General features: G+C 45.1%; 1 protein-coding gene across 2 annotated transcripts; it reads right to left on the bottom strand.

The window, feature by feature from the left end:
- Positions 1-32294: 32294 nt before the first annotated feature.
- On the bottom strand, positions 32295-140803 carry CYRIA (CYFIP related Rac1 interactor A). 2 transcript variants are annotated; one of them, XM_059942177.1, is made up of 12 exons: positions 140721-140803; positions 91183-91331; positions 59788-59867; positions 47861-47982; positions 46660-46765; positions 44706-44842; positions 44133-44210; positions 43852-43968; positions 43682-43761; positions 41812-41938; positions 37671-37741; positions 32295-35609 (listed from the first exon to the last, which is right to left on the bottom strand). In XM_059942177.1, exons 3-12 carry the CDS (start codon positions 59855-59857, stop codon positions 35546-35548), a joined length of 972 nt encoding a protein of 323 aa, XP_059798160.1. In that variant the 5' UTR covers positions 59858-59867; positions 91183-91331; positions 140721-140803; the 3' UTR covers positions 32295-35545. The 2 variants fall into 2 exon arrangements, with proteins under 2 accessions (XP_059798160.1, XP_059798161.1); XM_059942178.1 differs by lacking the exons at positions 32295-35609; positions 37671-37741; positions 41812-41938 and adding an exon at positions 41955-42123.
- Positions 140804-144179: the final 3376 nt, after the last annotated feature.

Raw genomic sequence — 144179 nt, 5'->3', positions numbered from 1 at the left:
CTCAAGGGGTCTTTGGAAACCAACCATTAGCCTGAGTCCTCTGAATTACTGGAACAGAATTCCCTGCTCATCTGAAACTTCTCTGGACTATTTTTGTGAGTGAGAAATAAACTTCTTTTACGTTGAGCTACTGCGAGTGTGAGTATATTTGTTACTACCGCCTAGCTGACTCTAATGAAACTTCATACTATGATTATCATCGTCTCCATTTTACAGATGAGGAAACTGAAGCACAGGTCACCTGCCCAAGGTCACACAACAGGTCACACATCTAGACCGTGGTACAGGTGGAATTTAAACCCAGGCAGTCTGGCTCCAGAGTTCATGCTGTTTTTTTAAACTGTTTTTCAACATCTTTATTGGAGTATAATTGCTTTACAATGGTGTGTTAGTTTCTGCTGTATAACAAAGTGAATCAGCCATATTCATACATATATCCCCACATCTCCTCCCTCTTGCGTCTCCCTCACCCCTCCCTATCCCACCCCTCTAGGTGGTCACAAAGCACCGAGCTGATCTCCCTGTGCTATGCGCCTGCTTCCCACTAGTTATCCATTTCACATTTGGTAGCGTACATATGTCAATGCTACTCTCTCACTTCGTCCCAGAGTTCATGCTGTTGATCATCACACTATACATGGGGCTGGGGTGGAGGGGACACAGGCCACCAGGCGTTCCCAGGTCCTTTCTGTCCAGCTTGGATGGATGGGTAAACTGAACTGTTAGGAGAAGAGGCTTCCCCAAGGTCCCTCAACAAGATTAGGATTCATGTTTCCTGATTCCCATGTCTCTCGGCTGCACCATTTAGCCTGGCTGCTAAACACAGTATAACCATATGTAACCTACAGCACTACGAAGCTGCAGGTACTCCAGCAACATAGCTTTTGTAAAGCTCCTCTTTCACAGATGGGGGAATGGAGTCGTGGGAAATGACCTAGCCTGCTCAAGGTCACCGAGTTAGAAAGTAGAGTAGACCTGAGGTTCAAATCCAGCCTGACTCGGGGCTGTTTCATTAACCAGCCCCACTGTGCCCGAGATACGTGGTATGGAGCGAAGAGCTGAGATACCAACCCTATAAACGTAAAGGAAAATAATGTGTTGTGAAAGGGGCTTTCAAATCCAAGCTCAGGGGCCCTCCGTTAAGAGGTAATAACAATGTGCACAGCTGCCGGGCGGCTTCCGGGCGTTCCCACCCGCTGTATTCTCCCTACAGTCCCTCCTCTCACAACACCCTAGAGCCCTGGGCGCGCCTTCTGTCCCTGTTTGGCGCATCCGCGGGCCTCTCCTGGGGCAGGGCTGTCTCACTCACCAGGGAGGTCCCGGAACCCAGCGCTGCCTGTGGGCGTGGGCAGGAGAGCGGGTAAGGTTTGCTGACTGCAGAATCGAACAAGGGTGGTGGGGGTGGGGGAAAGACATCCGTGGCCCCATTTCGCAGATGGGGAGACTTAAGCTCATGGCGTTGAAGGGATGTGCCCAGGCCCTATGGCTGTCATGTCCTTTGCAGTCCAGAATCTGTGGCTCAATAATCAATGAACGGGTGGCAGCCAGAGGCATGAAGGGATGGCGAGTGGCACGAGGGGGGGCTTTCCAAAACGCAGCCGCCGCCAGGGCCTTGCATGAAGAAGAGGCTCATGTCACTGCTCTCCAAAGACCCCCTGGCCAGCTCAATTCACCTGCTTCCCTGCAGGGGTGGGTGACAGGCGGGCGGGGGCTGGTGGGGGGACTGGAGCAGCCCCGATTTCCCATCCCACCCCCCTCCCCAGCCCAGCCCGCTCCGTCTCGCCCGGTCCGGGCTCGAGTCGCGCCTCCCTCTCCGAGGAAGCCGGAGGTCCGCATTGCAGGGGTCCCTGCGGGCCCCGGGTCGCCGCGCCCCCGCCGGTTCTTCCTTTGTCCCGGCGCGTCTGCGGCAGCAGCTGAGCTTGGCTGCAGGCGGGGCGGCCGCGCGCTGCCCGGTGCACCAGCACCATCTAGGGGCGATCGGGGTGGCACAGGTGGCGCCCGGAAAGGGGGCAGAGCGCTCCGCCGGCAGCCGTGGATCACCGCGCGCCTCGGGCAAGTCGCTGCTCTAGCGAGGCCTCAGTTCCCCTAATTGGGGTAGAGGTGATAATCAGGCCCACCCCTTTGGGCGCGCCTAAAGGTGTGATGCCATTTCACTCCCCTGATCGCGTTTGATGGTCCCAACAGCCACTGTCAGGCAAGGAGGGCAGCTGAGGCTCTGAGAGGTTGAGTAACCCCAAAGGGCACAGCAGGTCGGAGCAGAACCAAGAATCAAAGCCAGGCGCTGTGTGAGCCCCAGATGTGTGCCCTGACCTCCTCTACTGCACTGCAGAGCGCGGGGGCGGTTTCCCCTGATGTCTACGGCTACGGGAAGGCTTCTCTTGCTCGTTCCTTGTCTTCCGCCAGCTACTTCCTGTGTGATCTGGGCCAAGCCACATGACCTCTCTGGTGTGGTAACCTTTCTCCCCAAAGCTTCCTGGAGCCCATCCTGTCTTCCTGAGGCCACAGCCCACTATGCCTGGCTCCTCTGACATCCCTGTATACCTTATTCTCAAAGGGGTCCTGACTATATAGCCTGTGGCTGACAAAAGCAGGTGCAGGACTTATGAAGGGGATTTTGACGCCTCTCCTGCGAGGGCAGGTTTGTTCTGATGTGCAGTGTGGCCCAGGCCTCCCTGGCAACTACCGGGCCCTGTCATTTGTACGGGCTTCCCAACTCCCGTCAGCTCTGAACAATCCCTGTCACTTCCGGTGACCAGAGAGTGTATCTCTTACAACTCAAGAGCCTGACATGCACCTCACAGTGATGTGTCCTTTCTCAGAGCTGTGGCCTGGGTGTGAGGCTTGTTCTCCAGGCACTGGGACCTCTGGAAGTCCTGGACTGTTCATTTTCTGCCCTGCCTTCCCCACTCCTACCCCAGCACAATGCTGACAATCAGAGAGGAGTTTTCTAGAAACACCATTGAAGTGATAGCACTTTACCCCTTCCTGCCACCTATAGTCACTCCAGGGGCTTCTTGCCGCAGATGTTGGCTGAGGATCTGCTATGTGCCAGGCACTCTGCCCGACCCAGATGACACACTGGCAAAGTCCCCCGACACATCTGTCCAGGCAGATTCATTAACCCCATTACACATGTGACTGGGAGGTACCATTTCATCAGTTTAGGAGTGGATACAGTCACATATTTCTCATTTTTCCAGTTAATCTCCCAAGTCCATTTGCCCAATTTAGTGGGAAGGTCTCTATTTCCCTCTCAAGGCCAATGCCTACCCCATCTCCAGTTGCCCACCAGCGTATCAAGGACCTTTAGGTCTTAGTCAGGCCAGGGGGATCATTCCTGCTTCCAAATGTTAGTACGAGAGAGTTGGAGTTAAGTCCGTACCATAGTGGGCCTCAGCAGAAAACTGGTCCTTGACAGACTGATGAGTCGCTGTCTACTGTTTCTACGGTGCCCTTCCCATCTGCATCCTGCCCCAGCCCCGTGCTCGCGAGGTTACAGCTTTTACAGTTTCTACTCACACTCTCAGGCATTGTGATGAAATGCCACTTTCTGATCCACCAAAGCCGGGTCTGTAGGGGCTACCATTCCATCCTCAGCCACATGCAGTGCCAGGTCCCGCCTTTTCCTCACAAGGTACCTAGCTTGAGTCTGGTCCATCCGGACCCCTCTACCCTCTTGACAGTGGATAGAGGTAGGTGTGACCTCATTCTTCCAGAGATGATCCAATAACAGAAAATCTCCAAAGAAGGGTTAAGAGCCCAGACTTTTTCTTTCTAGAAAGTTCCTTGGTCCTTGTGAAAATTGGCGCACTGCTTTCCCATTGATTCACTTTACTAACCAAAGTTTTTGAAACGCCGGCTTTGTTAGAGAAGGCCAGAAAAAGTCCCATAACTCCCTTCTCCTCCCAGAGCAGTGGATGACAACTTATTTTCTTACCTAACCAAAGGCAGCTGCTTCATGACTGAGCAGAGAAGATCTGCCGGACCATCTAAATGAGATGACCTGCCATTCCTCTCACCACCATAAACAACAAATATACAAATAATGAGCTCAGCTTCTCCAGACACCCCGCCGCGGCACACGGGGAAGCTGCAAGGCCGCCAGGCGGAATGTTTTGCACGAGGTCCCATAGCTAGTGGGAGAGCTGGCATTCAAATCCATGTCTGCCTGTCCCTAAAACCTGGTTTTTTTCCATTATTATTCTTTCTGGTGAGGGTATTTAGCCATCTCAAAGGTGACTCACACTTGCAGCCTATCGGACATCTGGTATTTTTATTGCTAATACTATTTAAAGGACAGATCCCTATCCTACCCTATTCCTCCCAAACTCTAGTAAAAGTACATTGGAACCAATGGGACTTCTTTTTTCTCTCTGATCCCCAAGCGAAGTCTGTGGTCTCCGGTTGGCATCACATCACACTGTCTGTTCAGATAGACCAAAATGGTGCCCTTAGTCAGACCTGCGCCAGCACAATAGGGTAGCCCAGTGAATCTGATGTGACCCTGGACCTTCCGCCTCTGTGCACTGACAGGTCCAATAGGGGAACTTGCCCAGTCTCTTCTTTGGAGGATGTCCATATCACTGTGGGGCGAATGGGCAAAATGAGCTGGGTCTTGCCAAGAAACCAAGACCCAGCAGAGACTAAGGGTCATAAACTATCAGAGCTAAATGAGTCCCAACCAGGCGCTTGGATCGCTCAATCCACTATACAGTTTAAAAGACTGGGGCCTGGGGAGGGGAGATGATTTCCTGTGGCCACACAGAGCTGTTGATGGAGCTGGGATTAGAACAAAGAGATGACATGTATCATAGAGCTTCTTTGATTCAGCGTCACTCTCTCCAGATACTGTCTTTTAAAGATATTATCACTGAAAAGTACATAGGGTACAAATTAATTTTACTAAGCTGTGAATAAAGTGCTGGGCCCCAGGTAGGTGAAATGTCTTGCTCAGGGTCACTTGGCTGGTAGTGGAGCCAGCAATGGGATTCAGATCTTGTAACAGGGAGGTGTTCATTCCTGTTGCTTCTCCTCGCCGGGAGCGAAGCACTAAGAAGGTTGTTAACCTTGCAGGTGAGGCTGCTTTACAACTCCTTCTTCGTGGAGGGAAAAGAGGGATATTTTGGTACCATTTCAAAGGAGACAAGACTTCTGGGAACTGGCTCAGCAAGAATCCAACTTTCCCCACTGCCCTTACCCACTTGCCTTTTTTTTTTTTTTTTTTAATACATTTATTTATTTATTTATTTATTTTTGGCTGTGTTGGGTCTTCGTTTCCGTGCGAGGACTTTCTCCAGTTGCGGCAAGCGGGGGCCACTCTTCATCGCGGTGTGCGGGCCTCTCACTATCGCGGCCTCTCTTGTTGCGGAGCACAGGCTCCAGACGCTCAGGCTCAGTAGTTGTGGCTCACGGGCCCAGTTGCCCCACGGCATGTGGGATCCTCCCAGACCAGGGCCCGAACCCGTGTCCCCTGCATTGGCAGGCAGACTCCCAACCACCGCGCCACCAGGGAAGCCCCACCACTTGCCTTTGACTCTAGATTGCGGCAAGGGGGAAAGGACTCAGGGCTGGTGTCATAAAGACTGAAATGAAAATCCCGACTCTATTTCTTACCACTCGAGTGATCTTAGCCACCATTCTTCGAACCAGAGTGTCATTTCCGGTTCCCAGACGCTAACAAATGTCTTTGTTTCTTGACCTTTGCTGCTTGATGCTAGTTGCACTGTTCATGTCTGTGCGCTGAAATTTCAGTGTCTGTATCTAGACCTGGGGTTTGTTCCGAACCCCCAAGGGGCCTTCCTCTGGAAGCTTTAGTGTAAAGCTTTGGACCCAGCAGGCACAGAACCCCAGTTGACATTGTTCCGTCTGAGTTTCACTGAACATAGGAGTCTCTTAGTCCTGGTTGCTGATGAGTGGACCAGGACTTTGTTAATTTCCAGATCAAAAGAGGCATATTAGTTGTTCCCTGTAAGACAACCCTTTTGGTCCAAACTTAAGATGGTTGCTCAGCAATAAAAGCTAGCACCTTTTCCATGGCTGCAGTTGCTGCCATTGACCTTTGGGGCCTTCTAGACTCTGACCTACCTGGAGACTATACCCAGGTGGGGTTGAGGGCAACCACAGGTTGCTCACTCAGTACTAGGTCACCCATCCCTCCAAACATCTTTTTTAAAATTTGTTTTGCAGACCTTCGTCAGTACAAGGGTTGGGCTTATGCATTAGCCAGACAATAAAGAGATTTAAGGCAAATTAGAAGGAAGAACTATACTTTAGCTTGCAGAAAGTAGAGTGAACCAAAGAAGTTAATGAGAACTAATGATTATTTGTAAATGGACTGTATTGTACACAATTTTTTTAACCTTGCACTTTAAAGTATCTTCAAACATGAGGCTTTCAAAATGTTATATGTAGCTAACTAAAAATATTCCACTTTCTTTTAAAGGAAAGACAAGTGTAAATTCTTTTTTTTTTTTTTTTAACATCTTTATTGGAGTATAACTGCTTTACAATGTTGTGTTAGTTGCTGCTGTATAACAAAGTGAATCAGCTATATGTATACATATATCCCCATATCTCCTCCCTCTTGCATCTCCCTCCCACCCTCCCTATCCCACCCCTCTAGGTGGTCACAAAGCACCGAGCTGATCTCCCTGTGCTATGTGGCTGCTTCCCACTAGCTATCTATATTACATTTGGTAGTGTATACATGTCCATGCCACTCTCTCACTTCGTCCCAGCTTACCCTTCCCCCTCCCCTTGTCCTCAAGTCCATTCTCTACGTCTGTCTGCGTCTTTATTGCTGTCCTGCCCCTAGGTTCTTCAGAACCTTTTTTTTTTTTTTAGATTCCATATATATGTGTTAACGTACGGTATTTGTTTTTCTCTTTCTGACTTACCTCTTGTTCTGATCTAAATCTCAAATTAAAGCACGAGCCTTGTAGTTTATAAGGCATATCAGGCAATTAAGGTTCGTGGTTGCTTCTTTATATTGAGCCTGCAAAGATAAGCACCTAAGTTAATTACAGAAATGTCACTAGTTTGTTTATTAAACATCTTCAAATATGATTTTTTAATGGGGATGAAAGGCAGATTCAACTGTATATGAAATACACTAAGCAGGGCCTGTCCCAGGCTGGGTATCAGGAATCAGAGAAGAATAATTGACAATTCATTTATTGAGCCTATATTCATGTTTCCTTGGGGAAGGGTCATCCTTCCTTAATTCAGGTAGAAAGTTTGATGTCTTGATCGTAGGTTGTCAGTATGAGAAAGTCTTGGCTGAGCCCTGGTCCCTCTTGGGCAAGGCAGGGTGTGTGAGCCGCAGATGGACACGTGCCCATCATCTTACTCCCTCTATTGATTGTCCAGAAGTGAGTCTAATGAAGACAGAATGTCTCCTGTAAACACATCATTATCCCTGATCAAGGAAGTGTAAACAGAACCTGGCCTGGGAAGCAGGCTCTTTGTCTCTCCCTACCACAGACATGAAAATGCCCGGGCTCCAGGGATTTGCCGGAGTCTGGAGTCAGTAAGGAAACTTCCTGGAGCACAGGGGGAGGACCCAGAAACCAGACATGCCAAGAGCTCCGACAGTGTCTTCAACATCAGATCTTATCCCAAAAGTTGGAAAGATGGAATTAAAGCATGAATAGGTGAGCCTTATCAAAAAGAATTCAAATAATCTTAAATGCTTAAAATGATGATATAGAAGGAATGGAAATATATCACAGAAGCATTTGCTATAAGAATACTTTGAATGATAGGAACTAGAGTGGGATTCCGTTTACCTGATCTTACTAAAATCAACATTTATTTCTCAGTGTCCTCAAAAAAATCATTAGGGCTTCTTTTTTTTTTTTAAAGTTTAATTTTTATTTATTTATTTATGGCTCTGTTGGGTCTTCATTTCTGTGTGAGAGCTTTCTCTAGTTGTGGCAAGTGGGGGCCACTCTTCACCGCGGTGCGCGGGCCTCTCATTATCGCGGCCTCTCTTGTTGCGGAGCACAGGCTCCAGACGCGCAGGCTCAGTAGTTGTGGCTCACGGGCCTAGTTGCTCCGCGGCATGTGGGATCTTCCCAGACCAGGGCTCGAACCCGTGTCCCCTGCATTGGCAGGCAGATTCTCAACCACTGCGCCACCTGGGAAGCCCCTCATTAGAGCTTCTTGATTCTTCATTTATAATATGTAATCCATCTACTTCGTATTTATAATATATACTCTAAACTTTGGTGAATTTGCTTTTTTTTTGATGAAGGTAAAGCTGCTTAGACAACTATAAAGTGCCAGGTAAATATAAGGGGTTATATTTATACAATGTCTAGCACATCAGCCCTTAATAGGTGGTTGCTCTTATACTTGTTATTATAATTATCATGATCTCCATCATTCGCACCATTTAATTACCTCTGTGTAAAGTGAAGGGTGTAAGTATGTTTTAATTAATAATGTAATAATGGATACCTCTTATTGATTGTAAACTATATGCCAAGTCCTACACTAGGTGCTTTGCATACAAATTAACATTTTAGTTATTACAGAGACCCGGAGACAACGACATTATGAGCATCATTTTACTGAGGCTTGGGGAAGTCAGGCATCTTGTAGACAGTCCACAGGGTCTATTTGGAGGAGCATTGGTTCAAAGCCAGATCTGTCTGACTCCACACACCTTGCTTGTCCTGCCATCTCGTGCTCCCTGTTTTGAAGAGATGGACAACGCATTTTAGAATTATTTCAGGTTGGTTTTTTTCCCCCTCTAAATATATGTCAACTGTAAAACCACTTGAAATATAGGCTGATCCTCCTTTCTGAAAGACAATGCAAGCCTAGAGAAGTCCCTTGGAAGGTGAAGATCACTCTCCCCATTTCATCAACCTCGTCCTGATTGTTGCTATTCTCACAGGCACGGACTCCAGCTTTGTTCCATTAGCGTCTCCTGCGCACCATCCCTGCTCCAGCTATTTGTGAGCATTTTACATTGTAAACCTGCCTTCCCACCCTAGATCAGCCCACTGATTGCTTGAAAGTGGTCCTGTGGCTCTAGTATCTCCCTGCGGTCATAATTAGCCAGGACCACAGGCGGGATAGAGCAGAGATGCTTTCTGTGTCCTGCACTTTCTCCCCAAACCCACGGAGTGGCTGCATATCAGTTATGCTCAGCAAAGTGCTCTTTAGATACACTTGATCACCTCCAGTAACAAGAAGCTCACTACCTTCCAAGGAAGCCCATTCAATTATTGAAAAGCTCCAGTGATTTGGAGATTGGATACAGGCATTTCTTCTTCTTTTTAAATTGATATATAATGGACATACAACATTGTGTCAATTTTAGATGTGCAACATAATGATTCGACACAGGACATAGGCATTTGTGTAAAAAAATAAAGGAACACAAATTGGTACACACTTTCTAGGTACAATTTATCAATAGGTATCAAGAGCTTTAAAATTGTTCTTTCTTTTCAATCTGCTGATTCTAATTCAATCAGCTAATTTTCTTCCTCGAAATTCACGTTACCAAAAGAAACCAAGATGGTGGAAGAACTGTTGTAGTTTTAGATGTCAGCATTATATTATTTATAATAGTTTAATGAATACATGCAATGATTAAGGATTTCAGTGATCTTAACTCTTACTCAGACAGCATGGCGTGTAGATCCTGAAAGATGACTTACAAGAGGAATGGTACTTCACCGTAATTCCTCACTAGAATGTCCCAGACCAATTAAATGAGAAACTTTAGGAATAAATCCAGACATTAGTCTTTTTTTCTTAAGGTACCCTAGTGATTCTCATTGTGTAGCCAAGGTCAAGAACCTTTCTTCTAGAAGTTATATAGTCATCAAAATGGCTTGTTAAAGTTGCTAAAGCTCCTAGTTTTGAGAAAGGGAAGCAGGTGAGAAAGCAGGCCACCCGCTTTCTACTGCTGTGGTAGGGAATCACTGTTTGGCCCTGGTACCCCAGGGGCTAAGGGGTTCAGCACTTGGACCTTCCCATTGCATCATACTCACATCCAACCATCCAAGGGCCCTCATGAGCCCCTCATCCAGATGAGTCTGCAGCCCTGCTGGGAGGTCCAGACAATTTTGAAGAGAGAAGGCTCTGATGTGACAGGCAGACTGGGTCTTTTTAACTTGGTTTACCATCATGATCATGTATATGTCACTTCGAAACTCTGGGTTTCCATTTCTTTTGTAAAATGAAGATAATGACTCCTGCCTTACAGAGAGCTGTGAGGTTGGAAGCAGAGAGTGGGGATGGAGCCATTCTATGCTCTGGACCAGATGAAGTACCCACACCGCCAGAAGTCAGCTGTGTGGAGGAGGAGAGAGAGCGCTTCACATGCACCTGAGTGTGGGAAGCGGACAGGACAGACTGAGCTCACCTGGGGGGCTTTACTGAGATCAGCCCCTCCCCGCCCCCCCCCCCTCGCCTGTGAGACCCCTGTGCCTGCCCCCATTTCCTCCAGGAACCTGACCAATGGTGGTTTCTGTGCTAGTCAGCCAGCCTTCCTGGTCCTTCACTGCCATCTGCATTCCTTAGAGGTACTGGCCTCTCTTTTAAATGCCATCCAGGGGGACCAACATTCCCACTTTTATCCCCTCTGGTGATTTCTTTTGCACAAATTGGCAAAAGCATCAAAAAAAAAAAAAAAAGAAAGAAAAGAAAAGAAAAAGAAATCCACCAATCAAACAGCTCTTTCTTTCTCTTCAGAAATAGCTCTTCTGGTCCCATACCACAGGTAGGGGTGTAATTCACAGCTTCTGTTCTTTTAGCGTCTATGTCCCTCAAAGTGGCAGGTTAAGGCCAGTGTGAGATATCTGGAAGGATTTCTCTGAGAACCAGTATTTAGATCCTCCAGATCTGGTTCATTTGTTTGTTGTTTGTTTACTCATTCATTCATGTATTGAGAATAAAAAATGTTACCATACCTTGCAGAGGGCAGCATTCTTGGACAGACACTTTCCTGAAGTCAGAGGCCAGGCACTTGGGAAGTAGACAGCAACATACATCCAGAATCCGACCATTCCTCAGCACTGCCACCACACTTCCCCTGGTCCCAGCCACCGCCACCTCTTCTCTGGTTGACCGTGGTAGGCTGCTAACTCCTCTCTCCATTCTCTCCTTTTCTCCTGCCCACCTCATGGGCCAGTCTCAAAAAAAGTCAGAGCGCCCTTTTTTTGTAACCATTTTTAAAAATTGAAGTATAGTTAACTTATAATGTTGTTAGTTTCAGGATGCTCTATTTAAAATGCAATTTAAAGTATGTCGCTTCTCTGCTCAGAATTCTACAGTGACTCACCATTTCGCTCAGAGTGGAAGCCCAAATCCTTACTATGACCTGGCAGGTCACTGGATCTTGCCCTGCCCCGGGACGGCTCTTAGCTCTCTGGCCACTGTCCTCAAGCCCACCCACTCCAGCCACGTGGCTCCTCGCTCACCCCCCATCACCTCGGGGGTAAGTCTGGGGCTGCTGTGCCCTGCCACCCCTTCACTCTTTTCTTGCAATCCCATTCAGTGCCCTTGATGTGCAGTCTATTTCAGAACGCTGAGATCCCTGCAGCCTCAGCACAGGAGACAGCAGGGCGGTCTGGAGTTTGGACATGTTCAGAAACACTAGTCTCTTCATTAAGGATTTCCTCGTCTGCTTCTACCTGAAGCCAAACATCTGGATGGAATATGCAAAAGCCAGACCAACATGTCTGGGGGTTCTTCACATGCTAACAGAACACAGACCATCTGGGGACTGTTGCTGTTTCACTCTTTATCCTTGTTAAGGTTCAGTTACTTTAAGTTCAACAAACGTTTGTTTACTCCAGCTTTTTGCTTTTTTTTTTTTTTTTTTTTAATCTTTTCAATAGAGAGATGAACAAGTCCCACCATGAAGGAACTGGCAGGCTAGAGGAATGGGTGACAGGTCACAGGTAACTCTACCCAATTCTACCCAGTGCCACGTGAAGGTCCCAGATCTGGATCCAGTGGCTGCTTCATGGAGGGACGCCCGAAAGACAAATCAGAGGCCATCAGTGAGCTGGAACCTCGGAAGTTGTAGTCTGTCAAGGCGATGAAACTGAGCCCAAAGCTCAGTTGTTGCCTCTGTAAAATGAGGGGAACACCTTTGGGTTGTCCAAGGCTGGAGTGGACAGTAAGGAAAAGAATTTGAGGTCATGGTATAGGGACACTGCTGTCCTTATCAGCAAACAGGGGAGATGCGCATGTAATTTAAAAATTCTCTGACTTTAAAAGTACAGTTTAACCCACGGGCTAATCAAACAGAGGGGTGTTACCACTTTTGAAAGTGGATCCTCCCTTGCTGTCTTTACCGGGTAAACATTTACTCATCACTGAAGAGGCAGCGCAATTGCCCTCACTCTCCTGGAGAAGTCTTCTCAACTGTGAGTACACTGGCCACCTTTGTCTGTCTGCGGCCACCTCTCACCAGGCTAAGCTCTGCCATGCTTTTGACCCCACCATGTTCTCACTGTTTATGTCTGGGACCTGACACAGACCAGATGGAAGGGAATGCACGTCCCCCTCCCTGGATACTTCAGGGCTGAGCATCGTTTGCACTCCAGTATGGCACCTTCTCCAGACACTCTCCAGGGAGCCAGTCCTGAAGGGATGATGGAGAAGGGACAGAAGGACCCTGCATGGCTGAGATGGGAGATATAGGAAGACAGGGACAGTGCCCGGGGGCACACATGGCCAAGCCCTCGGGCTTTCTCTCTGCACAGAGGATGTTTCTGGACATGCACCGCTCTGCCATGGGTAGATATGGGACATCTGGGGTGCTCCTTCCTTTGTTTTCCAAGCCTTCCATGACACATGCACTATTTTTTTAACTGTTTATTTTATATTGGAGGAGTATAGTTGATTAACAATGCACCATTTATGATGATAGTTTTAAAAGACACGAGACAAAATTATGATGCTCCCAGACACATAGATTATTGTTCTTTGGTCTTGCAGGAAACCATTCTCCCTAGTATCAGAGTCTCTATTCCTGAGAAGGCAGTCGAATAATCAATTTCCTATAAGGTTGCTTTGCACAGGAAAAAGAACTTGATTGAAAACCAAAGCAGAGGATTCTATCTCCCATCTGCTCTGAGCAGGCTTTTCTTCCTGGTCCTTTGGAGTCTTTGGCCAGGATGGCTTCTTGGTAGCCAGGGTCCATCTCTATGCTGGGAATGGCGAAAGGCAAGTTCCTATGCTGATGCCAGATCTTTTCCTACCCCAAATGCTGCCATGTAACATCTCAGAAAGTTTCTCCTCTTGTTCTGTCTGGATTTAGAGACTGGTTTCAGCTGCTGATGTGGTGCTTCTACTGTCTGCCCAATCTGGATGTGGAGTGTGGTCAAACCCAGCTGTGTTGATGGGTCAAGTCTGCTCAGTCACAGGGAAGGGGGTGGTTGGACCAATCTGTCACTTCGGTGCTTTTCCCTGAGGGCATTCTATGCACTGAGGCTTGTGCTAGGAGCCTGGGGGAAACAGAGAGGGACATGACTGAGTCCCTCCACGTGGGAGCTGGGGGTGACAGAAATAACATAACTCAGGCTGAACATGTTCAAAAGCAAGATGCATTTGTTTTGCCTACAAGCTCACTCCTATTTTGTAAATGATCCTGCCCCGTGACCCACTCACTCACTCATACCAGAGACCTGACGTTCATCCTGGATTTTTCCCTCTCTCTTCCCTCCACAAAATGATCCTAAATTCTCTAGATTCTTTTTCTGTTCCTCCTTTTCCATCTCATGAGCTCTGCCTCCATCCAGCCATTTCTTTGATCTCCCTGAATCTCTCATGCCATCCCTTCTAGATGACAGCTCATGACAATTTCCATTTAAAAACTTGCCAGTGACTTTCCATATCCTTCTGGGTCAAGCCTGTCCAGGCATTTGAAAGCCAGGTGACCTCCATGATGCAGCTCCATGGGACATTTCCCATCTCATTTCTCCCTCTTCTCTTTTGGGAGTCAAAGCAAGCTCTTTACACCCTCCAGGATTCAGTTCGCTTTCCCAATGCCTCCCCCTTTCTTTGGTGACTTTCATTCTGTCTAGAATGTATCTCTTTTTGTCCAAATACTACCTGTCACACCTAGCTCAAATGCCACTTCCTACAGGAAGCCTTCCCTGATCTTCCAATCCGAGGGCATCTTTCTCTCCTCCAAATCTCTTGAAGACTTTGAAACTGAGCAGGACCCTGTGAGGCCCTCCCGGGTACGAAAGCCTTTCCGTGTCCCCTGTTTCTTAATTACAGGATAAAGGCTTCAGCCTCCTAGACCTTCCCTGAGTTCCAAAGAGCAGATTCAAACAGTTGCTAATCAGGGAAAGGAGGGAACACAGAAACAAAGGAGGAATAATTAAGAAACTATAGTGCAGCGATTAAAGCAGGATCCTGGTTTCTTCTCAGGGAATATACAAAATACCTTTGAGTTCTTCTGCAGGAACTAAGGCCCCCCACCCAGGTGGAGGATGGCAACTTCAAGTTGAGCACAAGATCCCTGGAGCACCACCCTGTTACCTCACCACCAAGCAGTCAGAAGAAAGTCACACATCCTGCAGCCCTCACCCCAAATTTTGCCTACAAAAACTTCTCCCTGAAAACCATCGGGGAGTTGGGGGTTTTTTCAAGCATGAGCCACCCCTTCTCCTTGCTTGGTCCTGCAATAACCCTTTCTGTGCTCCAGACTCTGACATTTCAGTTTGTTGGCCTCACTGTGTGTCGGGTACACAAACTTATGTTTGGTGACAACTGTTTGCAGAAGCATTGTAACTAGAGCAGAAGCTTGAGATAAAACGAGCTTGGGCTGGAAATTTAATTAAGCCACCGAATAAGCAGGTGCTCTTAGGGAGTTAACCTCTCTAAGCCTCAGTTTTTTTATCCATGAAATGGAGAATCCTCATGCTTCCTACATTTGTTGTGAGGGTGAGAGATGATATAAGCAAAACACTTAGTGCAATGTCCATTAGTAGGTGTTTGCTAAAGGGTGAGTATTGTTATTATTATTCGAGGCCATAATTATGCACTCACTCTCTTTAAGTTATGTGGGTATTGGCCAAGTCTCCTGCCTGAGACTTGAGTGCTTCTCAAGGGATGAGGGGTGGCTGTTCCAGGGTCGGCCTGGTGGGTGATGAACCGCTGGGGACATGGCACGGGGGCTCTGCTCTGGGGCTGCTGAGGGCACAGAGCAGTCGCAGAGAACAGCAGGCTCAGGGCTCACACTATCAAAGGCCTGAGGCCCCAGAAGGACCAGCTTGTTTCATTAAAACAAAGAGAAGGGTTTCCTTGAAAATCCCACTTCTTCCCAGATTTCCCTCTCGGCTGCTTCTGTGGTCACACATGTTTCCGATGAATCCACATTCAAGTGAATTTCGGTCGACAAATAACTCGATACAGCTCTTTGGTGGGAGAGAATTCCTTCGGGATGAGGTCATGGTTTGGCTACAGTAAAATTAAAAATAACCCAGAACCCCCCGCCGCCCGGGCTGGCATCAACCCAGGACAGTGCATTTGGGAACCATTATCGGGTTTATCGGGGTAACGTATCGCAGAAAACCTGCTTCTGTTTATAGACCATTTTATTATTCCGTTTTGACATTTCCCTTTTTTCTTCAACCTTTTTCCCCCTTAAGCAAATATCTATTAGACTGAGTTGAAATGTGAGCCAACCAAATATACTCTTTTTCAACTTCAGGCTAAAGCAGGTCTGACTAGAAGCAGAAACGCTTAAATGAAAAGTTATGATTTACTTTCTTTCTAAAGGGAAACAGTGTCAGAAAGAGAATTTTATGTGACAAGGGAACATTCGGAGCACAGAATGACAGCTGGCAGCTGACACAGGCCTTGCCTGGGAAAGGACTGATACTTAGAAGGCTGGACATGATCGCACTCGGCACCTCCCACCCCCAGGCAGACCGGGAGCCATGCACAGGCAGAACCTCAGTTACTTCCAAAATGGCAAAGCTCCCAGATTGGATTGTAGGCATAACGATGGTCAGATCAGGAAGAGAACTTCGCAGTAACACACCAGTCTTTGTCCCCATTATCTTACTATTGGATAAACTGAGGCCCACAAGGCGGCAGTGACTTGCCCAAGGTAACTCCACTGAGGTATGGTATTAACGGGGTTGGGTCTTAGGCCAGAGCTCAGATGGCATGAGCTTGAGGACCAGCTCTGCCCCGTGATCTTAGGCAAGAGACTTGACTTTATTGTGCCTCCAGTCTATTGACTGACTGTAAAATGGGATAATAATTTCTGTCTTGTTTGTATCATACAGCTATGGAAGATCCAAAGAAGACCCAGCTAGTATAGCAAATATTTACCAAGTGCTTTCTATGTGCTCTGCAACTGTTCTAAGCCTTCACAAAACCCACTTACCACTCACAGCAATCGCACCAGTTAGATACCAGAGTGATGCCCATCCTGGGGATGAGGGAGCTGAGTGAGACTCAGAGAAGTTCAGTTACATGACCAAGGTTACGTCGTTGGAGGATGATAGAGGCTTGATTTGAACCTGGAGCGTCCCACACCAGAGCCTGTGCTCTTGACTCCAACCAATTGGTCTCTGGGACCTATTAACTCAGAGCCCAAATGCAAAGGTGAAAGACCAGGATTCCTGCCTCCTGCTGCATGTCCTTTACCAGGACCCTGAACTGCCCCAACTTCTGGAGGGGGAGATGGTCAGGCTACTTTCCTACCCTTTCTCTCAGGCCTGGAGCAACAGATTAAATGATGACATGGAAAGATGGTTTGAATTCTCTTTGCATGCATCTGAGTACAGACCTGAAAGGAATGTGTGCTGGTGAGGGTTGGGAGTTCGAGAGGCGGGCCTTTCCTGAAGGAGGGCCCCCCTCCACCCCCCCAACCGTGGCTGCTGAATCGGGCTCTGCCCTTGCGTTTGCTCCCCTCCCCTCTTCCTCTTTCATTTCGATTTATTGCTCCCAGGCCTGACTACCTCCTGGCTTGCCTCTTCACAAGCCCCTGGATTCTTGGATGATCTGATGACCTGGCCCCCAACTTCCTCTTTAATCTCCACCTTCCTCTCCCTTTCGCCCTCTGGGGGGGTGTGTGTGTGTGTGTGTGTGACCAGTTCTTGAATGCATCAAGTTCTCCCCCCACCTAGGGGCTGTTACCTCTGCCCAGAATGTCCCACACCCAACACTTCACCCTTCTGACCCTGGTCCAAATAGCTTTCCTCAGACACAACTTCCTTGACCCTCAGTCTTAATTAATCTCCCCCAACATCTCCGTACTTCTCTCATAGAACCATTTCTTTTCCTTTGTGCCCTTCTTACCCTTTGCACTCATACGTGTATTTTTTAAATCTATCTCTTTATTTAGACCAGGGATCTACAAACTCTCTATTACTGTCATAAACTTTTAATTACAACCCACATGGCCTACGAGTTAAAAAAAAAGATTTGTACATTATAAATGGCTATGTAAGCACCTACATAGTATCTTTGATTTTGCTTCTTCACCTTGCAAAACCTGAAATATTTTTATTTATATTTATCTTTTAAGATGAAGTTTGCTAACCTGTTCTAGACTGTGAGCCCATTACAGCAGAGACTGGATGTCTATTCTGCATATCCAGTAGCTGACCCAGTGCCTGGCATGTAGTGGATGTTCAATAAATATTGGTGTCCTGAAATTACCAATGGATTCTTCCTTCCTTCCAGCTCCCCCCAGGGGGAGGCAAGAAGTTCAGTAGGAAGAATTCATGCTGCATCCAAAATCTCATTTGAACTCCAAATTTGAACTCTGCTGTTTACTAGCTGTGGGACTCTGGATAAGTCAATGTCTTTGAACCTCAAACCTATTATCCTTTAAGTGAAGTTAGTAATTGGAAGGATGCTATAAGGTGATAAATGTAAAGATCACTTAACAAAATGTAAAGACCATATAAAATATTAATTACTGTCATAATAATTTATGTTATTGTGCCAAATGTCAATTTATCACCTCTCAGCTCCCGAGCACTTTTCATTGCTTGCTCTGTGATAATGGAGAAGGACCCTGTAAATATTTTCTCTTTGCCAGTTCACACAGCGCTTAGTTCTCTCAGTACAGGGTGCTCAAGAGACACGTCAGAAGGAAGGGGCTCCTCCTCTTGCTTCTGATGTGCTGCTTCTTGCTCCTGTCATTCTGCTGCCAGCATCACATTTGGGGACATTCACCAGTGCTTACCCCCAGCAACTTTTGGTTGTACCTCTACGGACAATTTCCCTTTGATTTTCAGTGGTAGCTCTGTGGGCAGATCCCCACTGAGTCCCCCCCTTTCCCTTTGACGTCCAGTGGCCAGCTTCCCAGCCTGGTCCACACACAGTAGGTTTCCAGCTTTCCAGTCATGGCTGTGGGTCCCCACCCATCTGTTTCAACCTACCTGTTCCTAGACGGGGTATTTCCTCTTGGCCACTTTCAGCTGAAGTTCCCTACTCACCAGCCTCAGCCTAGTGTCTGTGGACCAGCGTTGACTTGGGGTAAAACAGTGAACTTCCCTGACATCCAGCAGAGTATAAACGGCACCTTCCCCAGTGAGGTGAACCCCATCCCTGGAGAGGGCCTCTGCCTTCCAAGTTTATTTCTTCCTTAGGTGCTCTCCATCAACCTTAGGGAATTCTTTAGAGTACTCTTTACTCCTTTATAGATTAATTATAACTGTTATAGTTAATAATTCCTTATATTTTTTCTGTTCAAATAACTTTATGCCATCTATCTCCTGATTCAACCTTGACTGAGACAGAATTGTTATCGGGAATGATCTCAGGAGATAGGCACACAAAGTTGGGGTTCAGGGATTGGCTTGGTTGTGTCTTTGAACTTGAGTGTAGTGCTATTTTTTTTTGCCAGTAGGAAATGAGGTGCTAGCAATCCATGACATGCGGTGGCATCACCATTAGTCCAGCTGTCGCCTGTGGTTGAATGTGATAAGGTGCCAACTGAAGACATGCCTTGGAAGCCCATGGCCTTTGCGGCAGTAATGATGACAATTGGGACTGTGGTGTGGGAGGATTCTTCAGAGTGCACTTGAGCAATTATAGAAAGAAAGTGACAAACTCTAGTCCTTTCACTGTCAGCTCAAATCACAGATTGAGGAGCAGAGAGCTTCCAAGACGGTTCTAAAATATGTTCTCATTTCTTACAGCTTCAGGGCTGATATTGTGGAAAAAATCAACAAAAAATTTATTATGCAAGTTACTGAGTTACAATAACAGTTGAATTCAGGGCCTTGCCAAGTTTCTCATGCGAAAGTGAGGACACTTATTAGGAAAGATTAGGAGACTAAAACTAGAATTGAGAACATCTGGTTGGCCGCAGATGAAACTGACAATCTTAAGCCTCCAAATCACTCTGGATTTCCCTTGGCACTGAAATTAGCTTGTTCTCCTGTACACTGAAGTTAGACTCACATTCCTGTACCTGAAAACCTTATTATTTAATTTTACCTGGGGTAGATGACTTAATAGTGGACGATCAGTCTCTTTAAAATCTACCACAATCGTCCTCTGTTGCCAACAGACCCATAGTTAGAGTCACATCTTTTTATGCCCCAGAGATAAGTACATATTAAGGCCCAGGTGGAAACAGCTTACACCCAGAAGAATGGAAATTGTGCTACTATATTGGCAGAAACTTGGGGAACGTGAGTAGGAATGGATTTTATGGGTGTTCAGCCAGGGAGGGTAGACTATAGCAATAGATTGGATCAAATTCATTGGTACTACTAGAAGTTCCACGTAGCACGTTAACTCATGCATCCAGGGGTAGCTCTAACAGCTTACTTGGGAGCTGTGAGCCGGCAGGAGAGGTGGGGTTTGTACAGTGAAGAGATACAGAGAATTTCTGATCTCATCTCCACCCTCCAAAAATCCATGACTCTGCTGGGGAAAAAAAACACATAGATCCATGTGAAAACGAATCAAAAATAATCTCTCAGCCACCTTGAAACAGCAGGAAAATAAGCAGCATCAACAGTCAGAATTGTGGTGCTCAGGGAAGAGGAACTCTTACAGGCTGCAGGACTGTTCCATGGAAGGAGGGAAAGGGCTTTTTTGGGAGCTGGAGATGCCTAGGTTTGAGGAGGCCAGGAGAATAGTGGTAAGTGAGAGGGAGAGGCAGGTTGTTAGATCAAGACTGAAAGTGTGGCCACAGACCAGGGCTCATGAGATCTGTGGAGCTCAACAAATATCCCATAGATGCTTAGGGCAACTCAAGGCCCCAACAGGGCACTGACTCCTAATGTGTAAAGTGCACCCTATGAGCTCAGCATCTTCAACCTGTGCCCAGGGCTGTAATGCCTCCTTTCCAGATCCTAACACGTTAGGCATGAACTTTACACTTTCCTCCCGGAGCCCATACATCCGGGCATTTACTATCATCAGTGTCTGGATCCAAGAGCGTTCGGGCTCCGAAGAGTAGGAATCACCACAGCTGTGTGTTAACCTTCTTGTTGATTCTAGTTTCCTGTCTGAGGAACAGACCTCTTTCCTGAGGTGGCTGGATGGAAAGTCTGCTCTTTTTAGGAGACATGCTGCTCCTATCCTAGAAGTGTGGCCAACATTCATAGCAATGTCTGATGATCACAGTAATTGGATTTTGACAAGATACAGTAGACCTCTCAGAAGAGGTTACCCACATATCATCAGCATGGAAAAAAAAAATCAGTGGACTTTCTTCGTTCTGCCTTTTGGACACTGATGTTCATGGTATTGTCTTGCTTTAGCCTTCTGAGCATTTGTCATGGTTGGCTAGTCAAAAATGCCACTAAAGGAACTAAAACCCTCCCAGGGCAAGGTGCCTGGCAAAGAGGAGGATATGCGCTGTGTCTGGCTCCAGATTGGGGTGTGTTAAAACCTGCTACCGTCTGATGCTGGATCTTCTCTCTGGAAACTGAGCAGCTCTCCAGCTGGAGACAGTCGGATCAGCGCAAGGGGAGAGTGACTCAGTGGGGCAGGTGGGGTCAGAAAGTCCAGCTGACCTTCCCCACAAGGAGATTCTCCTTCCCTTCTTGTCTTGGATGATCTGATTTATATCTTTGATATTGAAGGAAGTTCCCAATACAGGCATGTTGTGTTGGAGACAGCAGAAAACAGGCAGGGATCTAGCCTTCACCAGTGGGTTGGTCACCATCACAAACTGAAGGAGAAAGACCAGGAGGTGAAGGAGTTGGACAACACGGCACATGAAGGAGAGCCGAAGAAATGGGGGGAAGAAGAGAAATGTAGAAAGGGCTTAGTCAGTGTCTCCGGACCTCTGGGAACTGGGGGTAAATGCACTTTGTTTGGTTTCAGTTTCTACCCATTCCATTCCTTCCAAAGGAATGTAATGGAGAGTAAATACATGTTTGAATAATGAATGAAGATCCAAAAACTAGATCCAGAATCAAGTGAATGTAAGGTAAAACCAAGATATATTTTAGTTGAATATAAAGAATGCATTAAAAATCAATGTCAACTAGCTAATTGAGCAGTGTTCCTTTGGAGGTATAAGCTCCTCACCACTGGGGTGTGCAGGCATTAGCAGAATGGCCCTTTCCTAGGAGTGCCATGAAAAGGCATTCTGAATGGCATAGCACCCAGGGACACAGGCGAAGCTGTCGCCCTCTGGATTTATGCTGGTCAAGCTGTGAGATACACAGGTGAGGCGGGCACTTGGGGTTGCCAGACTCCACAGACCACAGCAGGGAAAGGAGGGCTTCCCTTGTTCATGGATCCATTGTTAAATTCATGGATGTTAACAATCCTGATTGATCAGTATCTCAAGCTTTTCTCTTAAGTAAAGCACAGACCTGTAAAAAGAAACAAGAGAAGACACAGAAAGCTGGGTGACTGCCACAAGGCTAAATTGGATATGCCATGAATAATAAAATAAAGATGAAATATGCCTTATTATTTGCAAATTTTAACTAAATCTATTAGAAATATTTAATTGCAGCTATAAAAGTTGTCATCAAAATGGCCTACTCTAATGTGAACATAAAAAGGGTAGACAATGAAATCTTCATTAGTTAATTAAAATTTCTTAATTGAATGAAGTGTCATCCTGATAGATTAAGTTAAATAAATATGGTTTGCTCTGTAGTTTACAAATGAAACCCTGAAAATAAAAATGGTTCAGAAGAATAGCATTCTGTCTGTGTTTTGCTCATTCATTCATTCCACGCCCTCACTATAGTTCCTGCAACACACAAGCTGTCAAATGTCAGAGCCGGAAGGACCCATGGCAATGCATGAGACTCAGTAAACATATCTACATGCACAGATGATTATCAGTGCTCAACCATGGCTCATTCAGAGGAAGAAACACTGGGGACCAAAAGCACTTGCACTTTATTAAGGATAAAAAATTTCATCTACAAGGATCTTGCTTTAATGACAGCATTACAGTCATTATCTGTCCTCACTGGGGGAACTGCTCAGTGTAGATGCCAGTGACTGTGTTAAATTGAACATGGGGTGAAAGAATGAGGATGATTGGTTGCCTGTCTCTCCCACGACTGCAGGGCACTCATTCCTCACAGATCTCAAAGTGAGTTTAGAAACTTCATGAACTGATAAAAGTCCCAGCACAGGACTTGCTGCACTCAAATGCAATAACATCGGCCCCGGTGAAAAGGTGGACCAACCCCAAGAACCCAGCAGGTGGCATTATTCCGACCTTAGGACATGGGCTGTGTTAACCAGCTGGTGTGCCCAGATCCACTTGGTTAAGGATTCCCTTTCCCCTCCCATCACACCTCTACTTTGACTGAGTGATAGTCATGCACACCACCTGAGCTGAAATCGACCCTGGCTCTAGATCTAGTCTTCAGAGATTGACTGACATCATCATTTCTCAGCCCTCCATTCATATCCCCTCACCACCTCATGAAGCTGTGTCTTCCCTAGCTCTGAAACATATCGGTCCCTAGATTGTGGAGTCCCCAAGGCCCAAGATCCAACTTTGACTTTACTTAGGGCCATAGCAACTGGCAAGAGCTAGCATGTAGAGAAGAACCCCACAAGATGATGAGAGCCACGCACGCTGATGGAGAAGCAGTGTGACCCAATCCCTCACTTCTCATCCACACCATGGTGATTTATCACTGAGCCTGGCTTACTGCAGGACACTTCAACCTTTAAACCTTCATACATATTAGCTGTGCAGACACCCATGTTCAAAATATCGCCCATGTTTCCAGGCCCGGTTTATGGATCACAGGCACTAGGGAGATGGCCCTGATGACCCCATCTTCACATCATCTATATTCCCATTCTTTAGGGAGTCAGAACCATAGAGCTCCTGGGAAGCTTCCATAACCTCTGAACCAGTAGTTTTCGAAGTGTGAAGTTCAGTGTCTTCGTTCTTTAGTGCTCCACAGAGATCAGGCAGAGATCACACCTGCCCAGGTAGGTGTCCCGACCCATCACCCCCGCCGTGTCAACAAGCGTGACTTATGCTTGTTTACCGGCTGGGATTCTAGTTAAGTTTTTATTTGAACAAAGGGGTTTTTAGGCAAAAATATGGAAATCCAAAGGTCTAAATCAGTGTTTCTTAAAATAAATCACATAGATGCATATGGAAAATGAAGATTTCTTGGCTCCTTGCAAAGAAATTCTGATTCAGTAGGTCTGAAATAGAAGCCAGAAAACTGCTTTGCAGAAAATTGTCCAGGAGGTTTTGACACTGACGTTTCAAGGACTAGGGAACGTGCAAGCCCTCTTCCATAGAACTTTCGGCCATGTAATTCCTCTTCAATAGAACTTTCTGCCATGATGGAAATGCTCTCTCTCTCTGTGTCACTACAGTGGTCATTACATGTGGCTACTGAGCATTTGAAATGTGGCTGGTGAGACTGAGGAACTAAATTTTAAAATTTACTTAATTTTACCTAATTTAAATTTAAGTAGTTACATGTGGTTAGTAGTTACCACCTGGATGGTACAATACTGATGTTCTCCCTGTGAAGAAGTCTGCCCTGTAACATCCTTAACGGTTAGACATACATTTTGTTTTTTCAAAGACCCCTTTGCCTACGATGAAACATTTTCGGGTTGGGTTGCATTAATTAAGTTGCTTATCTCCTATTTAATATGTATCTGGAATATATGGATAAACAAATTAGGGTCTCTTTCTTCAAAAAGCTCAGAATCTAGTGAGGAAGATTTTAGTCAGGGATATCAGCAAGTCCAGTCACATCAAATGAAGTAAAGAGATTCCAATCTTGGCAGACTGATTTTTAATTCATTCTGAATCCTTCAGTTTCTAACATCCACGAGGGCTTTATATCAGGTAAGTTTCTGCTTCAATAGTTAGAGCCACTATGGAACTCCAGCAATCACCTGCTGATGGGGAGGACCACGGCAATTAAAGGCATAGGCTCTGGAATGAGACAGCTTGGGTCCTAATCTTCCATCTGACCTTTATTAGCTGTGTGCCCTTGGGAAACTTATCCAACCTCTCTGTGCCTCAGTTTTCTCATCTGTAAAATGGGGATAGTACTATCACCTCCCCTCAGCTATTGCTGTGAAGAGTAATTGGGATAAAGTATGCTAAGTGCTGAACCCACTGCCTATACACACACACAGTGAGAGCCCATAATCGGGCAAGTTTCTATAGCACAGTGACTGACAGCATGAACTCTGGAACTCGGCTGCCTGGTTTAGAATCCCAGACCTGCCACTTACAGCTCTGAGAACCTGGAGCATTTACTTTACTTCTTTGTGCCTCAATTTTCTCCTCTGTAAAAATGGGATTTATTAAATGGCAGGGATCGTGTAGAGAGTTTAATATGCATAATTAACTTACGGGCTAGCTCCTGGTACAATGCATAAGCATTTATATTTATTTGTACCCTTACTACTAATTGTTGGTTTTCTCTCTTCAGTCTATATTTTCCAAGTCATCCTCCCACACATCAGTCAGAATAATCTCTGAAAGGCAGAAATTTGACCGTGTCATGTTTCAGTTTAAAGTCTTTCCATATCTTCCTATCACCCTCATAGCCTTTCACTTTCTTGTTTGGCCTCACCTCTCATTGGGTTCCCATCTTTTATCTCCCACCTTCAGGAAAAACAAAACCCATATGCTCCATCCATATAAAGCCCCTGATGGTGTTATGGCCTCTTGCCTTTGCACGTGATGCTCTTTCTATCTGAAACAGTTGCCCTCTATCCCTTGCCCCTCTGCGGGGTATCAAAGCTCTTCTGGTCTTCAAAGCTCAGCTGCCTTTGCCAAGATAACCTCCTTGACTTCCCCCCAACCAGGCTAGGTTAGGTTTCCCATGTCCTTCGTGTCACGTGACTTTGTGTTTATCTCTATCATAATACTTATCGAATTGAATCATATTTATGTCCCCCCAAAAGAATGTGAATTCTCTGACTTTCATAACCATATCATTGGCAATTAGCACATGGGTTTTATACTCAGTGTAAGTAAGTCAGTAAGTGAGAAATAAAAAAAAAGGGGGGGGGACCGAGTTCTGGGCAAGAAATAAAGGATATTTTCATAGAGAACTTCCTCCTTTTTATCCCTGGGTCAATGATCTTCACTTATCACCACAAGAATTCAGAGATGTTAATTTGACACCCCTTTGAAAAAATTGTACATGTGAAACTATAATTCCACAGGTACAGTCTAATTATCCTGAGGTTACAAAATGAGCTAATAACAGGTAGTTTAAATCAACATACCATGCATGGCTGCTTCTCAAACAGCCCAACTCTGTCTAAGGCTAGAAGGGGACATTTATTAAAAACACTGGCAAAGTCTGTCAGAGTGAGACCTTTCATATCCATAATTCCTACCATCTGTAACATCTTATGTTACATAAGATCCCAAATTACCAGTAGTAGTGTTAATCCATCATCTGTCCTAAATATTTTTAGATGTTCTTTATATACTCTACTTAGCTCCCCTTTCTGTTTTTATAAATGTATGTACTTTACTTGCCACAATTAATTTTATGCTGACTTTATCATATCATGGGACAATCCAAAATCCTTTGGGATGATTTTTCAGAAGTAGTATAAGGTATGAAAACAATTTATATTGAAACCAAAGAAAAAATACCAAGTCTCTTAATTAAAAAGAGGCATTCAAGTTTTCTCCTCCCACCATAAAGTATTACAAATATAATTTCCTACAGGGTTATTATTTCTATCTAGATAAGAAGTTGCTCTATAAAATCTGTGTTATTATTTGTAATAAAAGGAAAAAATACACTTCCAGTAAATTATTAATGCTAACCATTTCAGATTGCATCTATTCTATGTTCTTAATCTGCATGAGAGTTACTTACTCTTCAAGTTACACTTTGACATAAAGAAACTCTTAGTCAAATAAATATGAGCTATTATTTACCATCTGATAAATAAGAAGGTTCTACACCTCTGTATCTCTATGTCTTTCGTAATGGTAAAACGATCTCATATTCCTGAATAGAATTGTCTGCCTTGTGAAGTACTGAGCTACTCTTTGATACAAATTTAGAAGCAAAGGCTGGAAATTATACCCCAAAGAGCCTTAAAAAAATAAAACCTTATCACTGGCACACTTTACAAATGGATGGAGATGATTTTGTGTGTAACATACAAGATGGGTTCCCACACCAGATCCCCTAGGCCTATCCAAGATGTAACGAGCAGCTTCAGTGGGCAGTTCCCATACGCATTGTCAGTGGCCCGCCAGAGGTTGGACTATCTCTCTCCACTTTTCTGTTTCCTGGCTTTCTCTGAACTGAAGGAAGGTTGCTTAGTCCATTCACAGGTGCAGCCCAGGAGGCTGGCAAACTGTGGATGGACGCTCCAGAATCCAGTCTTCAAGGAGATGATATTTAGGAGTTTCTGTACAGTTCCTTAGAGAGTTTTCAGAAGGATTGGGCCCTACTTGTCCTCAGAAGTTACTTGCTCAACAGTGCATCTGTTATTGGGTCCTCCTCCTGCCCTGTCTCTTTCTCTCTGTTCTCCTGCCCCTGCTCCCTGGGTTCATCTCCTAAATAAACTACTTGTGACTAAGTCCTAGCATGAGGCTCTGCTTCTGGGGGGAATTCAAACTAAGATATCAGGCTACAAAGAAAACCTCGATTAATTCCAAAATTACAGCAATGGTATAGGTCACACATTCTGATCATGATACAATAATACTAACATTAATGACAAAAATTGGAGTACAAAACCCAACAAAATCCTTAACTCTTTAGATATTTAAAATTACTCCTAAATTATGCATAAATGGAAGAAAAATTACACTCAGAGTATAAAATAACCTAGTAAAAATGATAATGAGGTGAAGCTAAAGGTATTATCATAGAAAAATGCATTTCCTAAAAGAGTTTTTTCATGAACAGAGGAAAAAAAAAACCACTAAATATTCCACATAAGACATTATAAAAATATGAAAGGTAAAAAATAAAATAAGGAACTTTAACTAACAAAGTGGGAAATAATGAAGATAAAAAATTACTACAGTAGACAATAAATATGACTAACGATTGGTCACTAGGTGCAAGGCCCTTTGTCACATTTTTATAATTAACATAATTTCACAGATGATAAAATTGAGGCACAGGGCTTCCCTGGTGGCGCAGTGGTTGAGAGTCCGCCTGCCAATGCAGGGGACACTGGTTCGAGCCCTAGTCTGGGAAGATCCCACATGCCGTGGAGCAACTGGGCCCGTGAGCCACAATTGCTGAGCCTGCGCGTCTGGAGCCTGTGCTCCGCAACAAGAGAGGCCGCGATAGTGAGAGGCCCGCGCAGCGCGATGAAGAGTGGCCCCCGCTTGCCGCAACTAGAGAAAGCCCTCGCACAGAAACGAAGACCCAACACACCCAAAAATAAATAAAGAAATAAATTAAAAAAAAAAAATTGAGGCACAAATAAAGTTGCCCAAGATTACACATTTAGTAAGTTATGTGACCTGAATGAAAACCTAGGCTGCTGTTTGGACTTTGAGTGCCTTCCCTCTCTTAAATCATGAACTGCTATTCAATAGCTACTTCTTACAACATACACACACATGCACGTGTGCATACATGTATATACAAACATGAACAGATAAATCATGTATTTGTCTAGTCAAGGTAAAAAAAAAGAAACACAAATTCAAAAATGTTAATTCTAAGGAAGTAGATGTAACCACAGGTAAAGAGAAAATAATAAAATAATGAATAATTTCTAAAAGGTTTTGCTAAATATTTTTAAATGTGGATAAAATGTACCATTTTCTATGAAAATGCAAACTACTTAAATCAAAAGAAATGTATAGAGTACATGAACAAACCTCACAAATATGGAAAAATTCAACACTATTTACTGAGAATACCTGCCTAAAAATGTCAGTTGAGATGGTTTCTTAAGTGACTAGTGACTAGTTTTAGATCTTCAAATGGTACATAATTATTATTTTTTAAATTACAGAGTTGATTGAAAAAAAATAGATTATTTTAAAGAAGTCTCAGATGTGGATTACTATTTCTATGACATATTTGGGCAAGAGAAAAAATGAGACCTAAGCACAGCTGTTCACCACTAGTCTCTCTGGTACTACCTAAATCTGAGAATGGTACAATGGAGATGGGAACATGGTAACGTGCAGGAAAGAGTAACTAACTTCGCTTGGGTAAAGCATGGAAAGGGTCAAAGAAGAAGAGCCGTTTGAGCAATGTCTTAAAGGATGAACAGGATTTCACAAGACAAATTAGGGGAAGTAGAATTTCAGGCAGAAGGACAGTGTTAATAACAGTGTTATTAGCAATGTTATAAAAATGAAGACAATAGATGTTATATCAGAAAACTGTGAATGTTTTTTATAGCATGGAAAAATGGGATGCATGTTTGATAGAAGGTAAGTGAGATGGGAAAATTAAGTTGTTAGGTTTGATTAAGCAGTGTTTCTGCAGAATGCTAATGTCCATGAGAAATCATAGATGTTCTGTGAAATATGAATTCTGTAGACAAATACATTTGAGAATTGCTACATATCACATGCTCTACCCTCCTGTGGAGATTTACAATGAATAAAAAATTCTAGTAGAAAAAAGAATAAGTAAATAAAATAATCTGTTTAACCTGTTTCACAAGTACTTGAAAATTGATTTTCTTTTCATGGAACACCAATTAACATCTCCAAGACTATATACTTCAGGGAACTTGCTAAAGGCAATAGTATGGCACAACATTGTCAAACATATGTCACAGAAAGGTGTGTTTGTTAGCTGTATGCAGAATGGATTAGAGGAGGGAGAAAGTAAAGGCTGAGTGACCTTCTAAAGAAGAGATGGTAAAGCTTGGAGTAAATAAAGCAAAATGAACTGAGGAGAATTTGACAGATTTTGAGAGCTCTTTAAAAAGGATATTTGTTAGGTCTTAATAATCAGCTGGAGGAATAGGGGTAAAGAAGAGGAGAGATTTATTTTTATGAGTTTGGTTTGAATTTTAATATATTGTGAATATGAAAATGCAAGATGATATATGGGCCTTTCCAAAACGACTTCCTGCCCATCTTATGCGATATTCAGAAGTCCCAATACAAAGAAAAATGCTTTTCCAGCTACCGTGAAACTTTAATTTTATGAGGAACATATTGTCTTGATAACCAGAGTTCTAGAGACAAAGTTGAACTGACGAATAGGACTTATGGATTCCAGGGTACATGGCAGTGGACGGTCAGGGCGACAGGCCTAGATTGCTGTCCAAGGTGCTGAATTGATTGGTCAAGTTATTGGAAATTGCTTCACTTGCATTTCTGCCTCTGCCTCAAGGTCAACTCTCTGACGGAGTAGCAGCCTAGCACCAGACCAAGCAAAACTTCATCCAACTAGCATGTCTGCCCGTGCCAGAACTAGCTGACTCTGACTTCTGATCAAGACAACAGCTTGATTTCTCAACTGGACTCCTGGCAGATCTGCTGCAAGCTGCAAACTCTGTGTCCACAGAGGTTAAAAATACCCTGACAGGTAGGTAAATATTTCCTCCACGAATAAAGTTGACCAGTCAGAGGAGCTGGTAGTTTGTGGCTGTGAGCTGTAGAAATTAATTATCAGGGTCTCATTTCAGCACACTCAAGTTTTAGGACCCTGAAATTTTCTCTTTGCAGGCAGCTTCTATTGGCCACTGGCCTATGTTGAGCTTGACACTCTGTAGGTCACATTTTCTGCCCACAGGAACTTACACATCTAATGGACAAACCAAACACATAATTTAAAGTACTGTGCAGTGGCCTATATTTAACATCAAATAAATTAAATGCATTAGGAGCCAAAAGGAGAGGATTAGCATGGACTGGGTTAGTTAGGTAAAGCTTCATGGAGGAAGTGGATCATCAAGTTTACTTGAAGCCAAAGTAAACTTCAGATAGACAGTGAGGAAGAGGGTGTGCGTTGAAGACAGCATCACGGGAGTGGAAATGCCCATGGAACATTTTGGAGATAGTAAATACTCACCTGGTTCAGCCTAGAGCTCCCTATCCTTTCATCCTCCCCACCCATATTCACATGTAACACCACCACCTTTATAACTTCTCCCAATAGTGATCGCATTATTTCTATCACACAAAAGGAATAAAAAAATCCTTTCAAACCTATTGAAATTTGGAGGGAGGTAATTTTATAGCCTCCTCCAAGTACTTTTGATATTTTCTAGAGACAAGCTTCTTCAAGGTTTAAGAAGCCTTTTAGAACTACCAGTCCTCAAGTCACAACATTGAAGACTTTAGCTCTTGGGTGGCTTAGGAATGTTAATAAAATATAGCTTCTGACTTGAGAAAAAGCCTGTTATGGGGCAAACAAGGACAATTTAAAATGAACAGAAAGTGCAGGCAGAGAGAAAGAGGAACCTGGAAATGTGCAATTTGATAGTGAAAAGTAGAAGATCTTATAGAGAAAAGACTATTTTGAGTTTACAAGAACTTTCAGCCTAAAAGACACTTTCTAAATTCTGGGACATCAGGCAAGGGAAGAGCTAGAGTAATAAAAATACAGTCGCAGGAACTTGATGTGACCAGGGCATAAAAATTCCCTTCTTTGGAGTTTGACCTGTGAGGAGGAGCAGACAGAATAGCCAAGACCTTTCTATTTACTGAGTAAGAGGTACATGTAGGATGTGCTCAGTCAGGGTGGAGGTTACTAGTAGCGACCAGGATTTTGGTATTGGATAGATTAATGTGCTTAATGAATATGAACAGTTTAAATAAATTAATCAACATTATACAGTATTATTTAATTGGTCATTTACATTGTGATGACTAATTATCCTACATACCTTTCAAACAGCAAACATCTAGAAATTCTGTCTGCTTACTGATAACTTAAAGCACGAAATCAGGTGTGACTACAGATTGCAAATATTCACCAGGTTTCAGGAATGTGCCATCTGAGCTCTTCTTTACCATCCTTCCAAGAGAACTCTGATTAACAACAAAATTTCTGGTTGGTATGAAGGATATTCAGTTCCTCACCAGCTGTGCTCCTCTTGACAATTACACTTATGCTTACTCATTTCTTTTTCATGTATTTTGACTCTCATCACTTATTTAATTAGGGTCTCTCTCTCTCTCCCCTTCTTCTCTCTCTCTCTCAAAGGCCCCTTTCATTTTCTCTCTTTCCAGCTTTTGTCCATTTATAATTTGTCTGTGTCAATGTACAGAAAATTTACCATTCCTATTCATTTCCCTTTGTGTTTTGTATATGGCATCATGGAAGGTCTCTGCTGGGGACTCTGACCCACTGAGAGCACACACAGTTAGGTCTTAGGTGATTATCTTAAAAGGTTCAGGGATTAAAAGTAATGCTCTAGAAAAGTTTCAGTGTTTAATAGTTAAGAGAATTGCTTTAGAGTTTAAGTTGCCTGAAAAATGAACTTTTGTGGAATAGGCTCTTTGCTAATTTTGCCAAATCCATAAAGTGCTACTGTACTCAAGAGAAAAAATAAAAGAGCAAATAAATGCTCTTTTATTTCTTAGCATCCTTGAATAAGTAGGTCTCATGCAACTCTAGATATCAGTCACGTATCTCCGTATTTTATGCCTTTTTAAAAAAATAATGGGGGTCTTTGCTGAAATGAATAAATACAGCTGGTACCAAGACTAGTTCATTTTGGGTATTTCAGATTTGGGGTATATGAAGTAATTGAGGCATAGAGAGGTGAAGGGCGGTTGGTGTGATTTCCTGGTCCGCAGAGCCGGTGTTTAGCAAATATCTATGTTTAGCAAGTATCTGTGATCATGTGCTTATTACCCACTTAACCTTGAACATCATATAAAAGAGGTGTATTTTTAAATATATGTACCAAACTTTAATTTTCATTTCACACTCAAAACTTCTGTACAAAAAAGAGGCAAAGCAGGCAAAAAAAATTACAGGGACTTCAGCAAACAATATACAACAACTTTTAAACAGCTTTGTGTATGCAACAGCCTTTATAGATGTAGTGGGGAAATTGGATTCCAAAGTTTTTGTTTCTTTAAGATAAAATTCCAATGTTTATTATTAACATCTAGAAAAATCTGTTATCTGTCTGGGATACAAGATTGAATGAGAAGTTTCTGATGTCTTCTGCACCATTAGATTCCAAGATTGAGTGAGCTTCATTTTTCTTTTGAGAAAGCATGAAATTGCTGTTATTTAAATGTGATGATGTATCAAAAACCTCAGTCTACCATTAATAACTTGATACAATGGTGATGACTAAGAGCAAACACCCATGAAGCATGATATTAACTAATAGTTAAAGGATAGTATCCAGGATTTTCTTTCTGGTTGTTAATTAATACTCCAGCCCCAATGGGTCACCACAATTCAAAACATTCATTGTCACTTTGTTTTACTAATTCCTAGTGGCACATAAAAGGTTTCCGAGAACAAAGTTATAATGCCAAAGTAGCAGTGCATCTGAGAAATGTAATTTTCGCCTTGTTGCTTGCCCCAAAATAAATATGAGTAATGGAAAACACTTTTATTTGAAAACCATGAGACATCGAGTATGAAATACAGTTAACATTGACATGGATACTGTGGCTTGCACTTTCCCCTGAACCACTCACAGGGTGTGGACACATGTGCATGCAGCACAAAAAGCTGTGATTTTTCAAGGATGTCTGATGCCTGGCGGACAGTCTGTTAAAAGAATTTGTCTCCCACATTAGCTCCGGAGTGGACCCAAGGCCCATCACCTGTTAGTGATCACAGACATTCGGTTAACCGTCCTCCTGATAGTCAGAGGCAATAGTTCAGGTCCTGGGCTTTTGAGAACCCACGTACTAGTGAATCTTGGCTTTGAAACAAGGTGGCTTGGCTAAATCGGGGCAGGCCGGCAGCCTCTCCCATGTGTTTGGTCCCATTTGATAGAAAGTCTAATTAAAAATTATAAACGTGCTCAACTATTTACTCTGCAAGTCCTTTCCCCTCTCCAAGACTTAATCTCCTTCCCTGATATGGGAGGAAAGTAAACCCAGTGACGATAAACATTGAGTGCATCTATATTTCTAGTCTTGACAGTTGTTTCCCAAAGATAACATGGGGCTGCCAAGTAAAAGAACATTTCTTAAGCTGAATATTTAATGAACTTGTTTACTCAGTGTTATCCTAATTTCTGGCTTCCTCTAGGGTTTTAGAATGCCTAGGTTTGGAAAGGTCTTGAAAGCCATCTAATGCATTTCTGTTCTGATGAGAGAACCCTCATCCAAGCAGCTGTACTTGTTCAGCTTGAAAAGCTCCAAGGAAAAGGGCCTTTCCTCTCCTTGTTGACTGACATTTAGATACAGACTGGGTAATCTGTTCTGTCACTTGAATGGATTTCTTTGTTAAAAATAAACAAAACCAAAGTATGTCTCTCCTCTTCTTGGAGGACTCAAGGGAATGCCAGCTGGCCACCAAAGTCAGGAAAGTAATGGTGTGACAGCTCATTCCTTGGGACATTGTGACATTGGGACATTGTCACAATGGGACATTGTGAATGACACCAAACCCTGATATAACCAAACCCAACTTTGGGAATTACCATTCCCTGGGCAACTCTTTCCTTCCATCAGAAATAGGCAAGCAATTATATGGTTCAGGCTAAGGGTTGATTTAAAAGCGTCCAGTATCACCCCCATAGTATGTATGCACAGGCCACGTGGTGAAAAAGAAAGGGCATGGAGTCAGGAATGAGGCAGCCTGGGTTCTAGTCCTACATGGGGGTGATCCTGTTAGACTTCATCCTCTGTCCCATTTTTCCACTGGAGACCAGAAGAGAAGATTTCCAAGATTCCATTCTAAGCTCTGTCTGCAGACAGAATGACCCTTGTCATAATGCTAAGCATCAAGGCAAGGTGGGGTGATGCTTACTGGATTCTACTTACAAAGGAAGGATGGTGAGAGTCAGTCTTTCTATTGACTCATAGTCTTGTAGGACTATTGGAGATTATCTGTTTTATTTGCCCACTTTATAGATGAGGAAAGTGAGACACAGAGAACTTAAGTGAATTTCCCAAGATCCCTCTGTGAATCAACAGGGCTAGGACTTAATCCAAGTACTCAAGCCAGAGTTTATACATTGCAACAAGCTAGCCGTTGGGGCGTGAAGGAGCTGCCATTTAAATATTAGATAACCAGAAAACGAAAATCTCCCCTCTAAGTTCCTCTAGTTTTCTGGTAACTAATTAAGTGTCTAGGTCTCTGCTGCCACAGGGATGGTCCCCAGAGGACAGGGCTCCTATTAGGAGGGGCTGTGTATCCAGCGCTCCACAGACAACAGGAACGTTAGCAACCTTACCCACAATTTTAGCCAGAGCTCCATTTCCCTGTCCCTGGAGACAGAGGGCTGAAGCAGAGAGATGACCGTCCAGTTGCCTGGGTGCCCTTCCTCCCCACCTGTGCCCCACTTCCACCACAGCCACCGACCCATCCACAACAGCACATCTATCTCTTCTTGCTTCTCTCCCATGAACCGATGCACACACACTGATTTTTCCTCTTGCAAAATGGAAAGGGAACATTAGAGGGTATAAATCAAAACAGGAAGAGAGTATGCTGATAAATAAAATACGTGCAACAAAAAAGTTGCACGTGTGCTGCGCTGTCTGAGGAAAGAGAGGGGGTGTGCTGAATTCCAAACACTTGGCTTTGTGTCTCCACGTGCATTTTTCTTTTCTGGGATCCCTCTCTCTCTGTCAGGATAACAGTTGTGTTTCTTGTAGTTGAGCTGACCCAGGAAATCAAATACTTCGTGTTTCTATAACTATACTTCCCAGAGAGATTACACATCTAGAATTAAAACATGACCACAAGCTATTAGGAATTTCTGATTGTTAAAGGTGTGAGGAACTCCAGTAGCAAAGATCAGTGTCTCTAAAATTTTCCTTTTGGAGAAGGGGTTTTCGTCTCAGACATCGAAGATAAGGCTCTCCAGTCAATTTATGCTCTGCTGGATTGAGTCAGTCAGGATACAAATTAAGGTCCATATATTTCAGGGACAAGAAGGAAACGGTTATGTAAATACACGAGTATTAACATCAATTTGTATTAAATTATGTAAACATATACATCTTCTGAGGTCAGTTCAAAGATCCTCTTCACTGAGCAAAGCTTTACTGAAGCATTGCTCGAATCTGTTTGGAAGTCGATTCATCATTCAAGTGTTTTGTAGTGAACCTGGATGGAGAGAAAATGATGGCGGTCAGTGCAAACAGCACTCTGAGAAAGCTTCGATCGTGACTCTCCAGCTCATCTTTACCTTGGGAGACATAACTGATATTCAGAAATCAAACTTGGCATTGGTTCTTTAGACAAACAGCCACACTTCAATGCCCAGAGTAGTCTCAGATTTAATATTTGATCCTTCCTTCCAAAGGAGTTTTATGTTACGGTTGTTAAACAAGCAGATCTTCCACCTAATCAAATAATTTCACGGAGGAGACACAAGCAATCTCATGTTCCAGGGAGGCAGACTTCACGTGCTTGAGTGCAGGATCTTGGCCATCTAGGCCACCCCTGCTGAGTCACAAATATTAAAATATGGGTTTGCATATAACAACATTACCCAACACTTAAACTGTTAGGGTTTTTTACTTTTATGGGAATGCTTGTCCTCATTGCCACCACAAGGGGGCACGAAGGCAGGTCCATATACTGAAGAAAACTGGTGTCATTTGTCTCCTCACATTAACTGGTGTAGAAATAGTTCATGAAAAGAAAGGAAAAGAGAAGTAACATGTAATAAAATCTTGACCGCGTCCCAAGCACTCCATGGAAGTTTTTATTTCACTCACACTAACTCTTTGTAGGACAGGTTATTGCCTCCATTTTACAGATGTGCAAACTGAGATTTAGAGACATTAAAAGACCCATTCTAGATGACAAATATAATGATGTATGATTTGTAAACAATTTGTGATTTCTGATTTGGATCTAGGTCTGCCTGCCTCAAAAACCTGTGTTCTTTGACTTCCTCACAGTGTCTACAGGAGACACCAAATGCCGAGATTCGGATGGAACTCACAGCCTACTGCAGTGCCCTGCTCTCGAAGCTCTGCTTGATTGAATGATGCTGGAAAGCAAAACAAACAAACAAACAACAGAAGCCAAAGTCTGCTTACTGAGTGTGGAAAGCCAGCCTTTTGTGAAATGGGCACCAATGGAGAAAACCTTGGTTTACCCACAGAATCTGGAAGGCTCTTGGGTTAAAGCTACATCTGTTCTGAAGAATGATGACTTAGCAGCTTCATGAAAAAGGATTAGCCTCAGTGTATAATTATTCATTTCATGTGCATCTCAGTTTCTTCATTTATTAGATGGGGTAATAGATCTTATCACTCTGACTTGTGATGATTAAATGAGAGCATGAAACATATGTGTTGTACGTGCATAGAGGATCACTGCTCCATTTCACTTATACTTATGGAACATTTACTACATGCATGAAGTTGAGAGGAACTGAGGGAAATCAAAGATGAATGAGACAGCAGGGACCATGAACTTTCCAGATTGCAATCCCGACTGGCATGATTCAACAAACTCCTGTGGCTATGTCACAGCTGAGAAACAAGAATACCTCCCCTGAAGTGGATTAAGTGAATGTGCCCTTGGGAAGAGAGCAGGTGCTCGGGCATGACTCGTTGGCACTAGCCAACTACAAGGGCATCCAGACAGGGGAGAGCAGGGTTTTCAGTGTTGGCAGCTGCACGTATGACTCACCCAGGGACCTCCAGAGCAAACCCACAAATGCAAAATGGATGCCTGAGGCCCTACCCCAGCGATTCGAGCTCATTTGGCCTGGGTTGGACCCTGAGCATCAGTGTTTTCAAAAGCTACCCACATAATTCTCCTGTGCAGCTAGGTTTGAGAACCACAGGTGCAGGGGGAAGTGAGACCGGGGAAGCTTCTTCTTCTGCCAAGTCCCCACCAACCACAAAGCATTGTGGCTGGGAGTCAGGCCTTTGACCTGCGGGGTCACCCAGGCCTGGGTTTAGATCCTGGCTCAGCCATCTGCTGTGTGACTTTTGCCAAGTGAGTTGACTTCTCTAAATTTCAGTTTCTTCCATCTGTAAAAAGGGGATGATAAAAATGGGGCTGACCTCAACAGGCAGTTGGGAAGATGACATGTATTAACAGATGCAAAGGGGTTAAGCCTGGTGTTCTAGCCCTCGGACCCAAACAGCATCTACATTTGCAATGGTTCAGAAGGGTCGGCTGCCCCACAGGGCCAAGGCTCACCTGAGGGCGTTCAGCAGCCCCTCCACACTGTCTGGGGCCTGTTCCTTCAACACCTTTATACAGCCTTTCATCTAGAAGAAGGCACAAGAGTTTGTTAATACCCCAGTAATTCCATCATAGTATCTGTCCATAACAACATCTGTTCATAATAATATCACGGTATTTCTTCCCATAGAAATCAAACTCAGAAATGTCCAACAGACCTTCCTACCCCCTCAGGCCAGTGAGTTGTTTCTCTGGGCTTCTAGAAGGTTCTGTGCCAGTTTTCATACTATACTGCAATCGAACATTTTATGTGTCTGACTTTTGGGGACAAAGACCTGAGACGTTGATTTTCTTGTCTTGGACTCCAGAGCCAAGGGGAGAGCTCCTCCTCTAGCCTGTGCTCAGTTGAGACTGACTGAATGAATTGCAAACCTGATCATTTTATGTCATCTCTCTGCCCAGAATGCTTTTCCTCCTTCAGCTGTTTGACTGGTAAACTCAACAACTTAACAAATTTTTTCTTTTTCTTTTTTTGTGAAGGAAGAATCTTTCTGCAAAGAACGCCATCACTCATTTTAAGCTCAGATGTTCATGCACTGATTTGGGTATACTGTACTAAGGGCCTCTTTTATAAAGGTCACTTATAAAAATGTTCTTGTATGTTGAAAGTTTTTTCCTAAAGGCCTGATAAACCCTGTTGGATTGATGGGGGCAGCCAGAAGCCCAGGGTTGAGAATCATTTGGGGGCATGTTTAGGCTCATCCAAAAAGAATGTCGTGGTCATTCAGAGATGCCTGTCATGGGTGCAGGATGGGATCAAGCTCAGAATGAAGAGATTTGGTCCCTCTCCCAAAAGAGCTCATAGTCTAGTGGGAGAAGAGAGACAAATAGCTCATTATCATCCTGTGATATGTGTTCTTGTAAAAAGTGCCCAAGGAGAAATGGGGACATAGATTAGAGAAGAGGCAGAAAGAGCAGTGGATACTCTTTGGGAATTTCGAGTTCTATTTCAGGCAGATGAAAGCCTTGAGTGTGAATAACAGCATGCAGTCAGAGGTGTACTCAGGGCCAGATTCAATGTGGGTTTAACAGCATGTTCGGGAGTTGGGGGCCTTTACCTGTGTAAAACACCCTTGATAGGTGTTAAACAATCTAGTAATGTGATTCATACTGCAAGGGATGGGAGGAAGCGCGACTGGAGACGGGAGGGCCAGTGGGAGCCCCTGAGGGTGAGGGTGTGAGAGCAGCAGTGGGCACGGAGGATCAGGGCAAGACGGGGGGGTGCATCCGAGGTCCAGTTCACAGGACTCGGTGATTGAGAAGGCGTGAAGGTGAAGAGGGAAGAAGACAGTGCCTAGGTTCTGAGGGACAATCCCAGGTTTCTGGCTTTGAGACTGAGTCGGAAGAAGGTGAAATACCTGAGACAGGAACCCAGGAGGAGGAGGAGCAGGTCTGTGGGGGAAAGGATAACCTTTGATTTGAGGCCGGCCATGCCTCAAGTGTCCGAAGGAGGAGGGGTCTGGAATTCTGGGTGAGGTTTGGGCTGGGGACCACGGTTTAGGAGTGATTCTGTGTTGGATCATTCCATACAATTTGAAGGACATCAGTTGAAAATGCCATCTCACTCCAGCCTGCTCTCCTGGCACCCACGAATAGCATCAGTTCTCTAAATGATGCATATCCCTCCGGGCCTCGATGACTTGGCTCTGATGATTCCCTCCGCCTGGCGTACTCTTCCTTCTCTCGGTCCATTTGGTAAAATCCTCAAGATACACCTGAAACGTCACCCTCTGTCTCTGCCTCTACGTCAAATGAGTTTCTCCCTCATCTGGGTTTCTAGAGCTCAGTACCTCCATTTTGGACTACAGAACACATTCTTTGTAAGCGCAGGTAACAGGATCTATTTCAATATTTGCCTTTTCACAGTTGATGCTGATACCCTAAGTATTTATAAAACAGTGCAAGAAGCTGCTGGCTTAGAAGCAGACTGGCATCTGGAAAGAAACCCTTATGCCATCAAAGAAAAATGGCCCATCATACACGTGTGCTCCGTAAACCTGAAACTTTCTTAGAGACACATACAAACTTCTATGAACAAACCTTCTTAGTGAGACATACATGAGCAAATGGACTTCATCAAAACTGGGTAGGGATAGATCTAATATTACATAACGTTTATAGCCTCAGCAGAAAGACTCAGTAAATGACAAGCAAGGACAAGCTTTTTAAAGGTTAGGGCTACAAGACATAATGGTACCCAGTGTATTTTTAATTATTGACTCTGTGACAAGTTAACAAAAGACTGTGGTAAATGAGAATGTCCTATGAGTACTATGCAATAAATTCAATCCATATTCAGATGATATTCATGGGTTATTAATAGAGCTATTTATACTTAATCTATAGCATAAAAATGTTAAAGCCTCACAAAGAATACAGTAAAAGTATTGATTGGTATGAAAAAACTTCCATAATATACTGTTATGCAAATTAAATGTTTTAATATAGAAATTATGGCAGGGTACTAATCTGTTAAGTATATACACACATACACACAAACATCTATACAAAATGAAGGGACATATATATGTGACATATTGACGGTGGTCATCTGTCCATGGTGAGGTTACCACTGATAAATTTAATTTTCTGTATTTTGGGTTTGTTTGGTTTTTTTTTGGCTGCCCCGTGCAGCATGCGGGGTCTTAGTTCCCTGACCAGGGATCGAACCCGCGCCCCCTGCAGTAGAAGCATGGAGTCTTAACCACTGGGGCACCAGGGAAGTCCCAATTTTCTGTATTTTGATTTCCTGTATTTTCCCAAAACTTTTATATAAGTATTTATATAAGTATATTTATAAGTATTTATATAAGTATATAAGTATAGATAAGTATATAAGTATTTATATAAGTATATAAGTGTAAGTATTTATATAAGTAATTATATAAGTATAAGTATCTTGATAAATAGAAATAATTACATTAAAAATAATGAAGAACCATGGCTAGATACGCTAGGGAGCCAAAACCTCAAAATGAGTAATCCAAGTTGCATTACTAATTGATACATTTTCTTACAATCCTTAGATTCATGGCCCCCCTGGGCACACGGACTTTCTGTCTGCACAGAACTAGAGCATCAGAGATGCTGGTCTGCGAGGGTGAACGAGCGTAGAGTGTGCACGCCCCGACTCAGCCGCGTCAGAATAAGGTGGTACCAAGAGGTCCTATTCCGTACTTAAAAGGCTTTACATTAATACAGGGTTACACTGCTGGGTGCCACTGCCGGCAAACACTGGGCTGAGAGGAACCTGTTTTATCCCACAAGCAACAGGAAGTCACCTGCACACCACAATCATTTGTTTTCCAACCATGTCCATTCGTTCAGCAAAAACTCTAAGGAGTACCTAGTGAGCGCCGTGCTGTATGCACCAAGGACACTGCCAGGAAATGAAGCAGACATTAGGTGTATAGATCTTGGTCTCTGCCCTTGTCAACAAACTCAGAGGCCATGAGGGAGTCAGAAAATCCAAAATGGTAGGCGCTCCGGGCCCGGAGGAGAAGCAGGCCTCTGCTCCTTGCAGGGCACAGGAGAGACGTGCTCCAAATGAGGTGACCTGTGAGGAGGGCCTTAAAAGAATCCCCCCATCAGAGAAGAGGGAGGGCGCTCTGGGCAGAGTAAAGAGCTCAAGCATAGTCCAAGGACAAGAAAAGGCATGGGAATCAGGTAGAGCCATCTGCAGGGATGGTGGGAGAGGAAGCTGGAACGTTGTTTGGGATTTGACCGCGGTGCCTTGTAATCTAGGATGAGACACATATAACATATAAAAAATATATATTTATATGGCACACTGGGTAAGCGGAAGGGGCAGCTTGTAGCTCAGGGATTGTTTACCTCTCAGCTCCTCTACAGGCTGAAGGCATCAGCACCTCCATATTCCTGCTATGTCTTTGAGGTTGGATGTGTTTGCTGCAAGCATATGAACAGGACTGGACTTCTTGCTACAAGAGCTGCCACGATGGGGCTCACATCTGGGAGAGTTCACTCCCGGGCCGGGGGGTAGGGGGTGTGGAGGGGAGGGAGAAAGGGAAGCAAGGTCTGTTTGATGACATTTATGAGCTCTTATTGGGAAATCACAGTTCGTAACTATTCTTACATCGATCTTGGACGTCTTGCAGAAAGCTCCCACAGGGTGGACGTGGTCGTAGAGGATGATGACCCCCACCATCACCCTCATGCAGAACATCAGCGTTTCTTCGCTTGTAAACCTACTCCTGTACTCCCTGGAAGAGAGGACAAGTGGCAGAGATATTACCTCCGTGACGGAGCACGTTCATCTCTGGCTCCACAAATGGCTACTTCAGCCTCCTCCGAGCCTCCCTGGAGAGCAATTCCAGACCTGCAGAGCCAGGTTAATAAGCTCTTACAGAAACCAGCGATGGTAATTCTCCTTGAATCTATCTGACCACTGTGAAAACAAGGTAAATTAGAGGGCAGTAAATTCTCTTCTGCCCTCAGCGAGGCAGCTCATCGTGTACCTAAGTCCCCCGCCCATCAATCTTGAATATTTTATAGCAGGTCTCTCTGGCTGTCCTAGATTATAGAGAATAATGGCTTCATTATGGAGAAAACGAATCAAGTTCATTTCTATAGAGCAGCTACCGTGTCTCCAGTCTGGGTAACTTCCTTTGTTAAGATACAGGCTGCAGATTGAATTCCATTGGCAAAGGTACCTACCAGAAATTACATACCATTCATTGGGCTGAGAGTATTTGTGGAGTTTGAATTTTGTTCACCTACCTTGACAGGGTCGCTGATGATTCAGATAATTCAAGCCAGTTCTTGAGGCTTTCTTTTTTTTTTTTTTAATTTTTTAATTTAATTTAATTTAATTTAATTTATTTATTTATGGCTGTGTTGGGTGTTCATTTCTGTGCGAGGGCTTTCTCTAATTGCGGCAAGTGGGGGCAACTCTTCATCGCGGTGCGCGGGCCTCTCACTATCGCGGCCTCTCTTGTTGCGGAGCACAGGCTCCAGACGCGCAGGCTCAGTAATTGTGGCTCACGGGCCTAGTCGCTCCGCGGCATGTGGGATCTTCCCAGACCAGGGCTCGAACCCGTGTCCCCTGCATTGGCAGGCAGATTCTCAACCACTGCGCCACCAGGGAAGCCCCTAGAGGCTTTCTTAACATCTACTTCATTATGGATTGTCCCCACAATGATGATGATTACTATTTCCATCTTGGAATAAATCTTAACTTAAATATAAATGAACTATCTGAAATTAACACCATCTTACATTTGAACAGAGCATCAAATTTTATAAGGCACTCTTGATGCCTTTGGCCCTCCCAAACTCTTTGCATCATAGATGGTATTATGGGAACCTTATCAGATGAGGAAACCAAGGTCCAGGCAGGTCAGACCACTTGTTTATGGGCACAAAGGGGCTACAGACATATGTGGAATAAGTGGAACCCTGACATTGGAGTGCAGGTTTTCTCATTACCATACTGACTCATCCTCAACAACCTCAACCATTTTTTTAAATCTAGCAAGTAATTTAAGTGCAAGGAAACTGCTGCATGCATGAGAGAGAGAGAGAGAGAGAGAAAGAGATCTTCATTATCATTTTTGCAATAGCCTTACCACTTCCACTCTTGGTTCTAAATCTTCTCTCAAATCTTTTCTCCAATATATTTATAACATACCCAGTCATTTAACCCAATCTTCCATTTGATCCTTATACAACTTCTCCTGTATCTTTGATTCGACTTTTGATTCTGCCATCTAACAAGCTATGCAATCTTTGGGAAGAAGTCAGTTAATCAATTTAGGCCTCATCTTCCTCAGTTCTAAAATGGGAATACTACGCCTCTCACCCAGAATTCTTTATGAAATTAATTCAGTTAATATATAAGTAAATGTTAATATGCTGACCCAAATGTTAGATGTCGTCACCACCATCACCATCATCACAGAGATAGGTGAACTCTTGACCATGAATACACCTCTGATTTAACTTACGGAGTTTCCAGCATGACTTTACAAACACTCGTCATCGTACTGAGGCAGTCTGTGGTATTCTCTATTGGCAGCGTTTTGTTCTAAATGGGAGACACAAATGGGTATTAGCCCTGTTAGCAGATTTTACATGCAATCGGGCAAAAGGCACCTCATTTCTCGACGTTGCTTACTTCGGAGACAAAGTGCATGGTGGCGTTGCTGAGGGTTTTCAACATCGGCGTGGCTTCTGCATAGAAGAGGGACATTCGGTTGGCCATCTCATTGTTGACTTCGTTCTCAATGTCTAGCTGATGAAAAGAAGACGAGAGGATGCGGTTGATAAAGAGACGGTCAACATCTCAAAACAGTGTCCTCTGGAAATTGAATTACAGACAAAGGCTCTGTCTTCTCCCCGTGCCCCTCCCGATGACTGGAGCATGGGTGTGTCAACCTGGTAGCTCCGGGGACTCACATGCATGTTGTTGATGCGGTTACGACTGATGGTCCTTCTGTAGTAGCTGAAGTCATTCTGAATAGCCGGGTTCCTCATCTGAAATTCAGAAGGGAGGAAAGCAGGTCATCTCTCAGCATCAGGTACGGGATATGCATCAGAAGCCCGGACACTAGATTCTGCACAGGTACCAGGACTTCTCTTTGTTACCCAAGAGTCAAAGCAACTTCCGGTTAAAAATAAATACTCAAAGCTTCACTATTTAAAAATATGCCCTGGTTTTACCCTAGGCTAGATTTCAGGGAAAGTATACTTGTTCCCAAAGAGGAAGAGACATCTGAAATGTTTTTTTCTGGTTGCATTTGGCAGATTTTGAATTTCCATGTAGAAACCACCATCTTAAATCACTTTGACCACAAGGAGTTCAAATTCTCACCACATGACACGTCTCTCTAGGGAAGGAGCTACAGCTCACTCATCTCTCTTCACCCGCCCCCCCCCCCCCCCCCCCCCCCCCCCCGCACAGCACTGCAGAGCACCTGGACACCTAGGTGCTCAGTAGGAATCTGTTAATCCAAGTACACGCGGCCTAACCTTTAGCTCATCAAATCGAAGGGTGAAATGCAGAATTTCCGCGAACTCCTTTGCCAGGGCCTGCTCCCGCTCCAGGTGTTGGGTTGGTGTGTAGGGCGGACAGGTCAGAGATTCCAATAAACTCTGAAGAGCTTTTTCTGAAAGTCGAAGTGATACAGACATATTTGAGGTGGCTCACAGAGATCTTCTCAAAAAGCACAATTTGCAGCCCCAGTTGACATTCTCAGAGATAACCTGCTTGAGTCTTTCCACTCCACCTTTTCCCCCAGAACTGTGTGAAATGTGACATGTGTGGGTGAGGAGGAAAAGGAGCCCCCCACGCTCTGCCTCCACTGGAGAAGAGCCCCGTGGCCACACAGTCTTGTAAATGTCTCCCAAAGCTCAGCTGGACCCTCACATGTCCTGTCATCCCAATTCCTCACGCTGTTAGAAAACCACAAATAGGTGATTTTGGATCATGTGCATGAGATTAGCATTCACAATCCAGGGGGAGACGAGGTGGCCCTGAATGCATGGGTTAAATAACCTGCTTTGCAGGGAGAGACTTCTGGTCTATTCCAGCTCTTCTCTGCATTTACACTCTCAGCAAATCCCAGGAAGATTTTTCTACAAACCCACTGCCATATCTACCTCCATTATTGTCCTGAAAAGAGTCTCATTACTCCCACTTCTCTGTTTCTAAAACTTCCTTCCAGTTTTTCCTTCCATGTATTTCTCCTAGCACCGAGTCATTTAACCAGTCCTCTAGAGCAGGGGTAGGAAAACTATGGCCCACAGTCAATTTTTGCAAATAAAGTTTTATCAAAACACAGCCATGCTTTATTTTCATTCCCCTAGGGATTGACTATGGCTACTTTTGTGCTACAATGGCAGGGTTGAGTGGCTGCAACGAAAATAGGATGGCCCACAAGCCTAAAATATTTATTATCTGGCTCTTCACAGAAGAGTGCACCAGCGCCTGCTCTATCATCCCTAGAGTCTTTTAACAGTTTCTTTCCAAGGACACCGCTAGCATTTTCTGTCTGTGGGAACAAACTGTCTTCTGAGGCAGCTCGCTTGACTTTGGCCTGCTCTGATAGGTGGGTTTTTCCTGTCTGCTGTGCTGAAAGTTGGCTCCTTAGGATTTCAGTTCATTGGATCTAGACACACACTTGGAGGAAACAGAGAAGTTGATTCCTCTTCAACCTGAGTGTCTTCAGAAGCTCTCTCTTCTTGAAAAACTGGTTCAGTTCATTGAACTCTTTCCTTTGAGTCTTAGCTTCAAGTTCTCTCAACATCATGGCTATTATTCCCCCAGCGTACTTCAGTTTCTCTGTTTAACTCTTAAAATGTGGCACTCACTTACGGCAGAAGTAGAGTAAAACATGACCACACGCTTCCTCGTTCTAGATGTATTATATTAACCAGGGAAACCTCAGACAGCTTTACTGTTCGGGGAGGGGTTGTATCATATCGGTGGTCACATAGAGCCTACTGTCAACCAGACTTGATTTTCCTCTTGCTTCTGCAAAGCCATGCTGTGCCTGCACAGATTTTTTTAAGCTTAAGGATAGAATGTTATGTTTGTCTTCCTTGTATTTTACTATATTAAACTTAACACATGATTCCAGCCAACCAACTTCTTTTTGGGTTAGCAGGTAACCTGTATTTTCTCTGTCCTTCGGAAATGTGATCAGACATGGTAAACCTGTTAAGAGTCAGACTTAGCTGAGAAGAAAACCAAAGGGACACCCACTAGTAAAGACACTCTAAATGCACCAATAAATGCAGGGGAAGAAACTCTGAGGTGGATTGACAGAAATGGACATGGCAGGTGTTTTTGTACAAGTGGCCTCTGATGATGCACAGCGACGGACGTGGGGTAGTTTCCAACGCCCTGAACCTTTCCTGCTACTTTCTCAAACGCCGTAACAGAATCACACGTAAGACATGAAAACCGTAAACACGTACTCACCTAGCCTGATAGAAAACTCATAAAATCTCTTTAGCCTCACGACCAAAGGACACACTGCATTCCAAGCTTTTTCTTGAAGCTGAATGTCATTGGGATTTTGAATGGCCTGCCAAAACATTATGGAATTGTCTGTTTAAAAAGAAGCAGTAAGCTCCACATCAAAACGACTTAAGATTGAGAAAGAATTTGAGTTAAAAAGATACGATTCCTGCTGTACTTTGCTAATGTGTATTTCCTCAATGGACATTAGTTCATCAGAGTGCCGTCCAAGATGCTCAATTAGGATGGTGATTTTAGCACTTGAACATAATGTAAATGGCTCGACAATTAGACACCATGTCATCTTACTTTTTTCTCTTATCTTCAATGCAAAAAAAATGCATGTCTAATTGGAAGCAATTCAGTCCTCCTCCATCACCATTTGATTCTTCTAAAGTAGAGCTAGTGCTCATTGGGAAATGCAGATTCTGTGGATACTTTCCTTTCTTTATAATATGTATTACATTCCTGCCAGTCTGTGATGGTACCTAAATTACCTAAATTAAACGGTGACCCCTAAGTAGAAAAATAACCTCTTAATAGGCTGTTAGTTTCTTCGAAATGCTGTTTTGTCTGGGTTTCAGCAGCTTCAGGATTATGACGCTAGCAGTGTTTTTGTTGTTGTTTTTGTTATGTTTTGTTTTGTTTTTCAGAAAATGGTGGTGGCAGTATGTATGTGTGTGCTGATACTTCCACAAAACTATTTCAAACAAAAGGACTACTTAAAGCGAGATCTTTTATGACTCTTGTTTGTGATACTAGTAGAACCTGCCAAAATTCTTACAAATTTTTGTAAAGTTCATATAAACCCAGACTACGACTCATATTTCAATTGTTGTTCATAGATTTCATATGTATGTTTCCCTTATATGAAGTAACATACTGACAAATTATTGTTTAAATGTGAGTCCTGCAATATCAAATGTATGTTGGAGAAGAGAATGGCTAACACTCTACACAGTCTACAGCACTGTGTGCTCACATCAGCGTACTAGAATAAAAAGGACCATTCATACATTTTTTAAGGACACATTACCCTCCTTGTTCTTCCTAGTACGCTAGGAAACACTAGGGCTATTACTTAATCTTGCTGTGTGTGTGCGTGCATGGGTTTCCTTTCTCCACCAAGGGTGCTGTCAGCTCAGTATTATTATTGGCATACGTCTCGGATCTCTGGCCCCGCGCCCTTGTAAGCCTGCAGGTCTGCGAGGATGCTCTCGGAATCCTGGAGGACGGCGCTGATCTGGTTCCATATTTCCCTCTCTCCTTCTGTGGGCTGGGCATCTAAGCAGATGGGAAACCGAAAGACACAGAGGGCTTGTGTTTATAAACAGCCTGAGAAGAGGCTCGGCATTCAGTTCTACCTGCTAGACAATCCTATTTTAACTCCTGCAGGCTTGGTATTTACTCTTTAACATAACAAGGTGCTAAGAAAGGAAAACTAACAGAAATTCTGCCCATTACTCAGTTCAAAATAGTCACTGATATTTCACACACATTAAGCAAAGCATGTTGGAATCATTGCAGGCACCCCTTTATTTGTATAGGTCACATTTTTTGCATACCTACTACGTGCCAAGTGGTACAGTGGGTGATAGGAAGAATAAACATTATCTTTTGGGGTCCACTTTTAATAGAAGCTATTGAATATTTCTGTTATGATTGAAAGTCTGTGAATCTGAGTATAGATAGGAAAATAGTCTCCCTTATATTTCCATACTACAAAAGCTTAAAATATTAGGTAATGAATCCTTCAGAGCCATGACAGAGACGTATCTTTCCGGAACACAATGATCTGTAGAATGCCTTGGGGTTTCTCTTTGAACATGAACTCAAGAAATGGCAGGAGTTCATTTTAAAGGCTCCTGTACTGTTCATCTTTGGTATTAACCATGAAATTTATCCACAAAAAAAAGTAACACATTTAAGCTTAAATAATGAAGAACGTATTCAAACAGCCACAGAAACATCCCCTTAGCCCCTCAGTGAATTCCTACTTGTTTACATTCCTGGAGCCGAAGTTTGCTCTTGTCTGCAGGAGTATTTTGTGGGGGGCTAGTGGGTGGAAGTTGAATGGTGGTAAAGATTTGGTTTTATTTATCTCACAATGCCTATAAAATAGGTTTCTTGCCCAGGCTAGTTAGGAAATTAATCTCCATCTAAAACGAAGGCACTGCTAACAGAGAAAGGGGATAGATGTCATCTCCTAAAAATCTGTTTTCAAAAATCCAAGTCCTAAGGCTCTGAATTCTCCCAGCGGACCTCACCAATGAAAGGTGGGATGGAGTCATACCTGGTCTAGCATTACCCAGATGAGATCCCAGTTTTGACTAATCTTGGTGGGGGTTAGAAAAAACAGAAGTCACAAAACAGGTGATTTTTAAGTGAGGCATTGACCATGCCAACTGGGTCTTCAGAAAGGCTGAGTATCAGAGTAGAAGCTGGGCCAGATGCGGCTGCTCCAGCTTCAGTCACCGTCTGCTGGACCTATACTAATGCGAGGCCAGACCTCCGACAAGTGATGCCCATGGAGATTTTAAGATCACTGTATTTCTCAGATCCTGCTAAGACCTAAGAAATTGGTGGAGTTACCTGGGAAACGAAGGGTGAAATTCACCAATGTATAGTAATTCTCTTTAAAAGAAAAGAAATCATAGGCCCTCAGAGATTACCCAGAAACCCTGCAACCTGTTCCTTCTACAAATGAGACGGATTTCAACTAGCGGATGAAGAGGGACTAAAGTACACGTGCACCAGGGTGCAGAGAAGGGAGAGATGAGTGTGGTCTGGGAGGAGCGGAAACTGCTCCATGTAAGGGCTGGGACCGGAGCTGGCTGGCTGCAAGCCCCAGGGGAGAGCATCCATGAAGAGCGGGAGCAAGACTTGGCAGGTGGCCAAAGGACGGCTGGACTTGAAAGAGGAAAGGGACCTGCCAGGTTACATTGTTGAATCCAGCCTGGGAAGCAGAGGAGAGAAAGAAACATGTTTCTCCTTTATCCTTTGCTACCCTTCTCCTGCTTCCCCCAAACACTTGGTAAGTTGTCTCAGGGAAAATGTTTGTCACAATACACTATATATTTCATCTTTTCCTGTTTTCCCAAACTTTTCTCAAAGCAATATGGCATCTTAAACAGAAACCTAAAACCCACAAGCTAGGAAGCCTGTAACTGAGGAACACGTTTCAATGAACAGAATTCCAGGGTAAGGCTGGCAATTCCCAAGTAAGAAGAAAGTCAGGGAAGAAAACATATGACAAAAATGTAAAGATCCTAGAGAACAAAAAATCAAACACTCTTGACTCAAATCCTTTCCCCTTTGGATGAACGTATGGAAAACTCACAAGCTAAGCACAAAGACAATTTCCTATAGAGATTTATATTTGAGAAGGAAAAGAAAAAGAGAGTCTGGGACCGAGATTCTGAGAGGTTAAGTCTATTTGAATATAAATACAAAGAAGTATGGGAGAGGAAGGCACTTGGAGAACAGAAAAGGCTCCTAATCTTGGCTGTCACATGACTCCATCTTAGCAAGTCACCACTTGATAAGTTTTAAACAAAACAGAATTAAAGCTAAGTGGTCTAGAAGAGGAGCATTGGAAAAACAAAAACAAAAAGCCCCCATTCTTTTGATGGTTACTGAAACACCAAAAGAGAAAGATTTCAAACTCAGTTTTTTAAAACAGAGGCCTTTCTTAAGTGCTTCAAAAGTAAGACAGTTTCCAGTAGAGCGGCCTAAAAGTGGTACTGGCCACAGATAGGCAAGCATCTCTCCGTCCCAGGTGAAGTGACAATTTCTAATACAAATTCACACTGACGTTGATGTGACCACAAAGAGCTGGATGAGTGACATGGAGGACGATACCACTTCTCTCCCAGAGGTGGCAGAGTTGGGGGCTCTGGTGAATCCCTTCCGGCCTGCAGTAACTCTCTCCTGCTAGCCAGAGTGATCTGTGAAGCAGGACCCTCAGTCCCCAGCCTCCCTCTCTGGGAAAACACTTCTTTTGGCAGATATAATAGTGTCCTATTGGAAATGTTTCTCATGTGGCCCCATCTGACAGGGATGGGGTGGGGAGGGCTGGGAGAAATCCAAGCCATCATTCCTTCTTTGGGAATGATTCTGACTTAGAAATGTGTTGGCTCATTTTCTTCCATAATTTGTTAGGCTTATTGCAAGCCCTAGTTTTTTCCTCTCTCCTCTGTCATGGAACTGAAGTCACCTTTTCTTCCAGCTAATAATTAAGCCCTTGGTGCCAGCAGCACAGTCTCTGTCTTCTGGGCCAGGCAGCTGTAAGAGTCTCAGGGGACTCAAATCACAAGTGGCATCAACTTTTGAGGTAGAGAGTACCAACTGGAAGAAGCCCTAATCTGTCTTCTTCTTTTTTCAAATGGGAAAAGGACTGTGTAACCCTAAGTGACATTTGGTATTGGTCCAAATCCCTAAGTTCATGATTCATCCCACTTGGATCCCCCAGCTAAATGATCAGACACTTAGGACTAATTAGTGAGAATCTGATCTTTTAGCCTGTAAGACTCAGGCCTTATTTGTTTCATTTGATATTGTACCTCCAGGACCTAACACAGTGCCTGGCACGCAGTAGATGCTGGTAGAAAAATGTGCTGAATAGTTGAAACATATGATTTAAATATACTTATCACATTGTTTTGTGAATGGTTTTTCTGCTTGTCTTTGAATTCTGAGATCTCTGGAGACAGGGTCTGAATTCTTGTCCTTAGTGCTCCCATATGCCCTACCCATTGGAGACACTCACTAAACAGGTCATGACTCAATGAATAAATGAGGAAATTGACCAGGTGACAGAGAACGTGGGTTGTGGGAAGCAGCAAAAGAAATGAAGATCCTATTGCTTCTAGATCCTCTCTTCTGTCTTGTCTCTCTAAATGGCTTTAACAGTGTTGCATGTCTCTCTGTTACCATGAAGATAATATGCATTCACCTACCATCAGATTGGCTATTCACATCTTCATTAACATCGTGTTTTTAAATCTTCCATCATTTATCTACAGCGTCAACGTTTCCTCAGTGTGGTTAACACATTAATAGAATGTTTGATGAGTGAAAAACTGCATTTAATGCTTATTCTCCCAATTCTAAGGCTGTTATCATTTTGGAGTAGTCCTTTGAGAGGCTTTGGGGTCTATACTTTTGGCATTCTCCAGATTCAGATTCAGTCGGTTACCATGCTTTTAAAATGTATTGTGTCTTCGGATGTCAAGGAGAGACATCTTGAAAAAGACCTTGAAGAATTAGTGATTGAAAAGGTTACTATATTTAACCTGTCAGCAACCTCCTAAAGCATTTGCTGAGTGAACAGGAACTCTGAATTATGGGTTGTTTTTCTATTTTTGACACAAAGATTGACCTTTAGTCAAAGGTATACACACACACACGCACACACAAATGCACACCAATAATATTAATGATGGAAATGGGTCGTTATTTCCAGTTGCAGTCAGTGAATTAATTGGTGATATTTTTTCTAAGAATCACATTCTAAATTTCTAATCATCACCAGTTATTTCATCAAAATTAAGGAGGATGGTTACAGAAAGCTGGGCTGCTCCTGTCTAATGATGAAGCTGTTAAAAACCCCTGTGATTTACACAGGCAATTTCAGAAACCAACACTTCTAGGAGCCCGGGAACAAGCCCATCCAGGCTTTTCCCCGGGTGATGATTTAGACCCCTATTCTGGACTTGCTATTGTAGAAAGTATGAAAATGTATCATGTGCACTGTGACCTTGAACACATATATTTATTGTCAAGAACTTGCTGAATTCCAAGTGCCTAGAATTTTTAATGGAAAAGTACCATCTTATCAATTAAGAAAGTTAAACAGTATTCGTGCTGTTTACAGGGGATCTATTTATCCTCCTTTGGCTCAATTTGCTAGTGACAGTGGATATTCACTGTCAGCATTTTGGAGTCACCAGGGTCAGGAAGAGGTTTCACAGTGGAGGATCGTGATATTTACTGAAAGCAGAATGCTTGGCATTCCACTGTGCTGATGGAGAGGAAGGTGGCCATGGGCTTTGTTTGTCAGGAACGAACATCTTTGGTGAACATACCCCAGGGCAAGGCAGCAGGGTTCAACCCAGAGCAGGGCTGTCAAATCAAAGGGTTCTTATCTCTGTAAATCAGCCAAGGACGAGCCCTGTCTCTACAAGCACTGGGAACCCACACACCTTTTCCTAACAACCTATTCAGTACTGTGTGGAAAAGCTGACAGAGAATCAAACAAATTAACCAGAGATAATGTGAGAAGAAGACACAACTTATTTGGAGATGTCTTTGGCTTCGAAGGAAGCCCTGGCATTTCATCAACAAGATACATCCCTATCTCTGTACCCCACTGGTTGCTGTATAAACACAGAAGAAAGGTACAGCAGAAAGAATTTGCCAAAGCCGTAAATTAAATCTATGGCTCTTCTTACCCACCAACTTCCTCACTTCTCCACACCTCGCCCCTTCAGGATAAACTAAGAAACAAAACTATCTAATATTAAAATTTGGGGATGTAAAATGGAAATGATTTATAGCACAATACTAACTGCTTACAGAAACAACGTAAAATTGTGAAGGTCCATTGGAAGATGTAAGTAAGTGTGACTGGTTGACATATTTATTTGTACAGGTTAGTCATCATATGCCAGAGCCCTTTCCCAAGGAACAATCAGATGAGAGACTGCAAAGAACAGGGAGGGTTAAGATACTTGAAGGCTTGTTTATTTCATTCACATGCTGTGAGATCCCTGTGATGTCATGGGGGAAGGGGGAGCTCCAAGGATGTAGTTTTGGAGACCCAGATCCTACCATCAGTTTTACCACTCACTAAACATGAGACCTCAGGGAAAGCCTATTAATCTCTCTGGGTCTCATATTATTTCTTGGTAAAGGGAGGGAAGCTAACAAGAGCCTCGTCTCCTCCCTGTATGTTCCTGTGGGGTCTATGACCTGTAGGATCGTAATGAGGATGCTGACAGATGAAAAGCGCTTAAAAAGCAAAAGTGCTAGAAACTGAAAGAATCTTTGTGAATGAATCCCTACGATGGCATAAACAAATTCCTTCCCAGGTCTGTTCTGTTCCTTTGCTTTTTGTTTGTGTTGTTTCATTTGTAAAGTGACCAAAAACATTCTTTATTTTCCTCCTTTACTCTTCTAAGATTACCTAGCCTCCTGTGAACAACCTCAGCAGATGTGAGGGTACCAGAGAGGGAGAGATGAAAGAAGAGATCAGTAGCAGCAGGAAGTGGCCTGAGTCAACAAAGAAAGCCCAGATGATCGCCTACTCTGACAGCGCCCCCTCCCTTGCTCTAAAGAGTAGGAGACTGTAGCCCTAACAGGTCAAAATATTCAGAGCCTTTCTGAGAGGACAGTGGTTTGGAAGCTGTAGAATTTCCCTCTTAACCCCACCTCCTTCCCCATCAACCACCATTATTGTTTTTGGCATGCCTATTATGCTCATAAAGGTTGGTTTTTCTTATAAGAAAATCATTTTTCAGTTGCTATATTCTAAGAAACACATCTTCGGCCCAGCCTAGAACCTGTATTTCTTTTGGCCAGCCCATCACTTGCTCTCTGTTCTACTTATTACAGACTTCTCTGCTACCAGCCCTACTGTCTCTTCAATGTGTTTGCATCTGATCTCCCCAATAAAGTTATATACTCCTTGAAAAAAAAGTTCATGTTCTTCTAATGTTCCTATATTTATGTGCTCTATGTCTTTCCCCCCATGCCTCTCTGCTCCACTAAGACACCACCCCCACTTCTGCTGGTCCTTCCTAATGCTAGGATGCAGGAGATGTTCTGCAGATAGTTACTGAATTAGCATCAGTGAAGAAATCAAAATTCCTAAGCTTATACTTCATGCCCAGGTCTATGCCAGATACTGAATAAGTCACATATGATATAAGCACACGATGCCTTCCAAATCCTTTCCACGGGGAAGAGAAATAATACCAAAGAGACCTAGTTATGTCAGAAGGAATGGAGAACACTGGAATAAGAAAATGTGTGAGAAAATATAAAAGATCTATTAAGATTACAAATACAAACACATACACGTTTAAGAGACTATTGCAAGTTTAAAGTTAAAAAAAGACACTGTAATGAGGAGTTTATAACATATGTACATAGAAGCAAAACATATAGCAAGAGCACAAAGGGTGGAAGGGTGGTGATTGGATGTGTACTGTGATAAGTTTCTTAAATTCTTCATGAAGTAAAGAATACATTTTGAAGACAGATGGCAATAAGTTACAGATGTATATAATAATCTCTAAAGTAAGCACCAAGAAGCATAACTAAAAAGTCAACGTAAAAGACAAAAGAGAATAGTAAAAATTATTTGATTTAATCGGAAGGCAGGAAAACACTGAGAAACAAAGAGCAGAAATGGAACAAATGGAAACAACACCAAGATACACTCAAATACAAACAGTAATTAAATGTACATACAGTAATTAAATGTAAATGGGCTAAACATGCCAATAAAAAGGTAGATATTACCTTTTGGATAATATCCAAAAGGATGAAAAAAATTGGATGAAAAAAATTGGGCCAACTATGTGTTGTTTATGAGAAACACGCTATAAAGATAAAGGCAGACAGAATGGGGAAATATATACCATTGCAAACACTAAGCATAAGAAAGCTGTTATGGTCAAAATATGGCATGCTTAAAGGTATATTTAACAAAAGATATGTGGGATCTCTAAAAACTATAAAACACTGCTGAATGCAATTAAAGAATATCTAAACAAATGAAAAGATAGACCATATTCATAGGTGGGAAGAATCAATATTACCTAGATGTCAATTCTCTCCAAATTGATCCCTAGATTTTATGTAATTATAGTCAATAACCCAGCAAGATTTTCTGTAGACATTAAAAGCCTATAAAAGATAAATAAATTATTTAGAAAAGTAAAGGAGCTAGAATACTCAAAACATCTTGAGAAAGAACAAAGTTGAAGGGCTTACTCTTCCTGACTTTAAGACTTATTAGTTGTTACGTTTTGGTATTAATTGGTGAAAGGGATCAATAAAGCAATGAGAGAGAATAAAAGGTCCAGAAGTAGCCCGATACATGTTATAGTTAACTAAATTACGATAAGGGCATTAAAGCAATCTCCCTTTGCTAGAATAATTTTATATCACATGAAAAAAAAATAAACCCAACACCTCTCTCATAACATATACAAAAATTAGTTCAGGATTGATCATTGACCTAAATGTAAAGCTTAAAATTCTAAAACTTTCATAAGGAAATGTAGTAGGATATCTTTATGACCGTGGAATAGGCATGATTTCTTAAAGAAGGTACAGCATGAACTTAGTAAAGAAGGAAAAAAATGATAAAATCACACTTCATCAAAATGTAAAACTTCTGTTCATGGAAAGAAAAAAGTAGTGGGATGAAAAAACAATAAAAAGATGTTAAGTGATTTTGTAGAAATGTGACCATAAACTGTAAAACCTGCTGCAAAGGTCAAAAAATTTAAATCAGATCTACACAACTGGAAAACCTAAGGACAGATGTGTCTAACTTTGTATTATATTTTGACCCAACCTAATTATATCTATTTGACCCAGTTCAATTATATTCCATCAGTGACTTCAAAAAGAATATTCAACACTCAAAGTAGAGGTGCCAAATGCCTTTGAGCTGTTGCCGTATACTGTTCAGCCTTCCTTCCTCCTTCTACTTCTTACTCCTTAACTCTTTTGGAATCCAGCCTCTGTACTCAAAGTAATAAATCCCGAATCTGTTGGGCAGTTAACTGCCCAATCTGTCATCCCCTTTTCAAGCTTTATCCTTCTTGACCACTCTTAGCATTTGAATCCATTTACACTCCCTCCTACTTGAATGTCTGTGTCTCCTGGCTGCCTGATCTAGCCTGTTCTATTCTGTTTCTTCACATGGCCAGCATCTGTTACTCAGGCTCATTCATTGTCCAATAGTCCAGGCTCAATGCGGGCTGAGTGCTGGATCGCCAAACCAGGTGGGGCCCAAGCCCTACCATCAGGAATCTCAACTGAGTAAGATGAGGTTCCTCCTCAGTGTGGCCTTTCTCTCCTGGATCCTCTAACTACTCAACCTCCCTTTAAGTATAAGCACACCTGAAGTTCCCATCCCCTCAAGCTCTTGCCTGCTCTAGTTTTCCCTCAGGGATTTCAACTAGTCTCTTTGGAAAAGTCTTCTAGATCTGTAGAAAAAAACACTCATTGTTTTAAGTCCATTCCAAATGCCACCTTTGCAAGAAAACTTCTCCAATTCCTTCTGTAGTCATCCATTTCCTGAAACTTGATGTATGCTTTCTCCCTCTACTCCCAGGCCAAACCGTGCCTCTCCTAAGCCCCTTATTTTACTTTGTCTTGAACTGTGTGCCTGTATTTTCCTCCACACCTGCCTGGGGCTTCATTAGGCAAAGGCTGCTCTTGTTTAGCTCTGTCTCCCTGATGGCACCCTGGCTTACACGAAGGCTCATAACCATTCTCAATATACTGTTACCGTACTGAGCTGAAATCTATATACTCAAGGAAAAATCATGACCACAGCCCACCTCCCCCACCCTTCCAGTCCATCATCCTTTTTCCTTGAAAGCCAACTTTAGGAAATACGATTTGCAGGATCAAGAAACCAATTTTTTTTTTTTCATGAGACATCTTAGTTTGTAGATGATTAAGACTTCCCTCTCTAATCAGGAACAGAATGATGGCTGTAGCACTTCCTGGAAGCTGTCTGTGATGAGCACTTAAGGGAATCAAAGCAGAGGGAGGAAGAAAGCCAAAGACATCTGTGTTCCCATCTCAGTTCCCCAATCATTCCCTGTGTGACTTCAGCCCAGTGATTTATCTTCTCAGTCTCAGTGAAATAATGTTACTCTTCTTGGTATTGAGGGAGAAACAAACAAGATTTTATACATTTCTATAAATTTATAGTTTTATATTTTCCTTAAATACTATAGTTCTAATCCTAGTAGTGAGCCACCAGACATGGAAATCCATTCCACACTTCCCCCTCTTGGAGAAATTATAGTATATCTACAAATGGAATTTTGGTACCATAAGCTGTTATCAAAATTCAAGATATTTAAATGTTCTCTTCAGCCACCATGACCTTCCCGTAAATAACATATTAAGAAAATGTCCAAAGTACAAGACTGAACAGATCAGAGTCCTTGGGTTGTAGCAGAGAGGAAGTGAGGCCCCTTTGCTATGGTGGTGGGGAAGGGGATCCCCTGAGATGTCGCCTCAGAACACTGCTGCTCCAGAGAACATCAGTTGAAAACTACTGCTTTAAATTCCTGTAGATTTTACTTTTATCACTTTAAAGGATTTTGATATTAAGACTTCACAAAGGACTCAACCCTATTCTATGTGGAAGCATGGAAAGCCAAAATTCAAGAACAGCGAAATAGGCAAATGGGGTCACTCTGGTAGTCGTTGTGAGAAGCACGCACACATGCACGTGGACTTTAGAGCTTCCAAAAAAGAACAGGCATGTAACTCCCCTAGGTGTTTATATATCCCTGAAGTTGTGAGTGAATGGGGTGTTTTACCACCATTTGGGCCTCTGTGCATGCTGAATGAAACAGTGTAAAGTGCATACGAAAAGAAGTGGAAGGGGTCAATTAAAAATGCAAGTAGTAAAATTAGGGTGTTGGAATAATAGGTAATTTATTTTGTAACAATTCTTTAAAGTTATTAATAAATCTTCCTGTAGCAACAACAACAAAGATATGTAATTACACAAGAGTAGCAAAAGTCACACAAGTAAAAAAAGCCCACTCTTTTTGAAGTATCAAATCAATCTGGCTCTTGAGTTCCCAGCTGCACCTCTTACCAAACCCAACCAAACCCAGCCAAACCCAACCAAATCCAACCAAACCCAACCAAATCCAACCAAATCCAACTAAATCCAACCAAGCCCAACCAAAACCAACCACACCCAATCAAATCCAGCCAAACCCAGTCAAATATCAAGAACAACAGCAAACCGAGTTAAATCAGAAGTGAGATCTCTTTCGTTGAATATAATCTACAGTAAAAATCTTTTTCAGAATGCAAGAGCTTTGGGGACACTTTTCCTTTTCAAGTAGGTATTTTAGACATACCAAAGATTTTTAAAAGATACATCCAAGGAGCTTTCATCATTTGGTTTGCTGTATCTTAGAAGGGTCTTCTAGCATTTACTTAGAAAATCTCTGTTAGAAGGTTTAATGTATATGTAAGGAAGTTCCAACTTATTTTTAATATAAATAAAATACTTGAAATATTACAGTTTAAAGCAGATTAAAGTTTGTAACAGATGACTACTGGACAAAGGACATTTAACTATGCTTAGCATTGTGGAACTGCAATTCAAAAAGAGGAGAACACAAGAGTGAGTGTAGAAATGTGAGCCTAGTTGATTAAACATGAATGTGTCATTCATTTATAAATATATTCAATCAAAAAATAAACAAGATAAGAAAGAATCTCTGTATGTATTTAGTCATGATTCATGAGCCATTTTGCCTTAGGAAAAAATTTAATGTTTTTGATAAAAGAAAAATAGCCTTTCAAATGAAAGTTATATCTTAAACTCCTGAAACAGTTTTATATTATCAAATAATATAAAAGAACAGATAGAGATGACTCAAAAATACAAAATCTGTAAGCCTCATTTCTTGTATATATCACATTTTCTTTCACGTCTAGTGATATTTGTTCTATATTAATCTGTGTCAATTACTATGTATACTATTTTTCTTTGGAATATGACATAAAAAATCTTGAAAATTATTAGGAAAATACATGTTGATGATTTATGTTAGGCCTACAATAACTGATTGCTTCTAAAATCAAAGAAAAACCTGGGCATATTAAAAAGATATTCTTTGGGGTGTTTTTAAAAATGTATGAAAAGAAAGAAGGAAATGATCTTTGAAGACTCAGAGAAATGCAGAGTGACATTTGGATGTGGTTTAAGTATCACACACAATCTTTATCTTATAACTTCCCTATCAACAAGCTATAAAGAAAGTGAAAAGTTTTCATCATAATCTTTTAATTTTTGGAACTTACTTTCAAAATCCAGGAAAAAGTGTGGGTAGTTTTCAATTTCCCTGGTAAGGACTTTGAGCAGGTTTCCCATCCCAGCAAACCTAGGAGAGGCAACACAAAACCAAATACCATTAGCAGTATAAAAAACAAGCTTCTTAAAAGATTGGACATTTTTTAATAACTTGCATAAATACCACTGAACCCTTATAACTACATCAGAAGGCCCAATAGAAAGTATCTTTATACCACGTGATGAGTGATAACTTAGCGACTATTTTTTATTCAAAGAATTAGGTATTTTAGTCATAGGAGGCAGAGTTTAGGTACATTCTACAAATTTCTTCCCTTTCCCCTTCACTAATCCCCTGAATCCTTATGGTTAATATCTCAGCTTCGCTTTGTTTCTGTTCCATTGATGTGGGAACATACCATGTCAATGGACAAGCAGAACAGAGAGGGCATTATTAAAATACCTATCCAAAAAGGTAAGTTTCTTAAAGTTCCTGAGGAAAAGAGTTTAGAAAACAGATTTATACTCCCAGGAACCCCTCTTAGCCTGTACAGGAGGTCATGTTTCCCAGGCAAGTCAGAGGCTCTTGCAATTTGACATTTCAATGGTAACGAAATTAGGTACTTCATGAAGTGTAGAAACGGAAAGGTATAACATCCAAAAAGTTTTCTCAATGAAACTGCAGCCTGAGACATTTGCAAGGGTGAATCAAGTCTATAGAGAAATACAAATTGGTTACATATCTGCAATCCCAACCTGAAAAAATAGGAAAAATGTAGTTATTATTTAAGTAAATAGCAAAATTTCTACTGCTCTCAGCTCTAGACATTAAACCATCTTCTTCAGGAGGCCATTGCCCATTCATTTATTCTACACATATTTACGGAGCCGCGATTTGATGCTGGGTGCTGTGCTCTTTGGAAGGTATTTTTCTAACTCATGATTCAGACACCTCAGCTTGTGAAGGAGCAACTTGAAAAATCGCTGGACCAGTAAAAGGGAACTGCAGGGATGTAATTTTCTATCCACATGGCTTCTGACAGTATTTATGTTGCTACAGGCATTTAAAAAGATATGCCACTCTAAGAAAGATGTGGTGAAAGAGGAATATACGAAAAGGATGATGTTGTGCATGAAAATACATAGCAAGCAGTTCCCTTAAGTGCAGAAGGTGGTATAATCTAGTCTCCATAATCCCTCCTTCTGAGAAAATAACTCATACACTTGTAGACATCATTCACGGTATAAGTCACTAACGTGAAGCTAGAAAAGAGTCTGCTTAGGGAGGGCTGTTTGCAATCCTAATTCTGTTTCCTGTTAGCTCTGTTATCCAAGGCAAGGTACTTTACTGTCTAAGCCTCAGGTTTTTCATCTGTAAAAAGAATTTGTGAAATGTATCTATTTCATCAATCATGAATATTAATGAATAAAAATATAAAGTGTTTAGCACCGTACTTACAGGAAGTGCTCAAGGCACATTACATGATAATTACCACCGTCATCATCATGATAATTATCTTAACAGCCTTCAAATACTTACTTAGAATTCCCCTATGGAAAACGATTGAGGTAGGTTGTATGTGGCTCTAGGGAAGAGAACTAGAACCAATGAGGAAATAATGAGGAAGATCTTCATTCAGTGTCATGAAAAAATTTCTAACCATTAGGGTTGTCGGCATATTGGGCGATTTGCCCTGTGAAATAGTGTTTCCTGTCACTGGTGGTGTTTAATTAGAAATATGGTGTATTACTCCTGAAAAATATTGTAAAAATGAGTTGGGCAGAAGGTTGGAATAGATACCTCTTAGACCTTGCCCATCTTGACACACACACACACACACACACACACACACACACAATAGGAGGCAAACACCATGCTTCTCTCTTCCAAAAGGATCGTCCCTATTCTTTCTGTCATTTTCTTCCTCCCTTGCCTTTATGCACATTTTCTTTTAAGGTATTTTTGAGCAAAGCCCTGTATGAGACAGGTTCTACCAGATTAAAACTCAGAACTGGTATAGCCCATCCCTGCCACTGGGCAACATTCACAAATCCTCCTGGGTCTCTAGGAAATAATCTGTTCCCAATTTAATGAACAATTCCAGCTCAGACCCGGAGGCGCTTCTTGTAGGAAGATGATTCTATTGTTTAGTAGCAGCCCTGACTTTCACATAAAATGCCTTAATGGAAGTTAAGTATTCTTAATTTCCCTAGCTTTGTGCTATTAACATGTCACAAGAGACCTGAATGGATTTAGCTTCCTCCTAAAAGTCTGACTTGTGTAGGATTTTACTGTCAGAGTGCCTGGGTGGGAAATACATTAAGCCTTTAAAATTAGTAACAGACTGAAATAAACACACGTGGAAATACATCCAAATACTAGCTGGCTGCAGAGTTCTATCTGTTCAAAACGTTACTTAAGCTGGTTGGCTGATGCAGTCCAATATTTTGAAGCATGATTCTAACAACAATCCAGGTCAACTAACTGGAAATAGTCTAGATGTACTCTAGATGCTTCACATCCCAAACAGGAACTGTCTGGAAGAATAATTGATAATTATGGGATATTATGTAGTATTAGGGGTCAAGTCCAGTCCTATGGAACCTAGAGAACACGCATTTCAATACAAGCTCCTTGAATAAACACAGAAATAGTTCATCTCCTTCATGGGAAAAAAAAAAAAATGATGCTTATCGCTCCCCTCCAATGGGACAAGACTTCATGGAAGTATATTCTGGTTCAAGGTCTGCAAAGTGAGTTAACATCACGCAGATGGGCACTAGGTAGAGACCATGGTTGCTTTTTATTAGACCTCGGGCTCCACTTGGGAAGACCCTCACCCAAGGAGTTTTTACCACAGCCCCAGCTACATTCTTCATGACAGAGCCTCTCCAATCTTTTCAAACAGCTCCTAAGTGCATACAAAATATATTTCTATGAACCATGTTACTAGTGAGATGGCTTAGTTAATCACTGTGAGGATTATTTTTTAATATTTGATCTTGTTCAATAAAAGAATTTAAGACAAGTTATTATACACTATTAGAAAATGCAAATGCTTACATAATGAAAGTGAGGGGAAGAGGAAAATAAAAGGAGAATAGTAAGATGAAGGTAGAGAGGCAAGTAGTACATGAACCACAGGTCATCCAGGCAATAAGATCTTCATATTTGTTGGAGATCAATTTGGATCTAAGCTTCCGAGTGCCAAAGCAAAGGGGAAAAAAGTCTCTTTCAAGATTTGGTGTTCAGAAAATAAAGACAAACAGGTTACACTGGAGAAGTACAGCTTTTTAAAAAAAAAAAAAATGAAATAGTGATCATGGCTAAGAGTTGAGACAAAGAGAAATCTCCTCCAGCTAAGAGCAGACTGACACTTATACCTGAGGATGAGCAGAGTCTTAGAGCTCCCATGGGTACAGCAGTGTTTTCACAGCTAAAAGCAGGGGAGAGAAGCCTGGTTGGCAGTCCAGGACCGTATTTAGGGAAGTCGGGGACTCTGGTTTCCATGTTCTGTCTGGTAATTCCATGCCTACACTCCTAATGTGACCTGCTGCTGGGTCAGTCCCAAGGAACTTGCCAGCTCCTTGCCACTCTCCACTATGGATTGGGAGCTCATATCAGAGAGAATAAGACAATCCAGCAGGTGATGATTCCAGGCAGTTTCTACAGGTAAAGAAGCTGCTTATTAAGTTCAAGGGATAGGAAAGGTCTCCCCAATAATAAAGGAGGAGATGGAGAACCAATATGAAGGAAGAGAGAAGTACAGCAAAAAATACAGATGTGAAAGTACTAAAATACTAGGAATCGAATTCATAAAGGAGGACGCTAAGGATTCCAGGCCTAAGGGAGCTCAAGCAATAATTTATAAAGCATGTTTATTATTTAAAACTAGTATGCTGTCTATATTATAAAGTTTAGGCTTATTTTAACACACACACACACACACAAACACACAATGTCTCCCTTGACATCTTCAGAGATCATCTTAAAGTGAAACCTCCCTGGGACACGAAACAGTTTGCAGTGGTGCCCGTGAGTGTTGTGAGATCTGAATTCACTCCCTCCAGGAGGGTCTGGTAGGGGCAGAGCAAGGGAAGATCACGAGATTTGGTCTCCCAGATGAAGACGGAGGGAAGGAGATGCCAGTTGGATAAGTACTCACGAGGTGATGGGCCTTGCAAACATTCTTTCTGGCTCTTACTTGGGATGTTTCCTGCTTTGGAGACTGGCATTGGAAGGTGGTCCTCTTTCCATCTGTGGCCACTCCGGATGGCCTTTTGCTCTTAGAGACACCTGTCTTCCTCCATTACCGGGTTCTCCAGGACTGTCCCTTCTCTACCAAAGTGAATGTGTGTGGGCGTCTGGCATGACGGCTTTGGCTATTTGCTGGGCTTGTTCTCCCAGAGCATTGCAGGTTGGGACTTACTGATAAAGATTAAGACACAGTCTTGAGGATCTGTAGCACAGAGTAGGCTAAAATAAAAATGTGGCCTACTGATATTATGAGAAGATGCATAGTGTAAGTGATAAATGATGAGCTCCTAGGGAAGAGTTTGAAAGAGCTGCACAAATATGAAGCACCGTCTCACTCCCCCATTATGCTAGAGCAAGTCATTGTAGCTCTGAGTCTCGGTTCTTCACCTACAACAACAATAATATAATAATCTCTTCTACGTGAGATTCTTGCAAAGACCACTGAAATGAGTGTAAAACCGCTGTGTAAAATACTATAAAATACTGCGCAAATATTAGCTATAATTATTCAGCATTACAACTCGTTTCATGGTTTAAGTTATTCATGGAATCAAAGAAGTATTACATCCCCAGAACCATATAAGTTGCATGTTTCTTGATATTTCAGGTTTGGTCTCCCCAAATCCATGACTCTTTATGTAAACTGCTTTAACGTCAAGCTATAATCAGGTAAATATTTAAAGGTATTAATAGCTAGCACCACAAGAGATTTTCCTACATGTCAAAGGCTGTATTTTAGATACCTTTTCTTACTTTATCGTCAAAATACATCTAAGAGGAAGATATGTTTTTTAGGGATTAGAAAACTTAAATGTATTAAAATTAAATACAGAAGTTAATTTTAAAAATATAAATCTTTATGAAAGAAAACTAAATTTTCAAGAGAACAATATTTGTATGTGTGTGACAGTTAGAGGCTGGGGTCTTCAGATAACTCTATACAAGTTAATTCCCATTTCCAACACGAAAATCCCAAGCAAAAACAAGTGCTTTTGAAAATAGCAGTAAGGAGATCACCCTTTTAATAAATACTCAAAAAATCATCAAAAACTGCAATATTTAACCAAATGGTTGTGTCTATGTTTCCCCCTTCTCATAAATATAGCATAAAGTCCAAGGAAAACACAAATATCTAATGAAGAAAACCCTGCGAAAGGGACTCATGAAATATCTCTACTGAAAAGGAATGAAATGCCAAAGAGCAAAGGGGCAACACAGATTTTCCAACAGTCAAAAGAGGGGGTCGGTCAGGATCACTGCCCACTCAGGTCCCAGGAGACTTGGTTTATCTTCCTCAACACTGACTCTCTTGGTGACAGTGATCTATCTAAATAAAAGGAAAAATCAAACTCCTATCCTCCCTAAAGGGAATCTGTTAACAGTTTGATGGGAAGTTTCTTCTTTTCCCTTTGGTTTTCTAATAAAAACACCACCTTGAATAATTGCCCTGAGGGAAGTAGTCAATCACTGGTTGAATACCCTGAATACCTGCGGCCTGTGGGAGTGGGGTTTTCAATGACAGAAGCCATGGCTGCAGTGCTCAAGTGATACACATGCTATTTAGGGAGACAGCACAAGTCCAAATTAAGAATGTAGTCGACCTGGAAGCACATAACAAGCTTCTGATAAGTGGTAAGGGCTCAAAAATGTTAATTGAATGTGAAAGTAGTAGTATTACTACTTACTTAGTAGTAGTACCTGATACATAGTAAGTACCAACCAGAGTGATGATGATGATGAAGATGATGAAGAAGATGAAGGACATATGAGAGGGACAAGAACATGCACATTTTACTGAGGGTCCACTGTGTGCCTGGCACTGTGCTTGGAGCTTTCACACACTTAAGTTCACTCAAACCTTACAGCAATCCTTCAGGTAGCTATCGTTCTCTTCATGTATTGGAAGAAGAAGAAATTTAGTTGGTTAAGCATCTTTCTGAAGACTACAGGAAAATAAAAGATAGAGCTTGAGCATCTAGGAACTCAAAGCCCATGCTCTTTTCCCCATAGGAGGAGACCTGGGATTCCAGACCCCAGGAGGCCCCCGTTTGGGGACACTGAGAGTCCGTGGTCTGTGGAAAGTGCGTGCTAGATAATGTATTATTGTATGTATATGCTCCTTTCTCTGGGGAGAGAGTCTATAGTTTCTGTTAGATTCCAAAGCGGCCTGCTCTACACTGGTAGTCCCCCAAGGCATGTACAGTGAAAGACATATTTCTCTAGGAATTCAGAGGAGACAGAAAACCATGTGGGTTGGAATCTTCCAGAAAAATTAGCGTCATAGAAGAAGTGAACTCCACCCAGGCATGAAGGACCCTGGGAATCTGTATTGGCAGAGAGGACGCCTCCAGCTGGGGGACCTAGAGTGAGAAGGGAACAAAAGACACTAGTTGGGTGACTGGTGAAGCCTTCCCAATACAGAAGGCTTATTCCTCAAGGTTCATGTACAGCAATACAATTTTGAAATGGATCCTTTCACATTTTTTTCCAAATTGTCTAGAAGGAGGGTGTTTCTCTAGTCACAGTAGGAGTGTTAATAGACTGCCCGCATGTCCCTGCCAAGGGAGGCTCTCATCTCCCAGGGGTGATGATTTGGGATGTATGCATGGTATTTTCTATGACTACTTTCTTGGCTCTGAGCTCAAAACCACTTCCATGGGAGCTGGCTCTGAGGCTGCTCAGTAGAAAATGATGACTCTCCTAAAGAAATCGTTCTCTGCTAACATTTCAGTTCCAAAAAAGAGAAGGGGATAAAAGCGTGCACACACACACACACACACGCACACACACACACACAGACACGCACATGCACATTTTTTTTTCCTATTTAGAACTCGGTTCTTGTTTGGAAGAAAAAAAAAATAAGATTAGTTGTATTCCCAGAGTGTAAAACCAAATAAAATCAACTAGAAGTGACTTTGAAAAGATGTGGCTATAGTTGGTGAGGAAATGTATTTGTTTACTATAAGTAAGACATAACAAAGGACTCAGGCCCAGGGTGTGGGCATTGTGAATTCTGACCTTTGCCTGTGTATAACAAGATTACCGTGCCCAATTTTCATGATTAGAGAACAAGCACTTAGAAAATTTCTTTTGTAGCTATAACTATCGGAAAGGAGACTTTCTAAGCCAATACCACCTTTTATCAATACAGAACAGAAAGTGAGAAAAAATAGAACAGCAGCCCTACATGGTTCTATTTGCTAATATTTTTGTTAAGGTCTAAGGTGATAAATACTCAATGCCTTTACCAGAAGGGATGGGTATTCTTAGCACTCTGAATGAGGCAATACCTTTCAGAATCTAAAATGTTTAGCATCCCTGGTACAAAGACTTTGGAAATCAAAGACTTAGATTTTTTTATCTATAACTCCATATTTTGGGGATTAAGAAGTCCTGGTTGAACCTAATATTTTTCTGCAACATAATTAGCACATAAGCCCCAGACCAATCATGAATACAACAATGACGCATATTTATATAACATCACATCTTTGTCAAAGATGTGTCTGGCCTCATTTATCCTCAACATGAGCATGTGTCAAAGGTAGGGAAGGTGATATTGGACCCATTTTACAGATCAGAACATGTGGGTCAGTTATAGTAAGTGTCCTTCCCAGGGTCTTCCAGATGGAAGTCCCAAATGTCCTCAGAATACATTCCATATTAGAACTGGGGTCATCTTTTTAAAGCTCTTATTTACAAAAAAGCACTTGCCCAAGGACCCAAAATACATTAGGGCCAAAGAAGGAGCCAGAAGGAAGGTGTCCTGGCTGTCAATCTCTTGCTCTGTCCATTAACACAAAAAGTAAATGGGACACATTCATTTTTTTTAAGACATTAAAACATAAGATTGGGGCTTCCCTGGTGGCACAGTGGTTAAGAATCTGCCTGCCAATGCAGGGGACATGGGTTTGAGCCCTGGTCCAGGAAGATCCCACATGCCGCCGAGCAACTAAGCCCATGTGCCGCAACTACTGAGCCTGCACTCTAGAGCCTGCGAGCCACAACTACTGAGCCCGCATGCCACACTACTGAAGTCCGCGTGCCTAGAGCCCATGCTCTGCAACAAGAGAAGCCACCGCAATGAGAAGCCTGCGCACCACAACGAAGAGTAGCCCCCGCTTACCACAGCTAGAGAAAGCCCACGTGCAGCAACGAAGACCCAACGCAGCCAAAAATAAATAAATAAAATACATAAATTTAAAAAAAAAAACATAAGGTGCATATGGTAGTTCTAATTTTAGTTTTTTAAGGACCCTCCATACTGTTCTCCATAGTGGCTGAATCAATTTACATTCCCACCAACAGTGCGAGAGGGTTCCCTTTCCTCCACACCCTCTCCAGCATTTGTTGTTTGTAGATTTTCTGATGATGCCCATTCTAACTGGTGTGAGGTGATACCTCATAGTAGTTTTGATTTGCATTTCTCTAATAATTAGTGATGTTGAGCATCTTGTCATGTGCCTCTTGGCCATCTGTATGTCTTTCTTGGTGAAATGTCTATTTAGGTCTTCCACCCATTTTTTAACTGGATTGTTTGTTTTTTTGATATTGAGCTCCATGAGCTGTTTATATATTTTGGAGATTAAAGCTTTGTCTGTTGTTTCATTTGCAAATATTTTCTCCCATTCTGAGGGTTGTTTTTTGGTCTTGTTTATGGTTTCCTTTGCTGTGCAAAAGCTTTTACGTTTAATTAAGTCCCATTTGTTTATTTTTGTTTTTATTTCTGTTACTCTAGGAAGTGGGTCAAAAAAGATCTTGCTGTGGTTTATGTCAAAGAGTGTTTTTCCTATGTTTTCCTCTAAAAGTTTTATAGTGTCTGGTCTTACATTTAAGTCTTTAATCCATTTGGAGTCTATTTTTGTGTATGGTGTTAGGTAGTCCTCTAATGTCATTCCTTTACATGTAGCTGTCCAGTTTTCCTAGCAATCCCACTACTGGGCATATACCCTGAGAAAACCATAGTTTAGAAAGAGACATGCACCACAATGTTCATTGCAGCACTATTTATAATAGCCAGGACATGGAACCAACCTAAATGTCCATCGACAGATGAATGGATAAAGAAGATGTGGCACATATATACAATGGAATATTACTCAGCCATAAAAAGAAACGAAATTGAGATATTTGTAGTGAGGTGGATGGACTTAGAGTCTGTCATACAGAGCGAAGTAAGTCAGAAAGAGAAAAACAAATACCGTATGCTAACGCATATATATGGAATCTAAAAAAAAAAAAAAAAATGGTACTGATGAACCTAGTTGCAGGGCAGAAATAAAGAGGTAGACATAGAGAAAGGACTCGATGACATGGGGCGGGAGGGCGAAGGTGAGGCGAAGTGAGAGTAGCATCGACATATACACACTACCGAATGTAAAATAGTTCGCTGGTGGGAAGCAGCAGCACAGCACAGGGAGATCGGCTAGGAGCTTTGCGATGACCTAGAGGGATGGGATAGAGAGGATGGGAGGGAGGCTCAAGAGGGAGGGGACATGGGGACATGTGTATGCATATGGCTGATTTGCTTTGTGTGCAACAGAAACTAACACAGTATTGTGAAGCAATTATACTCCAATAAAGATTTATTAAATAATTTAAAAAAACAACATAAGGTGCAACGTATCACTGCCAGTGGAGGGTTTCTGCTCCATGGTAGTAGGGTCTCCCTAGAACATGCTAAACAGCTTGTTAAACAGGACATCCTCACTGGTGGTTCATAACATCGTGTGCACTTCTCTCCGTCCCCACCCTGATTATCCTAATTCAGACCCTCAGCAGAGCTTGCCGGCATCCTGCAAAGAGCCCCCAAGCTGATCCTCCTGATTCCAATTTTGTCTCCTGCCCATTCGTTTCCAGCTTTCTAAACACAAATCTGACAATGTTACTTCCCTGTTTAGTATGCTTCCATGGCTCTCCAGGGCCCGCAGGATGGAACGCATACCAATGTGCGCACTGGATCCAGAAAACCTGGCCTCCAGCCCCTGCCGGTCTCCTCTGTCCCCTCTCTTCCTCCGCACCCCTGGGCCCTACACTCATCACGCCCTGCACTTCTCTAAAGCAGCCCGCTCTTTGTTGCCTCAGGGCCCTTGCACATGCTGCTCCTTCTGTTTACAATTATAATGACAGCTAACATTTTGTAATGATCTGCAGGCCGTAGGGATGAGAGATTTTCATGTAGTATCATATGTTAATTTTCACAACCACCTTATGAGGTAGGAACTCTTATTATCCCAACTTTAGAGATAAAGAAATAATCTTAGAGATTTTAAAAGTTTCTCAAGCCCACAAGCGGCAGAGCTGGGTCTGGAATCCAATTCCATCTGACGTCTAAGCACTGGCTCTCGGCCACTGCCTCCCCAGAATCCCCTTTCAAGTATGAGTTTGGAAATCAGGGCCTTCAGAAGGACCCCCCTAAATCTTTCCTCCTCTTTGACTCTACCTCAAATAAAACAAAACCCACTCCCTTGGGTAAGCTCGGCTTCTCTTTGCTCACCTAACTTGCTGTGTTTACTGTGTCAAAGTGCCTACAGTGTGGACCATAATTACACACTTTCCCCCCATCTCTGAATATAAGGTCTTCTTGGGCAGGGCTGTTTTTACACCTCCTTGTATTCCCAGCACTTAGCACAGGGCCTGGTACCCAGTTAGTACTGGCAAAGAAATCCTTAAGATTGTTCTGTCCAGTGGTACCAAAGCATCAACAAGTCCAAGGCAAAATGAGGAATTAAGGCTATGGCATGAGCCTTGCATTTCTGCTAAAGTTACGCAAACATCTCTATGCTACAGTGTTTTTTATTTATTTTACAAAATGATAGTGATAGCTGCATCCTAAGTCCACAAAGTTTATTTTGAAATTTTATCGTTTTGTGAAATTCCAAAGTCTAGGAGTCACAAACCTGGTCAGTTACTCGGCCCAGCTTGGGAGCAGAGCTGCTGGTCTCCGCTCTGAGGCCGGTGCCTCCAGCTGCACCCTGTGACCTGTCTCATTTAGTTCTATGATAAGTCTGATCTCCTAACTACAATGGAGCCCTGAGATTTCCCCAACAGAGTGGAGGAAAGAAGTCCAGTTCTGGCTTTAGGAGTGTTTCTGGCGACTGGATGTGATTGTAGGAGGGCTATTAAGACAATCTGCCCTTCAACCTGATCAACAAGGTTCAGATTTGGAGAAATCCTGATGGCAGCCAGGTTGGCAGCTGCTGTCAGCGACGAAAGAGGCTTGCAGGCTCCCCACACCGTCCCCCAAAAGCAAGTGACCCCTCTGGCTTGCCTTCCCATGAACCATCCAGGGAGCTGTCTGAGCTCCCTGGATAGGAGGGTACAACCCTGATACGTCTGGTATTCACACCACCCAGAGACACTTTCTCCTAGTAATCATACAACCCATCATACCTCATTCATACTCCTTGATTGTTTTGAATGATAAGCAAAACCGGTTGACCATCAGCCTGTAATATATCAGATACAAAATAGGTGGCTTAAAAAAATACTTCTCAACAAAAGGAAAGGTACATTCCTTAAATGATAGAAGCACCTGCTTTTCTTTGGGGGCAGGGGGGAAATGCATTGATGGAATGAAGTAGCTCAGCCTGTAAATTCCAGGAGCCTGAATCTGCAAAACCAGGTGAGCGATTTTAGATAGTTGGGCTGGGCTGGAATTCCCTGCCCCAGCTGCCGCTTCTGCAATGAAGTCATAAGGTTCTCTGTTCGGTTGCCGAAAGTCATGCCAAGAATCCAACAGATGATTTCATTCCAAGACGAAGGAGGGAAACTAGAGTGTCTATTAAGCACTTTCATCTGACAATAAAAATGAATTAATGGCTAAAATGTGTTTTCAAAACGTTTTAACACTACAAGTAATGGCACTCAAATGGGAAAATGCCTTGAATATCCTCATCCATCATTAATACCACGGTGTCCCTCAAAAGGGCTGGGTGTTCCCGGTGGAATACAAGCTGCTAGAGTCGAGTTGTAAGGCAATCCATGGGAATTCTCAAAAAAATACCGAGAGACCATTACAGAGCTGAACGATTAAGTGCAGGTTTAAAATAGTCCTTTCAATATCTGAGTTCAGTTTTCTAAAATAGACTATTACCTCATCATAGCTAATTTCCCCATAAACATCAATATTACAGCAGCAAAAAGTCTCCAAGAAATGAGAGCGAAATTAGATTCTTTTTTAGGGAATGAAAGTCAATGTGCCCCCCGCCCCAATTTCCAATTCCAGTGAATATGGAAACAATCAAACTGGGACTTTGTTCTGGACCAGCCCACCGCTGGGAAATCATCAGTGAATTTGTTCCCTTCCACTTGTGAAATCAAGAACACAGTGAGGAGGAAACTGCTTGACAAGCCTGCCCCTTCCCTAGAAGGAGGGCTGATGGTCACAGCCCACCCAGGCCACTTCTGCCCGATTTCAAAGGGAGAGTGACCCCTGCAGGGCAGCAGTCTTGGAAATGCCTTCCGCTTACTGAGTAGTGTTGGGAAAGCTGTTTATTCCACCTCTCTCCGATGGCCTCACTTCAGTCTAGAACCTGAACGGGAACACGGAGAAGTCGCCCAAAGTTTGGGCTGTTCTGACCATCACTGATTTAGATTAAACAGACTTTCATTTCTCTTGGATTACAGATCTCCTTTTTCCAGAATTGATTCTCGGGTATTTAAGCCGACAGAAGCCAGGCTCCTCTTGCTCTGAACGAGGGGCTGCAGAGGAGTCTTGCCCTGCGTGCTGTTGGCCAAGCCCTCCCCCGCCGAGATGCTGGAGGGCCTCCTTGCTGCCTCCTCATCTCTCTGAATGGTCCTTCTTAAGACTCCGCTTCCTCCATCTAACCTTTAAGTGTCCGTCTCCAATGTTCATTCTTCACAACTTGTCTCCCCGTCCCACTCTAGCCCCAAATTGGACCTCCCTCCTCAACTCCTGGCCGGTAACTCTAAGTGAATTTCCTGCAAGCATAGCAATTTGGCGAAGATCTTAATAGCCTTAAGTTCTGCCCTTCCCAAATGTCCTCCTCCTTCCTTGTTCACAGAAAGACATCACATCCATTAAATTATGAGCCAGAAACCTGAGTGTCCCCTGAGATTTCTGCACCTGCTTCCCCCCCCTTAGACCTGGTGTCTCCCCAAACTCTATCCAGGTACCTTCCACGTCTCCCCTGGCCGTGACTTCTCTCTAAGCCCTTCTCCTGGCCGCAGTCTCTCCCCATCACCTCCAGCCATTATCTTGGGCTCTCTCTCGCCTCCCCCAATCCGACACCAGATACCCCAAGCACCTTGGATCACACAGCAGACTCTGACCGCACGTTACAGGAAATGTCCTGTGTAAAGTGAACGCTGGTGAATTAAATCTCTTCTATATCTGTTATCTCACAAGATAACCTAAAAAAAAAAAAAAGAGGAAAAAAAAGAAAAAGGCTTTTCCCCAGTCCCTGCCTGGCTCTCATCCCTGGCAGCTGCTCTGCACATCTGTGCCTGAGGTCTCTCTGCCTCCAGAGTTCACTGTCAAGTGGTGAAATATGACCTGGCAGGTCAAGGCACCGGGAGGCACGGTGCCCGCGGACGGAGTACTTCTGGGAAGCGAAAGCCCCCTGAAGAACCCCACCCGCCCCAGTGCCAGGGACTGACTTATTTGTAAGTCTAGGTTTTCAGACACTGAGTTTTCTTAAACGGAGGTCCACCTGTGCACCAAAGGAGGCTCTGGAATTGATGGACGTGTCAAAGCATTAGGTATATTACTTCCCATTTCAAATTTATTTGGGGGGGGGGTATGTCAAAATTATAGAAGTACCAAAAAGACCACCAAAAGCCATTTCACATACTGAAAACCTAAAGAATTTGAAGCCAAGGGAGGTTGGCGTGGTCCATTACATCTCACGTGTCAAGGTCGGCCAAAGGGCGGAAAACATCCCTTGAAATCTCAGAGGCAGGAGGGGCTTTGCTTTGGTCTCCAGTTTCTGAAAGGAGCAAATGCCTTGATTTCAAAGTACGCTTCATCGCAAACCAAAGTAACGCTTTAAAATAAAACCCCTAGCTTGAATCCCCAAGCAAGCACTGAAGACCGTCACCAGTAAGCTGGGACGGGAAAGGCGGGGGGGGGGGGGGGGGGGGGGGGTAGGTGGGAGTGTGCTGAGTGCCGGAGGCCGGCTCTCCTGCAGGGAGCTGCTTTCTGAGGCAACTCCCTGGCCCAGCGCGATGTGGAGTTGCTGGGTGGAAGGAAAAAGGCATGTTTCAGTGTAAACGCCTCCCAAGCTGGCTATCAAATTAAGATGGGTGCAATTTTTCCCATGGTATTCAGATCCTAAAACCTGACCCAAAGCTCTCTTTCAAGTTTCAGCTCCTCTGAACACTCTGTACTTTGGTCACACCAGGGTATGGACAGTGCCAACAGCTCTGGCCTCGTTCTTGCTTCTGTTTTTGTGCTCATGCCGTTCCTTCTGCTTGGAATGCCCTCCCCCTCGCCTCTGCCTCTGGACGGCCTATCTTTCAAGGCCCAAATCAGATTGCACTTGCTCCCAGAAACCTCTTCCCTGACCCCCAGGCGGAATGAACAACCTCTCTTCCTTGCTGTGGATTCTTTAAAGGGCTGTGTCTTCATTTCCAGAATGTTACCCATTTCAACTACCCCCCCCCCCACCCCTCCCCAGCCAAGCTCCAAGCACAGGTCCAGCACGCAGCCTCTTCACTGATGGCCACTGGAATGGAATGGAAGATCCGGTAAGCAGTCACTGCATAGCAATGACAGTAAGATTGTCAACTGCAAACAAGCCGAACAGAGGAAGGGTCGTTGGGAAGAAAACTAGGTTGGAAAAAAGAAACATTTCCCAAAATAGAGATATTCTGTTGTTTTATGATCATAGATGACCTTGAGAATCTGATGAATATCAGCCTTCGTAGAAAAATGCACCCATGCACAGACCCACATGTTTTTGCGTATCATTCCAGGAGGTGCAATACACACACTGACACCCAAGAATGGAAATCCCTCATTTATTTTAAAATCGCTAATTGAGTGGATGGACAGCCAGGCAGGATGAGGGCGGCATTTCCAAGTGCGTGGACCGTGGACCACGCTGAAGGAGAAAAGTTGTTCTTTAGTGGCAACAGCACAGGCTGCGGAGACCCTGGGCAAGTCTTCTGCTCTTCTGAATTTGAGTTTTCCTCGTCTGTGAAATGCGAATCATAATACTTCCTCAGCAGTGTCGTTACTGAGTAAATAAAATAATGCAGGGAAAGCACCTAGTGTAATATCTGGCTTGCAGGCAGCCTCCAGCAACAAATGCTAGTTTTCTGCACCTCCTGTCTCGCATATAAAAAACTGCAAGCACAATGCAAACAAGTCATTTCCCTTTTAGCAATAAATTCTGCACGGCCGCTTTGGAGCGAGGGAAGAAAGCGACTGAGACCACCGCCTCGGCGAAGAGGTGAAGCCGGTCCTGCGCGGCTACTGCGGGCGCGTTCGCGTGGCTATTAATCATACAAGAGCCCATTTATGACAAACACAGGTCACTCCCTTTGCATGACAAGCCCTATGGGTCCACAGAGGCCCATTATCCAAAAAAAACAGAGCATTGTGGGCGACGCGGGCGAAGCCGAGTGCACACACACAAGCGGACATTGTGAGGCTGTTTGCACAACCCCGCGGTGCTCCTCGCGGATTTCCTGCCAGGGAGACATTTCCATCTCGCGGAGGCGGCTGCAGACATTTGCTCATTCAACATGGCTTCGGGCCGCGGGCTGCGAGAGCCAGGGGCGCGGCGCCCTCTGCCGGCCGTCTCCAGACCGCAGGCGGGGATGGGCGGAGGATAACGCAGGCCGCTCTCAGCATCCCAACCTTCTCTCTCCTTCCCCTTCTAAAGGAAAGCGGTGCAACAGGCTTGAGCTCTGGGGTCTGGAAAGCCTGTAACATGTGTTGGCTGCAGGTCCTTGGACGAGCCATGTCACCCCTCAGGTCTTGCTTTCCTAGGTGGAGCCCCCAGCACTCGTTTGTTTGCGGCAAGCCCTGAAGCTACACCGCCCGGGTCCTGCCCCTCCGCCAGTGTGGAATAAATCCCTGTCTTCCCCTTCTCCACCTGTCTCCAGTAGGGTGGGGATTGTCATCTGCCCTCTGAAACTAGGAATGGAAATCAACCAGCACCTATGGGTAATGTCTTGGCTTAAACTGTAGCCAGTGTTCAGAGCGGGTGTGTGACTTTATCTTCCTGTGTCATCTCTTTTTTTCAGATTGTTCTCTCTTGCTTTACAGTGTGTGTTCTGTGTGGGCAAGGGCAGCCCCGACATGCAGTATTTCACCCAGCATCTGAAACGCCCGACCTTCAGGACAGGCTCAGTTGAAGGTGGTGGGTGAGCTGGCAGAAATTCTCAGCTAAGTTGTCTTTCTCAGAGATAAAAGAAAGACCACCCTATGGAACTTCTTAAACTGAGCTGTGATGTTTAGCATAGCAACAAGAACATGAACTTGGGTTTGGATCACAGCTTAGCTATTTGTTAGCTGGGTGGTCTCAATCAACGTATTTAACAACATTTACTTAACCTCCCAGAGTCTAAGTTTCAATATGAGTAAAACGGAGATGTATTCAACCTCTTCAAGGCTGGTTTTTAGAGACAATGACACAACATATGTAAGTAGCCAGATTCATAAATGGTAGTTACCATAATCATGATTACTATTGTTATTTTTCTTGTTCCACTCACTGGTCTTAACTCTGTCCTCCTGGCCATGAAGAAGCATCCCCTTTCTTTTTTTTGAAAATTAACTTTTTATTTCTAATATGGCCAAGAAGATACATGGAAACTCAAAACCATCAACAAGAGATGCACACAGAAATATACAGACATGACTTGAGTGCAGGCAGTATTTTTTTTTAACATCTTTATTGGAGTATAATTGCTTTACAATGGTGTGTTAGTTTCTGCTGCATAACAAAGTGAATCAGCTATACGTATACGTGTATCCCCATATCCCCTCCCTCTTGTGTCTCCCTCCCACCCTCCCTATCCCATCCCTCTAGGTGGACACAAGGCACTGAGCTGATCTCCCTGTGCTATGCGGCTGCTTCCCACTAGCTAGCTATTTTACATGTGGTAGTGTGTGTATGTCCATGCCACTCTCTCACTTCGTCCCAGCTTACCCTTCCCCCTCCCCGAGTCCCTTTTCTGACACAACTACTAATATCTATTAAATGCCATCTTAGAGGATGTATGCTGATGACTTCCAAATTTATAACTGTCACCTTGATCCCCTCGCTTGAACTCCAGACTCATTTATCCCATTGACTGCTTGACTTCTAACAGACACCTCAAACTCCACATATCCAAAATTAAAGTTTTGGGTTTTTTTCCTAGAAATCTGCCCCTTCTACAGCCTTTCTTCTCTCTGTAAATGGCAATTCCGTGTTTCCAGACACTCCGGCTAAAAACGCCAGTTTCATCCTCGGCTTTCCTTTCTCTCACACCCCCTATCTAAGCTAACAAACCCTTCAGCTCTCCTTTGAGGATGCAGCTTGAATTTGATCGTTTCCCAGACATGGAGGCATACTTGGAGCCCCAGACCAACCCACAAGCCATCCCATCTCTTGCCAAGAGTATCATACTCACTTCCTCAACAGATTTCCCAGTTCCCAATCACTCAGTCAATTACCTATCTGGCAGCTCTAATGATGTTTTAAAAGTTTCAGCATGTCACTCCTCCGGTTAAATCCCTTCAGTGGTTTCCTGTGTCACTTAGAGTAAAATACAAGATTCTTATCACAGTCAACAAGGCCCTAGGTGACGTTACCCCAAGGTAGTTCATCTCGTACAACTCCCCTCCATCGCTGGGCTACTCACGGCTTCTGGCCTTTCCCCTTTCTTCGTTCTTGAACTTATCACATGTGTTTTTGCCACAGGACCGTTGCTAGTCCTTAGGCCTAGAATGCTTTCCCCCAATATATCTGCATGGTTTTTCTTTAGGCCTCTGTTCAGGGTTTACTTTTCAGTGGAGCCCAACCTAACCATCCTCTCCAACATCATACTTCACCCTACTCCCCGCTCACTGTCTTTATTTTTCTTTTTAATCTCTATCGCCATTAACATATATACCCCCAGATCCCAGACTAGGGCCTGACACACAGTAGGAACTCCATACATACAGGTGGAATGAATGAAGTCATCTGTTCATAAACATGACTCCCATGATCCCCTGGAGCTTCTCTTCCATCCAAACATAAGATTCTTCCTCCAGGCGCATGGGAGGAGAGGCTCTCAGGCCACCTGTTATTTTGGTCAGACACTCTTATTTGGGTAAGAATAGGGGAGAAGTAGTCATTTCACGGGATGGGCAAGTGCATGGTCAGTGAACCCGGTCCTAATGAGGAACAGCATGAACCTCTAAAATAGAAAGTGTGTTTTGGGGGTGAAAGTAGAGGGAGAGACGGTCAGGAGAATCTACTGAAGATTGATTATATAGGAACTTTGAATCCAGAAAGCAGAAGCAAGGAAACTCCAGGGCAGAAATGCAGCTCGGTGCCTTGGGCAGGTCAGACAGTTGTTGTGTAACCCCGGGGCCTGAAGGTCACGGAAGCTACCGCAACTGTAAGGCCTCTGTAATGCCACCAAATGCACGGGGAGTCACTGTCTCTTGTCCTAATCTGCTTCCAGCCACTTGTTTGCTACAAGACCTTGGGGAAGGTCACTCCCCCCGCTCTGAGGCTCATCCTTATCATCTGTAACCCACCAGGACTGGCTAGATGACCTGGGCAACTCCTCTCCGTTCCAACATCCTGAGGTTTTAATGCAATGAGAATGTCCAACAATTTCCAGAAATGTATTCAGGCAACCTAAAGCCACACCAGGAGCTAAGGTAATTAGAAACGGGATGAGACTTCCATTTAAGAAACAGAACTGCGCCTTGACAGCACTTTCACACAGCATCCCTGGCTTGTTCCTTGAAGCCCTTTGGATTTCCAGCTATTTGGGAAGGACGGTGGTGATAGATTCCCAGCACCATGCTATCTCAAAATTGGCCACTGCTGCAATCAGGGAGTACTCCAGAGTTTACCTCTGTGAAAAAGCAGTAATTCAGAAATCAGGTAGAACACTTAAACTATTAAAGAGAAATTGTTCTCAAGCTCTTTTGTACTTCCGAAGCATCAAACATCATGAGATACGCAGATGGGCTAACTACAACTAATTTTCATATATTTGATAAAGCGGGTCCCAAAGTACCTGTATTAGGCAATGCTTGGGCAGCCAGCTTTCATCTATCACGTGTATTCAAAGGTCTAATATGACGTTCTCTAATTCAGACTCTTTTCCTTTGGAATTCCAGAAGCAATTGAAAAGCCGCCGCAGTCCCAGCCCTCGGAGCCCAAATCAGATCTCACTGCAGTTACGATAATAATAAAATTGTAACATTAAGGCACTAGGTTGGGGATAATTTGCAAACACCAAAGCTATGTCCACTGGCTTTCAAAACAATTCCAAGAGATGGTGAAATGATGCTGTTAATTCCCAAGGCTTTGAAAGTCTACTTACTTTGCCCAGGAAATGGCAGCATTCAGTTGAAATAAGTAATAAATTCTTTCAACATTTCTAGAAATTACACTGAAGATTCTGTTTAGTTGACAAAACTCTTGTTGGCTCTGCCGGGTGATCTATCCACCTACGTTTCACTTTATGTGTGATTTGATTCAGCTGATCCCCACCTCCGCCCAAATCCAACACCCCTCCTCTCCCTTGCCACTAGCTCCCAAGTTAGAACTGGCCTCTTCCTTCTTATGGCCCTAATATATACACCCTGTGTATCCTGTATATATTTCTAACAAAAGTATAATATTCATATGTGTCTGCTCAGCTTCCTGAACGCAGGTCTTAATCATTGGTCCGACCTCCATACCCAGCACAGTCCTTAACAAGAGTACAGGAAAGTTGGTGCATAGTCAAAGGAGCAACTGCATGAACACTTCCCCATTTTAGAAACCAGAGCTACGTAAGACACGGTGCCTGCACCATCCAGTGAGGGTGAGAGGCTATGTTTAAAGACAGCTGTAACGAGTGGAAGATTCTAGTGAGGACTGGTACCTGGGAAGAGGGGGCAAGAGAGGAGAGGAATCCTGCGGCTGGAAGGATCTGGGAGGGTTTCATGCAGGAGGGGGGCTGTGGAGTGGGCGGGAGGCCAGGGAGAAACTGTCAGCGAGGCCTGGGGCTGGGACGAAGGGAACCCCAGGCCCCCACGGCTGAGATCACACTCTCGGTGGGTGGAGGTGAGAGGCCTCTGGAGGGACAGCTGTCACAGGCCTGGCCGTGAGACCTGTCGGCAGATCCCAGTCTCCTGGTTATGATGAAGTGGTGGAACCGGTTTTCCTAGGTGGCTTCTAAACCCACTATAAAGGTGGTTCTCTGCCAGGCAAACTTACATCCACCACCAGCCTGGGGCCTGCCGCGCTCCCGGAGCCTGTCCTGGGGGGACACGCTGCCCTCAGCTCCTCTCCCCACAGCCCCGGGAGCCCTCTCCCAGCCCCTCCCCATGGTCCCGTCACCCCCGCTTATCTGCCTGCGTCTCCTCTTAAAGGATAGATACCCCCAGCACCGGAACTGGGACTGGATTATGTTTGAATCCAAAGTAGGCTGTTCAGGGAATATGTTTCCGAATAAATGAGAAAGTGAGTGGGCAAGAGATGGCGTGGATGCCAAAATCTATATCCAAGGACCTCTTGTCAGAGTGCCAATCATCAGCTTAGAGCAAGAGGGAAGGAAAGACGAGGGGCTGGTGGGAGAGGAGGAAAAAAGTGAGAGAGAAGGAGGAATGAAAGAAAGGAAGAAAGGGATGAAGGAAGAAAAGAAAGAAGAAAGGAAGGAAGAAAGAAAGGAAAGAGGGAAGACAAATTGTTTCCCCACTTTCACATCTCATTTGATAAAGATGTAACCAGCTTCAGGCACATGAAGAAACAGACTCATAGGGGTCTCATCCTATGCTTGACAATTAAAAGAAAACTTGAGTCATCAGAAAAGCAAAATACGGCCTCAAGGATGCCCACATTAACTTCTGAAAAAGACATCTCCCGCCACTAGGAGTCACTTTCCCAAAGGGTGGCCTGTGGAGACTTCTGAGTGTCCGGAGGCTGAGCTGGGAGAAGTCCAAGGTCAGGGGCAGGCGTGGCAAAGGGACAGTGCCTCCTCATCAAGTGCAGGTGGAATAGCATTGTGTGGATGTTCTCTTCAACCCAAATTCCTGCACGGTGAGGAGGCCTGTATTCCGAAGTGGTCGTCACTGCTTTCCGCCTCGGGGCAGTGGGTCCTGCCCCAGGTAAGTCCTGTCCACTACTCTTCACTCACCTTTCCTAATACGTAACAGCGTGGGCACAGAGGGCCCTGAAGCTGAAATCCTGAAGACTCCAAAAATGACGTCACTCGTCACTCAACCCCCAGCTTCCCAAACCCTCATTCTCAGGTAAGCGTGATAATAGCAGCTGCTGATTGTCATTCCTGCACTCAATGCCATTTCCAGTGCTGCCCACAAATTATCTCATTTAATTCTCACAATAACCCTCCAACGCAGACAAGTAGTTTGGCTTTAAGAGTTACTGAAGCGATATATTTCTGTAAAAACCGAGAGCTTTTCTTTGGGCAAATGTAAGAGCTTGCAGTTAAGTACTTTCTCCACTAAGGGGCGTGCTCATCTCACGTTAAAAACGCCAGACCCGGTCAGGGTAGGTACTTAGTACAAAAGCAGAAGTTTGGAAAAAGGACAAAGCAGGGGGCTCAATTTCAATGCCCTGAATATATTCTTAGTAGTAAAAAGGGTTCAAATTCACAGCTGTGGTACCCAGTGCTTACTTAACACACTCACTCACTTCATTCCTGCTCAAGGTCATTTCAAAAGCATTGATCTTGACCACTTTGCTGGCAACGGAGCCATGACATTTGGGAAAGAAAAATTAATAGATTCAGCCATTTGACTTAGTAATCATCTTCCCCTGCCTCTTCCCCTCTTTTTTTTTTTTTTTTTTTAAGTATTTATTTATTTATTTATGGCTGTGTTGGGTCTTTGTTTCTGTGCGAGGGCTTTCTCTAGTTGCGGCAAGCGGGGGCCACTCTTCATCGCGGTGCGCGGGCCTCTCACTATCGCGGCCTCTCTTGTTGCGGAGCACAGGCTCCAGACGCGCAGGCTCAGTAATTGCGGCTCACGGGCCCAGCTGCTCCGCGGCACGTGGGATCTTCCCAGACCAGGGCTCGAACCCGTGTCCGCTGCATTGGCAGGCAGATTCTCAACCACTGCGCCACCAGGGAAGCCCTCTTCCCCTAATTTCTTAAATCACGTTTTCCACCCGGGGAAACATCTGTCTGGTGGCTGAATCAACTTGACTCCAGTTGCAAAATGTAAAGAGTAAAAGAAAAGAAAGAAAATGCTGAAATCTTATCCAAGCTTATCAAAATGAATTATGACAGCTCATTTTGGTGAAATGTTCACTTAAAATTATATTTTGGATCTGGAAGTGTAAATTAGGAGAGCGGGAGATCCTCCGCTAGCGATCGGTAACCCCACCCTGTATTTATAGACAGAGAGGCGTGCAGAAGTACAGCACTGCTTTCGCAGAGGATGCTCCTGCAGGAAACTCAACATACACAGAGAAGGCAGCAGAGGCACAGTGGAACGTCCCTGTTTGGATCGATCCAGCGAGACCACAATCAAACCAAACAAACAACCTTACCAAGTTTATCTCCAGATTTACGTTCAAACCCGGCCGTGCTCTTGATGACTCAACCGTGCGCTACCCTGGTTTCAACTTTACCCTGCAGCCGGGGTTTCCTGGCGGGTGTCTGTGGCCACAAATGACTAAATTTGAAAGCTGTGCCCTGCATCTGCCAGAGGGCTCCCAGTCCTCCCAGACAGATCAAGTACTGTTTAGGCTATTTCTAAATTCCACTTGAAGGCAGCAAATTGTTACTCAAGCACCAGGTCTGGGACTGCTCCGCAGTTCCTACCAGCTGAGAATCCAGCTAACCAAAGTAATCCCAGGTCATCTGATGAAGTGGAGTATGGAGTGTGTGAAACACGCTGAAGAGACAGTGGAGACACGGGCTCCCCTTTCACTTACTAGCCTATGGCCTTGGCCATGAGCTTGAGAACATTGCACTAGCCTAAGGATGTGAAGTTCCGGTGTCAAATCCCCTTTTCTTCCTGTATCTCACAAGTCAACGGTTGTTTTAGGATTGATTGTTTTAAGATAAATGAAACTAGGGCTTCCCCTTGGACTGGTTTCATATTCATTTTGTTTTACGAGTGAGTTCATTTATTGACCCCATCTGGCACAAATCAAAGCTCAAAAAGTAAGCAGGGATAGCACTGAGTAAGCCCTCACTAGGGACCAGGTCTTATGCTGAGTACTTGTCACACAGGATCCGAATCCTGGGTGCCTATAAAAGCTTTACTCCTGTCTCCCATTCTCCCGGGTTCTGTTCACTCATCTGAAAAAAGGATCAGACAGACTCAGGAGCAGGTGATCTCACAGATCCCTCTAAACAGTAAGCTTTTATGAAATTTCCAAGGCAGAACTCACTATAAATCTTTGTTAAAATAGAAAACCCAGGTGTTTAAATGCAATACTCACTTAAGCTAAAACACACACACACACACACACACACACACAGAAAACAATCCACCCACTGTACGCAGCAGTTAAGTAATGTGACTCACTAATATTTTGTCCGTCACTGGCCAGGCGGCTAGCATGTCTCGGAACCAATACGAGCAGCTCCCGTTCGGCTCCAACCAGGATGCCCGAAGCTCAGGGCTGTCGCTGCCGGGCTGTGACCTGGAAGATGTGCAAGGCGCACATGGCGGGCGCCCTCTTCCTACCCTCGGCCAGGGGAGCGGGTTGGCATGGTGACGCCTGAGACAGCTTTCACTTGATTCCTCCCTTCCCTTTCACTCTATTATCACTGTGTGAGATCTTGCCCCAGAAGAACAGAGAAATCCTGAGGGCGAGGTCTGATGTCAGGGGAGAACAAGCAAGTCTTTGTCAGGCCCTTCAAGGAGGAGGCCCGGCCAGGGCTCTCGGGCCGCACACAGAGGGGCCTGTGCTCGCTCTGCCGGGAGCAGAGGGGCCTTCTCCATCCTGTGCGATGGGGGCCCTTTGCTGGCGCATCCTGAGCCGTCTTCCTCCACTGACACAGGAGCTGGGCAAAGTGGATGGATCCCCACCTGCTGGCCCCAGGCACTTCACACCAAAAAGGCTTAAAGCAGAGCTTACCGGCCACACCACCACCAGAAAACCACTCTCACGAAGTCCACCCTCTTTAGCTCTGCCCCCAGTCTCCCACTCAGAATGGCACCCCTCCCTCATCATCCTTAGTCAACTCCTCCATCCTCTCAACCCCCTGTCCAGCCCTCGGCTCAGGCCTCCATCTCCTCCTCGCCACCCCCTTCACTCCAGGCCCCCCAGCTCCTCTGAGAAGCCGCCTGGCTCAGGGAACTCTCCAGACTCTCTCTGGTCTCCTACAAGGCTTCACCTGTCCCAATGGCAAAGGAGGAGTGATGTCCCACTGTGTTTATCATGTTGCCGACTCCGGCTTTGAAACGCCATCATCTAGGACGAGTTCTGCACCAAGGAGATGCTTAATAAACAGCCAGTAAACGATTGAACCCACAGCACAGCCCAGAAACGGAATAGAATATTCAAGTGAGGCTTTAGATCAAAAGAAAATCAGCGAACACTCATTGAGCCCTGACTATGGGCCAGGTACCACTCTGCACCCTTACGTGCATGAACTCACATCTCTGATCAGCCTCGTGTGGCAGGTCCTGTGGGCTCTCGTTCTGCAGATGAGGACAAGCTGCATGAGATGTCCGGTCAGCCCGAGCTCACCAGCTGCAAGTGGCGGAGGAGGGTCCCAGCCTGGGCTGTCCAGCTGCAGTCTCTGCTACTAACCACGGCAGGACACATCTCACGACAACCCCAGTGAAAGCAAATCTCACCCAAAGCCCACTCTGATGTACACCGTGCCATGTGGCCTCCCTTAAAACCAGGGACACGGGCCTTTGCAAATGTCATCACATGTCCAGCTCCTTGTATCCACATTATGGTAACTGAAGAAAATTGGTAGATTGCCATTGCCCTACTTCCTTGGCTAGCAGCGGAGTCAGGGCAGAAAGAGCTGACACGTGGGGAAAGGGTCCTGCGGAGCACTGATGGCCAAGCCTGCGATCACGTGAACGATTCTGCAGGACTCTTCTCTCTGCCAGTTTGCAGCGGGCTCCTGACCCCTGGCTTCCTTCCTGCTTTCCAGGTCAGGCGCGGTCTCCCTCCTGGGACTTCTGGACCGGCAGCTTACAAGTCCCCAAGAGAGAAAGGAAGCTCGCCATCAGGGCCAAGCGCAGCACTGCAAGCTGATTCTCCTCTTTTCCAACCCTTCTCTGGGCTGGAAGGCAGAGCTGCAAGGAGGACGGAGGGCTGGAAGAGGGGATTGAACAAGGGCAGCAGCTACACCGGGGGCTCCCAGCAGCAGGCTGGGAGGATGAGGTATAGCCCAGCCGTCCTTTTACTCTGTACTGGCTCAGCGGTTCTGTTTCCAGGACTGGTGGAGGCCCGGCCGTCCATGAGGACGTGAGGGCCTTGGTTTCTCACCTTCGAGAGCTTCCTGGGGGTGATGATGCGAATTCGGGTCCTACACTGGGGTCCCCCGGCACTACGTGGGGAGTCAGCAGGATTCAAGGACTCTCCTTGGGGACAAGTTCAGAAATGGAAGTTGGACAATCAAGCCTAGCACCCTCTTAGTGACGATGGAGAAGGGAAGGGGGGTCCAAGGGCAAAGGTGAGGCAGTGCCAGGCCTGGACCAGAACCCAAGTTAACCCTGATGCCAAACATTCCCTCCCTCCCTTCCTTCTTTCCTCCCTTTGCCCTGCCCTGCAGGCCGAGGCGGAGTGTGTTTGCCAGCACCGGAGGGATCTACGGAGGATTTCCGGCCACGTGCATCCCTGACGCCGCTGAGTTGCCCTGGCTCCTCCCAGCTCTGCAGTCTGAAGCCCTAGTTGAGAGACCCTTCCAAGGGCGAGTCTTAGTTGTAGAATCTCCTCCTTGGCTTACTGGAAGCTTCACCTATTTACAGGTAGGGTGATGCATAGCATATACAGTGGAAGAGGGACAGTTAGAAGAGGGTTTGAATCCTGACCACCTAATAGCTGTGGGCCTTGGGCAAGATGCTTCGTCATTCTGAGCTGCAGTCTCCTCTTCTGTAGGCGACACCGAAACTCCCTCCTGCTGTGCTTGTGAACATCCAATGCCGTGACCTTTAGAGACCTTGGCACATCTGGGGACGTGTGCAGGTCAGCAAGGTCAATTCTAAACCACACATCCATCTCCAACCAGCAAGTGTGCCTGGAGGTCATGGGCACCAGGCTCTGTGCTGGGTTAGAATAAATTCTATATAATATAAATGTGCATATACATGTATATATGCACTTACATATATATCATGCACGTATACACATGAGAATGTGCATATACATAACATATATATATATATATACACCTATTATATTTTTTCTAAGAGAAAGGTAGAAGGACAGATACAGTTTTAAAAATCTCTTGCAGTTTTCACTGTGAAGAAGCAGACCCAGGTCTCTGTAAAGTTGAATTTTGCCACCAGGCAGCTATGCTGTTCAATCAGTGTTTCTGGATGATGGAAATGGATTCCTCCTTCTCCTCTTTCTACTTCTTTTCTTGCCCCCCAACCCTTATCCTATTCTGCTCACTAACACCTCCATAGCGTCAGAGAAGAGATGAACTCAAATTAGTCAATTTGATTATTTTCAGTCACCGCTGGGCATGAGGTGGGAGGATGGCGACTAACGGATTTTTAAAAGCAGAGCTGAGGCATTATCTGTGCATGACGATGCCTCTGGCTATTTCCTCCCCACCACCATCACAGAGAACTGAGTTCATGAGAGTGGTGTTCTGTACTCTCTCCCAGATCCCAACTCCTACTCATCCTTCAGTGCCCAGCTCACATGGCCCCTGTTGGAAGCCTTCCCTGACTTGCCTGGGCAGAGGGCAGGCCCCCTCTCTGCACCCACATCACTTTGCTCACGCCGGGGCTCTTGCCCACCACCTGCTCCCATGACTGTTGGCTCCTCTGTCTTCGTCATGAGCTTAGGAACTCCTCGAGGGGCTGACTGGGCTTGATTTGTCTTGATGCTTCCAGGCCTAGCACAGTGTCTGGGGCATGGTGAGGGCTCAGGTATTATCTGTTTAATGAATGTGCACATTTTTAAAGAGAACACTCTTATTTTAGTGTTCAACAGAGAGAGGGTTTCAGAAATGGGTATTTGTTTTCTGACCAGAAAAAAACAGATCAAGATCTAAATGCCATCATTTCTACTAGAATAGCATGGACTGTTGCCAGCCACTTTCTCTCATCAGAAAAAAGGCTCCTGTTCTAACCATTCACCAGCAATTTGTGCAACAAGATGCACGTGAAGGGCTGTCAGCACTTACCACTCCCCAGGGCCCTGGGGGTGGAAAGGCCATGTATCTACCCTCACAACCTCCCATTCGGCTGATCTGTATGAACCCATTTTACAGCTGAGGAAACTGTTGTAATATTACAAGGAGTAGATATAAAATATGCACTTTAGAGAACAGGGGGTCAAATAAAATTCAGCCCTTTGCTTTGTAAGACTGCAACTTTATCAGGCCATCCATCTTTGCTTAAAGCTCTGTTACCAGCTCTGAGCTGTCCTCAGAGTGGACTCAACCCTCTCAGCTCGACATTCAAGGTCCCGGGTTAATCCTCCCAGCTTTTGTCTCCGAGTGAGTCCCTCTCTCTCAGACTCACCTCACCTCATCACCTCACCTGCACAGCCACAGCGAGTGACAGTGCCACAGTCCCTCCAAGAGGCAGCCCCCGTGTATGCTTCTCCTCTACCTGGAGACCTTCCCTGAAGTTTCTCACCCTCCCCGATATTCACCTAGCAGACCACCCCTCATCTCTAGGACGGAGTGGAGACAACGTGTCCCCAGGAAGCTTCCCCGGCTCTGCCCCTCACTCTGCTCACATGCTCCCAAGGACGGGGAGCTCACTACCTCAAGCGCCCCACCTCTTGGTCCCTCACACCCGCTCTGATCAGAACACTGATAACTGGGGTGCTGTCTCGTCACTAGCAGGCCTCCTAGTGAAACCATAAACAACTTGAGGGCAGGAGCTGAATCTCAGCATCCTTTTCCCCGGTGTCTAGCACTGGCGCTGACACAGAACAGGCACTCACATGTTTGCTGAATGGATTGGTCCTCCCTCTACCCAGAAGGCCAGACTTGGCAATAGTCTAGGTGGATGAATTCCAAGAGAATTGGTGCCAGTGACCTGTGGGAGGTCCCAGGGGAAATTCCTACTCTAGCAAATTGGTACCACGATGACCAAATTAGGACAACTGCTCACTAGGACCTGATTTATCGATGCATCTTCTCCAAGCAGCCTTGAACCAGTGCCGGGCCATGGGCTCCTAGGACGGGGAAGCCAAGTCTCATTTACCTCCAGAGTGTCAGTATGTAGTATCCAGTACGGGTTTTGGAATGAATGGCAAACACTCTACTGGGCAAGAACATCCATCTTTATTTCTATTTCAGGATGTTTTAGGGATGAAGCCTTTGAGACTCTCTGGGGAAGAGGGAGGAAGGGTACAGGATTCTCTGGAGAAGCCAAACAGAACATAAAAGCCCAAGTCTTCACGGTGGCTCATGAGGCCTGCACCACGCCTCTCTGTCCTCACCTCCTTCCATTGTCCCTCGTTCCTTCTGTTCCAATCCTATTGGCCACTTGCAGTTCCTTGAAGCCCAAGCACATCCCCACCCGACAGCCTTTGTTCCCTTTTCCCTTCAAGCCTCCCTCCCTCACTTTGTTCGGGTCCTGCTCCAATGACACCTAATCAGGGGGGCCTTCCCTGGTATCCTGCCTAAAACAGCAATGCCTGTTCCCCCAACTTCCTCTCTCTCTCTCTGACTTGGCTTTATTATCATTATTTACGCTTTATTTTTTCCATAACACTTAATACTACCTGGTATAATATATGCTTATTTATTTATTGACACTCCCCTGACCCCGCTAGAATGCAAGCTTGAAGAGAACAGAAATTTTGTTTGTTTTTTGTTTTGTGCGGATCCCTAACACCAAGAATACCCCTGGCTGCGTAGGACATGCTCCATACATATTTGTGGAATGCATGGATGGCTGGATAAATGAATGCCCCACAAGAGCTAACAGTCCACAGTCAAGGAAGAAAGCCAGTGCTGTGGGCCTGGACGAACACGTGCTTGAAACTTAACTGTCTCACTGAGGGGCCAGGACACCTGCTCCCGAATCAGCTGACTCCAACTGTGAGGACATTCCTTTGGGTCTTGGAAGTATGCTGGTTTGAAGTGAATAAGCTGCTGGGGGTGAGTTAGTTTTCAGCTACTATCCAATGGGACAAAGGATGGACTCAACAGGCCGGGAGGGTGGTGAGACCTGAGGTTGGATGTAACAGGGCAAACCTTCAAATGGCCGAACCACAGAGGGCGATCTGGCCAAGGCGAGGTGAGGGCAGGCCGCTATTGAAGAGGAACTCTGAAATCAAGATTAACAGCTCTTACCTTCCTTAACTGTGTGTGTAGACAAGATCTGTCCCTAGACTTTAGGCACAGGTTCAAATGCAACCCAATGAGGGCTCAAAGCTGTACTGAAATACCTCTGATTAAGCTGACATTTTTTGAGGTTTACTATAAGCAAGAAACTATGCTAACGCATTATCGTCTCTTTTGAGCCTCACCACAAGCTTACCACACAGGGAGGACTGTCCCCATCTTACGGATGGGGAAACAGAAGCTCAGGAGTTTACAACGATCTACGCAAAATCACTCAACCAATAAATAGCAGAACTGAGATTTGAAGTCAGGTCTGTCTAATTTCAAAAGCTCTTCTCCTTCCTCTGAAGTATGCTATAGCTCAGGGACCCCTCTGGGGAAAGAAACCATAAGAGGAAGAAAGGAAGGGAGCACAAGATAAATCTGTTCCCCTCAAGAATGAGAATCTGGTATAAGGACCAAGTCTGGGATAAAATAATCCCAGGAATTCAGAATTGGAAAATACCTGAGAAATCACCTGGTCTTACCTTCTCAGCTTTATGAAATGCTTCTGGTTTTAGTTTTGAAGGAAAATCAGGATATCTAAATGCAAAAGAAGAGCTTTAGGAGAGGACAGCAGAAGGTAACAGCAGCAACCACTGAAAGAGTAACAGGTGTGAGATTATCTCAGTGTACTGTCACTTCCTTCGTGACTCCTGACCTTGGATGTGTGGGTGCCCTGGGCCAGCTTAAAGGAGATGTGCTAATACAACCAAGTCCAAGGAGCTGAAATCAGCAGACCTTGAGTCACTGGAGAGGGATGTCAGCCCGTGTCAGGTCCAAGTTCAATGATGAAGTTCAATTAGGTGTGGCCCTCTCCTTCCAGATAAGAAGAAAAGTGCCCATAACTGGGAGAAGGTGAAAGAGGGAGAAAACCAACGTGCTGGCGGTGAGGGAAGAGGGCAAAGGGGAGTGGTGATCTGAGGCTGGTGCACCGCAGTGCCGAATTTACCTCTAAATTCAGCTGCATTTACCTCTAAAAATGTTATAGCAAGTGAGATGCCAGCCAGACTTCCGGCATGAGACCTAAATTCCATGCCAGGTGGGCTACTTCTCTCCCTGCTGGTCTCAATCTGGATGGCAAGAAAGAAGCCCTCAAGTGCATTCCGCAGGGACAAAGCGACCTCCAGCAACAGCTCTAATCTGCTCTCCCCCTGCATGTAGTTCCAAGCAACTCTGTTTCCTGCCTAAACACTAAAAAGACTCAAGATAGCGACGGCTCCCACTCAGAATGCAGTTATAGAACCCAGGGACATTTAAGCACTTCAAAATTACAGCTACTTTGAAGTGCACATCAATTCTTCATTATGTCCTTGTTTTTTTTTTTTTTTTTTTTTCCTTGTACATGTATGTGGTGTTAGGAAGCATGGCTTCCAATCAGAGATGACAAATCTGGTGGAAGGACCATCCTCAATACTTCCAGGTATCCTGTAAGCCTGCATATCGCAGATTCTCTGCACTACAATGTTGGTCATCACCGTGCTGCTGGCTATAAGCAAAGACAGTTGATTCTTACCTGGAGATCTCCCTTGTGACTCAGATTCACCAATCCAGGCTGATGGAACGAACCAGATGAGCTGTTTGGCCAAGACAAGTCTGGCTCCCTAAATCAGGGATATGGTCCCCGAGAGTCCTGTGCTTTCTCTGTCCTTGGTGAGTGATAACCTGCAGAAAGGGAATGCAAGTCATGTTACTAGGAGAGGCCGTTTCCTCTTCTCCTCTCGTCATAATACATTCTTTTAAGGAGAGCAGAGAGAGTCCCAGAATCACAGATTACTAGGGCCAGAAGAAATGCAATAACCTTGTCTAATGCTTCTGTAGTTGAGGAAACTGAGGCTCAGAGAAGAAAAGAACTTCATTCAAGGGTTTAGCCGCTCGGGATGAGATTCCAGATTAGAATGTGTCTCTGACTCTCTGGTCTCTGGAATTTTTTAAAAAAGCAGCCACATGATCGGGCTGACTTCTCAAACAAGTGGTCACTGACCCTGAATAGAAGTCTTTTCTTTTATTTAATGGATTTTCAAAACGAGAGGTGGCACTTTTTTCCACATTGCTGTTTTTGTTGTTTTACCCCTGGGAGCTCACTGAGTAAAAGAGTCCACCTCAGGCATGAGGTTGGGAGGGTTCTCCCTTTTTCTCATTAGAAAAATATTGTTATGGAATAGTGGGACCTGTGGGCACAGCAGTGGGTAGACTTGGTCTTTTAATGATAGATGTATGTGCACCCAGCCTCTAGGTCTCCTGGTCTCTCTCTGTCTCTGTCTCTATCTCTCTGTCTCTTTCTGTCTGTCTGTCTCTCTCTCCATGTTTCTATCTCTCTGTCTCTTTCTGTCTGTCTGTCTCTCTCTCCATGTTTCAGAAAAACACAGGAACAGACATGGATTTTCCTCCCATGAGTATCATTTATTATGTGATTTTTCTTTTTTTTATTTTTATTAAAGTCTAGTTGATTTACAACGTTGTATTACTTTCTGGTGTACAGCAAAGTGATTCAGTTATACATATACACACACACATATATGTTCTTTTTCAGATTCTTTTCCATTATGGTTTATTACAGGATACTGAATATAGTTCCCTGTGCTACACAGTAGGACCTTGTTGTTTTATTATGTGATTTTTCTGAACACCGAACATTTGAACAGCCACTCCTTGAGGCCAAAAACCAAAACCAAAGAAGGGATCTCACATTTGTTAAGCAAATAATGTCTAACAAGCACATCCGGTGAATCTTGCATTTTCCTAATTTGTCCTCAAAAATTCTGCTAAAGGTACCAGGAACTCCATTTTTCCAAAGGGTTAGGGAACCGAGCTAGAGAGAACTAGAATGCCCTGAAGAGTCGTAAAGAAAATTCGGTGCAGAACTCATGGTGAAAATTCGGTGCAGGCATGAACTCATATCTAACTCCCAAATCGATGTTTTGTCCATCTAAACCAGACTAGAGCTATTAGGCCAAGACGCTAGGAGTTGTCTTATTTTTCCAGTGTGTTAGCTGGAAGGCAGGAGAAAGTTCTTTGGCAGCTGTTAATGTTGCAAGGACGTGAAGAGTTATTCTCGTTAGATTCTCATTCAGAGAGGAGGCTCTAAAGGCCCCGGCTTCCTGCATGCTGCCGGCCAGGGCTCATGTGCCCCAGAGAAGCCAGGCTGGCCCTGGCTCTGGGCAACCAGAGGGCCCGTCAGGAAATCGTGATCATCAACGCTGGGCCTCTGTTCCTGTTCTGGGACAGGGCTGGAGAGATGGGGTGGGGATGGAGAAAGAGGAAGAGAAAACAGGAAGTTGGGGGGAAGGGAAGGAAATGATAGAGAAAACACAGCAACTTTAGCCTGATGAGAAAGTGATTTCTGAGCGCTGCATTTTGGGAAACCAGGTCACAGTGGTAGTGGTGGAGAGGAGTTTTGTTTCCTCTGAACTTGGGGTTGTGCCTGTGAATTCCCATCAGAGCACAGTCTGAGGAAGAGGGTGCCTGCCACAGGTGCTGTCTCCCAGGGGCACCCGAGTGCAGACACTGGAGAAGGTGAATTTCTAAAGAAGAATCCCCAGGTGAGACCACCTCTCTCACCTCTCGGCTGTAGTTGAGGCCAGATGAGTCATAAAAGGACCTGGAAACAAGAAAAGCTTTCGAGGTGATCAGGCCTCAGGGGCGCTATCCCATCCCCACCGCTTTCCTTCTCAAATGCTCTCAAAATTATAACTCATTTTCAGTGTATCTGATTAGGACTTGATTCCCCCAGTGGGCCAGGAAGAATCCCGCTTTCTCTTCTACCGCAAAACTAAGAGGGTCAGGCCAGCAGAACGCTGAGTCTCCTCCAGACCATGACTCTAGTAAGATACTTCCAGAATCTTTCCCTACCATTTTGTCCACTCTACTTCATTATAGACACTACAAAAGTTCCCCAACTCCCAATGTGCATCCTGAAGGCTGGCAGTCACCTGGTGAGTTGAACAACCACACAAGTAGACAACCCTAATAATAATCTAATCACACTGTAATACCAATACTAATAATACTCTACAGTTTCCCGATGGGTACTAGAAGGTGGGCAGGGAACACAGAGCCCCCTAACAGGCAAACCCTCAGATACCAATTCCACCCACTCCAGTGGTTCCCCAAACTGGTTGTGCAACTGGAGAAGCTAAAAAGAAAAAAGTACCATCCCAACCTGGAGTAGAGGCCAAGCTTCTGGAGAGTTTTATGTCACCAATTGGCTCTGGTCCACGGACCAGCATTTAGATACCTTGGCTCCTAACCCAGCCCTCACCAGGTCCCACCTCCTCCCATCTTACTGATTCAATCACGGAGACCCTACTGTGGAGGAGCTCGCTCCAGGGATCTGTCCTTGACTCTCTAAACTACTCCCCCACCATCCAAATAAACACAGAGCAATAAAAAGTAAGCCTATCTTTGAGAGGATTCCAAGCTTTTTGAAGAGATGGCTGGTGGTTTCCTGTCTGAGTCACTCACAGGCCAGAGGTCCCTCAGGGAGGACAGAGATCGAGCAGGGAAAGACACTTACAACCCCCGTCTAGGTCCCCACCAGCAGCCCAACCTCACACAACATCCACAAGTCCGCTTCCGTCGCCAGTGGTTACGAAAGACCAGAGCTGCTGCCAGCGTCACTCTGCTCCGTGAAGGAGACTGACACCACCTGAGACCGTCAGGAGGTGGCACTTCGGCACATCTGGCAGCCTGCGAAACACTTTTCAGTATCTTGTCTTCTTTGGTCATTTTAAGAGACAAGACAAAGCATGGGGTCATTAGCACATTTTAAAAATGGGGAAAGGCTTCCCTGGTGGCGCAGTGGTTGAGAATCCGCCTGCCAATGCAGGGGACACGGGTTCAAGCCCTGGTCTGGGAAGATCCCACATACCGCGGAACAACTGGGCCCGTGAGCCACAACTACTGAGCCTGCGCGTCTGGAGCCTGTGCTCCGCAACAAGAGAGGCCGCGATAGTGAGAGGCCCGCGCACCGCGATGAAGAGTGGCCCCCGCTTGCCACAACTAGAGAAAGCCCTTGCACAGAAACGAAGACCCAACACAGCCAAAAATAAATAAATAAAATAAATAAATTTAAAAAAAAAGAAAAGATGACTACTATCTTAAAAAAAAAAAAAAATGGGGAAGCTGAAATCTAGAGACATAAAATGACTTCTCCCGGGTCACACAACAGAACCGAAACTAGAACAGGCATCTCCTGACCTCCAGTCCAGTGACCTGTGACCTTTTCGCTACCTCCTGTGCTCCCCTTACCCCCCCCCCCCCCCCACGCCCCCATTCACGGGAGGGGCTGACAAAAGCTGTGTGTCTTCCGCTTTTGCATGGTTCTGGAAGTGACAGGGCTGGGCAGGGGGCAAACTGAGAGAAGGCGATGCATACGGATGGTGAGGGGCCTGGAGGGCCTGGAAGACCACCCCCTGCCCTCCAGGCTGAGCAGACACGGAATCTAAAGCCCGGGTGGGAGCCTGCTTGTTCAAGCCCCAAGTTAACCAGCAGCGGAGCCTATCCCGAGTCAGGGAACCTCATTACGGGCTCTCGCACAGGCACCAGGAGCCCTGGCCAACGAGAAGAATGACAAACGGGTAGGTTTTTTGTTTGTTTGTTTGTTTTTTAATATCTTTATTAGAGTATAATTGCTTTACAATGGTGTGTTAGTTTCTGTTTCACAACAAAGTGAATCAGCTATACATATACATACATCCCCATATCTCCTCCCTCTTGCGTCTCCCTCCCACCCTCACTATCCCACCCCTCTAGGTGGTCACAAAGCACCGAGCTGATTTCCTAGTGCTATGCAGCTGCTTCCCACTAGCTAGCTATTTTACATTTGGTAGGGTATATATGTCCATGCTACTCTCTCACTTCGTCCCAGCTTACCCTTCCCCCTCCCCGTGTCCTCAAGTCCATTCTCTACGTCTGCATCTTTATTCCTGTCCTGCCCCTAGGCTCTTCGGAACCATCTTTTTTTTTTTGTTTTTAGATTCCATATATCTGTGTTAGCATACGGTGTTTGTTTTTCTCTTTCTGACTTACTTCACTCTGTATGACAGACTCTAGGTCCATCCACCTCACTACAAATAACTCAATTTCGTTTCTTTTTATGGCTGAGTAATATTCCATTGTATATATGTGACACATCTTCTTTACCCATTCATCTGTCAATGGACACTTAGGTTGCTTCCATGTCCTGGCTATTGTAAATAGAGCTGCAATGAACATTGTGGTACATGACTCTTTTTGAATTATGGTTTTCTCAGGGTATATGCCTAGTAGTGGGATTGCTGGCTTGTATGGTAGTTCTATTTTTAGTTTTTTTAAGGAACCTCCATACTGTTCTCCATAGTGGCTGTATCAATTTACACTCCCACCAATAGTGCAAGAGGGTTCCCTTTTCTCCACACCTTCTCCATCATTTATTGTTTGTAGATTTTTTGATGATGGCCATTCTGACTGGTGTGAGGTGATACCTCACTGTAGTTTTGATTTGCATTTCTCTAATGATTAGTGATGTTGAGCATCCTTTCATGTGTTTGTTCGCAATCTGTATATCTTCTTTGGAGAAATGTCTATTTAGGTCTTCTGCCCATTTTTGGATTGGATTGTTTGTTTTTTTGATATTGAGCTGCATGAGTTGCTTGTAAATTTTGGAGATTAATCCTCTGTCAGTTGCTTCACTTGCAAATATTTTCCCCCATTCTGAGGGTTGTCTTTTGGTCTTGTTTATGGTTTCCTTTGCTGTGCAAAAGCTTTTAAGTTTCATTAGGTACAATTTGTTTATTTTTGTTTTTATTTCCATTTCTCTAGGAGGTGGGTCAGAAAGGATCTTGCTGTGATTTATGTCATAGACTGTTCTGCCTATGTTCTCCTCTAAGAGTTTGACAGTGTCTGGCCTTACATTTAGGTCTTTAATCCATTTTAGTTTATTTTTGTGTATGGTGTCAGGGAGTGTTATAATTTCATTCTTTCACATGTAGCTGTCCAGTTTTCCCAGCACCACTTATTGAAGAGGCTGTCTTTCCGCCATTGTATAGTCTTGCCTCCTTTATCAAAAATAAGGTGGCCATATGGGCGTGGGTTTATCTCTGGGCTTTCTAACCTGTTCCATTGATCTATATTTCTGTTTTTGTGCCAGTACCATATTGTCTTAATTACTGTAGCTTTGTAGTATAATCTGAAGTCTGGTAGCCTGATTCCTCCAGCTGTTTTTCTTTCTCAAGATTGCTTTGGCTATTCGGGGTCTTTTGTGTTTCCATACAAATGTGAAATTTTTTGTTCTAGTTCTGTGAAAAATGCCACTGGTAGTTTGATAGGGATTGCATTGAATCTGTAGATTGCTTTGGGTAGTATAGTCATTTTCACAATGTTGATTCTTCCAATCCAAGAACATGGTATATCTCACCATCTGTTTGTATCATCTTTAATTTCTTTCATCACTATCTTATAGTTTTCTGCATACAGGTCTTTTGTCTCCTTAGGTAGGTTTATTCCTAGGTATTTTATTCTTTTTGTTGCAATGGTAAATGGGAGTGTTTTCTTAATTTCACTTTCAGATTTTTCATCATTAGTGTATAGGAACGCTAGAGATTTCTGTGCATTAATTTTGTATCCTGCTACTTTACCAAATTCATTGATTAGCTCTAAGTAGTTTTCTGGTAGCATCTTTAGGATTCTCTATGTATAGTATCATGTCATCTGCAAACAGTGACAGCTTTACTTCTTCTTTTCTGATTCAGATTCCTTTTATTTCTTTTTCTTCTCTGACTGCTGTGGCTAGAACTTCCAAAACTATGTTGAGTAATAGTGGTGAGAGTGGACAACCTTGTCTTGTTCCTGATCTTAGAGGAAATGGTTTCAGTTTTTCACCATTGAGAACGATGTTGGCTGTGGGTTTGTCATATATGGCCTTTATTATGTTGAGGTAAGTTCCCTCTATGCCTATTTTCTGGAGGGTTTTTATCATACATGGGTGTTGAATTTTGTTGAAAGCTTTTTCTGCATCTTTTGAGACGATCATATGGTTTTTCTCCTTCAATTTGTAAATATGGTTTATCACATTGATAGATTTGTGTATACTGAAGAATCCTTGCATTCCTGGGATAAACCCACTTGATCATGGTGTATGATCCTGTTGTTTTTTTTTTAATCAAGCCAAATTCCTTCACTCAATGGATTCTCACTGAGCCCTTTTTTTTTTTAATTAATTCATTCATTCATTTTTTTGGCTGTGTTGGGTCTTCGTTTCTGTGGGCTTTCTCTAGTTGTGGCAAGCGGGGGCCACTCTTCATCGCGGTGCATGGGCCTCTCACTGTCGTGGCCTCTCTTGTTGCAGAGCACAGGCTCCAGATGCGCAGGCTCAGTAGTTGTGGCTCACGGGCCTAGTTGCTCCGTGGCATGTGGGATCTTCCCAGACCAGGGCTTGAACCTGTGTCCCCTGCATTGGCAGGCAGATTCTCAACCACTGCGCCACCAGGGAAGCCCTGTATGATGCTTTTAATGTGCTGTTGGATTCTGTTTGCTAGTATTTTGTTGAGGATTTTTGCATCTACGTTCATCAGTGATATTGGCCTGTAGTTTTCTTTGAGACATCTTTGTCTGGTTTTGGTATCAGGGTGATGGTGACCTTGTAGAATGAGTTTGGGAGTGTTCCCCCCTCTGCTATATTTTGGAAGAGTTTGAGAAGGATAGGTGTTAGCTCTTCTCTAAATGTTTGATAGGATTTGCCTGTGAGGCCATCTGGTCCTGGGCTTTTGTTTGTGGAAGATTTTTAATCACAGTCTCAATTTCAGTGCTTGTGAATGGTTTGTTTATATTTTCTATTTCTTCCTGGTTCAGTCTCCGAAGGTTGTGCTTTTCTAAGAATTTGTCCATTTCTCCCTGGTTGTCCATTTTATTTGCATACAGTTGCTTGTAATAATCTCTCATGATCCTTTGTATTTCTGCAGTGTCAGTTGTTACTTCTCCTTTTTCATTTCTAATTCTATTGATTTGAGTCTTTTCTCTTTTTTTCTTGATGAGTCTGGCTAACGGTTTATCAATTTTGTTTATCTTCTCAAAGAACCACCTTTTACTTTTATTGATCTTTGCTATCATTTCCTTTATTTCTTTTTCATTTACTTCTGATCTGATCTTTATGATTTCTTTCCTTCTGCTAACTTTGGGTTTTTTTTGTTCTTCTTTCTCTAATTGCTTTAGGTGTAAGGTTAGGTTGTTTATTTGAGATGTTTCTTGTTTCTTGAGGTAGGATTGTATTGCTATAAACTTCCCTCTTAGAACTGCTTTTGCTGCATCCCATAGGTTTTGGGTCATTGTGTTTTCACTGTCATTTGTTTCTAGGTATTTTTTGATTTCCCCTTTGATTTCTTCAGTGATCTCTTGGTTATTTAGTAGTGTATTGTTTAGCCTCCATGTGTTTGTATTTTTTACAGATTTTTTCCTGTAATTCATATCTAGTCTCATAGCGTCGTGGTCAGAAAAGATACTTGATACAATTTCAATTTTCTTAAATTTACCAAAGCTTGATTTGTGACCCAAGATATGATCTATCCTGGAGAATGTTCCATGAGCACTTGAGAAGAACGTGTATTCTGTTGTTTTTGGATGGAATGTCCTATAAATATCAATTAAGTCCATCTTGTTTAATGTATCATTTAAAGCTTGTGTTTCCTTATTTATTTTCATTTTGGATGATCTATCCATTGGTGAAAGTGGGGTGTTAAGGTCCCCTACTCTGATTGTGTTACTGTTGATTTCCCCTTTTATGGCTGTTAGCATTTGCCTTATGGATTGAGGTGCTCCTCTGTTGGGTGCATAAATATTTACAATTGTTATATCTTCTTCTTGGATTGATCCCTTAATCTTTATGTAGTGTCCTTCTTTGTCTCTTGTAACAGTCTTTATTTTTAAGTCTATTTTGTCTGATATGAGAATTGCTACTCCAGCTTTCTTCTGATTTCCATTTGCCTGGAATCTTTTTCCATCCCCTCGCTTTCAGTCTGTATGTGTCCCTAGGTCTGAAATGGGTCTTTTGTAGACAGCATATTTATGGGTCTTCTTTTGTATCCATTCAGGTAGTTTGTCTTTTTGTTGGAGCATTTAATCCATTTACATTTAAGGTAGTTATCGATATGTATGTTCCTATTACCATTTTCTTAATTGTTTTGAGTTTGTTATTGTAGGCCTTTTCCTTCTCTTGTGTTTCCTTTAGCTGTTGTTGTAAAGCTGGTTTGGTGGTGCTGAATTGTCTTAGCTTTTGCTTGTCTGTAAAGGTTTTAATTTCTCCGTCGAATCTGAATGAGATCCTTGCTGGGTGAAGTAATCTTGGTTGTAGGTTTTTCCCTTTCATTACTTTAAATATGTCCTGCCACTCCCTTCTGGCTTGTGGAATTTCTGCTGAAAGATCAGCTGTTAACTTTATGGGGATTCCCTTCTTTGTTGTTTTTTTTCCCTTGCTGCTTTTAATATTTTGTCTTTGTATTTAATTTTTGATAGTTTGATTAATATGTGTCTTGGCGTGTTTCTCCTTGGACTTATCCTGTATGGGACTCTCTGTGCTTTCTGGACTTGATTGACTATTTCCTTTCCCATATTAGGGAAGTTTTCAACTATAATCTCTTCAGATATTTTCTCAGTCCCTTTCTTTTTCTATTCTTCTTCTGGGACCCTTATAATTCGAATGTTGGTGCATTTAATGTTGTTCCAGAGGTCTATAAGACTGTCCTCAGTTCTTTTCATTCTTTTTTCTTTATTCTGCTCTGCAGTAGTTATTTCCACTATTTTACCTTCCAGGTCACTTATCCGTTCTTCTGCTATTGATTCCTTCTAGAGAACTTTTAATTTCATTTATTGTGTTGTTCATCATTGTTTGTTTGCTCTTTAGTTCTTCTAGGTCCTTGTTAAACGTTTCTTGTATTTTCTCCATTCTATTTCCAAGATTTTGGATCATCTTTACTATCATTACTCTGAACTCTTTTTCAGGTAGACTGCCTATTTCCTCTTCATTTGTTTGGTCTAGTGGGTTTTTACCTTGCTCCTTCATCTGCTGTGTATTTCTCTGTCTTCTCATTTTGCTTAACTTACTGTGTTTGGGGTCTCCTTTTTGCAGGCTGCAGGTTCGTAGTTCCCATTGTTTTTGGTGTCTGCCCCCAGTGGCTAAGGTTGGTTCAGTGGGTTGTGTAGGCTTCCTGGTGGAGGGGACTGGTGCCTGTGTTCTGGTGGATGAAGCTGGATCTTGTCTTTCTGGTGGGCAGGACCATGTCCCATGGTGTGTTTTGGGGTGTCTGTGACCTTATTATGATTTTAGGCAGCCTCTCTGCTAATGGGTGGGGTTGTGTTCCTGTCTTGCTAGTTGTTTGGCATAGGGTGTCCAGCACTGTCGCTTGCTGGTCATTGAGTGGAGCTGGGTCGTAGCATTGAGATGGAGATCTCCAGGAGAGCTTCTGCCGTTTGATATTACGTGGGGCCGGGAGGTCTCTGGTGGACCAATGTCCTAAACTCGGCTCTCCCACCTCAGAGGCACAGGCCTGACACCCGGCCGGAGCACCAAGAGCCTGTCAGCCACATGGCTCAGAAGAAAAGGGAGAAAAAAAGAAAGAACGAACGAATGAAAGAAAGAAAGAAAAGAAAAGAAAATTTTAAAGTTGTTAAAATAAAAAATTTTTTAAAATTATTAAAAATAAAAAAATTAAAAAGTAATAAAAAAAAAGAAAGAAGAGAGCAACCAAACCAAAAAACAAATCCACCAATGAAAACAAGCACTAAAAACTGTACTAAAAAAAAAAAAAAAGGGACAGACAGAACCCTAGGACAAATGGTAAAAGCAAAGCTATACAGACAAAATCACACAAAGCAGCATACACATTCACACTCACAAAAAGAGAAAAAGGAAAACTATATATATATATATCTTTTGGGAAGTCTGAATTCTTCTGCCAGCACTCAGTAGGTGTTCTGTAGGAGTTGTTCCACATGTAGATGTATTTCTGATGTATTTGTGGGGAGGAAGGTGATCTCCAAGTCTCACTCCTCCACCATCTTGAAGGTCTCTCCCAAACGGGTTGGTTTGTAGATAACAAATATGACTCCTGTTCATTAGGGACCTGTGGCACATCAGGCGTCATTTAATGCTGGACACCTGGTGACTCCCTGAAACCTCTCAGCAGCCACACTAGATAGATGGGCGTTACTCTTGCCCACTTTTACAGATGAGGAAACTGAGGCACTTGCCCAAGGGATCTGGCTTTTGAGTGGCAGAGCCAAGATTTGAATTCCTGCAGTCTGGCTCCAATTCCTGCTCTTAACCACTATGTGGTTAATACTCCATCTCAAAGCAGTTGCATTAAAAAAAAAGAAAAAAGGAAAGAAAGGGAGAGACATGCAGAACAGTCAATTAGTGGAAAGAAACAGGGATAAAGGAAGGGCACTAGGAACAGATAACACCTTCATTCCAAAGGCAGAGGAAAGGAGGAAACTCTCCAGGCGGGGAAATATTGATTGAAAGGTGCTGAACAGGCAGGACCGGGATTCTGGTCCCCAGCCCTTTGTGGGTGGCAGCCCCCCGGTGTCAGCCAGCACCAGTAAATGACTTCCTGGCCTTGGTGCTGACACCACACCCCTCGTGGGAGGCGGAAGTGGAGTGGGCTGGGGAGGGGATGGAGGGAGGGCCCAAGATGGGAGAGTCATCAGGGTGGGTGGAAGGGATGATGTTTCGGGAACCCAGCTCCCCTGTCACAGAGGGTGGGACCCACTGGTCAGGCTGGCTAGCAAGGCTCTGCCAAGAGTCCCCACCTCAAACGGTGAGTGCACACACTCCCAGGGCCACCCGGTTCTGGGGATGCTGGGTGACTTCAGCCTCACAAAGACCCGGAGAGCAGGGCAGGACAGGGATCATCCCTCACCGTTTCACAGCCGGGGAGACCAGAGCCGCAGTAATGATAGTCATGACATCATCGCCACCATCATCGTTATCACCATGGTCATCGTCATGGCGGCCACCATTTGCTGGAGCCTGTCATGCACCAGAAAATGAACTAGATGCTTTACATGGGTTACTCAGTAAACATCAACTCTGTGAGGGCCGTAACATTATTCCTAATTTATAGTTGAGACAAGCTAAATAATATCCTAAAGGTCAAAAAGCTAGTTGGCTAGGAGGAAGGATTTGAACTGCTGTCTGACATTTTGGCCCATGGTGTCACCTCTAAGCCACATGTGCCGTGAAATGGTGACAGGCTCTGCCCATGACTGATGGTGCTAACCCGCAGCCAACTTTTGAGATGTTAAAGCACATGGGTGCTTTTACAGGTCTTTAAACTTAAATATATTATCCACACTCCAACTATACTAAGTGCACATACACGGTTACATACAATTAAGGTGACCGCGTGATTTATCCTCCAAACCTGGGTACTTCTGAGAGTGAAAAGGGTCTATTAATAATGCTGCTGGGACAACGGGCATAACCCAGGCCTGTCCCAGGCACACGAGGACATAGGGTCATCCTGGTATAACCCACAGTCCCAGGGTGGGTTCTTTTATGTCTCGCTGTGTCGGTGGGAAACTCTCCTGAATGATCCCCTGCTTTTCAATCCACCCAAACACTCCTTGGCAACAATTCACTCTCCCTCTGCTCACCATAAAGTCTTCTAAGTCCATTGGGCTGGCAGGCCTTATGCAAGCTGATCATAAAGCGGGCACGCTATGATTCGGGAAGCAAGGGTGTGACTAGTTTGGCAATATATTTAGAAATGACTGCTGGGTGCCCTGTGCCCTTGCACCCAGAACCTGAATGTGCAGCTGTTCTGATAATCAGCCAGTCCCCCAAACCTGAGGGCCTGATGGCTCCCCCATCTCGTGTGGCCTAAGGTCATGGGACGGGCAACCAGTGTGAGCTGGGCTGCCCAGCCCGCTGGAGAAACTGTCGTCCACTGACAGGACGCAAGACCCCGCTTCCTCGGGGGGCAGCGCACGGCTGGGACAGGTGGCCTGTCTCCATTCCCAGCAGGCACTGACCTCCCCAACCCCCGGAGGGTGTGGGGCTGTAGCCCTCTGGCCAGGGATGTCCCCTTTGATCCCACAGGCCTGGGGAGGATGGAGGCTGCACTTAAAGCTTGCTTTTTGTTTCTTAAGAATCTGCCTTCTTAAGAATCTCTGGTCGAGAGGAAAAAGAATCTGCTGTTCTTTTGAAACCAGGAAATCAGTCTTGAATCAAACTCACACATCAATACAAGTGAAATGCTAACAAGAAAGCAACAGGCATTAGTCCACTCTCTGAAGAGGTGTTTCCTGCATTTATTTAATCAGGGGCATCCCAGGACTTCTGGTCCTGCGATTTTCTGACAGCTCAGGGAAGCTTCGCCACGCTGGGGAGCCCAGAGACCCCGGAAGGGGCTCAGGGCTCTGACCCTGCAATAACACAGCCAGCCAGCCTCTTTATTTGTTTTGCATAGAAGTTTTTGCCAGTGATAGTTTTTGGTAATGAGGAAGACCTTTGTTCTTCCCAAATTAGGCCACATTCACAGGTTGTTGGGGGTTAGGGCATGGACTTATCTTTTTGGGGACCACTATTCAACCCACTACTGCTGTCATGATTATTGTTATTACTACTATTAATATTATTATGAATGCTATCCGGGGGACACCTGAAACCTGGGGGTGGTAAGGGCACCGCCACCCAGCAAGTAGGTGGAAAAGTCAGGACTAGAGTATACTTCTCCCAACTGACTCCTGTTTCCTCTTCCTCAGCACGTGGCCTCTCATGCTAGGGGCCCAGGGTGCAAAGCCCAGAACGGAGCAGGAAGCAGCCTACAGACAGACAGTGACGGAGCCTGGGCTCAGGCAATCCTAGGCTGTCAGGGGGCAACAGAGGATGAGGGTGATGGGACCATCACAACTACAGGAGTGTCACTTTTCTGGAGGGAAAAGGGCACAACTTGACAGGTTTGCGTGCGTGACCATCACCGGTGACACAAGCCTGGACGCCTTGATGTAGCACGAATGCTTTATGGTGGGTCAAGGAAACCTCGGTGTACGCTGAACTTGGCCTTGGCTGGGCTGTGTGACCTTTAGTCCCTCACTACTTCTCTCTGATCTTCAGATGCAAAGTCCGCTCAATGCAGACTTACAGCCATATGCACCAGCAAGCCTCTCTGGGCTACTCTGAAGATCAGACGAGCCTTTGCTTCTAAAGTACCATAGCTATTTATGTTCATGCATTATCTCTGCCATTGGATGGAAAGGTCCTTAAGAGGAGGGGCCCACGTCTTACTGATTTCCACAAGCTATTGTAATAGGCTCGAAGCCCCGCACAAACGACAAATACTGACGACAAATACTGACGGTTGAATTGGTACGAGTCAGCTTCCCCGAGGGCAGCGAACGGCTCAGTGTGGCTGGGGAGGGAGGAAGAGGCAGCAGAGATACAGCAGAAATAGGCTGGTGTCAGGCTATGGCGGACTTTACCTGCGCCCATGCTTTTTGTGACGTCAGACAGCAAGCTAGTCTATCAGATGCTTTTGTAAGTGTCAGTAGGAGGCTGGGGCTGTGGAAAGAGCCTGGGGTCTCGTGCCCAACAGTCGTGAGCTGTAACTTCTTGGAGCCTTGGCTGCCCTGTCTCTACAATGGGAACGATCACTCCCTTTCAGGCATCTGGATCACCCAAGATTAAAAGTGACCAGTGCAGTACCTGGCACCCAATTCAACTTCAGCAAATACAACTGGCCCCCTAAATAAGTGGGACAAAACTGACCTGGGCTGTCAGAGTCAATGATTGTCATTGGAAGTTCAAGGTCAATGCTGCCTGGAAGTAAGTAACTAAGAAATGGTACCATGGCCAGACTGCACTGAGCACAGCCTGAGAGGGAGTCTGGCTGGAGGGGTTTGTTGTCCAAGTTCCCAACGACCCTGGTGCACTCCAGCACCTCGTGCAAATAGTGGCAGCACTCATGCACCCCAAAGCCACAAGGGTCTCACACGGCAAATACCACCCCAGGACCACAAACCACCTGTGAACTCCCAGCAGCCCCTGGCCATCGGCTTGTGCTGGGTGTTAAGTGGCTTGTGTTGGGTGTTCTAGAGACCCTGCTCATGCCACAAGGCTCGGTGGGAGGCGAGGCCCTGGGGGGCCAAGAAGCAGGAGATCTGGGCTCGTTTCTGCTCCGACCCTAAATCTGTCTCATACCCGGGGCACATCACTCACCGCCACCTGTATCATGAATGAAGTGGTCTTTGGAACTCAGGGCTCTCAACGTCTAGAACAGCCCTTCAGTGGAGTGTTTCTGGAAGAGCTTAGCCTGTGATATATACTGCCCTTTGAGAGAGTGATTTTCCGACAAGCCAGGCCTCTGCTAAAAGCACCGTGCAAGTGGAGGCCCTCCTGCAGACAGCCCAGGTCAAATGCAGCAGGTTCTACTTCTCACCCCACCGATTCCTGCTGTGCAACCTTGGGTGAGTCACTTTACCCCTCTGAGCCTCAGTTTCCTCGTGTGAGCCTCAGAGATAATGATATCTAGCTCATGCCACGTCCCAGCAAACTCTGGTTTCTAAAACGTCACAGAAAGTACAAATCTCATTTCTCTCGGACGCGACAAGGCTAGCCAGCCTTTACCTTCCAGGACAGAGCCAGACACACCTTCCCAAAGCAGCGATGGGAGAAAACAAGCGCCTTCCATTATTCTCAGTAAGAGGAGAGGGGCCCAGTCATCATGGGGAAGAGTGACTGAGAACTACCTGTCGTGACAGCTGGGAGCCGGCTTATCTGCACTGATGACAAGACGAGGGTCACTCTGGCCCAGGCAGACAAACACTGGGGATCCTCAGACAATAGCACAGCTGCTCCGGTTCCTGGGCCCCCTGCTGCGAGGCAAATTAGGAGTCATTTGATCAACATTCATCATCAAGATGCAAAGGGATTCTGCCTTTCCCAGTGGCACAGGGATGCAGGGGGCAAATGCACACACCCCCCCATCAGGGTCCTGGGGACCCTATACCTTGCGATGGGGAAAAGAAAAGTGGGAACTGCGGACAGAAACATGCCTGGGATGAGATCCTCATAGAAACCGACTACAGAAAAATGCACTTTCTCTGTGAGACCCACTAATATCTAACAAAACCCATATTCCTAAGCCTAGTGTTCAGGTCTCTCCACAAACAGGTCCATACTGATTGAGAACCATCCTCATATAAGCTCTCAATTTAAGCCCAGTGTGATTTACCGCAGCTTTGTGTTTTCTTGCCCTGTTCCGCAGCCTAGACTTACCCCTTCATATACCTCCATCCTTTCTACGATCCATCCAAGCAGCAGCGCCCTCACCTCCTCCATGAAGTCTCCTCTGATACTCTTCTGATACCCAGTCCACACTGATCTCTCTTTTGTCTGAACTCTCATAGCACTTCCTGTCTGCACCACTCAACATTTAGTGCCCGTGGGTTGCTTCATCACTTTTTGACTGGACTCTTACATCAACCTCCTAACTGGCTTCATCCTGCCTGGACTCTGTCCCCACGCTCTGCAGGAAGAGCTCTCTAAAGCACATCTGATGATGTGTCTTCCCTGCTTAAAACTCTGCAAGCACTTCCCACCACTTCTAAGGTCAAATCCAAATGCCACAGCATACTCCCACCCCTCCCCTGAGGCTGCCCACACTCAAGTCACACCGAAGTACTCCTGAGGTTATATGATGAGGTGTTACCAAAAGTGGAACAAGAACTCAGCCGAGGGTTCTTCCCACAGTCCCAGGTTCTCCCAGGTCTAATGCTGGACCACAGAGAAGATGGCTAGGAGCAAATGGCATTGAACCATGGCCAAGGTGAAAGAAATCAAGACCAACTAAGTCCTTAGTCGTGATAAGCTTACAATATTATGGCAGTCAGCCAATCCACCAACCAACCAAGTGGGAGAGTAGACATCTGAGACTCAGACATAAGATAGTTCATTTGTTCTTTACAACAACAGTGATGAGGAAATTTTCAAAGCTGTGGAAACTGAGGCTTACAGAAGTCACAGCTCGTATCTGGACTAAAACGCCAGCCAAGATCCGACTTTGAGGTTCCAGAATGGTATATCCCATGGCCCAGTGGCCATTACTACATTGTACCTCTAAGCACCTTACACTCAACGTGTCTGATGCCGAACAACAGCACTTAGCTCCTAAGAGTTCATTCTGTCCAGGCGACCCTATTGATGAGTTCCTGCAGCTCCTTAGATGGAAAGATTGTGACACTGGATGTTCATTTAACAGAAGAGGGAGAAAATTCCACTCTAACTGTTCTATACTTCTCCAAAGACGTGATCAAAAACCCTGACCAGGCTAATGTTTCCTCCATCACACTTCCTAGTAATAATTGTGTGTGTTTATGGGGGAAAGGGTAGAAGAACAAGGTCCAGAAGAGAGCAAGACGAATATTTGGACAGAAGCACGCATGGAACCAATGGGAGCCTGGAGCCAGCTGGCACCAGCTCACCAGAGACAATTATACGCATGACTTCCCAACTTCATATGCAGTGAGATCTTGTAATTAGAAACCAGCCATGTGGGAATGTTTACACCATGGAAATTGGCAAACACTCCTAGTCAGGTTTGTTTTGTTTTCGTTTTTCCCAGAGAATCAGTTATTAAACATTTACCAGCCACCACTCAATGGATCCATGAGAAGCCACTGAGTTGGGATGATGCGGGATTTAAGCTGTAGCCATAGCTGTGCCCCCAACTCACTGTTTGACTTGGGCAAGTATCTTCCCTTCCTGGCCCTCAATGACCTTAACTGTAAAAGCGGAGCAAAGAAATCCTTGCTTTCCTGACACACCATTTTATAAAGTAGGACAGTGGACCTAAGGGCATTTTGGTAAATGTAAAGCTATGAGGACACATTTGGCAATGTCTGCAGACATTTTTGGTTGTCACAACTGGAGTGTGTGTGGTGCTACTAGCATGCCATGTGTAGAGGCCAGGGGTGCTGCTAAACATCCTACAATGCACAGGAGAAGCCCCACAACAAAGACTTATTTTGCCCCAAATGTCAGCAGTGCCAAGGTAGAGAAGCCCTGATCCAAACATATTGAAACATGGTGGCCCGTTCAAGTTTCCTGAACACATCAGCATCCAGGAGAAAAATAAAGGCAACTTGGGTCAATTCGCAGGAACCCTGGACGGTCAGTGGGTGCAGAACACTGTGATATGTGCTGCAGGGCGACAGCACAAGGATACAACAGAGTTCCTGCGCTAACACAGTGCCTGGCACACAGTAGGTGCTCAATAATGGTTTGTGGGAAAAGCAATGAGTCTAGCTGGAACCGCAGTGTACTCTCTCTAACAGATCCACACTCCACTGTGGGCACACTCCCCCTCACAGTGACTCCAGGCAGAAGAAACTGATAAGAGGGATTTCACCTCCTCTGGGAGGGAGATGGGAAGAAATGGTGTGAAGTCCCAGCCCCGGGGACTCGGGTCAGACAAATAATCACTAGCCTGGCACTCACAGCAGCAGTGGTCAGAAGAGCAATTTTATTTATTATTAATTATTATTAATTATTTATTAATTAATTATTTATTTATTAGTCACTTTCTAATATGAGTTGAAACATCTTGAAAGGTGAGGTTTTCAAACCCTCTCCGCGGAGTCAATTGTTAAAAACACACAGCAGGCAGTCTTGCTTTCCACACATTCAGAAACCGCTTTTTTTTTAGACACTCCTTTTCTCCCTGTACCACTCGGGACTGCAAATGCATTTAGCACAAACCACCCGAAGTGGAAATGGCGTTGGTTAAGAAACACTCCAGGCGCTGTGGCAACCATGGGGGAACCAGGTTGGCACGGCCCAGACACTCACGAGGAAAAAGCGATGACACACCACCCACCGACTCTCCCCACGCCTCTGGGGCCTGGAGTCAGCAGGGCTGTGGGGCGAAGCTTCGCCACAAGCCTTTCCTGGAAGACCCCCCGTGAGACTCTCAGCCCCCCCCGGCCCTGCGCTGGACTGGGAGAGGCAGTCCATTTCTCAGGGAGTAGATGACAGGACAGGACCTCCCTCCGTGTCTCCCTGACCATAAACCATCTGACTCACAAAGCCCTTTAGTTAAAAGCCCAAGGGTTCAGAGCTAATTCTAGATGTAGCGGAAGCCAGCAGCTTCTCTGGCACCAGACCTGTGAGCAGAATAATGGGGGTAATTTTGCCCCTCCTGGTCTATGAATGACGGCAACTCACTCAACTACAAATTAGACTCACAGGATGCCAGAGCTGGAAGCCACCTGAGCACCTGCCTCTCCTCGCCTACTCCACTTTAGGGATGGGGGCCCCTGGCCCAGGGGAGGAGGCAGACCGCCCAGGCCTGCTGTGGAGTTTCTTACCGACTCTTAGTCGAGTGCAGTCTTCTGAGGGCTCAGTGAGTCTTTTGTGTTCAGGTCCCTGAACTCTGAACCTTAAAGCTTATTTGGAGCTCAGGAATAAGCTAGATACAATCCAGGTAGGACCTGGGGCCACAGGATGGAAGTAAGACAGCTTCAGGGGAAGACATTTCAAAAGTAACTACTTGGTGAGAACTTGGCTCTATCCTTGGATGAACTTGGCCCCTTCCATCCTCATCTCTCGTTCATTCTTCACGTCCGTGACCCGGAAACATGGGTCTTATTCTGCCCACAATGGAGATAAGGGGACCCAGGCTAAGAGAAGTAAAGAAAGTGCCGAAGCCCAAGCAGCTAGTGAATCCCTTTGATTCTGATGCTCTTGCCTTAAACAAATTCTTTTCTTTTTCATTATAAAGTCCTAATATTGAAAGCAAGAATATGATAACTTCTTCAGGAATGGCAAAATCATTTTGCCACATTATTTATATATATAATTATTATATTTTAATAATAATACATAATATAAATATATTATAGTTTTATAATAATTATTATTAATAATAATAATAATTAATAATCTCCAGAATTATTGGACGGCAAGCTTGACTTTTTCTCATACTAAAATGGTCAACATTTCTAGATGCGGTGTCAAGGGCCTGGGTCACTGGAGGAGATAAGTAAGATGGCCATCGTGACCTCATCTTGGGGTCTGAATGCAGCCACACACCTGAATGACACACAGGACAGTTATAAAACCCTACCTGGTGGGTCAAACCCTTGTTTGGGGTGCGTCCAGACAGACGGACAGCAATAAGGAGGAAGGATCCCACTGAGGCCCACCCTGCAGCCTATCACTAGCTTCCTGTATTTCTTCCATTTTGGGGACAAAGATTCTGAGAATAAAGCGTGGCACCTCCCTTGTGTTTTCTGGTAGCTCATGAGCTACCAGAAAAGATAAACACATGAAACAACAATTAGAATACAGTTTGGCAGTTGCTGTAACGGGAAGCCTAGGCTGAGGTGGAAGCACCAACGATGGGCATCTAACTCCACCCACGTGGTGGGGATCTGGTCGGTTCAGGCTTCATGGAGGGGTCAACGTCTGAGCTACGTCTGGAATCCACACAGGACTTAGCCAGGCCAACGAGGGGTATGAGAAGGAGAGTGGGGAAGGAGGGCAGAGGTCACAAGGCAATAAAAATGGACAGGAGTGATGGCGTTCCTGATGTAAGGAGCTATGTTAGTTGGGTATGGCCGGACTGTGAGAAAATGATGGGTCAGGTGGGAGGGAAGCCTGGACTGGACCTGGAGGTCGGGGCTGAGCTGGACCACAGGCGGCCAGCAAAGCCTCGTAAACGAATCCATCCTCCAAATGGGAGCTGGATCACAGTGTTTACCTTTCACTATTTGGCAGGGACGGGGTGATGTTGTCAGGTTTATGCCTTATGTCATATCTGTGTGTGGTGTGTTTGTGTGTGTGAGCATACTTACTATTCCATCCTGGCTGTCAATTATTTTATCTCTAAAATGGGGAAAACATGATGTGCTCCATATCCCTAAAGTGTTATACGAATGAGATAGTTAATAAAAGGTTTATTAAAGATTAAAAAAAGATGAGAAGCCTATACGAAGAATGATCGCTGGCTTCTCTCAAGGAACTCTAATATGAAAATATGCACCCCAGAAGAATGAACTGGGAGGAGATCATGGCACGCAGAGCAGAGGAGATCACTTCCTGCAGCCATAGGTATTCTCGTCTGGAAGGCCCTGCCCCATGCCGCATCCAGGGAGCAGCTTGCACCGGGCGCCTGTGTTCAGGACTCACTTTCCGATTCGCAGGACAGATATAAGGAGGCAAAAAACTAAACACCAAACACCCACCTTTCTTATTTATCCAGTTAATGTTCCCAATTTGAGATAAAATAATTATTTTCACAAAGCCCTGCTTGAATCCTAGAGAATACATAGGTGGACAGAGCGTATTTGCTATTCAGATGAAATGGCAAGTCCTTGCCATAAAAGGTGGGCAGAGAACTGCCCAGTTGATTTGTTTCTCCTCTCCATCAGCCCTGGCTCTTGGGATGTCTGACTGCTGCTGAAATCAGGCAAGACAAAGCCAAAGCAGACTGCCCGCCCCAGTACCTGGAGCCAGGGCCAGTGCGTAGGGGGATAAAAGCTTCCTTCAGAGGGCAGTTGTTTCCAACCGTTCCACAATTACCTTTATTAGCATAACGTCGTGTCCTGCGTTTTGTAAAACACTTTCTTTTTCCATCTCGGGAAGAATGCAGCAAGAGAAATTGCTGCTACTGGGGGAAAAATGTCTGTAAAATCTAAACCATGGGGCATTTGTTCAAGACTCCTGGGTAATGATGTCTCTTGATATATAATTCATGATAGCCTTAAAGCTTGGCCTACTTCTGACACAGAGATCATATATTTTGGAGAAGTCAGGTGGGGGGCAGGGAGAAAGAGAAAAATCACTTTTAAATGGTTCTGCTGTGCTTCGCCTTTTGAGTAAAGCCAGACCATATTTTGGACGACTCTTTTCTACCATAAGGGCTTCCCTTAAAGAGCTTTTTTTTTTTTTTTTTTTTTCTCTTAAATAGAAGAGGCAGCATATCATCCAGTTTCAGTTTTATCTTCTGCAACACTAGATAAAGATGAGGCTGAACCCATCTGTTAACACATACAGACAGGCTGCAAACTGTGTGAAAGAGCACACATACACACACACACACACACACACACACACACACACAATCCTTGCAAAAAGGGAGAAAAAAATCCACACTTTAAAAAAATTTATCATCAGCAATGCTACCCAATGCCGACTAGATAGCAGCACTTTTATCCTTTTATGGGCAGATTCAGGAGGAAGCCAGCCTCGCCACAAAGGCTGCACCCCCTACGCTGCCATGTGAATTGGGATCCTGGGACTGGCTGCGGGCCAGGCCCTTCCCCTATAGCCTGGGGTTCCAACCTCATCAAACTCAGCGATGATGCCCCTGGGCACCATTACCTGCCATGTCTCAGTGCACTCGAGCTGATGCTAAAAGAATCACGGGGCAGAGGGAAGGTTTCCACCCTCTGGTGCAAAGGCCATGCTCCCGTGGCTGGATTTTCTGGGGAAAAGGAGCAGGCAGGCTGCCTGGACCCCATCTGGTCACTTGGCATTTCCTAGGGCACTGCTGGTGAGGGGGGCACTGCTGGTGAGGGGGGCACTGCTGGTGAGGGGGGCACTGTGGATTACCCTCTCTAGGCTTTTCTTTTTTAATCTTTAGTTATTTGTTTTTTGGTTGCGCCGCACTGTGTGTGGGGGGATCTTAGTTCCCAGACCAGGGATCGAACCCTCGCCTGTCCCCTGCAGTGGGAGCGCAGACTGCTTAACCACCGGACTGCCGGGGAAGTCCCACCCTCTCGAGGCTTTGAAAACTGCTTCTGCTCAACAATTCCTGAAAACGCTGTATGCAACTGATCAGATCAGATGCAACAGATCAGAGACTGGAGGTCGGAGGTGACCTGGATGGGCCCTCGCCAGAGCTGGCATTGCTCATATGTCCACAGTTAACCTCTTTCAAGTGGGCACCGTGCAGTGGAGAGTCCCGAAATCCACAGAGTTCTTTTGTTTCTTAAACGCAGAAACCGTGTGAATCAGAGAGTCCCAAAGATAAGCAAGCTTCATTTCATTAACGAGGTGGAGCTTGAGACCTCACAGTTCGGAAGAGGATGGGGGTGGAGGTGATAAGCACGAGCAATCGCCTAGGCCACTGCACTTGAAGAGGCTTACACGGTCTCTAGGGAGGGCCCAGAGCCCAAGCTACAATCCACGCACCCTGCAGTCTCCAACGCTAGGTCCTGGGGATTCCGCTTCTGTGGTGTCTCACATCGCCCCTCCCCCCTCCCCCCACTGCTGCTGCCCTAATTTCGGTGCTTATTATCTTTCTCCTGGATGGTTTTCCACATGCGGCCAGATGACTCTTCCTGAAGCAGCAAAGCTCTCATTGCGTCACTCCATGGCTCAAAAACCTTTAATGATTTCTCCATTGACTAAGAAACAAAGCCCAGCTTCTAATTTTTAAGGCCTTCTTCAGTAGGTCCCGGCCAAAATTCTAGCCTCACCTTCTTTTTCTCCTTCCCATACCCTACCCTCCAGCTCAGTGTCACCTTTCCAGCTGTCCCACCTGCATGCCCTTGCTCTTATATTTCCCTCTGTCTAAAATAGTTTTCTCTCTACTCCATCTCCTGAATCCTATTAATCCTTCAAGACCAGATTCAAAGGCTACTTCCACCATGGTCTCAAACTTGACCCCCAGGGAAAATTTCTCTGTCCTCTGACCTCCCATAATTTTACCATCTCAATCGCATTCTTTTGTGAAAACAGATTCTGTAAGTGTTGCTTTACTCCTTAGGCTGTAAGATGAGGGCAGAGGACTGCTCGATTGACTTAGCAGGTTTATCCTATCTCGATTGGTCCTGGCACATAGGAGGTGCTCATTTATGTTAAATAAGTGACTCACGCATGGTGAGGAAGGCTGCAAGATTGCAGACGTGCAGCTCTTTTGTGGGAGCACAGCTATCTAAAGAGATCAAATGAGTGCAGTGTACATGTGCATCATTAAAGCACCCTAAGGTATGCAGGGGAGGCAAGCTGGGTGGGCTGGGGTCAGAGGTGGATGATGTTCATGACCTCCATCGTGATAAATCCAATGGTCAATTCTCAGTCTCCGTCTTTACCAGACCATCAGCAATTCTGCGCAATTGAGTCCTCATCCCTTCTAGAAAGTCTTAGGAGAGCACAGTCTCCTATTTTTCCTCCTAGTTAATGTCTGCTCCCTCCCAGTCTCCTTAGCTGGTTCCTTTTCTTTTTTTCCAAAACTCTTGACATTGGCATTCCTTAGGGCTCAGATCTTCAGTCTCTCTCTTCCCTATCAGGACTTAACACCTTTGGTGATCTCACCCGGCGTCATGGCTGTAATATCACCTATATTTTGATAAATCTCAAATGCCTATTTCCAGCTTTGAACTCTCCCTTGCTTGCACTAATCACAGCCTGCTCAAAATCCACACTTGGATGCCGAACTCAGACTTAGAGTGGCCCCAACCTGAACTCCTCCCTCGTCTCTGCTCCCAATCCTCCTTCATCCACAGTCTCTCTCATCTCAGCTAATGACAATTCCATCCTTCCAGTTTCTTAGCACAAAATATTGAGTCATCTTAGCCTCCTCTTTATTTCAGATCCCACATCAAATCCTTCAGGAAATTCTTCTGGCCTTACCCTTAAAATATATCCAGCACACATCCAAATGTATCCCCTTACTCTCCTTCATTTTGTCCCATGCTCTTTTGACCTTCTGATAAACTAGAAAGCAATAAACATTATTTTATTACCTTCGCCTGAGTTATAATAACTTTATTATCTGCTTTTTCTCACTAATGTCTCATACGCCCAGTGCCTAGAGCAATGCATGGCACAAAGTAGGCATTCAACAAATATTTGTCAAGTGCAAGAACGAATGACTTTAGCTGATGACCTCTGAACTGTAGCTTAAACAATAAGTAGCATTTAGCCTCAAAGAAAGGCAACCACAGCTGAAAGGCATCTGTAGGTAGGGGGATTGGAGGAGCAAGGCCCTAGAGGTACACAGAACCTTCTTCAACCTCTTCAGATGCAACGGTGTCGCGAAAGCCTGCCTGCAGGATACAAAACCATGAAAGAAGCCGGACCTGAGCAGTTTCCAGCTTGTCTGTACCCGCCAAGAACGTTTTCAAGGGACTTCAATGGACAGCTATGTTTTTTTTGGTGAAAAAGACAATCAAAATGGAAATGAAAGACACAAAAGTTGGTGAATAATTGTGTGGAAACACCCCCTGTACAATTTTATTTACATTACACATTATTTCGCACCTTTTTTTCCCCCTAAAATATTACAAAGACATTAGCCCTGGTTCTATCCGTTTTCACCCATAATTAGACATCCTGTAAGTCCATGTTCAGAGCCAGGCCCATGTCAATCCTGCTCCCTGTCACACCCTCTGTGCCCACCCAGGCACAGTAAGTGTTTTAAAATTATTTGTTCAATGAATGAAGACATGAATAAACGCCTTCTGACTGTCTCCTGCCAGGACCAGCACCACGATGTAAGAATATATTCTGAGAAAGAATGGAATGCACCTTGAGACTTGTCCTCAAGGCAGAAAATACATCAGCCCTCACTTCCGCCCAGCCCCTTACCCAAGTGCCTGGTTTCCAGCAGACATTCGAGAAGGATTCAGTGCCTAGAAGTCAAGTTCATCTACAGTAAGTCCTCTACATATGAACCTTCCAGTTTCAAACTTTCAAAGATGCGAATGTGCGTTCACACGTCCAATCACGTAAGTACATCCTCTACAAGTGGTTGTGCTTGTGTGTACTTTACTGTACAGTACTGTATAGAGTACAGGAGTACAGTATCTTTATTTCAAGCCCTGGATGTCTGGAAACAAGCATAATAGCAGCAGTGATGTAGCTGGTACTACTGTACTTTTCAAGGTACTGTACTGTAAGATTAAAAATGTTTTCTTGGGGCTTCCCTGGTAGCGCAGTGGTTGAGAATCTGCCTGCCAATGCAGGGGACACGGGTTCGAGCCCTGGTCTGGGAAGATCCCACATGCCGCGGAGCAGCTAGGCCCGTGAGCCACAATTACTGAGCCTGCACGTCTGGAGCCTGTGCTCCGCAAGAAGAGAGTCCGCGATAGTGAGAGGCCCGCGCACCGCGATGAAGAGTGGCCCCCGCTCGCCGCAACTAGAGAAAGCCCTCGCACAGAAACGAAGACCCAACACAGCCAAAAATAAATAAATAAATAAATAGATAGATAAATAAATAAAATTTTTAAAAAAATGTTTTCTTTATGTTTTGTGTTTGTTTTTTATGTATTATTTGTGTGAAAAGTGTTATAAACCTATTACAGTACAGTACTATATAGCCGACTGTGTGAGTTGGGTACCTAGGCTCACTTTGTTGGACTTACGAACAAATTGGACTTACGAAAGCGCTCTCAGAATGGAACTCCTTTGCATGTAGGGGACTTACTGTACATGCAGACCTGGAAGTGGGAAAGGGCGCTAACGTACATCCATCTTCTTGACCCTGTGCTAGCATCTCAGCATCTCTACTCTGTTGCTGGGACTTGATTCAGGGTAGAGAGCTGGTGTGAAGCACTTGGGCGTGGTGTCCACCCTGCCATCCAGGGAGGTTATGGCTGGAATCAGAAAGGCTCTACTCTACAATGAGTCCTTTTCGTGGATGGGCTGAGTCACAGAAGCCTCAGTGTTTGCATCTGTAAAAAGGGAATTATCACACCAGCGGGCCACGCGAGGATTGGTAAGCCCCTTGGAAGATTGACCTCACTGAGTTGTAGCCTTGGATGACCATTTCTTCTCCGGGGGCTCCCTGCCATGTTCCCCAGGGAGATGGGGCTTTTCGTGCTATTCAAGATGCCTCTGTCCAGCACATGCTGTGGCTTAACTACTGTTGTCCAACAGAAGCTTCCCCTAGGCATGTTTTCTTCGCAGATGTTTGTGCAGACACTTGTCGTTACCAAACTCAGAAGCATGATTAGGGGCTTCTGGGCTCTGAATAGAGTCAGGAATTAATGGGGCTGAAGAAGTGACTTCCTTGGAGACCACACTTAGATAATCATATGGAAGATGAATCCGGCATCGCTATGCAAGCTTTCTTCTACCTTTGGGGGGGTCTTTAACGTGGAAGGGGGTCAATGATTGCCATGGGAAATAAGGGGAAAGTAGAGCAGAAAAATAAAGCAGGATGTTCACAGCCCTGCTCCCCATATATATACACACACACACACACACACACACACACACACACACACACAGAGCCACTAAGCCTCCTGGAGGTCACAGCTGCTCAGATTCACCTCATCTATCAAAGAAACTGATTATCAGGGAAACTGATTAACAGCAAAACGAAAAAGTAGAAATTCCCATTTTCATTGTGGTAGAAATCAGGGGAGAAAGACCTGGGTCAGAACATTCTTTCATCTGAAAGTCATATTTCAATTGAACTTGCAAATGTTCTGGGGACCACTGGCAGGAGAGTGGAACACATTCATGAGAACCAACATTCCTTTCATTTGTTTTCCAACACGAGGGTACTCTCACGGCCACTAAGAAGAATCACACAAGCCTTATGCCCGGCATTTATGAGCCTCTAAACTAATGAACTTCCCTCTTCTTGGCTTGTATATCTATTCAACAAACATTAGCTGAGGTGAGCAAGGACATGTCCTGGGTGGTGCAAAGGGTGTGGGATTTGGAGCCCAGGGGCCTTGGCTTCAACTTAAACAGTCTTAAAACAGGCATCTCCTCTCTTGGAGTCTCAGTTTCTTCATATAGTAAAATGAAGCTAAGCGCCACCCCCATGTCACATGGCTGCTGAAATTTAAACGAGCTCCTGTCTTACAGACCTAGCACAGCATCTGATATGTAACAGGCCCTCGAGCAACACTGAATCTGAATTGAATGCCTGTTAAGTAAATGCTACTCTGTTACTTGAACCACACGTACTTCTGACTTCAAAGTGGTCATATTATCGGGAAGGGAGATTGGAATACACGCACCGACATCTCTAGCGGGAGAGAGAAACTAGTGAAAGCTCTAAGACATCACAAAGAAAATGCTCTGGAGGGTCAGAGAAGGCAGAGATTATTTACAGCCAGGGACATTCGGGAATGCTTTCTGGAAGAACGGATACTCGACGGAAGAGGATGCCACAGTTTATTTTAAAGGATAAGGAGGGAGGATGGTTTATTTATACTTTAATACGTAGAAAAGTCCAAGCCATTATGCTTGGTTATTTGGAGGGTGTAAGAAAAGAAAGAGAACATGACAAAAACCCTGTCCCTAGATAATTAATAACCCAGTTGGGAAGCAGTCGTGTATATACACATACACACATACACAAGTCAGCTGTCCCTGACAATTCGTAACAAACGGCTGATGGATAATTCAGAAATCTGGAGTGACTGAAAGGGCAAAGCAGGCCATGGGGTGCAGTCACTAGTGTGCAGGAAGGTCTCAAGTAGTAACCGGGGAGCTCTGGTTTCTCCCTTCCTGTGTGCCAGTATTCCCATCTGTAAAACAGATCCAACCATGTGGCAAACACGTGCTAATTTACGTCCTTAGTCTAGGGGGACAGCTGATGGGGTCAGGGTGGCCAGGCCACGCCCCTGGGGCCACAAGCAGCTTCATCCATTTCTTCTGTGTGCTGTACAAACATTACCATTTCCCACGTGGCTACGAAACAGAACATTTTGAAAATCCCTCGTCTAGATGATGTCAAAGAATCCTGCTTGTTTGGTCAACCTATCAAGCAGAGCCTGAGTATGGCCCTGAAAATGGAGAGGTTTTGAATTGGCTAAAAGCAGAAGCCAAGTTGGTCTATGCAAGGGGAGCTAGGGCTCTGGGCATAGCCCTGGCAGGTGAGCTCTGGCCTCCCTGCAAGACCAAAGAAGGCCCATAAAGTGTTGAAGCCTCCTCATTGTAATGTTCCGTTTTCTTTAATTGGTTGTATATTTTTAAAAATGGTCTCTGTGATGGTTAATATTGTGTGTCAGCGTGCTGGATGACAGGGTGCCCAAATATTTGGTTAAACATGATTCTGGGTGTGTCTCTGAGGACGTTTCTGGATGAGATTAACATCTGAATCCGTAGGCTGAGTAAAGCAGAGTGCCCTCTCCAGTGTGGGTGGGCCTCATCCATTAAAGGCCTGGATAGAGCAGGAGGCCGAGTAGAGGAGAATTCACTCTCTGTCTGTCTTTGAGCTGCTACATTGCTTTTCTCCTGCCTTCTGACTTGAATCATCAACTCCCCTGGTTCTCAGGCCTTTGGACTCAGACTAAAACTACACCATTGGCTCTTCTGGGGCTCCAGCCTTTAGACTGCAGGTCTCGGACTTCTTGGAGATATATGTTATATATTTATATATAATATACGTCTATTGGTCCTGTTTTTCTGGAGAACTCACCCTAACACATACCAGGTAACAGGGGATGCTAATTTGCTCAAGAAGTGAGATCACATCTGGTACAATTTCCCTTCCAAAAAGATGTTTTATAGTTATTAAATGTATTAATGTAAATTAGTGACTAGACATTGAGCCTTCCTGTGTCATCACAGTTGATATGAAGCAGAGAAATGAACACATATATTCAAATACTAAATTAACAAATGTGTAAATTTGAAGTAGGTCTGGGAAGTGCTCTGAAATCCAAAAGACCTTGTCTAAATGCTGGTTTTGACATTTGTGAGCTGCCTGACTGCAGATTAGTAAGCATCTCAGTTTTCTCACCTGTAACACCAGTACAGATACTCTTGTCAAGTTATTATAAAGCTTAGAGGCAGCTCAGAGCTTAGTGCACAATGGGTGTTCAGTAAATGTCAGCTTCCTGTCTCCCGTTAAAAACCCATCATCCTACAAGGCCCTACGGATGCAGTCTGGCCTCCACCTCGCCCCTCCCAGCTACCCGCTTCACTTATTCCCCCAGACAGACTGCAGGCCCTCTTTTCTCTGATTAGGCAAAGCACACTCTCACCTCGGGGTGGCCCCCCCTTTCCCTTTCTTCTGCCTGTACAATCCACGCTCTTCCTGTACAATCCACGCTCTTCCTGCAGATGTGGACGTGCCTCCCCTCCCACTTCTCTCAGGTGTCTGCTAATCAGACTGCCTTCTCTGAACCACCCATATCAACATGAGCCTCTTCACTCTCTACCCGCTTTCCCCAGATGTACTTCTCCTCATAACTCTCACCACCGCCTAACAGTGTGTGTGTGTGTGTGTGTGTGTGTGTGTGCATGTGCGTGTGTGTGTGTGTATGCATGCATAAAAGCTAACAGCAGGGCCTTTGTATTGTTCGGTCCAGCAACATAGTAGGTGCTCAATAAATGTCTGTTGACAGAATGGAATGAGGGAATGAAGGAGTCAGGCTCAGTCATCACAGCCCCGCTGCCACCGCACACGTGCAGAAGTACAAAAGCAAGACGTTCAGTCTTGGATAGAAGCTGATGACAGGGTATGGGGAGCCCCAGCTGGCTTAATTAACCCTGAGCTCTCCTCGCTCTCCACGGCTGGGTGGAGAGGGCCTCTGTACAGAGGACCACCTCTCCTGACCACGAGGACCACCCTCACACAAACACTTAGAGCCACACTGGAAAGGTTTTCATAAACACACATCCTCACCCTCCTCGGCCTAAGCAGCTAGGGAGATAATGTGCCCTCAGAAAGCTTGGTCCAATCATCACACAACTGACCACTATCCTATGCAGTGCCAAAAACACACGCTCTGAGTCAGACACACCTGGGTTCAAGTCCTGGCCGCTCCATTTACCAGCTATTATAACCTGAGCCAAGTGCTCCTATGAGGCCCTGAGCCTTAGTTTCCTCTTCCATAAAATGGGCATAAGTAATAAGGTGTGCTTTCTAGGAAGAGTAAGGGAGACCACGCAGGTGGGAAACCGAAAATCCATGTCCTTTAACTTGAATGACACATATCGGAGCTGCACACAGAACGTCTTCCCCCACTAACGCCCACAGAAAGGAAAATGATTAAGATGTCAATAAGGCCTATATTTTCCCCGTTATTACTAAAACACAGCATTCTAAATGAGCTGTTTTGTCTTGCGAAAACCTGTTAATGCTGGTGACGAAAGGGTTAGATGCTGAAGTGGATTTTGAAATTCCTGGACGCTCAGGATGAAATTATTTACATTAAAGGCGTTAGAGAAAAGGTAAATTTCAATTACAGAATAAAAAGCAAAACGATGTTTTATTATTTGCAAGTGAAAAATGCAGTTTACACTGGCCTCTCAGAAGTTGCCTTCTCGAGGTCTGAGGGGAAAAACAGACGATGATGGTTTGCCAGGACCCCCAGAGGATGTTATACGCGTGAGAAGCGTCTCCTACTGTGTGTGGTGGTCATCTGTGTTTTAACCGCCCCCTGGGGTCCGGTGGGTCCCCTCTTGCCTGCGATTGGCTCGCAGTGTGTTTCTTGAGCTGCATTTCACGCATAGAGGCCCCATGCCTTCGACAGGCTGGCCCGGCACGGCGTCAGCGAGACACGATCAGGGGCCCCGGACAAACGTCCCTTTGAATGTCCCTTGTGCCTCCAGTGAGCATTGCTTTGGGAAGTTCCTGCCTGAGTCACCACCGCAGCAGGTTGAGGCCCCTGACCGGAACTGACGAGAAGTCCTGCCCACCAGGAAGCCCAGCGGGCCCCTGACCACCCAGGCTCAGGTACAGCAGGGGCGAGGGCCCTGAAGACTCTCCCACTCTCTGCACCACGTCAGGACAGGAGCGCGGCCATGTCCCTGCCTTCTCACCGTCCCTGAAGTCCCACACCCCGGCCTCAATCCAAGGCCTCCCCGCTACCTGTGCTCTCCCTTCTCAAAGACCAGCGACACGGAGGACGGTGCCCCAGGAGCACACGGCTGCTCTTTGCTTGCCGCTCTCCCTCCTGTGCCCAGAGCTAAAAACGAAAACGGACCCTGAGTGCACTGAGCACCCACTATGTGCCAAGCGTGGCTCCGAACGCTCCACAGGCATCGCCCCATTAAATCGCCACAGCACCTCCAGGAGGAAGATGGAGTTCTTACCATCCGTATTTTGCAGATGTGAACAACGAGGCACAGAGAGGCTGAGTAACTAGCGCAAGGTCACACAGCTGCGGAGGGGAGGAGTGGTGGTCCAGACCTCCTGCTTGGCCTTTGGCCCTGCCCTCACATCTTCGTGCCTTGGTTTTTGTTTCTTTAAATTTAAGAGACTACCATTGCTCCCAGCAAGACAGGGAAGGTACAATAACAACAACAAAATAAATGTTTTGGAAAGCTCCAAAGAGAGACACAACAACAGTCAAAAGTGCGGTTACTACTGTCCCTCACAAGGACAGTGACCATCGACAATACTGGGGACCTTGAGTTACGTTTGCACCCTGAGAGTTCTTTGATGTCACGATGTGAGTTCCAGTGTGAGGGGCAAAAAGGCTTCAGAAATGTGATTATATTTGAATTTAAGAACTAAATTGATAAACCTGTTTATCTAGCATACAGTTAAAATACATGCTTTGCCAAATGTTCTCATCTTAAATAGACTGGAAACCTTAATTGTATTTGACTCTTGGGCTCCCAGAGTACTGGAGCAGCTGTGACCTCATGGAGTTATTCAGAACAGCTAGTATGTATCCAATACCGACTATTTGCCAGGTACACTGCTAGGTTTTACCCCTAGCGTAGGTCAATGACCCCAAATTTCTTCCATCCTGGAGAAGCTACGTTCGAATGTAATTGAATGTTGGCTGGTGCAGTGTAGTCTAGTTGACTTAAATATCAACATCAGACATGAGCTCAGTTCCTACTAGGCCATCAAATATTATTTTACTAAGAACATAACGTTCACATCCTGTTTAACAGGTTTACAGTGTATGGGTGGTAACAAGAATATACAGCCTTTCTGGCTGCCATGTGACTTGTATGTACCACCTCCCCTCCCGTGGCAGGCAGTCACAATTGATATAGGACTTGGCCATTGGCCCTGTTTAGCAAATGGAATGTGAGTAGAATAAAGCAGAAGTTTCAAGAAGCATCTCAAGTTTCTGCCACCTCGGTCACTCTCTTTCCTGTCATGAGGAGGACACTTTCCAAGAAGCAGCTGCCCCTTCAGCCCAGGTCTCAGAATAAGAAATGTGGGGCAGTACCACGAAGCCAACCAGCAGCCCCTGACATGTGACATAAGTGAGAGGCTTATTGCTACCAACCACTGAAATTTGGGGGTTATTTCTTACTGTGGCAAAACTGACTAATACACCACCTGATGCCATATTAAGTCATTTCATATTCACAGATATTACGTTGAGGTCAGCAAAGAAGGAATCACATCCATTCCATGACTAAGGTCCCAAAGACCTAAGAGTGGTTAAGTGATGGCCCAGAATCAAACAGCAAAGAGATGAAAGCCATGGGAACAAAACTATATACTTTATCATAGCTGATTATAATTAAAAACAAGACTGGCTCACCTTTAGTGTAAAAATCTCTCCTTTTTTTTGCAAACTACAGATCAATTCAAACACTAGCCAATCATAAAGATTTCATTGGTCTCTGGGTCAATTCCTGGTATCAGAGATGATGTAGCAAAAGTACTTGAGACACTTAATAAAATAAATGCAGAACTGAAGGACAGGGCTTCCATCTCCGTTGAACTGACAGGGCCCCTAGCCTCAGGCCTTCTGCCAGTGGCTGAGAGGCTGTTCCCTGGCTGTAGGAAGGCTTCCTGAGCTGGACGGTGTAGCTCTGCAGCGGCTACGTGACAAATATCCCCAGAATGCCCATCACAGGCCTGGGACCTGCCCAGGGAATGGTGTGTTATTTCACCAGGAAATTCAAACATAAAGAGACCCTGACCTTAAAACCTTTATGGGGAGGTATTCATTCAGGACAGAGGCTCACAGGATCTGACATAAGTGACTAATTCAATTTTCTTGTTTCTATTGTTTTAAATTCAAATCCTATTGTTCTTTGCCTCTGCTTTATTCTCTTCTTTCCCTCTTACTTTCACTTTTTAAAAAAGCTCCTTTCAACACGAATGAGTGAGTCACCTTAATCGTTTATTTAGACACATTTCAGGCTGGCTCAAAGCTCTGTCCCAGCTTGTTGACATATAAGGAAAGCATTCTACATTCTGCAGCAGCTGATCTTTTCACGAGAAAGCTCAATTTTCAACAGCTATTTTTTGTGGGGGGGTGTCTGACAGCGCTGGCACCCTGCGTGCTTTTTCATGGTAATTCACACTGCTGGTTTCCTACCCTGACCCATGCAAGGCCAACTTCTGACACCCTCCTCCTATTTTACCCACAGATGCTGTTTTCATACAGCACCCAAGGCCTTTCATATCCTGAGCAACTATCCTGGCCTTTTTCTTCCATTAGTGTAATATCAGCCAAAAAAACAATCAGCCCCATAGTGTTTAGGTGAACACATACATGTGTACATTTTTAAAGCATTGCACTGAACTGAAGAAACCAGACACTAATAAAAAAATCAGGAAAAGCAATTCTGAAAGCTGGAAGAAAGCCCAAACAGGCAGTCAGAGACATACCAGGAGAAGCAAAGTTTAGAAAAATTAAGTTGTGAATCAATGTTAGACTTCATCCAAACCTCTCACCAGTACCACATTGCTAACAGAGGTCCCTCACGGCCATGTAAGTAACACCTTGTAATTCGTACAGCGCTTTTTACTTGTTGGCAAAGCTTGTTATGTTCTAATATCCCTGGGAGGGAGGGCTGAAGATCGAGTCCTTTGGTGGGTGAGGAGATGAAGGCCCAGAAGGACTGTCACTTGCTTTACACAGGTCATTGACAGGTACAGAAGTAACTCTCCGTCCTTTAAAAATCAGGTACTGTGACTTTTTATTTCCCCACCTTTAAATCTTTGCAACATGCACTTGCAGCCAGGTCATTCAAGGGATCTTATTCCATGTGCTTTGAAGTATGGTTTTTCATAAGGGCTGTGCTGATCTGTGTCTATACAAGCATCCAGCTCAGTGCCTGTGCACAGCCCATCGTCAAAAGAGAGTTGTTGAATAATGGCAAGACCAATCTTTGCTTTTTCCTTTTTTTATTTTTAAACCAACCCATCACCTGACACACCAGTGGAAAAGGAATCACTTCCCTCCCCATCTCTCCTTAATGGACACTCCATCATTTTATAACTATGTCATACACACTTTGACACACACATACCTCTGGCTGGGAACCCAGTTTCATCACTGCCTTGTTGAAATGCCCTAATGGCTTCCCAAGGACTTCAGAATGTTTTCCAGCCTCAAGATCCACGAATTGCTACCCCTTCCCCCAGGGCTCCGACCCCACTGAGCTACTTGGACCAACTGCTCTGAGTTGGGACAGAAGGTGTGAGCCTCCATTTGTCCTGAGGATGCAGGATTCGGATTGGGAGCAGATATGAAGGCGGGAGCTGACAGCCAGAGGAGGTCCCTGACCTTGACGAGTCACACGGGAGGTCAAACGTGTCTGCTCAGCCCTCTTCCCACCCCCGCTTTAGCTGATCTGCATTTCCTAGGCTCTTTCCCTGCCTCAGAAGAAGCACAGGCCTCTGAGACCAGTATTCAGCTCTGCGAGGGAAACTCCCCACCAGGGAGAACGCTCTTTTCTTTCCTGAAAGGTCTCTAGAGACAAGGCCTTCCAGGTCCCTCTGAGTCAGCAAAGTGGTGAGTGGAAAGTCCTGGCTGGACTCCCGACACACTGAGGGTTTCCCGAGAGCTCCTTGCTCCGGCCTGTGGCCACTCTTTTGTAAACACTGATCCCCAGCAGGCATCCCGGCAGCCCCCCTAATGCCGGGCTTTCGGGTGAAGCCCTCTTCCCGCCCCCCCACCCCCCCCCCCCCATCCAGTTAACACCCTGCTCACCACAGCTTCCACTTCCAGCTTTCTCCTGGCCCCTCATTCTTTCCCTAGCAACCCTTTGAAGGCTGTCCAAAAAGGAACTTGCTAATTGGAGTTTAGAAGTGGCATGCCTTCAAACTCCCCATGTTATCAAAAGAATCGCAAATAAACTTTCATTAACATTCTTGGCTTAAAAAAAAAAAAGAACATGGAAAAGAATATATTAAAAAAAGAATGTATATATATATGTATAATTGAATCACTTTGCTGTACAGCAGAAAATAACATTGCAAATCTACTACACTTCAATAAAAAAAGTTTTAAACAAAAAAAAAAAAAGAAAAAAAAAAAAAAAAGGAGCAGAGTTATCATAAATGCTGCACTCTCCCGCCACTCCAGGCCTGGCGCGAGGTGCTGGGGATGTGAAAACTAAGGGTATGCGAGGCCTTCCCTCCAGGGTGCACAGGCCAGTGTGAGGACAGACCAGTGGAAAAGGAGGCTGCAGACATACAGCAAAGGTTCTCAGTCGGAAGCAGCAGCAGGAGAGCACTGAAGTCACTGGCCGGCCCTTGGCTGTGTCCCCGACCTCCCCACCTGCCACTCGTCCACTCAACCACAGCCCTGGCCTCCGTGCTGCTCCTCCCCGGGCCAGGTTTTGAGGTTTTGCACTTGCCGACTCTCCGCCTGGAACACGTTTCCCCGCCTGGAACACGTTTCCCCGCCTGGAACACGTTTCCCCCAGCGAGCTGTGTGGTTCACCCTCTCACTCCCTGCAGGCCTGCCCCCCACTGTCATCCTCTCTGAGGACTTCCCTGACCACCCAACCTAAAATAGCAACTCTTTCCCCCCAGACTCCGTCCCCACACCCCTCACTCTGTACACCCATCTCTGCTTCATCTTCCTTCATCAACATGTGACTGTCTAACATCATCTCCATTTTACTTGCTTATATGTCTATGGTCCATCTTTCCCTGATAGATTATAAACTCCATGGGGGCAGGGGGTCTGTTTGTTTCACTGCTGACTCTCCAGATACTGACCCAGAGAAGTGCCTGACTCATTGTGGGTGCTCAACAAATATATGTTGAATAAGTGGCTGGATGATGGATGGATGGATGAATGAATGGATGGACGGATGAATTTGATGGGGAGTTGGGGGAGGTTTCCAGGAGAATGTAACACCAGAAGTAAATTTCAGAGACTCTGTCTGGGTAAGGAAAGAGCATCTTGGAAAGAGCATGCATAGCTCGTGTGTGATCCTGGGTAAATCACATTACCGCGGTCTCTTCTGTAATATGAAGCTAATGCATAACATTGGTAAGTCTGTGATGAGCCATGGAACTAGAACAGGAGTTGGGGCCAGCTCAGATAAGCCAAGGATGGTACAGGCTGATGCAAGATGGGAAAAGACAAGAGGAACCATGCCTTTCTCCACAACCACCAGATCGGGTTCTGACCGCAGCAGACAGAGACAATGAGGCAGAAAGCTGGGTGGGTCAGTTGGACTCCATTTCATGATTCCACAAGGGGTGCTTCGGTCCTCAGCCAAAGGCAAAATCCCAAGCCCCCGAAAGAACCATACTCTGAATTGTTAATTCACAAAGCAAGCCACAACCTTCCATGTGCTGTCTGTCTTCAGGTAAACAATTACATCTCTCTGAGACTTAGTTTTGACCTCTATAAAATAAAGTCCACAACATCTCCCATTCAATGAAACATAAAAGTTTCTAGAACAGTGTCTGGCACTTGAGGAGTGCATGGCAAAAGTTTGTTATATGGAATATATTATTTGCATGAAGTTTACATTATGGGAGGGAGAACCATAGGACTCCATGCTGGAAGGAGGCAAAGAACTCCAGCCATGATTGCATTTTCTGAGGCTTAAGTACAACCATGGCAGGAAAAAAAAAAGATTTGATTTTCCTAAAAAAAAATAAAACTGTGGCCTGGAAGCAGTGTGAACTATGTGGTGTGGGAAAGTGTAGGGCTTTGAGAGCCAGACAGACTTGACTCAAAATCCTGGTGCCCCATTTTCAATCCTATGTCCTTAAAGCAAGTTTTTAAAACTGTCTTAGCTTCAGTCTTTATCTGCAAAAGAGAAAGAAATGTATCTACCTTGCAAGGTTGTCTGTAGGGTGAGGGATGTATACAAACAGACTAGCAAAAGAGAACTGATAGGTATTAAAGGCATGTTGAAGATCACAATTCATTGTAATGAACATAACTGAAAATGTGGTATACTTTGAAAAATTAGGGGTCATGTTGGTATTGGGTAACCTGTAAGTAACTATGCAGAAAAAAATAACTCAAGCGCATATACTATGAAATAGCCAGCACACTGTTGCTATTTTAGCTGATAAGAGCTACTCAAATCATTTCCTGAATTTGAGGTGGAACAGATATATCTGCACAACCCACAGCCTTACTAGCGGATTACCGAGTGGACAGCGTGAAAGGGGCCTTCACACACAGGTGGTTTGAAAGGAGGAAACAATAGGGGAGATGCACAGAGCATTTCATCCCCACCAGCAGGAACTTGCACACTCGCCCCCAGTCACGTGGGAGGAAGCCCCCCTTTTGCACACACGGACAAGAGAGTTCTCGGCCACAGCAACCGCAGGCCAGGAAACTGAGGCGCAGACAGAGACAGGATTACAGAAGGTTAGGTGGGTCAGCGAGAGGCCTCAGCTCCCAGGGGGCTCCCTGGACAGTGTGCTGCCCACCACCCCAGAGGTCTCCTTCATCCTCGGGAGCGTAGCGGGCAAACCGTGCAAGGACCCTCAACGCCCTTCTTCTACCCCGCCTCCTCCCTCCGCTCCAGCCTCCCGACTCTGCTAAGCCCGGCCTGGGTTTGGCCTGGAAGGGTCCAGACCAGGAGACGGGCCCGGCGCCTGTCACAGGGCGAAGGCAGCTCAAACGGTTTCTCTTCTGTGTTTCTCTTTCTCCTTCCATTCCTTTCCACTTTCATCATCCTTTCCTACCTTCCCCCACCCGGCTGTCAAATGCAACTGACCGTATCCCTAGTCCTTTATTTTTTAAAACCCATATTAGGCTTTTCTCTTGTTTATCTTTACTTTTAAAGTCTTATGCTCAAATGACTTATGTCTTTTCAAATATGTATAAAATCAGCTTTGACAGGGTTCTGGGTTTCCAAAGCAGAAGGATTAGATATTTCTCCCTAAGAAAACATAATTTAGTTGTTTCCTGCCAGTTAACCTCCGAATTGCCTTTGTCGGTGGTCACTGGTCTCTGAAAGATTAAAGGGCCTTCAGCCCCGCGGGAGCCGCTAGGTGGTCAGTTCCGTTTGGAGCTACACAAAGGCCGGGGGTCGGGCTGTGGGGAGCCTCGACCAGACAACGCCAGACCCGGGCCTTGGTAGCGCCTCCCAGGATCTGAAAGGATCCCCGAATCCATGCACTCACACCGGCTCACACTCACACCTATGCCGCACACACACCACACATCGTGCGCACACCGACACACCGTGCACGCTCACGCACCCACACAGCAGGCATACACCCACACCCACACGCTCACCCATGGGAGTCCAGGTCTCACTGATTTATAGGGACCAGGAACCCCGACAGGTGCCCTCCTCTCAATGTGCCCCTGGTGTTAACCGGATTTACCGCTGCCCGGAGGGTCCCACAGCCTGTGCGAACTGAAGGACCTCAGGATCCTAAATGTCAAGATCACTTCTCCACCGTGGAAACCCACGTCCAAGGTCAGGGGCCCAGTTCCTATCATGAGTTACTGCTAAGTGAACATCTCCGGGGTGGGCAGGGCAGGGGCTCTGAGAGAGACAGAATCACCAACTTTTTAAACCTCGTTAGATTCTCCAGGAACTTTCAACCCGGCAAAAGTCAGAATTATGATACGTTAAGAGTAAATTCCAAAGAGAAAGAAAGAAAGAGAGAGAGAGAGAGGGAGGGCGGAGGGAGGGAGGGCGGGAGGGAGGAAGGAATGAAGGAAGGGAGGAAGGAAGGGAGGAAGGGAGAAAATGAGAGGGAGGTAGGTGGGTCCCCAACGCCCTTTACCTAAATGCGCTACATGCCAACCCCTCGCCCACACAGGCCACGGCGGGGACCTATTCCGTCTCCTTGGGCAGAACTTGCAGTGGTCCTGTGCTCTGCACCTGGCAGCTCCCACTCTCCTTCCCAACACCCCCTCAGCAGTGCCTAGCATGGCCTTGACCATAGCCCCAGGGCAACCCTCGGCGCTGGCCATCACCAGCAGGGCAGTTTCACCTGCAGTGCTTCGTTAAACATCCTGTGAGCCCTCCCTGGGCATCAGGGGAGGTGCTGGGGCCATAGTGAATCCCACACAAACCAGCCTACAGTGTCAGAGGGTCGTGCTGTGAGAGCAGGAGAAAGGAAAGACCTGGGGGAGACCAACGAAGAGCACGCGGAAGCTGTTCACCGCCCTCCGGTCTGGCTGGAGGCCAGATGGATGGAAGCTGCGAGAATGCAGCCAGGGGGGCAGCTCGGCGCTTTTCACTCGCCTTGGGGGCCCCAGCCTCTACTCCTAGACTCTCAGAGACAGAGAGAGAGAGAAAGAATTAAATGACTTCAAAACGGAGTTCCTAGAGCCCAGAGAAGGGAGGCAGCATGCCCAGATCACTCAACAAGTCAAGAACAGACCCAAGATAAGAACCAAGACCTTCTCACGCCTACTCGGGCCTTTTTACTTCCTCATGTTCGCTCTCCAAGCCCTGCTTCCTCCTCACAAGGCTAAAATGATGAGTAGGATTTAAAAATTCCCTTCTACCTTCCCCCCCAAAAGCCAGTTGTGAAACTTGATTATAAGCCACGCTAGATCAAAAATTCCCAGCTTATTTTTAGTTCTATGGAATTTTTAAAAAAATACTTTGTCCCAATGAAACTTAGGAACCCATGCTTTTAAAAGGTTTTCTTATTGCTGTTTTTGTTTTGTTTTTGTGCCAAGCCTGCTCATTTAATTTATTTCCTATTATTTAAATTGAGGAAATAGAAAACTGGCCATGAAGGCTTTTGATGAGTACACGATGAACCATGTCACCCCAGCATTTGGTATCAGGTAGACATTGGGGGGGTCCCTCTGGTGCCTCCCCAACGCCCCAATCCCAGGGGTGCTGTGAGTTCCTTTGGGCTTTTAGAAAGGGAGATTCACAAATGCTTCTTTGAAACCCCTTGCTCAGATGTGCTTCCAAATTCAGAATTTTTCAGATTTTAGAAAGGTAATATAGTACAGATAGCATGTTATATGTACCCCCAGCAGGGTCTGGAGCACTCATCCTTCTGATGAAAAACTTGTTCATCTGAGTGGGATAAATAAAAACTAAAAATAGTCTCATGTACCATCAGGCCAGCTTTTGCCTCCAAATGAGTTATGAAAAAAAAAAACCAAACTGCATTTTCAGAGCATTTTGGATTTTGGACTTGAAAATAAGGGAATGTCAGAAAATAGCTTACGGCTCCATTGATTACTTCTGAAGGTACTCAAGGGCACAGATTTCAAACCTCAACAGTTCAGGGGGAAAAAAGCATACACGTGCATTTACAAAATATAGGAAAGACAGGGTGGGAGACTGATCACACAGCAGGTGCAATGCTGGATGCCGACTGGAATTCTTATCCTTATTACACTCCAGTAAGAAACACAGCCAGGTTCATTTCAAGTTTAAAATGAAGGCTTACGAGCTAGAAATATAGGTCCAGAAGAGTGGATTTGGGGGGCTTTGTCGGGGCAATTCCAGAATGCGTCTATCAGAGAAAGAAGTTCCCTGTTGTTTCCAACTTAAAACAACAAATAAAACGGAGCCTCAAGGAAGTAGATCGAGAACTTTTCAAACACATTTTCTTAAAAGATCAGGCAAAAAAGGGAGACTGACAATGTTTAATTCATTTACAGGCACACCTTGGAGATAATGTGGGTTCGTTTTCAGATCACCGCAATAAAGCGAATCACATAAACTGGTTTCCCAGTGCATATAAAAGTTATGTTTACACTAAACTGTAGACTATTAAGTGTGCAAGAGCACTGCGTCTAAAAATGTACATACCTTAATTTTTAAAATTTAAATTTTATTGCTAAAAAATGCTAACCATCATCTGAGTCTTCAGCAAGTTATAGCAGTCACATCAAAGATCATTGATCACAGATGTCCAAAACAAATATAATAAAAATGAAAAAGCTTGAAATATTGCCAGAATTACCAAAATGTGACACGGAGACATGAAGTGAGCAAGTTCTGTTGGAAAAATGGCTCAGACTTGATCGACCGAGGCTTGCCACAAACTTTCAATTTGTAAAAAAACGCAATATCTGGGAAGTGCAGTAAAACGAGGTATGCCTGTATTCTTTGCAATATTCCTGGACCACAAATATTATTAACTTCAGTTCAAAAATTAGAAAACTCAGTAAGCCTAAGACATCTGCCCAAGGGAAAAGCCAGGATTCCACCCAGGTCTGTGAGCTTCAGATGCACACTCACCCTGCAGCCCTGGGATGTTCTCACGGAACTTCTAGGTGCACATTTCACCTCTCTGGATCTCAAAGAGTTGGCATCCTCTTTCCTAGGGTTGGTGGTAAGGAGAGACCACGCTTTGAAAGCACACAGACATGGTTTCAGGTGCCAGCTGTGCAACCTTCCTAATGATGTGACATTATGCAAGTTTCTTAACACCTGTGGACCTCAGTTTCCCCATCCACAGAATGGGGATATCTGTTTCTAAAGCTCTTTAGGGGATTGCTAAAAGTGGATATTAAATGCTCATTATTCAGAAGGTTTTGCTGCCACCCACATTTTACACAAGGAAACACAAGACTCAAAGAGATGGCATAACTTGCGAAAGCCCAGGCTGCTTCGAGCGGGTTTTCTCTGTCTCTCTACTCCAGGTGCCAGGCATCTGGCCTCACCGTTGCTACTGGAAGAGCCTGAGTTTGGATGCCACTGGGAATGAGAGAGCTTGACGGTGTGTTGAGATAGTTGTGTGTTTGGCACTGTTCCTCACGGTCCTAAAACGATGATGCATTTTAATTTATTCTAAAACCCGGAAATCATCAAACCAAATGATTTTTTAAAACAGACATTAACTTAAAACAGAAGGGCATTCTGCAGTGACCAAAGCGTCTCTGAGGTCAGCCCTCCACATCCCAGGCGGTGGAGACCCTGGAACATGGGAGTGAGCTGGTGACGGTCCTTCCCACCGCTGCTGAGCTCCTGCATCCCTCCTGGCTCTCCCTTTTGTCAACAGCCTTGACTTTCAACTATTTATCTGAATGCTCCATCAGACTTGGCTCCCTTTCTACGAGGGGGCGCAAGGTTTCTCTGTTCTTTGAAAACACCCTCGGCTCTCCCCATCCCAGCTCTGCCTCTGAAACCTTGCTGACTAAGGCTGCCGGGTTTTGCTTCTTCACCTGTCACTTTGGGACAGAAGCCCAAGGGTTTATTAGAATCATCGGCTAGGTGTTGGAAGCACCCTTCTAAGTCACCAAATCCAACCTTCCCATATTACCTACAGTGAAAGTGAAGTACGGTGGTCTCCTCTTATCCTCAGGGGGTATGTTCCAAGACCGCCAGTGGAAACTACAGATAGTACTGAACCTTACATATACTATGGTTTTTCCTATACACACATGCCTATGATAAAGTTTAATTTATAAATTAGTCACAGTCAGAGATAACACCAGTAACTAATAAAAAATAGACCCGTTATAACAATACGCTGTAATAAAAGTTATGTAAATGTGGCCTCTCTAAGTATCTTATTGTATAAATTTAATGCCTTTTCGATCTTAACTAAACATTCCTTATGTAGCTGTGACTTTTGCCATATGAGGTGTGACGGCAAAATTAGCATGAATTTCTTACTCTAGATCTTACCAACCTCAGCAAAGATTTTTTTTCTTTCTTTATTAAGTTGAGAATTTTCACCTTTTCACTGAAAGGAAGCACTTTATGGCTTCTCTTCGGCGCATCCGAATCGCCAGCGTCACCACTCTTGCCCATTATTAAGTAAAATAAGGGTTCCCTGAACCCAAGCAATGTGATACCGCCACAGTCTATCTGATAACCAAGATGGGTGCTAAGTGACTCACAGGAGGGATACGCTGGACAAAGGGATGATTCACATCCCAGGGGGGACGGAGCGGGAAGGTGCTCGATTTCATCACGCCCCTCAGAACGGTGCACAATTTAAAACTGACGAGTTGTTTATTTTTGGAATTTTCCACTTCATATTTTCAGACCGAAGTCGACCGTGGGTACGTGAAACCGCGGCGGTGGGGGGACTACCGTGTCTGCTCCTCCTCCTCCACGCAGGCAGCGAGGACGAGGACGGGGCTGAGAGCAGAGCCGGCTTGTTCTCCGTCCAGGCTTGTACTTTTCTCTTTCAGGCTTCCTCTCCCTGCAACGTGTCAGGTGCACCACAGACAACACCCACGGGGAGGGAGGGGGCGGTGTTGCCATAAGAGGTGAAACAATGACTTCCCCCCTTCCTCCCCGCCCTCCGCACTCTCTCTGACACTCTCCAAGCTCCATTTTAGGTGTGTGTTTCCTGCCTGGAGTGAGAGCTACCTGAGGCCAGGGACAAAGCCATCTCCATCACTGTATTCCGTCTAGCGCAGCACAAGGCAAGAGCCTGTCCCGTACACATTTGCTAAGCAAATGAGTGAATGATCTCATTTTTATACTTGACCCATCATAAAACTGCAATTCAACTCTTTGGGGGCATCCCATTTCCCCAGTTTCATTTTTTTTTTTAAACATCTTTAGTGGAGTATAATTGCTTTACAATGTTGTGTTAGTTTCTGCTATATAACAAAGTGAATCAGCTATACCTATACATATATCCCCATATCCCCAGTTTCATTTTAAAGATTTAATTATCTATGCCATACAGAATTTTTATCAGAAAGTGAAGTCATTAAATAAGCGGACACCAGACTCAGGCCCTGAGATAATTGCAAATAGAAACGGATCTGTCTACAGAGCTAAGCTGGACCAGGTAAGCACGTTGCTGGCAAACATGGCACCGTTTTCAGGACAATGGGGCTCTCAGACCAGGTAAATTCAGCTTCTAAATTACCCAAGAAAGGCTAGGAGTGAGCCATTCTGTAATCGCTTTTCTACCTCCATCTTCCTAGACATGACTTACACTGACAGACGGAATCCCAACCACCCCTGCATCTGTAGGGCCACTGACCCACATTTTCTGACCTTCTTGCTTCTGTTCCTAGATCCTTGGGGTGCACCTGTCATGCTTTCCGTTCATATGTTCAGTTCTAAAATCAATTGAATTTATTTCAGCGACAAACTAGAACCCATTCTTGGGCAAAGGAAGCTACTTTGAGCATCACCAAACATTTTTTCTGAACTCGTACATGCCAAACTCCTCTTCACCACTTCTAGGAATGAAGCCTCAGCCAACTGCCGAAAGCCTCGTTCATGCTGTGCTGAGAACAAAACCCTAATAAAGTCTCTAAATATTTACTATGGGTCCGAGTTTCAGCCCTGACCGGTTCCACCCCCATTAAAATCTGCTTGCATACTCCAAACACAATTATTTCAAGTCACTGACATGCCAGCCAAGGAGATGACAAGGCTGTGTACGCTAGCACGAAGAGCAAGTCGGGCCCAGTTTTAAATTCTGGCCCTGCCACTTAACTAGCTGCCGGACTCTGTGCAAGGGACCTTTCCCAGTTTCCTTTACTGTCAAAAGGGCATAATAATACTAATGTCACAGAGTTGCAGTGATGATTTGAGAAAATGTCTATCCATAGATAGGGTAACTTAAAAAAAATAACAGGAAGCTAAACATGCCCAGAATAAAAAATGTGAAGCATTCATTTTAAAGTATTGTCTGACAGAGGAGCCAGAACATGCAATGGGGAAAGGTCACTCTCTTCAATAAATGGTGTTGGGAAAACGACAGCCACGTGCAAAAGAACCAAACTGGGCCACTATCTTACACCATACACAAAAAGTAACTCAAAAAATAGATTGAATGCAAGACCTAAAACCATAAAACTTCTAGAAGAAAACATAGGTGGTAATCTCCTTGATGTAGGTCTTGGCAATGAATTTTTTGGATTTGACACCAAAAGCAAAGGAAACAAAAGCAAAAATAAGCAAGTGGGACTACATCAAATTAAAGTATTCTCAGAGTAACATGTTTTTGAAACTCAGGGTGTTTGTTGCCATTTCAAATCTGTTCCCCTTTGAGGAAATCAAAGTGTTGCTGATTTGCAGTATCACCATGCGTAGAACATTGTTTATCTGGTGAGAGATAACTCAAAGATTAACCAGCAGTGCTTAGAACCTGAGCATGGGCAATTTTTAACCTTCCCAGATAATGAATGGATCTCTGAAGGCCAGAATTAGTCCAAAGAGCTCCCCACCATGGTTCTAAGAGGACCCAGAGGCCCAGTAACTGAGAACTCTTTTCTAATCAATATAACTGAATAACAGCAAGTGTGAGGTGGGCACCATGCCAGACCCTATAAATACATAAGATCATTCACTTCCTAGAAGGCAAGTCTCATTATTGCCATTTTACAGATACAAGAACTGAGGCTCAGAGAGGTTAGATACTCCCTCAGGATCCCACACTTAGGACACAGTAGTAGTAGAGTTTGAGCTCATGGCTGGTTCCCAAAGTCCGCTTTCTTCCCAATCACCATGCTGCCTTGTCAGGTAATTCATGTAGCCTTTGCGAAAGGATTTTGACCAAGATGAAATAGGAGTCAGAGGCTACTATGAGTGGATGAGTAAGGACTCAGCAAGGGGACTTCCCTGGTGGCGCAGTGGATGGGAACCCACCTGCCAATGCAGGAGACATGGGTACGAGCTCTGGTCCGGGAAGAGCCCACGTGCCGCGGAACAACTAAGCCCGCGCGCCACAACTACTGAGCCTGCGCTCTAGAGCCCGTGAGCCACAACTACTGAAGCCCGCGTGCCTAGAGCCCGTGCTCCGCAACCAGAGAAGCCACCGCCATGAGAAGCCGGCGCACCGCAACGAAGAGCAGCCCCCGCTCGCTGCAACTAGAGAAAGCCCGCGCGCAGCAACGAAGACCCGACGCAGCCAATAAATTTAAAAAAAAAAAATACTCAGCAAGGAAGGCAGGGCTGGCTCCTGCCACATGCCTCTCTCCCGACACTGTTCACAGAGCTGAGGGGCTCGGGACTCATCACCCATCGCTGCGAGGGCCTGACCGAGGGCTTGCCAGGTGGGCGGTGCTAAGAGAGCTGTATTTCAGCCTCAAAGCACAGGCTGCCTGATTCAACCATAAAGGGGTGGGTGGCTAGTCAAGTCACCATCTCTGGGCTCCACATCTCCCTGCCTTTTCCCTGATCACACCACTTCTTCGATGGTATCATAAGGATCTCTTTTCATGACTGTCTTTACCCCCAGACTACATTCTTTGAAACCAGGAATAGTGTTCATGTTTTTTAAATCCCCAGTTCCCCAAAGTGTTATTTGGTACAGAGTAGATGCTCAGTTAATGGAAGGTGCAAAAATAAAGAAATGGATTGATTCAGCATCAACTCTGGACAAGATGACTAGAGAATGCCTCTACTCCTGAGATTTTACAGCTTAATTATTCCTAAGTCAGTTCTTGATCTCTGGGCAGTGGCTTGGGTTCTCTTTAACACTGAGACCTCCCAACAGGAGGAGAACATTATGGGCCCTTCAGGCTTTCAACTTTGTAAAGCAAACCCTGTAAGCTACTCCATTCCATCCTACAAAAACAAGCAAATGTAACCATTTGGACAGATGCTATCAACCCCATTTGAAAGGTTGAAACTGAGGCCCATGTGAGTGAACTGACTGCCCCAGGGCTGGAATTTGACAATGAGGCTGTTGACTCCCAGGTTTTTTCATGCTACCATGGTGCTTTTCCAGCTCATTACTAACAGGCCTAGAGCACTGGCAATGTGAAGGGAGAAAGGGGAGGGATGGGAAAGAAGAGTGTGTAGTGAAGGGAAAAATAAAAGGGAAAAGGGGGGCAGCTTCTCTGGAGAGTGTGGCGGACGGCTGACTGTCCGTGACCCAGGGCCGGACAGCTCTGAACTCCTCGCCCAGGGCTGACTTGGGAAGGTCTCCTGGGCTCTCGGTGTCCCTGACTCACCCGGCTGCATCTAAGCCCTGAGAGTAAAAGCAAACTGAACGCTTCTGGGTGCTGAGCATAAACAGGAAGTCACAAGTGCCTTGACTCTCCTCCCAACTTGAGTCCCCAACAGCAGGGTCAAGGGTGCACGAGGGACCTGACAGGCCGCTCTCTGGCAGTGGCCTGCACGGGAGTCCAGTGGGGAAACTGGGGAAAACCCTTCAATGAGTCTCCCAGCACATGGGTTTAAGGGGCTCTGTTGGTCCTCTGGGAGCAGGACCCAGAAGCCCTCGGGGCGGCCAGGCAGCAAGCTGGGCTTTTGCGCACCAGCTCCATCACTTTTCCACCCATTCAACAAAATCTCAGCGCCGACTATGTGCTAAAAGCAGAGTGACCTGAGGGAAGTAGCTCACTCTGAGCTTAGTTTTGTCATCTGCAAAGTGGGGACGGCCCCTACCCCACAGAGCTGCCTTGAAGATGAAAGGAAATAACATTAGCGGGCTTCTCCATCACACTTGGGTCTATTATTAGCACCGAGGCAGCGTGCTACCCGCTGTGTGCCTGAGACTGTGATGCCTCTGCCACCCTCCCAGAGCTGGGGCCAGGAGGGAGTGTGGCCAGGTCTGTCCCCACCTCTTTCCCCTACTCTCCTCTCACAGGAGCCCGGGGCCAGGAAGAGGTGAAGTTCTGCCAGCCCCCAGCCTGGGCCCAGCGCCCATGTTTATGACTGTTTATTTCAGAGCAAATAGAAAGGAGAAATTAGAGCCATAAAAGACAGAACAACAGACCAATAAAAACCAGCTTCCAGAAGAGTCAGAAGAAGGAAGAGAGGCAAAACTGTCACCATAGCAACACAAGACAGTCAGAAGCAGGCAGGAAAAACAGCCCCTGCTCTGCCCCCTCTCTTCACAGCAAAGCAAGCCCTCGGACCCCCTTCGGGGCTCAGTGAAAGCCAACGACCCACCCTAAAGCTCTGGCCCCCAGGCCCAGGCGCCCAGCCTGACCTGGCTAACAGCCACCCTCCTCATGCTGGCCCAGCACACGTCCCAGCCCTTCGTGGTCCCAGCCCAGCTTTCTGTGCCCTGGGGACACAGCGCTGTGCAGATGGCCCAGGCCCAACCAGAGTGATGGTGACCAGCGAAAGAGGGGAAAAGTTTCTAACAGGGAAAGGAAGGAAGACCAAAGGGCTGGGGGGGAGACCGAGGCCCTGAATCCCAGCTCCACTACTCTGCCCTGGGTTCCCCGGGGAGCAGGCAGCCGGGTAACAAGGGCATGGGAGGGGAGGCCAGGGCCAGGATGGTGGCCCATCAGTGCTGGACCCTGCACTCCCACACAGCAGGGGCGGAATTCTGGGGAACTGGGGGTGGGGTCGGCAAAGAGCTTCGGAGGTCTTAAATGACAAAAGCTCTTGGTCCTGGTCTCTGGGGGCACTGGTCAGCAAGTCAGGGCAGCTTGGAGGAGGACCCAGGGACCCGCTGGCCCGTTTTGCCAGAGACCTGTCGGTCCTTCGACTGGCAGGCAAGACAGGTGTCTCCACCAAATAGCCTGGCTGGTCCAGAATCAGCCTTTTGGGAAGTGGGTCAAATTGTTCCCAAAGCTCAGGATCCCTAAAGTCCCTTTCTTCAGACTGGGATTCTGAGATGGAGGAGAGTGACGGCAAGGAGGCCTGGGTCCGGGGGCACAGCAGCTGGCTGGCTGTCTAGGAAGAGTCCCTGGCAGGTGGCAGCAGAAGAGTCCAGGTGTGCGGGCCCTAGGGACGGGGGCCATCTCTGCCTCTGGGGCTGCAGAGAGTGCTGGAGAGCCGGGCCTCTGGTGGTGGGCATGGGGAAGCAGAGCCGGGGGTCCTCTGGAAGAATGGCTTTGGAGCTGAAGATACCTGGCGTTGGGGGTTGGGGGAGGAGGTTGAGTGGTTGAGGGGCGAGGGAGGTGCCCTGGAACACAAGCAGGAGGCTGTCCTCGGGAGAAGGGGCAGTGGGGCGCCTAGTCGGACATCTGGACGGCGACCGCTGCAGAAGGGCGAAGGGACTGGGTCCTCGGCTCTCCCTCCCGCCCTCCCCCGAAGGCTGCGTCCGGAGCTGGGGAAGGATGGCAGTGCTCGCCGGGCGCCTCCCGAGCCCGCTTCCCTGCAGGCCCCCGGCCGCGCTCCCCGCCGCGCCCGCGCCGGGCCCGCGCCCCGCTCACCACGAGCCGCCGCCGCCCTGCTCGGCCGCCGGTCCGCCGCTGCCCCAGCCGCCGCCGCCGCTGTGGACGCCTCTCCCGCGGCCGCCGCAGCCTGCGAGACGGCCCCGGAGCCCCGCCCCGCCCCGCCTCCAGCCCCGCCCGCTGCGGCCGCCCCGCCCCAGCCCCCGGGGAGCCCCACCCCCGCCGTCACCAGGCAGGGTCCCCAGACCCGCGCCAGATCCCTCGTGCTGACCATCTACGCACGCAGAAACCCCTGCCCTTTTCTAGGCCTTGGCCGCTGGCTTTGCCCTCCGGGAGGAAGCCCGGATGTGCCCCTGCTGCTTCTACACAGGGAATCCCCCCGTACCCACTATTCCTCTAAAAAACAAAAAAAAAGACGGGAGAAAGGCCCTCTGATCCATCCCTGGACGCACACCCGCCCTCAAATTACTGCTCATGCACCCAGTCAGACCATCCCAACCTCCACCCCACTCACTAATTAGTCTGCTCCTGAACCCAGCTTTCCGCCCTGTCCTCCCCGCACATACTGTTAACAGATTCCCAGCCCTGGGGGCCGCCGTTATCTGATGGGACCACCAAAAAAAGTTTTTGCAAATACTTAGTCCAAAAAACGTAACTACCCTTAAGAGCAAGTCTGCAAAAACACTTGAAAAAATTCTATGATGCAAGGGAAAGTAGGGGATTACAATGTCATTGTCATGATCATTGTTTTAAAACATCCGCCATTAGAGAGAGAGATTCAGGAAACCAGAGAGGGCTGCGCAGTGCCAAACAGGTTGTGAGTCAGAGCTCCTGTTGAGGGGGCCCTTCTGCAGGCCCAGGCCTCTCCTGCTTCCTTTCCCAGTCAATCATGAAACTTTATCAAACCCCTACAATGGGCCAAGCCATATGCTGGGGGCTGTGTCAGTTGCTGCAGGAATGTGCGGGTTGCGACATGAGGCACCCAGGTCCTGGAGTGCAGAAAGCTTCAGGAGACCTTGGCCAAGTCCTTTTACTTTCTGAGCTCCAGGGTCCCCATGCAGGACTTGATGCCATCCCAGCCTCCTCCGGACTCTGACAATCAGTCCGAAGAGCTTCCACGAGCTTCTCAGTGCAGCTCATGCTCTGAGTTTTGGCAAGAATTCAGACAAGGGCCAGGAGGGCATGGTCTAGTTAGAATGAAATAGTCTCCCAATGGGTAGAGAGGTCTTTCGGGTCAGAATGAACACGTCCCCATTTTTTATTTGTGTCAGTCAAGGTGCCTGGACCTGGACCAGACCCTGTTGTCAATTCCCACAAAGACGATCCATTTTTTTCTTCGGGTGGCTCTATGGGAAAATCCTTCTTGCTACACCGCCATACATGATGAAGATTACAGTGAAATTAAACTGTCAGTGAGGGGGCAAGTAGGTTGAGATTAAATTTCAGTGGTTCTTATTCACAATATACATTTTTAAAAATGAACCTTAATGTCTTAATTAAACTAAATTTAAACCAAACTGTTCTAATTTCAAGGACATCCTTGTCACGTATTTATTTTTTTTAAAGAGATGTCTTGAGCTTGGACAAAGTGCCAGGTACAGTGCTAAATGATGAAATCAGGACACATGTCCCTGGCCTGAGGAGTAGACAAAGTGGTTGCCAGCCCAGTTTATGACAAGGCAGAATAGGAAACAGGCTAAAATAGAGGTATTTGCTCTGTGGGCTCAGGACAAGAAGGAGTTCATTGTGATTGGGGAAAATTGGGTTCAGATCCTTTTAAGCTGAACCTTGAGGGATGATTAGACTTCAGTAGGCAGGAAATGGGGTCAAGGGCACTCCAGGTAGAGGGACAAAGGAGACGCTCAGGTGGGAAGAGGTCCGGTGTGGTCACAGTACCAAGGGCTGGACAAAGTGAGGCTGAGAGTAGAGCCCCTGAACAGCAGCCTGAGAAGGCTGCACTTGATCCTGGGAGCTCCCAGTGACCGGGCAACCTTGACTGGAGCCACAAATAAAGAGACTGACAGGGGGCTGGAGGAAGAAAAGGAGGCAGCAGTGAGAATGATCAGGAGAGAACTACCATCATGAACCAGGGACTGAGCGCTTCCCTCCATGGACCAGGTTCCGCTCCTTCACATTTGGAAACACATTCTCTGAAGCATCTGCAGTGCTGAGAATGATACTTGGCACAAACTGGTACACGATAATATTTATTGTATGAACAATAATGTTGCAAATGATGGGCATCCCCTCTGGAGACAAAACAACAAGGGCTGATCCCATCCAGGGCTCCTCTCCATCCACTGACATCCATCCTAGGACAGGTAGAACATTCCTTCTAAATCCCTGGGCAAGTTAGATTTCCCTTTCTCAGCATAGCTCCTCTTCTTCCTTCGAAAGACCTTTCTGCTTCTGAACTTTTGCTCATGTGTATAAATATATACGTACCTCGGATGTCTCCCTCCTCCATCTCCAGCTATTAAAGACCGCCGGTTCCAATGCTAATGATGCCTTCAGGACAGTGGTGGACTATAGGCTCACACTTCTTTCTTCTGAATTCCTATAAAGTTGACAATCTGAGCCACTTACTCCTCAATTCATCACATATGCAAGTTTCTTGAGGACAAGGACCTTATCTGAGACACAGATAAAACCCCCATTTTATTTGGAGTCACAGCTGAGCATAAATTCTGATTCTGTCACTCACTAGCTGTGTGAACCCAAGTTACTTAGGCCTTTAGAGTTTCAGTTTTCTCACTTCTAAAATTAGAATAATAAAACTTACCTCAGAAGGTTGATGTGAGGGCTGATGTCAACTCTTTGTAGCTGTGAAAGAAAGAATAGTTGTGTGTGTGTGTGTGTGTGTGTGTGTGTGTGTGTGTGTGTGTGTGTTGCCTCCTAGTGCCTTGAATAATGCTGGCCATACAGTAAGTGCTCATTGCAGACTTGGTGGTTGGTGGGTGGATTCACAGATGAGGACTTGGAGTGGAGGCTGAACCCCCACAGTGCTCTCTGCTTGCTACTCCACGGGAAGGAGTCTTTATTTTGCCCTCCCACTTCACTTGGTTCCCCAGGAATTATATAGTGCTTTCCCTCTGGCATTACTATAATGGCTTCCAAAGGTGGTGGGTTTTCTTGCCAATTACAGGCCAGGGTTCCTTTATGTAACTAAGGGTTTCTACGGAAACATGGCCCAGACTTCAGAGGGAGCATAATAGATTTGATTATGAATATTGAGCCAATTTTCATCGCTGACACACTGCACACTTCCCTGTTGCAAAAAATCACAGCCCAGACTATGTAGAGAAACCTGGTAATGGCTGAAAATCCTTGCCTGTGTCTGAATTGGAGCCTATGACTTAACACAGTTGAATTCATCACTTTTTAAATCACTGAGTGTGTCAGGCTCTCTCAGACCTCCCTTTCTTTGCACATGGTTCTCCTCTGCCTTAAATGACCTTCCATCCTGGTTCATTCACTGAGTTTCTATTCAGTTTTACA

Source organism: Balaenoptera ricei, chromosome 13 (assembly GCF_028023285.1).
Source record: "Balaenoptera ricei isolate mBalRic1 chromosome 13, mBalRic1.hap2, whole genome shotgun sequence".
In the NCBI taxonomy this organism is placed as follows: domain Eukaryota; kingdom Metazoa; phylum Chordata; class Mammalia; order Artiodactyla; family Balaenopteridae; genus Balaenoptera; species Balaenoptera ricei.
Note: the sequence above shows the minus strand (reverse complement) of the source record. Positions and strands in the feature narration are given on the sequence as shown.

Bases quoted from the DNA above. Each gene is read 5' to 3' on its own strand.
- CYRIA (XM_059942177.1), bottom strand. From the start codon at position 59,857: ATGGGAAACCTGCTCAAAGTCCTTACCAGGGAAATTGAAAACTACCCA. The intron at 43,762-43,851 runs GTAAGCAACGTC...TCTCCCATTTAG, and splicing joins CCATGCACTTTGTCTCCGAA to AACAAAACGCTGCCAATAGA. The intron at 41,939-43,681 runs GTAAGTTAAATC...CCTCTCTTCCAG, and splicing joins AAAGTCATGCTGGAAACTCC to GGAGTACAGGAGTAGGTTTA.